We start from the raw sequence: 144,179 nt of genomic DNA on the forward strand, positions 1-144,179 counted from the left end.
GACAGAGCAAAACGTCCTGCGTGAGCTGGTCAGCCCACTGGTTGGCCCATGGACACTTCCGAAGAGGCTTACTTATAGGGTTTGATGAAGGTGCCGAGAATAGTTGGTCCCACTATTCCAATGGGTCGAAGTGCCTTCGCAGACCTTCTAGGACGATCAGAGGCAGAGGGATCTCGCAGAACGACAGCGGGCTCAGGGTGCCAAACCTTCCAGCAGGTCACCATCGGTTCATCAACTCGTCTTCTTGTTGCAGGATACTTGGCTCCTTATCCCTTGTTCGGTGTGAACTTAGGAGATCGACATGGTAGTGGTGTTTTCAGCCTCCTCTTATCCAAAGTTCCCTTTGTGCCAAAACTGAGAGGACCCAATGGGAGATCTATCTGCTCACAAACACTCATTCCATACGTGGATCAATCACGGACCACGGTGGTCCCAGGCATTCAATAAACTCCAGACTCTATGGCACTCAGGATGTGTATTGGGAACAGACATCCCAGCCCACATCCTGGAGGCACACACACAAGGCATGCAGAAGCCCGCAAAAGCTTTGGGTTTTGCGGGAAAGTGCATGACCAAATAAGGACTGACCCGGGTCTACTCGACCTGGGGAAGGTGAAGGGGCAAGATGGCCAAAGGACGGGACAAACAACCGCGTGGCATTGCCATTTTGGAGCCAGGCCACCTATTCGTGCCAAACGCGGTAAGCGAGGATAACATGGCAAAACAAGGGTTCAAAACATGAGATAAACGATAGCTGCTGCCAGTTCCGTCCGTGACACACCTGCATAGTTCATAATCAGTCCAGCGAGAGTTTCTAGTGCCTTTGGAATGACTAGAGACCCAAGAGTGCGGTAAAGTAAGTTACATTGCACTCTTGGTACATGTTGCACAAAAGGTGCAACATGTGGAAAGGACTAAGGGAAACAAAGTCTCCCAGTACTGACTGTCTTAAGTGCATGTCAGTTGCCCCATAAGAATTGAGTGAAAGCCCAGAGGAGTGCGGCGGAGGGCTGCACTTCTCTGGCAAAGTTTAGATCAGGGTGTAAAACAGCAGCAAAAAGTTTGGGGGTTGACAACTGGAGGGAAAATTACATTCAAATATGAAATCTTTCCTAACACTCGCCCTCCCCAGACTAAGGACAGGGGGAACTAATCCACCCCTGGATGAGTTTCTTGTTCAGGTCGGTTAAACATTCTGGACAACCCATCAGCGTTGCTATGTTGGACACCTGGCCTTTGCTCAATAGTGAAGTCAAAGCCTTGCAGACTTATGGACCACCTAAGCAACTTTGGATTCTCTCCCTTCATGTTCATTAGCAACTTTAAGGGCTTATGGTCAGTTTGCACAGTTAAGTGGGTCCCATAGAGGTAGGGCCTCAGCTTCCGTAGGGCCCACACAACAGAGAAACATTCTTTCTCTACCGTGGACCATCTGAGCTCTCTGTCCTTAAGCTGGCGACTAATGAAGCCAATAGGGTGTTCCTTACCCTTATCATCTACCTGTGATAGTACAGCTCCTATCCCAGTGTCAGAGGCATCTGTCTGCACAATAAAAGGTCTTTGGTAATCAGGGGCCCTGAGAACAGACAGGGGCTTGGCACAATGAGTCTTTTAAGCCATTGAAGGCCTTCTCACACTCTTCAGTCCAAGTTACCTTCTTGGATTTCTTTGGAGTGGTGAGAGCAGTCAGAGGGGCAGCTATGGTGCCATAGTCTGTCATGAAATTTCTGTAATATCCAGTGAGTCCTAAGAAGGCTTTCACTTGGGTCTGTATAGTGGGGGTAGGCCAGTCTTGTACTGCTTGTATTTTACTGGGTAGAGGCTGTATCCTCCCTCAACCTACTTCATGTCCAAGGTAAACCACTGAGCATTGTCCAATCTGGCATTTACTGGCCTTTATGGTCATGTGGGCCTTTTGAAGAGCCTGTAACACAATCCCAAGGTGTTTCACATGGTCTTCCCAGGTGGCACTGAAAACTGCTATATCATCCAGATATGCAAGACAGAATTCCTCCAACCCATTCAACACATGATTCACAAGCCTCTGGAAAGTGGCAGGTGCATTCTTCAACCCAAAAGGCATTACCCCGAACTGGTAAAGACCCTCTGGAGTTGAGAACGCTGTCTTCTCCTTGGCATGTTCTGCAAGGGCTATTTGTCAATAGCCTGCAGTGAGGTCAAACGTGCTGAGGTACTTGGAGGCACCCAAGGTATCCACCAGCTCATCTGTTTGAGGCAAGGGGTGTGCATCTGTCTTGTTGACAGCATTCAGAGCCCTGTAAGCCACACAGAACCTCAAGTCAGAAGTACCTGCTTTTGGAACCAAAACCACAGGGCTGGACCAAGGACTACTAGAGGGTTCAATCACTCCAAGATCCAACATTTTGTTGACCTCTGTCTTAATGTAAGACTGTACTTTGTCTGACAATCTGTATCCCCTACTCTTGGTAGGTACACTGTCTCCTGTGTCTATGTTATGTTTGCACAAAGGTATCAAACCAGGGGACTGTGAAAACAGGGGGGAAAATTGCCTAAGCAAACTTTTCACCTCAGTCCGCTGATCAGAAGTCAGGTGAGGGGCTACTCGGACACCCTCAAAGGAGCTATCTGAAGGACTGCTTTGAAAAAGGTCTGGGAGAGGTTCAGACTCCTCTTCCTCAACATCTGAAGCCAATAGCAGTGCTGCGATTTCAAATCTTGGGATGAAAGCCTTCAGCCTATTTACATGGAACACTTTTGGGGCCTGCCCAGGCCTTCCAAGGGCCACTAAATAGTTGACATCACCCAGGGGCTCCACCACTGTGTAAGGGCCTGACCACTTATCCTGTAAAGCTCTAGGCCGTATGGGATTCATGATCAGGACTTGCTGACCAGGTGTAAAGTTGATGAGGGAAGCTTTCTGGTATACCAATGTTTCACTAGAGTTTGTCCTGCCTTCAACTTGTCACTAGCCAGACCCATCAGGATTACCATCCTTTTTTCTGAGCCCTAACACATAGTCTACTACGTTGGTAGTAATAGGGGGAGTGGGCATCGCCCATCCCTCCTTGACTATGGCTAAGGGTCCACGCACAGGGTGACTAAACAGAAGTTCAAAGGGGCTGAAGCCAACACCCTCTTGTGGTACCTCTCTGTAGGCAAACAGTAAGCATGTAAAAGAAGATCCCATTTTCTTCTTTGAGGTTCTTCCAGAGCCCCAATCATACTTTTCAAGGTCCTGTTAAACCATTCCACCAGACCATTGGTCTGGGGGTGGTATGCGGAGGAAAACTTATAGGTGACCCCACATTCTTGCCATAAAGGCTGCATATACTTAGACATAAAGTTACTGCCTCTGTCAGACACAACTTCTTTAGGGAAGCCAACCCTAGTAAAGATGCCAAGTATAGCTTTTGCAACTGACTTGGCAGTCACAGTTTTCCATGGGATGGCCTCAGGGTACCTGGTGGCATGGTCGACCAGCACCAGGATAAACCTATTGCCTGAGGATGTTTGGAGGTCAAGGGGACCAACAATGTCTATCCTACAATCTCAAATGGTACTCCCACGACTGGGAGTGGTACCAATGGAGCTTGGATTGTTGAACCACTCTTACCAGATAACTGGCAGGAGGCACAACTCCTGCAGTGACTTTCTACTTGCACCCCCATCTTGGGCCAGTAGAAGTGCATGGATAACCTTTGCTTGGTCCTCTTAATACCAAGGTGACCAGCAAGGGGCACTTCATGCGCCAGCTGCAGGAGGAAGGGTCTTACAGCAAGGGGAACCACCAACCTCCTATGGTCTCCTTCTGTAGACTCTGTAGGCTCACTATACAGGAGCCCACCTTCCCAATAAATCTGATGCTTCCCAGGAGGTTCACCCTCAAGCTGGGAGCAGGCCTGTCTCCTTAGGCCTTCCAGAGATGGGCACTCACGTTGGCCTTTACTGAATTCTTCCCTGTCAGGACCACCTTCTACTAACAAATCGTTTAGTTCAGGATGGTCATTGGGGTCAAACACTTCAGGCATCACCACCTCCTCATCAGGTCCGGGTGATTGACCAACTACCTCCACCTCAGTGGTAGGCGAGTTAGGGGGAATATTTTCTTTCCCTCTTTTTGTTTTTTTGACTCTTTAGCCTTGGGTTTCCCCTTTGGCTGGGGCAGGGGATTGGTCTTGGCCATGTCTGCCCTCGTTTGAGACCTTGTGCAGGGTTTGTCAGCAGTATCTCCCACAAGCCCTAAAGCTCTGAGATCATTGCCCAACAAAACCTTTTCTGGGACACTCCTCTAAATGCTCACTGGAATCCTGACTGCTGTACCATTGGTAGTAAGATTTACAGGTATTACTGGGAACATGAAAGGTGGGCCGTCAGCTAACTTAGTGGGCATCAGAGTAGCTCTGGCAACTTCCTCTGGGTCTACCAAGGTAGAATCCACTACAGTTCGACTGCACCCATTATCCCTAAGAGCTGGAGTATCTACTCAATTGATCAGCACACTGTCCTTAAAGTAGTGCTTGGTGTTATCTGGAATCCTAGCATAAGCCTCTGAGACGTTAGGCTCCCAGGAACCCAGGGAAACTAAAACTACCTCAGCTTGTATCCCACTGGGAAAGGAGTTGGAGGAGAAGGATGCTCCGGTAATCTCTTCTTCCTCGTAGGAGCAGAAGGCCAGATTAGCACCTTACATCTGGGATCCCCCTTCACGTGGTCAGTTGCTCCGCAAGCAAAACAAGATCCATTGGTTCTGTTCACGTAGGGAGGCTTACTATAACCAGAGTTCTGTTTTGGAGGCTGACCTCCACTACCCTGTGAGTTCTCTTGTGTCTTACCCTTATTTTTCTTTTTGTGGCCCTTTTGGGAAGAAGATTTATCAGTTTCCCCACCCTCCTTATCTTTGGACTTTTTCCCTTCCTCCTGCTTACCAGGATGAGTCTTGTCCTTATGGCACACTCGATGGGACACCCATAAATCTGCTGCAATGGCAAGCTTCTTAGGATCTATCTCCTTTGAATCTGCCAAATGCTGCTTAAACTCAGGGGATGAAGATGCAAAAATATCTTCCAGCATGACAAGACTTATCATACCTTCAAAGGTAGCAACCTTATAACCTTCGAACCAGCCAGTCAAGTTTTTTAAGGATTCAGTTACATAAGATACCCAAGTACCACCTTCTTTTTTCTTGTACTCTCTGAATCTTTTTAAGTATTGGGCAGGAGTCTTTCCAAACTTTAAGATGAGAGTTTGCTTCAACATTGCAAAATCTGGTCTCTCAGCTTTCGACATTTCCATAATGGCACTGCAGCCAGAATGGGGCAGTCTGCTAAGTAACCAGGCAATTTTATCAGCATTGTCAACTTGTTGAACTTCACATGCATACTCAAATGTATTCAGCCAGTCCATATTGTCATTCTTTTCCTCATACACACTGAGCAGATCTTTCAGAAACCTTGGATGAGAGGAGGCCCCCGACCCATGTCCAAGACCCTTGGATCCATTGGCAACTTGAAGCTTGGCCAGTTCCAACTGGTGATCCCTGTCTTTCTGTTTTTCTGCCTGTTCGATTTTTAGTTTGGCCATATTGAACTCAAGTTCCTTCTGCCTAAACAGCAGTTCTTGCTTCTTGAATTCGAGTATGGCCTCCCCATCAGAACTGGCAGAGGAAACATTATACATCACATCCTCCATGTCTTCATGGTTACTGTGGACCAGTGCAGCGGCAGAACTATCAGTTCTACCAGTGAGAGCAGCCCCACCTCCTTCTGCACTGTCCTCTGAAGCTATAGCACTAAGCTGCACTTCTTGCCAGGTCATGATTCTTTGGAACATTTCCATTTTTGTGCCCTGAGAGTAGACACCTCTCTCAGCACACATCTCTTTCAATGTTTTGGATTTCGAAGCATTTAAAGTTAACAAGGTACTTGTTTCCATACTGTTAGATGGGACTATGGCCTCTAAAAAGTTATACTATGACGGTTCACTATGTGTCCTGTTAGAAATAACTCGAAATGCCTTCACTCGTCTGAAACACTGGATACCTTCAGTCCTATCCCACCGCTGCCACCAATTTGTTAAGATGGATTTCTGAACTCTGACCTGGAGGGGCAGAGGTTCAGAAGGCCAGCCTAGTTTCTTGGAACAGGGTAACCTCTGGACAAGCCAGACCAATCAGGGTAGCGATGGCGGCTGTCAAGACTAAGTCTCAAGAGGGGTGAGGGTGACTGAAAGACCTCAATGAGCACACAAACCAAGGACACTTACAAATAACTCCAACAGGTGCTATATTAAAAATATAGACACATTTATTACAAGGCCTTTGTAACATTGACTATAGCAAAGAATCACAAAAATACTAAAGTACACTAACACATCACAATCAATACAATATATATACAAGACCGCGGGGTCTAAGGAGTTAAGAGCACGAAATATGAAGACCACCTAAATGGGGAGGAAAACAGACAGTGCAAGTAAACGTTAGACCAAGTTCGACATCAGAAATACACCTATCTAGGAGGCAGTCCAAGTCCTACGAAGAAAGGAGACTTATGCTCAATAGTACATGCACGCGCTTGTGCCAATGGACAAAATAGGGTCTATTGAAGGGTCTCAGGCAGTTCCGGAAGGTGAATGAAGCGATGAAGAACAAGTCCCCACTACTCAAGCAAGGCCTCCACTTGTGGGCAGAGGCAGGGTAAGAGTGCGGGATAGAGTCGCTATTTCGCAACAGCAGTAGAAATGAAATGGGCTCCTGTGCGAGGGGCCACCGGTTGGGGTAAGGACTACTCACCGTTCCCTGACGCATGCAGACCCAGACTTCGACAGTTCAGTTCACGTTGCTGGCAGGTTTGGATGCGATAAACAGAACGTCTTGACACCGTGTAGATTCCGCAGTAGTAGGATGCAGGGTCGAGGGGGTCATAAATGCAGCGAACGTGCACAGGTCATTACCACAGCAGGGCAACATGACCACCACATTTATTCTGGTCCGGGCGCACCAGTCTCACTTCAGACCTGGGAATGCCAAGTGTACGTAATTTGGTGTGAGGGTGCCGTGGACACAGAGTTAGCAGTAGGCCAAGTTTCTAGGGCTTCCCCGAAATGGTGGCGGTGACAGAGCAAAACGTCCTGCGTGAGCTGGTCAGCCCACTGGTTGGCCCAGGGACACTTCCGAAGAGGCTTACTTGCAGGGTTTGATGAAGGTGCCGAGAATAGTTGGTCCCACTATTCCAATGGGTTGAAGTGCCTTTGCAGACCTTCTAGGACGATCAGAGGCAGAGGGATCTCGCAGAACGACAGCGGGCTCAGGGTGCCAAACCATCCAGCAGGTCACCAGCGGTTCATCGACTCGGCTTCTTGTTGCAGGATACTTGGCTCCGTATCCCTTGTTCGGTGTGAACTCTGGAGATCGACATGGTAGTGTTGTTTTCAGCCTCCTCTTATCCAAAGTTCCCTTTGTGCCAAAACGGAGAGGACCCAATGGGAGATCTGCTCACAAACACTCACTCCATACGTGGACCAATCACGGACCACGGTGGTCCCAGGCATTCAATAAACTCCAGACTCTCCGGCACTCAGGATGTGTATTGGGAACAGGCATCCCAGCCCACATCCTGGAGGCACACACACAAGGCATGCAGAAGCATGCAAAAGCTTTGAGTTTTGCGGGAAAGTGCATGACCAAATAAGGACTGACACGGGTCTACTCGACCTGGGGAAGGTGAAGGGGCAAGATGGCCAAAGGACAGGACAAAGAACCGCGTGGCATGGCCATTTTGGAGCCAGGCCACCTATTTGTGCCAAACGCGGTAAGCGCGGATAACATGGCAAAAAAAGGGTTCAAAACATGAGATAAACGATAGCTGCCTCCAGTCCCGTCCGTGACACACCTGCACAGTTCATAATCAGTCCAGCGAGAGTTTCTAGGGCCTTTGGAATGACTAGAGACCCACGAGCGCGGTAATGTAAGTTACGGTGCACTCTTGTTTCATGTTGCACAAAAGCTGCAACATGAGGAAAGGACTAAGGGAAACAAAGTCTCCCAGTACTGACTATCTTAAGGGCATGTCAGTTTCCCCATAAGAATTGAGAAAAAGCCCAGAGGAGTGCGGTGGAGGGCTGCGCTTCTCTGGCAAAGTTTAGATCAGGGTGTAAAACAGCAGCAAAAAGTTTGGGGGTTGACACATGGAGTGAAAATTATATTCAAATATGAAATATTTCCTAACATGCCCTCACTGCATTCCTCGCAGTCCTATACTCTGCCTAAAGAGGTGGTGTTTGAACATTTCTGCTTTGTTTTAGTTGCATTTTTCTGAGGTTTGGTGATGTTCTTTTGCCCATTTACTTATTACATTAATCGTGCTCTTCAGCCCTGTCCTATTGTACCGACGCTATTTTAGTCAGACTGTAAATAGGTCAGCTGTGCAATTCCTAATGTTGTGGAGAATCTATTTACAGCGTCTATTCAGTGCTTCATTTTGTCCTCATTTCACATTGAGGCCTACTTCCCTCCCTTTCACAGAATCTCTCCTCCTGTGCCTTGAGCAGATCACAGATCACCTTGATGTACACGTAGTCATCTTGCTAATTACAATGACATGATCACACTTAGAAACTGGATGAACGTGTTCCCGAGAAAGATATCACTGTGGAAACGTTCACTTCGAAACTAGACATAAGTACTACCTTTGCTGGTACCTGTGATGTTGTGTTATAGCGAAACCAAGAGTACCTTCAGACAGGGGAGTTGCTGGGGGGGGGCTTAGGGGGCTATAGCCCCTGATCTTTTGGTTGTAGCCCCGGATAGAATCTCAGGAGCTACAGCCAAAAGACTAGCTAGCCCCCAGTCCCAACAGTTCCGACATCAGTTTAGGCCCGGGTCTTTTCCAGACCTAGCAACTCCCCTGCCTTCAGATTTGAGACTTTTTGCCAAAACACGAAAGCCTTTTGCAATCCAGACCCAGAATTGTTATTCTGCGAACATCACTCCTCACCACACCCCCAGGGTTGACGAGATGGGCCCCTCCCCCTGGTTCTGAGGTGGGAGTCTGTTGTCCAGCGAGGCCGCAGCACAGTGCTGTATATCCCCTACACAGATAGCGGAATGAGGCCCTAACTTACTCGGTGCACAGAAAAATGTTATTGTCTGTAATTACTTATCTTTCTCTTTTCATGTTCTTGCTAGACTCAGTTGTCTGTCAACTCCCTCCCTCTTCCTTCCTTCCTTCCTTCCTTCCTTCCTTCCTTCCTTCCTTCCTTCCTTCCTTCCTTCCTTCCTTCCTTCCTTCCTTCCTTCCTTCCTTCCTTCCTTCCTTCCTTCCTTCCTTCCTTCCTTCCTTCCTTCCTTCCTTCCTTCCTTCCTTCCTTCCTTCCTTCCTTCCTTCCTTCCTTCCTTCCTTTTTCCCATTGTCTTTGTTAACTAGTTCTCTATGACTTGTGATTTCGCATCCTAATAGATGGCTGTAGCCCATTTAGTGAATAGCCATGCACTTGCAGGGATTAAAATTTGCTAACTGGCCTCCCTGTGTGAGTCTAGTTAATGGCTTAGTTAGTCAATGCGAATGGCTCAGTTAGTGGCTGTTGTGCCCAACCCCTCTGTATCTCCAGAGCTTCTGTTTGGGAAATAGTGAATTTGATTTGTTTTAGTTCCCTCCTGCAGTTTCTGTTTGGGAGCAAGCGGAAGGCAGCACCCAATTATATGGGATGGGACCAATGGGCAGGCCCTGTGACCCATAGCCAGTATATTTAGGCAGATTGCTGGCACCTGTGCTCACTCCCGCGAGAGACTGACCTAGGAGGGAAGATCCGGGAGGAGACCTTGACCTTGACCCGCAGCATGGAGCCATTGCAGATATGGCACCTTCTTCTGCTCCTCGTGGCTGCTTGCCCCTCAGGTAAAACTCATCACTTACCAGGGATCCCTCATGCATCTTGCTCCAGGTGCCCCACATAGGGGACCAGGAGGGGCACTCCCCATTCCCTCCAGCCCCTGCCTGACAGATCCTCTCCCCAGAGCCGGAACCTACGGCAGTTCTTTCCTGTTTGCGCTAGAACGCATCCTATCAATTGGGAAAGGGGGCACAGCTTCTGCCTTCCCATGCCCTTAGCAGGGGGCATAGCGATGTCAGGTGGCTAGATGCCAGGGCATGTGTGTGTGTTTCTGTCTGTGTGCGTGTTGGCTCTTTTCCTGTAGGCTGTCAGACTGTGACACTTTCTATGACATCTGCATTCTGGGTAGCTGCGGCTATGGGCCTGAGGGATGCGCCACTAACGCTGACTGCTGACAAGTGGAGGGAATCTCTGGAAGAATCTGGAGGTCGAATTGGATTGCCTTTGTTGTATTGTGTTCTCTGCTCTATTTCCGGTTGCACATAAAAGTGAGGAACGTGAGTTTAATACAGTTGGACTGTTAGCTACTGCAGCTGGCTCAGCACTCTGGGTGATGTGGGCCATATATATTATTTATAGGAGTGAGGACTGCTGGACATGCCATTTTTTATTTATTTTAGAATAGTCGTCATTTCCTTATGCATGCATCGCTGGCCAATATGGCGGCTCTTGACCGGATGCAGCACCAGATGTGTAGCCGGATATCGGGATCCGGCCAGAGTCAGCCCCAAACAACCCATGCCATGAGTGCTCTGTGCTGGATTGTTTACAAAAAACGCTTTCCCACTACCATATGGGGCAGGGGGCGGAGCAGCACATAGGCGCCATGAGCAGCACACAGCAGGACACCAGGCCAGAGCCCTAAGGATGGCTGGGACTGCGCTCAGTTCCAGCCAACGCCATTTTGAGTAGGCACCACCACCATCAACCTTGAAAAAATGTGAGCCTGCAAAAGGATCTTATCTGCCCCACTGTGCGAGAACACTGTACACAAAGAGTAATGTGTTCTGTGTACACAGTGCGCTCACACTGTGGGGCAGATTAGATCTCTGAGTCAGGGTCGGACTGGAACAAGAAATAGGTCCGGACACCCAAGAAAAAGTGTCCCACACCTTGCCCCCACCCCTCGCCTCAAAAAAAGTTGCCTACCCCTCGCCTCACGACCCTTGACCTCTGATGACATCACTGGAAGTGATGTCATTTGACCCCCCCCAACCGAAAGTGACATCCAGGGAAGCAATGAAACATGTCCTTTCAACCCTTGACAAAACAGGAAGTGGCATCAAAAAGCATTGTTCCTAAGTACACTCTGAAAAATATGGTTATGATTTCACGAATGTGATATACAATTCATACAAGAATGGATCACCATAAGTATCATTAATATCTGTGTGTATAGATCCATATTGTCAAATTACTGTGAATGCAAGCAGACGTCCAAGGCCAAATGATAATATGTTATTGTATAGCACTTACGCTGAAGCTCTTTTTTATAGAACAAATATGCACACAATATTACCCAACGGTATGCAGTAATAAAATCTCCGCAAAAATATCGCCTGTGCAAAAAATTGCTGCAAAAATGCTGTGGTTTGACCCGGTAAAGGTGTACCCCGTTATAACATTTAAGGGCAGCGGGGGTTCCGGGGTGTCCCTCGATCCCCTTAAATAGTATAATGGATCTGGGTGTTGTGGGGGTGTCCCCCGCAACCTTTGCATGGATTGAGGCGGCAAAACCACTGCCATTTTGCTGCAATTTTTTGTGTAAGTTGCAATTTCTGCTGCGATTTTAACACATGGAACCCACCCAACCTGCAGATAACACACACACATTGCAGCAGCGAGTACTCAACCCACTGAGCTATCACATCAGCTATAGTAAAAAGAGCAATTACTCTGTAGTGGATACTATTAAACTGGTAACTGAGATTTAACAGCAGACCAGTTAAGTTCATCTGCAGGTCTGGTGAAAAGTTGGCTGCATGCTGCAGCAGCATGTGAATGATGCATGCATCATAATTTATGATGCACACATCATGCATGCAAATCAATCATCAAAGCAAGGTAACATTTGTTACCTTGCTTTGATGAATTATGCCATTGCGGGTGCTTTTCATTTTTTTTTCTCCATTTTGTTTTTTTTTCAAACCGGCCGAGGCGTGGGCAGAAACTGGCCCCAGGGACTACACATGATTTCGGCCCTGTGCGAACACTGTGCACACAAAGCCGATTACTCTTTGTGCACAGTGCACTCGCACAGTGAGGCAGATTAGATCCTTTGCGGGCTTACACTTTTTAAAATTCCCTTTATAGACCACGTTTTGCAATGGAAGTGGAATTGATACAGAATGTGGAGTTTGGAAAAGAAGCAGCATGAAAGAAATTGTACCGTTTTAAAACTATTTTGACCATTTCCTTTGATTAGAGGTCAACTGCCAGCTCCGCCCCGTCTGACCCCCGCCTCCTTGGACTCAGCCCCGTCCTCCAAACGCTGCCCTGGCCTTTGTGGGACCCCCCTCCAATTTGTTTCCATTTCCACTACTTATGCATGTATCAAGTAGTGTTTTACCCCAGGGAGGATAGCTCATGGGGCTGGGAGGATAACTCAGAGGAAGCAGGATTGCTCAGGGGCAACGTGTTTGTCTTGGAAGCAAGACAGCACAGAGCAATACAGGATCAAATCCCAGTGTGCCGCTTAGAAACTGGTTTCTGGTATTACAGACATTATAAAAAAAAGATTAATGACCCCAAAAGGGAAATCTTGAAATCCTCTAACACTTTGCATTCGTTTCCTTTTACTCCTGTGATATCTTCCATCTATATTTTATTTAGAGTATCCACACTTGCCATGAAATTACACAACCCCCAATCTGTCAATTGTTTATCAAACAAGTCGATTTCATAATAAGTTTCACAGAGTAGGATGTTCCAGCATGCAAGTCTAGGGTCTTCAGAGGTATGGTCGGACAATTTCCTAGTAGATGGTACTGCTACCGTAGTGTTACGGACCGACAAAACGAAGGTCTTCGGATTCACGAAGCAGACAGTGGAAGTAAACCTTGCGGTAGAGGCGCATATTGGGCTGCGGATAACTCTGGACACAACTCACGACAAGAGTGACGGAGGGATAGCCCAAGGCAAATATGTAGAGACTTCTCTTACTAGGTATTACGGTGGCTGCCTGAAACAGTATCATGGTGGTAAAAGTCTACTTGAATTTAGGGAGGACCCTTTGTGTTTGTTAAGGTAGGGTAGGGAGCGGGAGTAGAGCAGAGTAAAAGCCAAACGAGAAGCATTGTGAGTCCAGTTGGGATAAAGTGCCTCAGACATTGAGCAAGCTTTGTGGGTCCGCATCTGTTGGAAGGTTCTACTGTCTAGTCAGTGCCCACTGGGAGTCTATTCCAGGAGTTAAATGTCTGATGCTACAACGTGTTCTCTTGTATCTTAAAGTAGTATTTCATTTATGATAATAAACCATTTTATCCTATATTTCTACGTTTTACTTTTAATAAAGCGTGTTTTTATTTCGAATCTGCCCCATTAAACATGTTTTTTTTCCTTAAAGTGTTAAAACTTCTAGCTCAGTCATGTAGTTTCTCACCCTTCTTTCACAGGTTTGTCAATATCCCTTTACATTGTAAAGAAGAAACCCAAATACACGTTTAAAGCTATGGCTTCACCACTATTGCTTCTATGGCAGTTGAATAATAAAACCAAAATTAACTTAACTTTTTTGCTATCCAGTCAATGTGGGGATTCACTTTGTTATCTTCGTTTACACCCCATTGTTCTCTGATTTGTGTAAACCCAGCTATGTGGAGCATATATACTTAGACCCTGTAGACCGCCAGAATGGGTCATTATCACAGGATCATTGCCCACGGCAAGTTATTGCCCGAAAACAAAATGGGCAATAATCCAGTGTGATAATGAGCCCTGCTAAGATTTATGAGGCTACTAGTACAGAATGTAGAAGCTTATAAACATGCACTACCTGCTAGCAGTGTACAGGGCATATCTAATGTTTACAAAGCAAATGAAGAGTAGGGTGAAGTAGGAAAGAAACTACTTTGAAAAGATCACTTGCATAATGTGGAAAATGTAAGGAGGGCCAGAGTGAGGAGGGAGGGAAATGATGAAAAGAAGGCAAGGAGGCAATGCAGAATGTGGGAGTGGGCTATTTTCTGGGCTAATGGGCCCCACAGTGTATAATGCTTCATTGGTGCATGACTTTAAATCTCCCTGATCTGAGATAGCGTTCATCCCAGATCATTACAAACACTACCGCACCATCTCAAACACCAGGTTCCTTGCCAAACTGAACCGCCTATTCCCAACTAAATGCCTTTGTCGAAGCCAACAATCTCCTAGACCCTGCACAATCAGGTTTCAGAGCCCGACACAGAACTGAAACCACCCTAACCGCAATCTGGGATGACCTTAAAATTACAGCAGACTCTGCGGGATGCGCCGCATTAATCCTTCTTGACCTATCCGCTACCTTCGACACAATCACTCAATCCTCCTTGAACGCCTCCACTCCCTAGGAATTCCGCTCTCAAATGGATAGCTTCGTTCCTCAAAGATAGGTACCAAATAACGCTACTCTCCACCTATTCCTCCCAAGCCCGACCAGTCGACACGGGAGTTCCACAAGGAGCATGCCTATCTGCCCTCCTGTTCAATCTCTACTTGATCACCCTCCCACCAATAATTAGTTCACACAACATCCTGTGTTACAACTACGCTGACGACACTCAACTAATCCTAAAAATCCTGAACTCAAAACCCAACTGCCAACCTGATCTCGCTTCCTGCCTCCTCGACATAGAGCTCTGGATGACCAGAAACCACCTCCTACTAAACCCCTCCAAAACCGAAATCATGGTATGTGGCAACTCTGAACTTCTTCCACACCCACTACCCTGGCCAAGTGCCATGGGCAACTCACCGACTCCGTCTAATTCAATAAAAAACCTTGGATGCACTCTTGACTCTGGCCTAACACTCTCGTGCCAAGTCAACAACTCCTCAAAGTCCTGCCACTCCCACCTTAAAACTCTTAAGCGCATCTTTCCATACCTCTCCTTTCCCAACAGACTCTCTGCCGTCCAATCAATTGTTATATCAAGACTGGACTACGCTAACCCCCTCTACTTCGGAGTCCACGCCTACCAACTAAATAAACTACAAAGAGCAAAAAACGCTGCCGCCAAACTGCTACTAGCGCTCGGCCTGTGAGACCACATCTCCCCAGCCCTTAAAACTCTGCACTGGCTTCCGGTGGCCCGAAGGGTGACCTTCAAAACCTTATGCATCTCTCACCGAGCACTGCATAAAACCGGACCTTAATTTCTTCAACACAAGCTAAAACCCTATCATCCTCCTCGTACTCTAAGATCAAGCTCAGCCGGCCTCCTAGTCATACCAAAAACAAACTCAGTCAGGTTAGGCGGATCATCATTCTCTGCCTTGGCCCCCACGCTGTGGAATGCACTCCCACCCCACATCCGCCTAACTGAAGACCTAATGTCTTTCCGCAAATTACTGAAAACTTGGCTCTTCCCCTAAACCAACCCCGTACTCAAACTAACTCAAACTGAATAACAGCATCTCAATGATACCAACTCAACAAACTACTAGATCTTGAATAACAATAAGACAAATAACAATAAAACATCAAGATCCAAGCGAGAAATCAACAACTAATAACTGCTAATGTAAACTAAAAGAACAAACAGAATAGAATACGTAAAATAGATCAAAACAGTGAAGTGGATAAAAAGAATAAATCGTACGAAAACAGTAACACGGTTTAAATTAACAAAATGGATGTAATGATTGCAATGGACAAAATGAACAAAATGGACGAAATGAATAAAGAGAAGAGGATGGAAAGATGAATACAGGTTACTGATGTGTACACAGACAGATGGCATGGAATGTATGAGTGCACGGCATAAATTGAAAGTACAGAATAGACGATTCAAGTACATGAGACGGGTGTAGTGCATGAAACAGATAGAGAGCATGGAACAGATCCAGTGCGCATGGCAAGTGACATGGCCTGAACCGATAATGCATGATGAATGAACGAAGTGAGTGGAGTGGATGAAATCGGTAGAATGGGTAAAGTGCGTGGAATGGATGAGTGTGCTGAGCAGATGAATGCGTTGAGCAGATGAGTGTGTAGTTTGGATGAGTGTGTGGAGCGGATGAGTGTGTAGAGCGGATGAGTGTATAGAGCGGATGAGTGTATAGAGCGGATGAGTTTATAGAGCGGATGAGTGCATAAGAGCGAAGGACTATGTAGAGCAGATGAGTGCATATAGCAGATGAGTGCGTGGAGCAGATGGGTGCGTGGAGCGGAAGAGTGTGCAGAGCGGAAGAGTGCACAGAGCGGAATAGTGTGCAGAACGGAAGAGCGTGCAGAGCAGAAGAGTGCGCAGAGCGGAAGAGTGCGCAGAGCGGAAGAGTGCGTAGAGCGGATGGGTGCATAGAGCGGATGGGTGCGTAGAGCAGATGGAACAGGTGACATATGTGAATGAGTGCATAAAACAACGTAGAATACACGAAACAGATCAGAGCACATGGAACAGATTAGAGTGCATGGAACAGATTAGAGTGCATGGAACGGATTTGAGTGCATGAAACTGATTAGAGTGCGTGAAACAGATTGGAGTGCGTGGAACGAATTGAAGTGCGTGGAACAGATTGGAGTGCGTGGAACGGATTGGAGAGCGTGGAACGGATTGGAGAGCATGGAACAGATTGGAGTGCATGGAACAGATTGGAATGCATAGAATTGCACGTCATACATGGGGCCTCATTACGACCCTGGCGGTAAGGGGTTAACGCCAGCGTTAGCTGCGCCGACCCCTTACCGCCAATTACGAGGTCCCCTAGCGCCATGGTGCTTTTAACACCTGCTTTTAGCAGGTGTTAAAATCCATGGCGCTAAGGGACCATGGAGTTAATTACGCCACCGTAATTTACGGTGGCGTAATTAACGCCTTCCCCACTCCCATTATGCCCTATGGGGCAAAAATGGGAATGGGGAAGGGTAAATGGGGATTGGGGACTTACCGCCCCGCCTAGGTCGGAATGGGGCGGTAAGTCCGCCAACCACCATGGCGTAAACGTAGTTTACGCCATGGTGGTAAAGTCACGGCCCAGGCGGTAACTTACCGCCTGGGTCGTAATGAGGCCCATGGAGTGGTTTGGAGTGCATGGAACGTTCGAAAAAGCATGTAAACCATCATATCACATCACCACACTTACTCTCTTCTTTACACCACCATTCGACTAGAACACAGAGATACTATGACACCATTCGGTATAGCTGTTCTCAAACAAACATCTGCCTCATACTACCCATCACTCTAATTAAACACTGCTGGTTACACACCCTCCAGCCAGGCGTTCTCCTCAGGCCTAACACAGCCAGAATCGGTCTGGATAAAACCTGCCAGAATGAACACATACTCCTGATCTCTCAACCACCACACCTACCGTTAAGAAGCAGATATTACACAAATGCCACACCAGCTGAACTCATATCCGGTACTCACACGCACCTTTGACCCTCTCTACTCTCTCTACTGACTTGAACTTCAGTTCCCGAGAGCCTTCAACCTACCAGCACCTTGAGACCATACCAATGGTACATAAGGCGCTATATAAATGCAAAGTAACATAACATAACATAACATTAGCATTGCCCGAGGCATCTGGCCTCAGCGCATCACTCTGTGTACCTTTCCAGCCTTCATGCACGGGCTTGTGTTCCTTGTGTCATTAGCACGTGTTACCATGAACCTAGACGCCCCGTCCTGCGTAGATCATTCATGGGTGTGGCACAGTAATGGGTCCCAGTACTGGTGCTTCACTTGTAAACATCTCCCAAGCTACACCTTCTCCTTTTCCAGGGTGGAAGAGGGGGGTCTGGCCCACACTGTATTGTCCCAGAGAGATGCATTGCCCTGTGGATGCGGACCTAGCTTCGAGAGGTATGCAAAAGTACAGATACATAACGGAGCGCTTTTACAGAGGTATGCAAAAGGACGGATACATAACGGAGCGCTTTTACAGAGGTATGCAAAAGTACAGATACATAACGGAGCGCTTTTACAGAGGTATGCAAAGGTACAGATACATAACGGAGCGCTTTTACAGAGGTATGCAAAAGGACGGATACATAACGGAGCGCTTTTCAGAGGTAACAACAGAATAGCAAGCGAAGGATACAGAGGGGCAGAGAGGCGGGATACAGCTGTACCAGTTGGCAGGAAGGAGAGCGGTGGGCAGCATCTAGTGAGTCAGGTGGCACGAGGGGCGATGCAATGGCATAGGTGTTGAGGAGGAGAGACTCCTTGAAGAGGTGGGGCTTGAGTTCTTTTCTGATTTGTAGGAGCATGGGGGTGAGAGTCTGATGCTGATGGGGAGGAGGTTCCATAGTCTTGGGGAGTTGCTCTTGATTATGGATCCAGGCCTTAACAACACATGTTTGCCTAAATTGGATTTCACTCGGTGAACGTGAAGAGATTGACTGCGAAGCCCCAAGGAAGCGCCCACACCCGTCTGGAAGCACACTGGGAGTGAGACCAAAACATCTATCACTGGGAGGCACAGGGAGTAGTTTCGGGTGCCTCGCAAAGCAGTCATTAGGGGGCGGAACTATGTTCCATGGTGCAAAGATCCCATGGGATATTTGGTGGTAGGTGGCACAGTGAGAGTCTGTTTAATATTAGCAGTTCAATGTAAGGGAATGAGGGAGCCTCGAACAAGAGAATGAAGGGAATGTGGTGTATGCGGCCAGGGCACTTGGAATGAAAGGGTCTTCTTCGAACTGAATACGGCAAGTGATTGGATAACGAGCCAATCCCCTTGACAATGAATAAGCCATTCTTTCACAACAGGCTCACTCGCATAGCAACAATTCAGAGCACAGCACGGGCATCAGTAACGCCAAGTGATGGCAGTCAAAGCATGGAAGGGGTGGCACCTGGTTTCAGGCAACCACATTTCCAACAGTTACACTTTGGCACTGATATGAACGATGCCAGGCTGCGAGTGGCTAAATGGGGAACTGTAGAAGAGTGCTTTCTGTTTTTCAATTCTTACTGACTCTTGGCCTCATTCTGAGTTTGGCTATAAATCGGCAGTAAATCCCCTAAATTACTGCCAAAATAAGTTACAGTTACCGCCACTCGATCCTGGGGATTTACCACAGGTTTCTGAGTGGTGGTGTGGCAGCATTAGTGCCCATTGGTGAATTTACTGCAAGTGGTAATGGCATCAAGTCCACTTCAAGGCCAATCTCATACGCGGTAGAAATTGTGGTAATTCTGCTACAGCCACGCAAAAAGTGATGTCAATGGAATTACCACCACTTTTTTTCCTGCATGGCCAACTGTGTAATGAGCCCAAGCTTTTTCTCACTGGTTGTAGTGGCGACTCTGCTCAGGGACTGTTTCTGCTATACTTATACAACACCCAAGAGGGCGACACAAAGACGGGGTATACCCTTTTCAAGTAGGTGGGCACCGTGGTGTATTTTCTAGTGAAAGTCTCGAAAGTTGGTGGCATTTCGTGTGCTGCCCTGAAAATAAGAACGCCGCCCGATGTCCTCCAGCAGGCTTGTGGATCTCAACCAGCTGTGCACGCCAAACACCACGAAGTCACACATTTACTGTCATATTTTTTCTCTATGGGTAAATCTGTCGGTGCTTTAATAATAACTATTGTACTCCATTTGATATTTTTGGTGTGCAGTGCTTGTTGCACACTGTGTGTGAGGCTGGAGATTGTTTTATTGCACCTAATTTAGTGAAGACTGCACCATTTCTGGGCCCACCGTGGGAAGAGGTATGTTGTGTGGGGCTTGGTCCTGCCAGCTGAGAATGAGGCTCAAAACACAAAGGTGTGACAGAAGATACTTACGTTCACCAAATGGAGGATCGCGTATATCCGCGAAATTTGAATATAACAGCAAGAAAAGAAATACCCACCATCCCCGTCTGTAAAACATGTTTCAGGTTCTAGAAGATAAGACGAAGGGGTAGTCTAACCACAAGGGACCAGCAATGGGTTTAAAGTGGGCATGCCCACCAGGGACTGGCTATGTGGAAAAGTTTTTCGAAATTGGCATAGGTTGGAATGGAGAAAAAAAATCTGCTCATGGGTACAGGTTGAAGTGCTGGATGGGATTGCAGCAAATATGCAAAGCATGGTTTTGCCAATATGTCCTGTGCTTTATTTTTTCAAAAGTGTGAAATGTAAGAACTCAATACAGTGATATATAACATTGGTGTCTGGGCAATGGGCCTGGCCGTCAGCAAGGAGAAATGTGTACTGTAATTTGCTTATTGGGGCATGAGGCATGGCGAAGTTGTACGTATGAATGGCAAAAAATATTCTGCTTGCGGTTACAGCCTGAAGTGGTGAACTAGATTACAACAAACCTGCGCGATGAGCATTAGCAAGGACCTGAAAGCATGTTTTGAGAAATATTTTTTGCGTTCATTTTTTGAAAGTATAAAAATGTAAGTAGAAAAATTAGCAATATAAATTTGGTGTCTGGGTAGTGGGCCTGGCCCTTGGCAAATGTGTACTCTGGCTTATTGGGGAATGCAGCATGGCTGAAACCTATGCCCCATGGATATGGAGAATGGCCATGGCTGCAAGCCATGAGCACCGGCCATTAGTTACATTATTAGGGTATAGTGGACACTGAGCTAGCATGCAGGGTAGGTGCAGTGAATAATAGGGGTGGTTTGGTTTGGCTGGGGTCATAGTGGAGCCCTATCGCATAGGATATCGAACAATGATTTCTATCCCCAGCATGCGCTGCTGATAACAACAGACAAAAATATGTGTTGCAAAAAATATGTTTCTTCAAGGTTTTGTCATGGTGCATGCCCCCAGACATCAGGAGCAGACCAGCCTACCCTAGTTGCTGGCACCCATGGGGATCTTTAAGGCCCCAAAAGGTTGCCTCAAAACTTCCTGGAGTCAGTCCTGGCGCCATTGGCGCCAGGCTCATATTATTCCATCATGTAAGACAGGTTGCAGGGGGAATGGAGACGCATTCCGTCCAGCCTGAAAGAACTGAGCCAGTCTAATTTCGGGCATGGCTGGAGGGACTACTTTACCTGGGACTACTTGTGCAGGCTGTGGCTGGAGAGACTACTTACCTCGTGACTACTTGTGTAAGGCTATATAAACCACAGCTTAAGGACAGAACACGCTTTGCGTTATTCTGCACTCCTGCAGCGTAACGCTCACCGTGTCTGCTAGCTCCAGTTTACCCGGTCTTCAGCCACGCCTGCTTTGGGAACAACAAACCTTCACCTGTGGAGAAAGAAAAGATAGAGAGAACGAGAACAAGAACAGCGGTTAAGTCCTTACCAGAAGTTCCATCTGAAAGGCTTCCTCTTCAGCCGCTCCGGAGTCACCGCACCTGCAGAACAGTAAAGAAACATCAGGTTAGTGGCACAGGGGAAAAGAACCATATTAAAGACATTTCAACACCGCGCTTTCGTGCTAATACTCACCCGCAGGCTGCACTCTTCTGCAATCCATTGAGGCATCTCCACGCGATCGCCATTCCGGAGTCACCGCCCCTGCAGAACAATAAAGAAACATCAGGTTAGTCGTGCAGGGGAAAAGAACGATATTAAAGACATTCAACATCGTGCTTTCGTGCTAATACTCACCTGCAGGAATTCTGCTCAGCATCGCGGAGGGGAGTCACTCATTCACCTGGCACACCGAAAACTGCATCTGCAAAGAAACACAGTAGTGAGAATTTTGGCAGCAAGAACTTTTAAGCAAAACTATACCAAGAATATATTGGCATAGAGACTTACCTACAGAGACACAGTTGTCCAGAACTCTTCTACAGCCCGTAGGATCAGTGACGCAACTAGATCCAATGGACAGGCTTATAAACAGCAACGGGCCCCTGCATTCAGTTGCAGGACGGAGAGTCCGCCATTAATAAACCTAAGGCAAACCCCCACTCGTGACGGAAGTAGTAAAAACAGAGAAGACACGTGCAGCCATTCACCACTCAGCTTCGTGCAACGCTTGTTCAGACATTCATCGCTCAGTTTCGTGCGGGGCCCCCGTGGAGACCAGGTGAGCGTAACAGGTTTATAGTTGATTGATTGATTTGTTTATTTATAGAGCGCTTTACACCAAGGCGCTGTATGTTCCTTCATACATATGAAAAGAGGAATTATTAATAACTTATATACAGTTGTAGAGGTGGAGCCAAGTGTCCCCACCCAAAGCTCCTCCCCCATGCTGCCTATATGTTGGGAGCCAGAGTGTGAGACATGTGCAGTACTTGTGAAAATACCTATACCAAAGAGAATCTTTGAAGTAAGGTTGCCATTGAGGAAGCCATACATGCATTCACGAAAATATGATGGCCATTTGAAAGAAATCCAAGAGGAACTGTGAAAACTGAGCAAAAGAGAAGATTGGTGATGTCATGAAAATGCAGAGCTGACGCACCCTGAAGAGACGTGAGAACGTAAATATTCTACAGGCTCTAAAGAGGAGGTTTTAAGGATAAGCTACATTTGGAGCTTGAGATGAAGATGTTCATGCTACAGAAATAATGAAGAAGATATGAAGTCATTTTACAATTGTACAGATGTAGTAACACAAGTAGACCAAGTATTCTTAAAGGCTGGCTATGTAGTGAATGGATTGCGATGATGTACCAACGTATATGCATAGGAAGTGTATGGACTATAAATGATTCCACAACGCACTTTAACAGAGCTGGATCCCGTAAGCAGGAAGGCTTTTTCAGTGTGGCGCAGTTAGAAATTGAAACCATGGAGGTGAGTCAAAGAAAGGCTTGGTTGGCCCAAGACCATGAGGTCAAGGCCACCGTGGGCCTGAATGTTCGAGCAGTGGTTACAGAATGTGTGAAAAGAACTAAACTCCTGTCTTAGGTGAGAAACGAGAACATCGAAGACATCAGGGGTTCATCATATAATAGTATTTTAAATACAGAAAGACTCTAAAACGTGGTCTGCAGTCACGTGGTCAGATGAAAATAGACATTGGGATGAGCTGTATCAAAACCGAGAAGACAGAGTATGCCTATACTCCTTCATATTCTCCAGCACAGAGAACATTTCCAAGGCCAAGTTCAAAGCCTTAATTGACTAGCAGGCTGCAAGAGTGATGATAGATGACAGGCTACTTGGTGGGAAGCTAAGGTTGTGACCAGCCCACCAGCACCTGCATGCCAGCCTGCGTGCTGCTTACGTAGGTGGAATATTACAGAGGGGTACGAGGGTGCCAACCAATTCTAGAGGGCCATGTAATAGAGAGCCCTATAGTTTGTATAACCAATGGGATGTCGTATATTTGATGACGTTCATAGAAACCTGCACTAGGGGAGGGCTTAGTTGCCCCACCTGATATTAGAAACCCAATCACCTTCCCTGACAAGTATGGAACGTATACCTAGATGTTCCCTGTAAGCCTATCACCTTCCGAAGTAGGTTTTTGTAGTTTGAAATGTAGGTTGACGTCAATGATGACAAGCTTTAACTATAAATGTTGGGTTTATATGAAATGCATTGAGTGTGAAGATCGAACAAGTTCGTTGATGTTCACTGTACTCCCTGTTTTTGATAATTGATATTAAAACAGATGCACTTTGCCAACTTTCTGAGTCAGTTTGATTATTGATGTTTGAGTATATTCTGCATCTCCATCCATCTCAAAGTATTGCTACCTCATTTTGAAGGCCGGGGTTGGACACCCCAGTTAACTTGGTAGCAGAGAGAAGATGGTTAAAAATCAATTGACCTAGTAAGCTTTGGAGTCCCGGAAATATCAGACCTCCTCCACCATTTAGCTGGAGGAGCGTGAAGCTCCATGTAGATAGCGGCTATTAGTTTAATAAAACTTGCAAGTACCGGTAGAACAGGTACCTCGTTTTCAAGCGGAATCCCCTCCTGACTTCTACAGGAAGCTGAGCGGACTGAAGGTTGAAGCGGCTGGTTGAGGAGGAGACGATCCCGAGGGTCGGAAGTCGAAAATGCGAATGGTGAGTAGGATGAGTGAGGTGGCAAATTGAATGAGTGGGGAAGAGTGATAACAGGGATAGAGTAACAGAGGGTTGGTTGGGGTATTTTATTTTTTGGTTCAAGACGAAGAGCATCATAGTTTAAGACGAAGAGCGTCTTAGTTTAAGGAGTACAGACGAGGAGCAATCTATGTAATAAGCCCGGAATCCTACATCAAGGACGTTTCGAAGGAGCTTGTCCTTAAATCCAAGTGGATGTATATAGGCTATGAACGATCAAGGATCGTTAAAGAGGACAGACGATCAAGGATCGTTAAAGAGGACAGTTCATACTCTGATCTGAGTCATTGTTAGGGGCAGGAATGGTCACAAGGAGTGTTGACAGAAACATATGTGGGCCGGCCAGTCTGACAGTCTGTCTGTTTGTCTGTTTATTATATATGGTGTATGTGGTGAAGAAATGAAATATTGAGAAACAAGGAAGAAATAGACTAAGGTGGAGAATGTTGAGAGTTGAAATGTAATTATTTATTTATCAGTTGATGAAAAATGTTCATTGAATAGGTAGATTGAAGTGAAACGTGACTTAGAGGCTTGGAGCTGCAACGATTGGTGCACGCTCATATTGCATTATTTTTCTGGAAAGCATTTCTTTGTGTGTAATAACGGTAAGTTGTGACAGTCGATTGTGACTAAGTCATGATGGAGGATATTACTCTGCTTATACACTTGTGCAGACAATTACCAAAAAACACACCCAAGCTCAAGCAGTACAGTGCAGAATGAGTTAAGTGTACGGCAGATAAAATGTTCATGCCATGGCCACAAGGTGGATCGCTGTTTAAAACAGTTTTGCAACACATGACGACATACTTGCCCGCAGCATACACAGGAAAAAATTAAGAAAAGAGGTTAGCCAGCTTAGAGCTTTGGAAGATGTATCAGGAGGAACTGGAATACCCACCTCCTGAAGATTGGATGCTTACCCAGTGTAAAGAGGGGGGTGAAGAGCCTTCTGCTAACTCGACCGCACCTGAAGTAAATGGCGATATTATGAAAGATGAAGGATTGAATCCTTTTAGAGAGCTTAAGGCAGCGACGGCATATAGCAACCCAAGGTATAAGTCGCCTGCATGTAGCAGCAACGAGAGTCCCGAAAAAACTCCAGAAAGAGATATGATTCATAAAGTCCCACAGGACAAGGAGAGAAGTGATCGACCAGGTATGTCTCTAGATAAAGAGAGAGAAATAAAAAGATGTAAAGGAGAGAAGGATAAAACTGACGAGTTAGCGCTCATACAGAACGAATGGATGGGCGGTCAGATATTGCTCAAACTTGATGGAAAGAGCATTGAGGAAGTAAGACAAAAGGAAGATCAGGACAAAAAGGATAAAAAAGATAAAGAAAGAGAGAAACGATTGAAAGAAGACCAGGCAAAAAGAAAGTGTAGACAGAGGCGAGATCAGCTGTATCAAGATGAACAGTTGAAAAAACAGGAAAGAGCAGAATAGCAAAGGAAGTACGATAACAGTCAATGGGCAATCGAAGAATGATATAGGCTAGAAAAGAAAAGAGAAGAAGAGGAAGAACAGAAGTTAAGAGATAAAAGGATACAAAGACACAGAAATGAAGAAGTGCATAGAGCAAATGAGAGAAGAGAGGTGAAAAGACAGGAAGAAGAAAGGGTAAGGGATGAAGGAAATAAACAAAGAGAGTTTGACAAGGAAATAGAACTCAAGAGAAGGCAAAGGGCACGCGACATTTATCGCATAGAGAAAGAGTTAATGGTACCTAATCCAGTAGTAGCCTGGGAGCACGTAGAATAATTCTTCTGGAAACATGAACCAATGCCAGGGCCGTCTAGAGCAGATCTAGAGCATCATTTTGATGTAAGAAGCATTGGAGAGAAAATCAATATGGTTTATCATGAGATGAGGACCAAAAGTGGATAAAAAAATAAGGGAAAAAGCAATCGATTTGAAGGTGCACAGTCGCAAGGCAAAGAGAAAGGTTTGTTCAGCCTCAAACATAGAGCCTTCTCTTTGGACAAGCTGACTCTGAATAGAGATGAGAAAGAGGGAAGCCACACTAGTTGGGGACAAGATATGTCAGATCAAGGGAGAGAAACCTTCCCAGGGGAGGATGGAGCTAATGCATGTGATTCTGAGGGGTGCTCTCAGACAGACAGGGAAGTGAGATGGTCAGATCTGGACCTACCGAAGTCGAAGATGCCAGAGCCCCTGGTGTGGCCAGATCGACCTAAAGGGCAATCCCATAGTGTGAGAGGGGACTTGCCAGCTTATGTGAGCAGACTAAGGTCATAACCGGGAAGAAGATGGTGCGGAACCATTGTCCCTGCTGTATACAGGCAGACGATGGGGGATGAATGCAATTTTGGGATCTCACAGTTCCAGTTGTTAGAAAAAGGAGGTGTCAGACCACAGTATATACCATGGCCCCAAATGGATAAGTATAATTTAAGGTGTAAACTCCTGAGTCTGATGTTGGGTGCTGGAAAATGGATTTATGAATTAGAGAAAAGAACAGGAGGAAACACACTAGCGATAGGGGACATTAAGGGTCTTCTAGCAGCTATACTTTGGGAGAGAGCCAATGACATTTGGTCAAGAGCAGGATACGCAGGTGTCACTGCTCAGAACACAGCTCATGATGGAGCACCATTTAATAATTGTAGTCTGGAAAGCGCTTCGAGTACAATATCCGGATACGTCGGATATGGGAGCTATAATAGAATGGAAGGGGAGGATCCGCTTATTTATATTCAGAATTTCCAAGAGCATTGAAGGTTGGAAACACGCGAGCCTCGGGGAAAATGTATACCTGTATTCTATCATATAGTCTGTCAAGGGCTGCCAGACAAAGTGCAGAGACAGCTCAAGGAGTTGGCGGGTATGGAGGCAAAACTATGGCCAGAAATACAGCTGACCATAGTGCATCATTGCTGATTGTTGCAAGAGAAAAATCAAAAGAAAGAAGACGGTAGGCAGCTTGAGGAGGCTAAGTTGGTACAGATAAAGCTATCAAGTTTGTTACAGAAGGGGCGTTGTTAACTAGTGGAGAAGAGTCAGGATCACAACAAGTAGCAGGTATGCCACAAGGTGAATAATCAACAGCAGTTCGATCAAGGAAGGAATGGATCTATACCAAGAGGTAGAGGAAACTTCTGTGGAAGAGGAGGCTTTCAGAATAATGAAGGGAATTTCCAGAGTAACCAAGGTGGGTTTCAGCCTATGCAGAACAATAATTAAGGCATGCAGGGAGGGCAAATTAGAAGGCTACCTCCTGTACGTTGGACATGCGGAATGACAGGGCACATAGCAAAAACATGTGGGAGCCAAGTGTATGTGCAGAATGGGCAGTTCTCAAGAGGGGGGACTGCTTATCCGCCTGCATATAGCTCACAAAATAGGGACAGGTTTGCCCAAGATCAAACAGTCTATCAAGCACAAGTGCCGAGAATGCAACAGGCTTTGCAACCACAGCAAGCACCATTGAATCCGCCACAAGGGCAGTCACAGCACGCGCCCATGCAGATACAGCAGAGTGCAAACACAGGACAGTTATTGACTCGTAGGATACGGGGTGTCACTGTTGAGGGTGGGAATCCTTTCACGGGCACAGGAATAAGCATGTATCCACAATAGGACAGCTCACTGGGTAACTTCAGTACTATCAGTAATGCCAAATCCTCAAGAGGAAACAAGGATTGATGTCACAATAGGAGGCAAATCATTTTCTTTTTTGGTAGACACGGGTGCAACTCGCTCATGTATAAGGGAGGGAAGAATTTTATTGTCGGGTAATGCCATGAATGCTCAAGGTTTCACAGGAGCTACAAGTAGAGTTCCTTTTAGTGAAGAATTGCCAGGCTCTATAGAAGAATTTGATATGTCTGTTCCATTGTTGAATTCAAATCAGACACCAGTTAATATACTGGGTCGAGATCTAATGATGAAATTGAATATGACAATTTCCTTTGCTGATGAAGGCATAATGTGTTCAATGCCAGGAATAGATTATTTAAATGTGACTGAATTCATCATGGCATTTACAGGACAAATAGCCATATGAGGGGTAACGTTGGAACCAGAAGTATCTCATTATGGGGTACACATTTTATTAACATGGCTGTCTGGTTTAGTGGGTATGACTATGAGAATACCTGATGAATTTCTCTTTAGGCCAGAAATTCCCATGGACGAAGAGGGGGGGGACAGATTTTTCCCTTAGAGTTACAAGCAGCTTTGGTGAGAGGGGTCTTGGCTATGCTTATAGGATTTGATGATAGAGGCAGATCATGGAGCCCAGTAATTGCTATTGGAGAGGTTTACAGATTAACTGAAGTCACTGATGAGGACATATTTAAAGATGACCCATTTGATGACGAAGTAGTGTTCGAAATGAGCATTACATATTGGGTTAGGGCAGAAAGACGCAAGGTTCCACATAGAGTGATGATAGTGACACTGCATCCTGCATTATTTGATGAAGACATGGCAAAAGTGCCTGTTTAATTATGGACAATGGGACCTTATGACGTAGGCCAATTAAAGGGAGTTGGAGAAGTTAAGATTAAACTCAAGCCAGGAGCAATTTTACCTCAAGCACGACAGTATCCCATGTCTCGAGAGGCAGACAAGGGTATTTTTAATACAATAGCCGCCATGATGGATCAAGGCATCTTAGTGATGTCAGAATCACCATGCAATACCGCAGTGTATCCTGTCAAAAATCAAAGGGGGGGTTGTGGCGTTTAATTGAGGACATGCACCCAATTAATCAGATTTTAGAAGCAGAGTTTCCTTTAGTTCCTAATCCAGCAACTATCTTATGTAGTATCCCGGTTGAGGCATGATATTTCACTGTGATTGACTTGAAAAATGCGTTTTCCTCAATCCCATTGCATAAAGATTCCCAAGATCTGACGTTGCTTACATTCAGACAGAGTAAGTTGAAAAGCACAAGATTACCCCAGGGGTTTTGTGAGTGTCCATCGATTTTCAATATAGTCTTGCAGATGGACTTAAGCAATATTGATTTGCCAAGTGTTGTGCTGCAATATGTAGATGATATTTTGGTCTGCAGCCTGTCAGAACAAGAGTGCAGATGTGACTCAGTTCAGCTAATGATTGTTTTAGCCGAGAAAAGATATAAGGTTGACAAAGAAAAATTACAGTATTGTCAAGAAGAGGTGTTATACATATGTCATTTAATTTTGCATGAAGCAAGAAAGTCACACCTGAAAGGGCTGAGGCAATTTCAGAAACATCGAAACCGCACACGACAAGGCATATGTATGCAATTATGTAAGAGCATGGTTATATGATCATAGTTCATACACAAGGCTATTGTTGCAGGCCCTAAAAACGCTAAAGCAAATCAGGAAAAGATTGTATGGACTGAGGAAATGGAGGAAGGGTTTGATGAGTTAAAAAGGCAATTTGTACAGCTCCAGTTTTAGGGATTCCTAATTATTCGGAGGAAATATTTTTATTCTCGCACACAAATGGAACAGTCATGACAGCAGTACTCACACAGAGAACTACGTTGGGGTACAAGCCCTCAGCATATTACAGTGGGATTTTAGACCCAGTAATGAGGGGTCACTATCCCGTGCGAGCAATCTTTGGCAGCCACCGCGTTCGCCATTGAGAAGTTTGCTAGTATAGTAATGGGATGTTCTATGACGTTGTTTGTTGAGCATGCATTATTTGCGGTTTTGGAAAAGCCCAAAGGTACACTAACATTTTAAAGTGCTTCTGCTTGTGAGGTGGTTATATCAAATCCAGCGATTAAAATAGTAAAATGTAAAACAGTCAATCCTGCCACGTTTGTAGCTGAACCACTGGCAGACGACGAGCATGTACATGATTGCTCAAATTATGAGGAATTCTATGATGAGATCCGAAGAGCGAAAGAAAATGCTTTTGCAGGTGGGGAGATTCTTTTTATTGATAGGTCTTCAAAAATCGATCAAACTGATGGGCAAAGATATTCAGGTACTGCTGTGATAAGGCTCACGGCTAAAGGGGAATTCAAAGTAATGACAAGTGCATGACTACTGCCTCACTTTTCAGCACAAGCTGCAGAGTTAGTGGTGCTGATTGTCGCACTTGAGAACAACGCAGATCAGGAAGTAACCATGTACAGTGACTTCACCTATGTTACATTGACAGTACACGCAGGGCTAGCACATTGAAAAAGGAGGGGTTACCTCAGAGCGGACGGCACTACAGTGCAAAACAACACCTTATTGGACATACTTATTAAAGTATTAAAGCACTACAACTCCCAATAGCCATCACAATCGTTAAATGCACAGCGCATACTAAGAGAGCAAACTTTATTTCACGCGGAAACCAAGCCGCAGACGAGGAAGCAAAAAGAGATACATATTCAATAGACATTATGAAGTTTGATATGCCTGATGTGAATGAAAGAATGGTGTCGACGATGATTATAAATGAAAGCTTTAATAACTTATCGAAGACACAATTGATGGAAGTTCAAGGTGGAGCCCCACAAGATGAGAAAGATCTGTGGACATGGAGGGGGTGTTCTTTATCCACTTGCGAGGCATTGTGGTGACAGGAAACCACTGGTAAATTGGTGATGCCTTGAGCCTTATTAAGGGTGGCGTTGGAACAGCTACACTACCCTGCGCATGTCACTAGATAAGTAATCATAAGCACTATGGGCAACATTGATAGCAACAACAATGTGGCAAACAACAAGAGAACACCACGACGTGCAAGGAGCTATTGTTGTATAAGATGGACTTACTGGTACATAATATATACATGCATCATGTTCATTGTCGTTCTTCTTTCTCTCACAGTACATACTGTCTATTATGTAGATCCAAACAAGGCAATAGTTCCTGTATATCTTCCTATGCAGCAGGAGGGTACTGATGCGGCAATTATAAGGCAGCCAAGGCATTATGTGATTGTCCCTACTCCAATGGTACATATGAAAGAGCCTAGTCCTGTGACAGATAGGTCTAGGCTTTCCTTTGGCAGGGGGTCGGCTTTGTACGTTTTTTTCTTGATTCTTGGATACCTTCATATTATGCCAATAGCAAGAGACCGTATGTGACTGTTTCTAAACCCGTCGCACATGTAAAGACACCAATTTCACTGACAAATGTCCCTATGATTCCCCCAGTGAGAAGGAATTATGATGATTTAATTTACTTCATGAGATGATTATAGAAGCTCTTGAGGCAAGAAGGAGACCTAAGAGAAGTTCAAGGGAGGATGATCATGAATTGAATGATTATCTAGATAGCACAGCATATTTGGGGAACAATATATGGTATCAGCACATGAAAGAGGTAGGCAAACAAACCTCAGAGGAGGAATGCTATGAATGTGCACTCCTGCCTTATAGTATGGGGAAGTCTAAGATATTCATAGCCATTGAAATAGATGTTCAGACAGCACATTGTCCATCTCACAATGCACTCTGCCGAGCAAGAGGTCAGTTCATGGGCAGAACAGCCTCTTTGGTATGGGCAACAGAATGGACAGATCTAGATGAAGATGATCATGTTCGAGACACAAAGACAAGAGCAAGAGCCCACACCAGAAATCATGTGATAAGATATGAACAGTCTGGAGTGAAAGGGGCAGGAATCAGATGGGAAGTGAACAGAAGACTTGAGAGTCCAGGAAAATCTGGAGAAGAAATTCAAAGATGGAAAAACAGAGGCCAAATGCAGATTTGGTGATCAGTACTTTCTCCAGATGGATGGGAAGAAGGAGTGGTTATCTGCAGAGCCTGGGTAGTAATTGGCCACTACAAACCAACCATTTACATTGTGAAAAAACTGATGCAAACCATTATGGCCTAGACTTGCTAAACTACTGCCATGGGTCAAAGACAAAGGAGGGCCCTTGCTGATAGTGCCTTTGGATAGTGCAAAGCTATGTTTCAGAAATAATGGCACAAGAAAACTAGGACAGAATCAGAATTGTGGTTGAATCTTCGATGTGCCAAGAATGGGCATTGGAACAGCAGTGATAATGGATCACTACTGGGCTTTTGGATCCAGAGTTTTTGTGAAGCTACCCAAGGATTGGAGAGGACTATGTTCTATAGTGAATGTCCATGTTCCAGCATTGGTAATTCCTAAAAGTGACCTGAACATTGGTGAGTTCCCGAAAGCAGATGCCCACTTGAGGAAGAAGAGATCTGCTGAACTCCTGAATCGGATGAAGAGAGAGAACTATTTCCCAGCTAAGTCAATAGAAGCCTTTGATTCTATCCCATATGAATACAGATTGTTTAGTAAGACTTCATCGATATTCACAAAGATGTTCATGCCCAGGATCCAGACAGATGCAAATACTAAGTGGTTACAGATAAACAGATTGGAGCTTTTGCAGACAATCAACACTTCCATAAAGGGATTCAATGCTATCAAAGAAGAGCTGAGAGCCATAAGACTGATGACTCTTCAGAATAGATATGTCCTGGACATGATCACGGCTGTGGATGGAGGTGTTTGTGGCGAAATTGGAGAATCATGTTGCACATGCATACCTTCTCATGATGACAAGAATGGCACCTTGACAGAGGCCATTTCGATGCTGATGAAGTTACACGTTCAGATGATAGACAAAGTGGAAGACATTGCTGATGACAGTTGGGTTGGATCAATATTCTCATCGGTTCCACAATGGACGGCAGATATGTTCAAGTTGAAGGAGATAGTGATGGTATTGCTTGGATTTTGTGTGATCAGGATGATAATCTCACAATGCAATGAGACTGCAAAGAAAGCTGTAGGAATGAAGATCATGATTGGTGTTGAATCAGGATGGAAAACTAAAGAGCTGACATATTAAGAAATCAGAGACTATGTGAGGGCCAGCATTTATGCACCTGAGGGAACAAAGTTCCTGTACCCAAAGAACCACAAGAAGCATGTGGGGAGGTGGATCTACTGCAGTCCAAATGGAGAATGCATGCTTATGTACTGGAGTACTGATGAGAATGTGAAATCAGCAGGATGCCTGAAGGGAGTCATAAAGATATGGGTCCCAAAGAAGCACTTCTTCAGACGAGGATGTCTAGATGTGAAGGTTGATGAGAGAGTGGTCGATGAATCACCCAGAGGGGGGAGTGTAGAGGTGGAGCCAAGTACCGCCACCCAAAGCTCCTCTCCCATGCTACCTATATGTTGGGAGCCAGAGTGTGAGACATGTGCAGTACCAGTGAAAATAACTATACCAAAGAGAATCTTGGAAGTAAGGTTCCCATTGAGGAAGCCATACATGCATTCACGACAATATGATGGCCATTTGAATAAAATCCTGGAGGAAGTGTGAAAAGTGAGCAAAAGAGAAGATTGGTGTTGTCATGAAAATACAGAGCTGACGCACCCAGACGAGATGTAGAGATGAGAGAACGTAAATATTCTATAGGCTCTAAAGACGAGGTGTTAAAGATGAGCTACATTTCAAGGACAAGATGAAGATGTTTATGCTACAGAAATAATGAAGAAGATATCAAGTCATTTTACAATTGTACAAATGCAGTAACACAAGTAGACAAAGTATTCTTAAAGGCTGGCTATGTAGTGAATAGATTGCGGCGATGAGCCAACGTATATGCATAGGACATGTATGGACTATGAATGATTCCACAGCATACTTTAGCAGAGCTGGATCCCGTAAGCAGGAAGGCTTTTTCAGTGTGTCACAGTTAGAAATTGAAAACTGAACCATGGAGATGAATCAAAGAAAGGCTGCCTATACTCCCTCTTATTCTCCAGCATAGAGAACATTTTCAAGACCAAGTTCAAAGCCTTAATTGACTAGCAGGCTGCAAGAGTGATGATAGATGACAAGCTAATTGGTGGGAAGCTTTGGTTATGGCCAGCCCACCAACACCTGGATTGCAGCCTGCGTGCTGCTTGCATAGGTGGAATATTACAGAGGGGTACGAGGGTGCCAACCAATCATAGAGGGCCACATAATAGAGAGCCATATAGTTTGTATAACCAATGGGACATTGTGTGTTTGATGACGTTCATAGAAACCTGCAGTAGGGAAGGGCCCAGTTCACAGTAACACCATGAAACATTTCCACTTATAAAAACCTATGAAATTCACAGAAAAAACTTTGTTGAAGGGATATTAGGGTTAAGATGCATCCCACCCTTGCGACTCCTCAGCTCCAGTAGTTAACAATGGCATCCCACCTTGGTATCCCTTGGCATTTCCCTCCTGGGTTCTCATGAGCACTTGCCCATACATACTGCCACTTCTATGTATGCACTTCTCCCACTGCACAATGCATATGTGCATTTATAGGTGCATTGTGTACAATTATTTCCTTCTTTTTTTCTTTTATTTGTACATGGTTTATAAAAGCCTTTACAAAACAATCAGAACAAAATAATGACAAACAACCATCCTAGAGAGGAGACACAAAAAAGAGGAGAAAAACAGAAGAAAGAATAGGGAGGAATTTACTTACAATCTTAAAAAGAAAAAGAAAAAGTAACTTGACTGGTTGATACAAGTTAAAACTATACTGTAAACCTAATGTTACATTTCCACACTTAATAATGTAAAACTAAGACTTTGGATTTACAGTCAACAGCAATGAACTAACAGTACTTCAAATGTTCAATTCATTAATTCACACAATAAAATACAACAGTATACAAAATTAGCATTGTTAACCATACTATCATATCTTTGTACTTAGGATTATTCTAAAAGGAGTCATTTTAGATTTAACGGCCTTCACAAATATTATTTAAACTGATAAAATATATATACTACTAGCTCTTCTTGCCCATTCTCATCACGTCAAATCACATATATTTTTCTAAAAAGCGATAAGTCCAATTTTTAGTGAGATTACATTCCCATCAAGCATCTGAGCCCATAGTGTTTCTCTATCTTAACTGTTTTCACAAAGTTTGCAAAACATAGAATTCTCTGTGGGGGAAGTGTAGGACAAACAAACAATACGTGTTGGAGGGTTTCAACCTCTCCCTCCACATTACAAAAACGGCACCATTTTCATTACCCCGATTCATATGTCTGATGCTTAATATCTCGTGAGTCTTCATGACGTTCATCCTGAAACACATTGTTTCATTTCTAATCATTCTACTTGGATACTTGTCTAGGTACCCTTCGATTCCAGGATAACATTTCCAAAAAGAGGCTACTTGAGAGTAGATTCTAGAAAGTTGGATAATGGTCTTATTCTCAGACCAATCGTTATTGCTCAATATTTTCTTCACCTTTTCTGGATTATCCAACAGGGTTGATATCAACACTCCAAGACTACTTAATATACCTTCTACATCTGTTTTAAGACCCGTCATAAAGACATCAGAGGTATCGGCGCCTATAATCACGTACATCTCTTCCTTTTTTGCAATTAAACACGTCCTCCAAAGTGAAACTCTTTTCCATTGTACACATGATTTCAGAGATTGAATTCCAAACTCGTATCTTATTAGTTCTATAGGTACACTTTTAGGTAAAAAGAATGAAACATATGTTTCAAGATCTTATTTGATAGGTTGTTAGGCCCTAAAGTCCTTGAGTTCTTGGACTTTTCAATTAACCTCGAGACATTGGGCCTCATTACGACCCAGGCGGTAAGGGGTTAACGGCGCCGTAAAAGGTGGCGGCGCGGTTAACCCTTTACCGCCTAATTACGAGGTCCCTCTGCGGGTCCCGACCTTAACGGCTGGTTTTTACCAGCCGTTAAGGATTGGACCCGCAAAGGGACCTTAGAGGTATTTACGGTACCGCAATTTGCGGTACTGTAACCACCGCCTTCCCCATTTCCATTGAACCCTATGGGGGCAAAAATGGGAATGGGGAAGGGCCAATGGTGAAGGGGGAATTACCACACAGCCAACCTTGGAATGGGGCAGTAATTCCGCCATGGCGCAATCAGTATAGTACCAGCGGCAACCATGGCGCTACGGTATCAGGTAATAATATCGCCACATATATGGTTGCCGTAAATAATATCGCTGGGAAAATGTCGTGGCGATATTATTTGGGTGACCATATTTATGGCGACAGGGGCAAAAAAAAAAAAAAAAATACCCCCAAAAAAATGTGGGGGTTGCGGGGGTGTCCCCCGCATGTTCCAATGTTCCATGCAATAATGTCGCCATGGCGATATTTTTGTGGCAACATTATTACATGGAACCGGCGCTACTATCCAAGGGGTTCCAATACACATTTATTATCATCAAATGAAGATTACCTCCAGTACCTTCTACACAGAAAGTTGCTATCAGCACTGAGTTTGATACTTGCCAATTGTCCATTTTCTTAGTCTGTAGTCCTTGACGATGACCCAAAAATAGTCTGCCCTTTGGATGGCCTCACTGTCTCCCAGTCGCTTGCACACAAATAACATTGTAACCATCCCACAATAGATTTCCTCTAGCCCAGGTCTCTTGTAGTAGAATAAAGTAAAATCGGGATAGTTCTTCTATTCATTTTTTGCTTTTTAATAATTGTGTGAAGCCACAGGAATTCCAGCAAAGTAGGCTCATTGTCTCTTTAGAGCTAAAGAGATTTGCCCAACGCTTTTAGTTCAGAAATTGAGTCTCGTAAGGACATGGACAACCAACGCCAGTCTTGCACGTCTGTGCCCTTAGATTCCTCACTAGTTGATTGCTCCTTTTTGTGGACTCAACTTGATCCACTCCTGTTCTGTAATTTTCTAGTCTCCTATCAACATGGCTAGTTGAGGGATTAAGTTCGTAATATTAAACCCTCTTTTCTGCAATGCTGCCACCTTTTAGCAGCAGAGACCTTACCAGATGGGAGGGTAAAACAAGTTGCACATAATCGTATCTCTGTTGGTGTATATAATCCACCATTAGAATGTCTGCTGATGAAATTAAGCTTAATTCAGGGATGTCGATAAATATGGACAGAATAAGTGATCTGTTCAGAGAATGCGGTCGTCCACCGTCCTCAAACAGATAACTCATTATGAAGCTTGGAGTCTCTGGGTATACAGGTTTTTCTAAGATTATCTCTACTTCCCATATTTCTGCTCTAATATTCCCCGAACCTTTCTCCTTCCTGACTTTTAATATCTTCGCTGTTCCCATTCCTCTGAGCTTGCGTATCTTCTTTAATAATGTTTTTCGTCCCAAGCAGTATTTCTATTATCCTTATTACAGCCTCTATTACTATCGGTATGTTCGTATTCATATTTTCATATCCTTTACCTTCATTACTGTGGTCTATATCAGCCATTGTATTTATGTCGCCGTTTAAAACGTTGCTTGTGCAGATATTTCGATCACTCACTTTGGCTTGGTGTCCCAAACCCGTATTTACTGACTGTAATATAATCCTTCTTTTAGGTTGTTCAAATCCCTCTATTGGCGTCTCTAACTGCTGACTGTTTGACCCAATACACTAGATTTAATTTCCCCGTATGAAATCAGGGGATAATTTCTTAGAAGCAGTTGGCAGTGGTGTGACTGTTCTAGAGGGCACAGCAGGATTCTTAAAGATCTCATAGATGTCATTTATACCATATACAATGGACTTCAATTGCATTTCTAGTCTTCCAGATTCCTTTTTATTTTTCATGACGTCTGAAAGGCTATGTTCTCCATCTTGATATTTGCTTTGTGTAGCCTGATCCGTCCTTGGTTTCTTCAACCTAGAACTGTCTGGCATCACCTCTTGGGCTACTATTCCCTTGACTACAGCCGCAGTAGGATATTTGAGCATCGCCTCCTGTCAGTCCTCCTCTATCCTATTGCGTAGTCCCTTATCCCTGAGGAACTTTCTTGAGGATTTATTCTGATTTATTTGTTCATGATTCTTTTTTTGTTTAATTTTTTTTCTTGTTTTTTTGATAGTTTTACTTTAAATTTTAAGTCATCCACTTGATCTGTCAGCGAAGAATCTGGGTCAATTATTTCAACACTGGCTTCATCGTCGATAGTTCCTCCTTTTCCTTGCCCATCCTTATCACTCTTTTTTGCCATGGGTGCCATTATTACCATAGCGTCTTCGCCCTGATCGGTTTCATCCATTGTCTACCCTTATGCCCCTCTAGTAAGTGAGGTTCTTCATGCTCTTGTTGGCCCCATGACGTTTTTAGCAATAGGGAGTGTAATAATTCACCTAATTTAGCAGGAAGCACACCAACTACATTAAGAACCTCATTCAAAACGGCAGTTTGTTTCCTTAGTTCTTGTATAATAACTCCATTATGTACCCCCAATGTTGTCATACACTCAGATAATGTTGAGTCCTTGTTTGGGTTATCTTCAAAGTCTTCATTGTGCGTAGATAACCCCAACAAAGTAATCTCAATCTCACCATTTTGAAAAATTTCGGGCGTATCGATAAAGGATCTATTAGAACTTTGTCCTATACGTGGGTTGTTCCCTGCTTCGGGAAATTTGCAGTAGGAATCCATTCCCCCACCCTCCCTTTCACCGATCCTCTGCAAATAAAGATTGCGAGGAATCCGTACTTCAAACAAATTCGGTTTTTTTTTTATTTTTGCCTTTGATCTCATTTGACCAATTCTGGGCACATTTAAGTAGCTCTTCCTCATTATATGAAGGCAGAGGTAACGGTATAGCAGCTGCGTTCACCACACTCATCCTCCGCGTGGCGATAGCAGCAAACATCTCAGGCACATCGTCCTTTTTATGCACCACCATTTTTTCCTAATTTTTCTTCTCATATGTCAAATGTGAACCTTTACAACTGACATTCAGTGCTAATCTTGATCCTATTAGCATGGGAGACCAGAATGGCAATGTATTGTAGTTTTCTACGGGATAGGTGTTATACGCAAATTGTGAAATTTTACCAGTTATTGGAGTTCCACAGCGAACATACACACACGTATCTTCAGGACTTAGGTTCTCTGCTGCACCAATAACAGCAGAAGGTGTAGCACTACAGCCTCTACAGACTTCTTGGCTTCCTCAGATTTGAACGGCCATACAAAACATACAAAACCGCTACCTCTGCGTTTTGCCAGCCCCTTCCCTCTTTGAGCTTCGAGTTGCTGCTCACTAACAGCCGCAGTATATGGGAAACAGAAGCCTATAAACACTTCTATGTCTTCTCACGTTTCCTTTACATAAGAGATATTCTGAGACCGTTCACTGTCAGCGATATTAGAGAACTCAACTCCTGCTCCCAGGTAACAGGCAACAGGCACTTCGGTGCACTTCTGCAGTGTACGTGCGCTAGTGCGCGCGCACTCCCAATATGTAGGAGATCATATAGGGAGGGGCCAGAGTCTAAATATAAAGGAAAATAGTCGTATATTAGAGCTTTAAACTGTTTTAGGTTACTCCTATAGACTAAATAAAGTTTCTAAACAGTCTCTGTATATATTCTAGTGGTATTCATTCCACAGGTAATGAGTCCAACGTGATGTTAAAGGATAATAGCAGTGTTCCAGGCGAACCAGGCAGCATGGACGGCAGGCAACAAGCACCTCGATGCACTTCCACAGTGCGCACGCGCTAGTGTGCGCACACACCTAATATGTAGGAGATCACATAGGGAGGGGACAGAGTCACAAGTAATGAGTCCAACGTGATGATTAAGGATGATAGCAGAGTTCCAGGTGAACCAGGCAGCATGGACGGCAGGCAACATGCACTTCAGTGCACTTCCACAGTGCACGCGTGCTAGTACGCGCGCATGCCAAATATTTAGGAGATCACGTAGGGAGGGGGCGGAGTCACAAGTAATGAGTCCAATGTGATGTTAAAGGATGATAGCAGCGTTCCAGGTGAACTAGGCAGCATGGACGGCAGGCAACAGGCACTTCAGTGCACTTCCGCAGTGCATGCGCGCTAGTGCGTGCGCACGCCCAATATGTAGGAGATTAAGTAAGGAGGGGGCAGAGTCACAAGTAATGAGTCCAATGTGATGTTAAAGGATGATAGCAGCGTTGCAGGCAAACTAGGCAACAGGGACTGCAGGCAACAGGCACTTTGGTACACTTCCGCAGTGCACCAAATTATTTTGTATAAGTAAGGGAAATGCAGATGCAAAAGATTTGTAGAATATTGTTAAGTGGCAGTTGGTGTGTGGAAGCTTAATATGGTCATAGGGTTATATGTAGAGTTTTTGGAAGTGATTGGTGAATGGATGTGTGACTGTTTGAAAGCAGGCATTGAGGGAGTGTTACAAATATGCAATTAAAAAGGGTAGATGGTGTGCATGTGCCATCTGGGTCTTTTAATGATACATGGCCATGGAAAGGGAACTGTGGAGACTGTGGATAGTTATAAAGGTCCATCGATTATGGTCCTTATTTTATGCCAGAGAAAAGTATTTTGAACAGAAAATACTTTCTGTCCTTTTATATTTTTCTCTAGTATACAATTGTCCATTAGCACACTGAGTGGGGGAGCCAGCCAATCTGGTGGATGGGAACGCGGGCTTCAACCATTGGTACAAGCCAGCGTTCCAAGCCGCCTAATGGCTGGCTTCCCCCCCCACTCTCTGTCCCATTTTCTTTATTTCTTTCTTCTTCACCCCCTTTACTTACCCTATTTTGGCAGCGGCAGCTCATTCTCTTTGCCTCCGGCAGGCCACCATTCAAAGGGAAGAGGGGATCCATACAGAGCACTGCCTCCCATTCCATGGTGGCCATCTTGGAAAAGGATTTTCCCATCTACAGTGTACACCGTGCAAGTCCCACTGTAGGAAGGAACATCTTTTTTTGTAGCACCCAGGGTTACTGTTCTGGCAAACCCTGGGTGCTAATGGCCTTCATCCCCCGTTACAGGAGATGGAACAGGTATAACGGGCCGCAGCTCTGTCATCTTTCATGTCCTGGGTGTTAGTCTTAGCAGTGCACAGTGGCGGCACGAGTTATGGTTGCTTAGCTTCCCATAATTTGCACATTTCTGAGATTTTTTGGTTTTACTTTTAACCATAACGTCCCTTTAACAAAGATTTTTCATTGAATTTCATAGGTTTTTATTAGTGCAACTTAACCATAACGTCCCTTTAACAATATTTTTCAGTGCTATATAATATATTTATACTTTAATTAAACAAATCAATTATACAATTATTAAAAACACTATAAAAACTCACTCCCGTAAAGGAAGATGGAAAATACAGAGCAAATATGTGCAGGTACTCTGCATACTTTACCAAGGAAGAAAAGGGAAACAATTGCAATAATGTCAGGATATGTTTTTTCAAGAAAAATTTGCATAAGCTCTTTAACCAGTCATTAGGGCCCCAAAATGGACCAATGGGACAGGGCTCCCTACAGTACCTGATTGCAGTTGTTAGGCGGTTCGAGGGGACTGAACTGTTGTTGTGAGTCGAACTATTTGGTCAGAATGCTGTGAGTACCACATGTTTGGGTCAATTAGTGATGATTCAGTGGTTTCAGTTGAGCTGCATTGCAAAGTCCTAGTGGTTTGATGATTGGTTTGATGCAGTGGTTCGGAGTCATCTGCACAATGCACTGGTTCTTGAGCCCAACATGTGCCAAGGCTCTGCTGGGGTGCCACAGCATCGAGTAGGAGCGGTTTGAAGTTCAAAAGTGAACGATAGTCCGCATTTTGAATGAAGTTTCAGAAGCAACGAGCACGGTTTGAATGTGGTTGAAATTGGTTTTAGCAATGAAAACAAGAGACCTAGCTGTTTGGCACTGAGGTTGCTGTTACTCCCACTGCAAGGTGTACTAGAGCAAGGTGAGCCCCTCCCAACCTAGAGAGGGGCCTTGGACCTCAGTAAAATTCACCCCAAAGTGCCCTGTAGATGTGCAGCGAGAAGTTCCTTCCTCTTGCTTGAACTCAATCTGTCTTCACTTTTGCAGCAGGCTTTGGAAAGGACTGTTCACCCAACAGGGTCCAAATGATATCTTTCTGATGTCCTTGAAGGTCCAAAGGTGAATCAAAGAAGAGGTGCAGACCCCTTATTTTATAGGTCAATGGCCACAAGGATTAGATAAAATCAAGCTTGCTTTAAGGAGTCCAATTCTGTCCCTGGAGTCAAATGTCTCTTGCCTTCTGATGTCATACCCATAGTGGCTTGTTCTGTAGGAAGTAAAGCGGACATTAAGGAGAGAAAAGACCACAGAACATCAAGATGGAGGAACCCTTTCTCCAGCTCACATGGGCTCTCTGACTGTCCTAATTCTGCCGCTTTCCCAGCCTGCAGCACGAAAAGCAATCTTTTTTGCAAACCCCTATTGTGACACAGGCCTTTGATATGGAATTGCCTCTTTGAAGATATGCTGCCATGAGGTCTCTTGTTGTGAGTTACTGGGCCTGGCAGGGTAGAATTAACCTCTGAGAGTGTCAACAAAGGCAGGCATCCTGCCTTTTGTACCATACGCTGGAATGCAGACAGTCAGGTGCCTGCAATCTATATCACCACTTGTAGCTGGTCTGAACTCACAGGATTGACAATGGTATGCTACGAATCAGATGTGGCTTCAATAATTATGTGAACTATCAGCCACCATACTAAACCCTAGGCATGGCTCATATTTTCAAATGATTCTGCCACCAGGTGATAGTTTGGCATAATCATTATGGGTTTGCAACAGAGTTGTATACTTAAGTCAGCCCCTGCACTGCAGTGACTCTGCGGTCAGAGAACCTGTCAAACAGGGCACCTGTGACTTCTGAACCTGCTCCCCGTCACTGGATAGCAGGAGTTACAGATCACTGTATGGATGCAGCAGGACAGAGGTGCACGCACACTATGCGTTAGGTATGGAGTTTAATAAATGGGGTCTGGCTAGGAGACCCCTCTTTTTGAGCTGGATTATCTGCATCAGTTCTCAGTTCAGCTAACCTTATTTCAGAAAATCATAAAACGTTCATAATAGTAATAAACATATATAAATTACATAGGAAACAATTACACTGAATAATTCAATAAACAATAAAACTGATTGGTCTGGCTGATTATCAATTTAAGGATCAAACAATTGGTGTTCTAATACACAATCATTAACAACCATTTGTAGCGTTTTTAATTTTTTTAATGATTTTAACAGCTTTCAACAAAACTGTCCAGAGCACAACACACTAGTGGATGAAAAAACTTCAGAGCAGGAGCACATTACCTAAAGCGCAGAAATACAGGTATATGTGCCCTAGTACATAGGGATTTGTAAATTGGGCTGAATAACATAAAATGCATCATGTCTTGAATAGTGCCTAACCTCCCTCCATATGCATTTGTCACCAGTCTTTACAGCCCCTTTCCATTTAGTTAAAAAAGCCTTAATGGAAGCCATTGGAACCTACATTTGGTGAGCGGGAGTACAGATTTTGTATCCTTACCAAATAGGAGTCTGCTCAATAGATAGTAATGCTCGGACCAGCGGTCTGCTCCAAGGGACCTTTGGTAATCAAAGTAACAATCCTTCGAGAGAGGCTTCTAATTTTTCCCTATTTGAGTAGGATCATTGAACCATGATTCCAGACCAATAAAGTTTAATTCAGTCTACACATACCTTAGCCACTCTAGTCTCAGTTCTATTGAACTTTTGAGAAGTCAGTAAGTAACCCACGGGTTAGTTCAGCTGAAAGATTTGTCCAAATAGAGCACCACAGAGTTAAAGAATTTCTTCTTATGTGATCAGCCAAATGGGAAATCCTGAGTTCAGCATGGATGGGAAAGATTGGGCACAATAGTCACCCTCAAGACCCTACACATAAATGTATTTTCTACACTACCAAATGACTAAATATAAGTGAATCCTCAAACACACTCCATAAGATAGCATGTCTACAGATTTTGCATTGGTTGGCAGACCTGAGACAATTGAAGAACGAAATACCCAAAGATTGGTAACTATTGACCCATTCAATTTTTTCCTTCTTATAAAATATGCTAGATTTTGGTGTCTTTCTGATCCCCGAAGCCATCACTCCAGATTTCAATCTATTTTTAAAATAATCTCGTGCCTCCATAAAAGAGGAATAGCAGTCAACCAATTTTTGTAGAGATTTCGAATTTGTGTAAGCAGATTGTATAGTGATGTCAAGAAAGGATACAAACATCTTGGACATGGCTAAGATCACCCTATAAGTCATTGTGTTGTAACATGATGAGCAGATGTGTCCTAGCACAGACCAGCTGCGAGCCACTAGTGGTATGATGAACCAGGTAAGCTTTATTTACATATATACAGTTCATGGGGATCCAATTACTTTTCAGTTATGTACAGACCACCCACCGGCCATCCTCTTGCACACAAGCTCAGGCCCCAACTGAAACTCACAGAACGCTCACCAGCAAACACTCATCAACATTCTCCTGCGCTGTCAATTATTCCAAGCACCAACATTTTGCATACATAGATGGCCAGCAGGACAGGACAACATTTAAACATAACAACATCCCCCTCTACAAACACACACACAACCATTTGGTCCAAACATACTACTTACTACTTTCCACCACCAACACACCAATGTTCAATACACCACACACCCAACAGGTGCTTGGATGGCACGGGTTGCGAACCACAGGTTGTCCATCATCCAGACTAGGATGCACCCTTTGTGGGTGTAGAGCCCGGGAGAATTACACAAGTCCACCCACATCAAACCAACACACATTCCAGCAGGCAGTGTTGCACAACCCCAGTGCAACAAACAAGTGTGGCATGTAACCTGTCACTCTCCACCATCTCTCAAGTAACTCGCACTAACAACCATCACACTCATCTACCATACAAAACATGTCCCATCCAGATGAAATCTCAAATCATTATGCAACCAACTTATACTACACTCACCCTCTCATGCCACAACACTCCTCTATCCACCATGCACAATACACAGAAGAAACACATTGGGGCTCATTACAAGTTTGGCAGTGTGGGAAAAAAAGTGGCAGTAATTTCGTTACTATCACTTTTCCTGTGCCGCCAAACTACAAGTTTGCTGGTGGGGTTGCCTGATTTACTGCAATTCAAGAGCTGGAGGTAAGTCAGGCAGCCCCTGTCAAAAAACAGCCAGTGTTACGGCACCGGTATTACCGGTGCCGGCAGTACCAGCAATCCAGCCATGGAGCCCTATGGACTCCATGGAATGGGGATTAACCTACCGTTGCTGGCACCTGTAATCTGCCGGTAATTCCGGCAGATCAGGCACTGGTAGAGGTATTACCGTTTGCCGGTATCCTAATACCACCAGGATACTGGTGTTCCCAAGGTGGGAACCCAGGCGTGCTAAAAAAAAAGGGTTTTTCTTCCTACAGCGGCACGCCTGTGGCGTCCCGCTTAAGGAAGGGAAATCCTTTTCCAAGAAGGCCACCATGGAAAGGGAAGGCAGGGCTCAGTACAGAGCCCCTCTTCCCTTCCCATGGCAGCCTGGAGAAGGCAAAGAGAGCACCCAATGACCATAGTACCACACGCACATTCTTTTTCCCTTTCAAACATATCCCATGTTCGAATAACTTTACCACATAGCCGGTCCCAGGTGGACATGGCCACTTTAACCCCATTTGTAGTCCCTCGTGGTCATGGCCAGTAGCCCCATTGTCTGGGTTATGACCTTATGCCATGACCTAGACAATCTGGCCACTGCCCATGACCACAGGCTATATCTCACTCACCAAACGTGTATCACTATTTTTTGTACCTACATTAAAACACTTGTCAAAAAATAAAACATGGGCACATTTGCAAAACCATGCTTTAAGGTCCTTGCCAATGCTCCTTACACGCGTTTGCTGGAAATCCACCCATGTTTTAATTTTTCAAAAGTGTCAAAATGTATGTACATAAAATAGTCATATAACTTAGCCCCCACTTGACTAAATCCATTCAGATTTTACACAAACATTCAAGGTTGGGTCTATAATCTTTCTGAAAACATGTGTCCACATTCCTCAAACGGCAACAAAGTTATAGGCCATCTGAAAATGTTGAGACCCCTCCTCAAATTTCGCCCCCTCTTGACAAAATCCCACCAAACTTTACAAAAACAGGTATATCTACATTAAAAATCGTTTTGCTAACTTTTTTGCAGATCCATCAAATGGCACCACATTTATAAGCCTTTACAATATTTTGGACCACCCATCTAATTTTGTTCCCTCTTGACAAAACAGCTCCACCCTTTCCAAAAGCATTCAGAATCAGATCTAGAATAATATTCCAGAATTTCATGCAGATTCATTGAGTGGTCACCAACCCAGCAATGCAGAAATACGCGTAGATGTCCCTGAACATTCGAAGTGTTTGCCAACATCACAGGACTGTACCCGAACATCCGGACTGTTTGCAGACTTTGGGGATGAAAAACACCAGTTTTTTGGCTTCTTGCAGCCATATCCCATCTCATCCTCATCACCCCCCACCTCCCCAGAGATTGTTTGAAGAGTTTGACAAGTGCAATGTTGTGTTTTTCAATAGGTTTTTATTGCGATGTTCGCGGACACAGGCAGATGTCCGCGAATCCAACATGGCAGGCATTTCCAAAAACCTGACACACTTCATGCTTTTCACCATCCAATCAGTGGGCATGTCCGATGTCCGCGGACATCCCATTGCCCTCTTGGCCAATCGGAACCCCGTCCGCAGACTGAAAAGGGAAGTGAGTCAGTGGACCGAACCCAGATATCGCTCATTTATTTTACCTACATTTTAAAAAACAACTACTGGACAGATTCACACCAAAGTTACAAAAGCACGCTTTCGGGACCAAGCTGCCTCTCCTGCCGCAACTTTTGTGAAAATCTGTCCAGTGGTTTGGGCTGTAGATGTGAGCAGATTTTTTTCCATTACGTCTATGGAAAAAACAGAAGTTTTGGGACCCCCCCCCCGACCGAAGGCCCTGTAATTTATACATACAGTCGGCTGCAGCTCACTGAACATGTTCATCATTAATCTTTACAGTGTTTCTTTTCCAATATTTATAGTCCGGACTGCTTTTAAAGTTCCTTGAAGCTTATTTTCCTTTCTTTTTATTTCTCCGGAGGCACATCCTGAGCTTTCCGCTTTAGGCTTAACTTGCTCTGTTCATTCCTACCTCATCCAGTCATCCAAATACCTTGTCGCACCCCCATCTTTTATTCAAAGGGGTAAGACAATTCTCCTGCAGGTCCATATCCCACAGACAGCTGTTGATTCAAATGCAATGCCTTTGGTATGCTTAAAATATTCTGGAGTAATCCTTTCTCTGCTACCTTTGCGCACATTAAGCCCCTAATAGAGCCATAAATGCCAGAAATATTGGCGCCTTGTAACCATTTGCTGGTTATCAGTAATAGATTTAGCCTGTTCTGTTGTTCCAGGACCTCCACAGAATCCAACTAGCATGAGCAAGATTGGGTAATGTACCTTTGACCACCATAAAACTATACAGTGCAAGAATTTCCCAAGGAATTTGGATGAAGTATCCACTAATAGGTTGATAGCCTTGGCCACCTTTGTTGAAAATTGGAACCAAGATTGAACATTTCCAACTAATAAGGATCTCCAATTTCCTGCTGATGGCGTTAAAAAAGGCCAAAAGAGCACAAGCCCAAAATGAAGGATCAAACGTGCACACAACCAGGGGGCAATGTTATGATTTGGTGCACTTTTCAAATCAGCAATCATTTTTATCAATAATAAAAATTAAAAAAGGTAGGGCTTTTACATGCTTGCCAGATGGCAAGCACATCATGAAAGCAAAACATGAACATCCAAGGCACTCTGTTCGATGGAGTCTGCCACAGCTGAGGGATCAACAGACAACTCAAAATCAAGGATGTTGAGGCTCAAGGGTTTTATTTGCTTTTATTATAAAACAAAAGTGCTAAGGAATTCAGTAGGACTGTTCAAAGCAGGACATAAACCCAAACATTAGCAGTAAGGCTTTTGGAGGGCTTTGTTTGCCAGTCCTTCCCTCTCTCACTTCAGCTCTACCCACTGGTGGTCAAAATAATCACTTGTATTCTTTTGTTTTTTAAGAGTCCCAACATTTCCTTTCTTGGCACTTGTAGCAGCCAATGGTTTTTCATTGCACTTGTTAGGGTGTAGTCTTCTTTGAGATGGGAGGTTGACGCCACAGTGTAGATAACCCACGCCATCAGTACTAAACCCTAAATCAGGTGTTGGTGAACATTGGTAAGGACCTCAAATCACAGCAAGCGTAGATGGGCATGTGCCAGTCTCAGGCTCTGCCTAAGATGGATCCAGCAGCAGAGTCTTAACTCTCTGTGCAATTATGTGGTCTTTAGCCACCAAGCCCCGGAGGGTTATGTAGCCATCAGGGGAGAGGCTGGCGTGGGCTGCCGTGCTGGGCTCTTGGGAACAAGGTGAGGGTAGGTGTTTCCCGTTGGGGTACTGTTTGCTCCTGCTTCCCATGTGGAAAGAGAATCAGTTTAAATCAGGCATACTCTTTTGGTGACTACCTGCTTCAGGGTCAGAGCTCGTAGACGCACAGAGCTTCACCACTCAGCCCAAGAGTATGGCTTACTGCACCAGGGAAGGTGGGAGCACGTTGGGATGCCACTCAGTGGATCCGGGGTGCTAGGCGTTGAAAAATCGAGGGTGCTGGGATCTTGGGTTGCTATTCGTGCCCCAGGTGCCACTGTCAATTGGAAATTGAAAGCAGAAGAGGGGGATCTGTGCAAATGTTGCTTTTAAGTTTTGTCTACAGGTTTTCAAAACTCTCTGAAACTTCACGTATGTAACTTGCCAAATAGCTGTCAACTCGCCACTTCCGTTCCGAAGGTGTTACACTCCTTGGACTAAATTCATCCTTTCAACAAGCTCATTATTTTTCATAAACTCTAGTGGGCACTGTAAAGACTGGAGGGGGTGTCTGTACTCCTGCTCTCTATATTGCAGAGGAGAGGCACAGAGGACCCCAGACAGAATTCTCTATAGGGTAGCGCAGGTCGAGCAATGAAGGCCTAGCATCTCAGGAGGTGATGCGGGCTGGTTCTTAAGTACAGTGTAGTCCCCAAGCACCCAAAAAGGAATGCCCACACACTGTATTAGTGAAAACACAGTCTTTATATAATTAGGTTCAAGGTTATATACACAATCACAATAACTCACTTTGTGCTCAGTTAATCTACAATGGCAAATATATACAGTTCTAAGTAGCACCACAATTATTATCAGATTTCATCAAAGTGCATCAACTGTACTCTGGTCAAATGTCACACCAATCAATTAATAAAGGTAACCAACAATAGACATAGGAGGAAAGCAGTTGGTTAGAACAATTGGCAGAATACTGGCCCCTACCACCAGACACAGTTCTGTGTGGAGATCTCCCCCACCAGGGCAACCTGTAAAATAAAGCTATACTATAAGCCCAGTCCATATATTGTTCAATTAGTCTTATTCTCTTCTAAAATGTTTCTACCACCCCAATGTACCTGGAATAGCAGAGTTTCTCGAGGAGGCGTCGAGGGATCCTTCTTGAGTGACTCCCTTTAAAGCAGGAGCCACGGATTGTTGGTGGGCCTCAAAGAAAGTGAACCCGGCGTCGAGAATCCTTGATGGAAGTTCAGTGGTGTCGATGCAGCAGCTTCGGTCCTGGGGGTGCTCGTCGACGACGAGTCGAAGATGTCGTGCAACGAAGAGGCATGTCGATAGTTCAGGACCGCAAAGAGTTTGTGAAGAACTTTGGCCCAGCAAGGTTGTCGAGTCGTACAGTGTCTCTACGGTCTTTGGGTGGCAGGAAACCCACGGACGGATGATCCTCAGCGTGTCGACAGCCTGGCCTTCTCCGGTGGGATAAGGAGGTTGGAGGGGCGGACGAGCGCATCCGGGAATCAAAATGTCTTAATCAATGGAGCATTGCGGCTCTGGCCGTCAATGGCACGGTGTCAATCGGTCCCCGCTTCTGAGCAACACGACTTCGACGGGCCTTGAGTGGTTATAGCAAACCTGCGAACCCTTATCGACGGCGGTGGATGGAATGTCCGGTGCTTCTCTTCGTTCTCCTCAGTGGTCCCCGTCTCCGGTCGGCAGCCTGTCGAGGGTCTGACTTCCAGGGAGCTTCGGCAAAGGTTAGCGGTGCTCAATGGTCCCTCAGAGCTCAGGAAGAGGGCACCTAACCAGGTCCTCACTTGGATCAGTCTCAATGCCACGGCGGCTTTCCGATTGTGGTGAAGGTAACAGCAGCAACCTTCTTCTTCGGGCTCGGCTTCGAGATCAAGCATCAGTTTCGACTTCAGCTTCTGAACAAATTCTAGCAGTGAGAGGCCCCTAGTTATACTGTTAATCTCCCATTCATGGGTCACACTCAGGCAACCAATCACTCAGAAGGGCATTCAGCAGTCAGTCAGCCAATCAGACATACCGTGCATTCAGGCCATTCTCCTCCCTCTCAGACACTCACAATAGGGAATGTGTATTGGGACAAGTACCCAGCCATTCAACACTACACTCTGCATTCATACACGTTTCGGGCAGGGCTGTCTCAGTCATTGTGTTTCATACTAGAAACCAGAAATCCACAACAAGAAGTGCATATTGGTCACACACTCCATTCGCCCAGGGCACACCCACAGGGTGTACCCACAACATACAGTCACTGGGAAGGCTCCAGCCAGTCTGGCCTGGACTTCTCTACAATACCATATATGGAACTTCCACCCAATAGCCAGACAGTGAGAAGGGACAGAGTCAGGGCTTCCCAGGCCTTTGGGAAAACAAGGTAACAGGCAATAGAAAGCAAGAGGCCACAGGGGCCATCTTGTTTCCTATGAGGAATCAACTGATTCCAATGGCAGGGCCTGGGTATCCCAAAACGGAGGATACTGAGAGCACCTGTCAAATTCAGCATTGAGCTGCCACCAACCCATACCCCGCTTTGTGGGCCACACACAGGTGCCCAAAAACATACACTAGGGAACAGGGTTGTACCCCCACCGATGGGTGACATAAATGTATCCCATGGGTGTGTACACCAAACCAAAAATAGGAAGAGCTGCACTGCCAGGAGTCCCACATGGACTCCTGGGCAGAGAACAATACAGAACACTAATAAAAAAGGACTACACGACAAGGATAGGGAGGCACTGTCCCTCCAATGCATTTCCAGCATCACAGGCGCACCCTCCAAACAAAAATTTATCATGAACTCCATCTATGGGAGCACTCTCCCAACCATTTGAAGTTTCCTTATTTATTTATTTATTTATTCACTTATAGCAGCGCGCAAAGCCCATGGGCATCTAGGCGCTAGTTACATACAGAAAAAAGATAGTGGTGGACAGTAGGTGAATGGTTAATGGAAAAGGTGAGTTTTTAACTTCTTTCTGAATGATGGGCAAGAGGGCTCTACCCTTAGCATGGGAGGGGGCGTGTTCCAAAGGCGGGGGCGCGCACTGGGAAGATGGATTCTCCTGCTCTTTTGAGATTGTATCTCGGTGTGGATATGCAGTGTTTGTAGACTATGCGCTGTGGCCTTGTAGACACCAGGTCCATAGCCACCCAAAGGGCGTTCTTCTGTGTGACTAGTAATTTGTTCAGGTTTTTTCAGATGTACCACAAAGCAGAGCATTACAATAATCCAATTTGGACCCAACAAGTGCCCTGCCGAGCGTGATGTGATTTTCTGTGGATAGGTATGGTTTACAAGCTTAAATAAGATCTGTTGTGTCATGTTGAGGCTCTGGTCGAGGTACACCCCCAAGGTTTTTACTGCGGGAGCCACATGGAAGTTGTGACGATCGATGGTGAAAGATTTGAAAGAGCTGTCTAATTTGGCTAGGCAGGCTAGTTAGCCAATGATTGGGAGCTCTGTTTTTTCGTCTTTTAAACAGAGGCTATGCTCCGCCATCCAGGTTTGGATATTCCCGTAGATGGAATTTACTGTGATCCTGTCTTGGGTATAGTCACCTGATAGTGGGGTGACAATTTGTGTGTTGTCGACATAGTTTGTATATGATGAACCAAGAGAGTCCAAGGGGTCGAACAGCAGCTTTGTATACATGTATACCAAGTGGGTGAGACACAGGAGCCTTGGGGGACACCACAATAGATAGGTGCAGGTTCAGCCATTGCGCTGCCAGCAAAGACCCTATATGTTGTGTGGGATAGAAAGGAGGCTATCCATTTAGCTGCGTAAGGTGACAAATGTGCAGCAGTCGTGAGGTGATGGCATACTGTCTGATGGTCAACCAGATCGAAGGCCGCCGAGAGGTCAAGGAGGAGAAGGAGGCTGAGTTTTCCAGTGACTATAGCATCATCCAGTTGGTTCTTGAGGTCTAATAGGACTGTCTCTGTTCTATGTCTAGGGCGGAAACCTGATTACCTGGTGCCTAGAATGTGGTAGCATTCGAGGAAGTGTCGGATTTGGAGGTATGCCACTCTGTCGATAACTTTCAGGTGGAACGGGACTATGGTTATAGGGCAATAGTTGGTAGGGGTCAAAGGGTCAAGGGAAGGTTTCTTTAGCAGGTGTATGATCCATCATTCCTTTAGGGGAGTAGGAAGTACTTCCTTGGAGACACAATGGGTTGAAAGGTATATTGCTATCACGGGTAAAACCTCAGTTTAATCACTCTGAGTGGTCGTGACAGTTAACATTCCCTCTTACATGTCTGTCACAGGGTCAGCCACACTTGTTGACACTGCTTCACTGGTACATTTTGTTAAAGTGTGTGAGGCATAGTGAGTGTGGGAAGTCCCCACTTTCTTCCCACGTGTTCTTTTTGTTATTGCTTTCAACGAGCCTCAACCTGCTTCTCGCTGCAGGAACACCTTAGCAATCATGGTAAGCGGTATTGAAAGATGACTATTTTCCAGCCTTTAAAAACAATTTGTTGGTCACCATTTCATGCACAGGACCGTTGTATAGTCTGCGAGTTCAGTAGCTCTGGCTTGCTTTTTTAAAAGAACACCTACACGCTGGTATATTTACGTCACTATGGAGCTCATGCTGTTCCTTTTCACAACTCGACAGCGGGGACCTTGTAGGTTTACACTCAGGCATAGCCAGGTCCCAGTCGCCAGAATGCCACCATTTGCATGGCGGAGTGCAAAAGTGCAAAGTAAAGTGATAAGTGTTCACAATTACAACTAAACCCTACACAACATGCAGACATGTCAGGCAGGGTTTCATTGTACACGCTCCCTGCCATGCACGGATGGCAAGGAGCGTGTACAATATATCCGTTTGAGATCTGCCTGCTTTTTAATACCATAGATCAGTCTCTAAGCGCAGGACTGGGATTTGAACCTGTGTTACTCTGAAGTGTCTTGCTTCCTAGACAAATGCATCACCCCTGAGCTATCCTCCTGACCCTTTATCTTGGTGCATAAAGCAGGTGGACCCCATAGAGAGTTCCAGTATTTGCGCCGGCATGAGAATCCATGCCAGCGCAATGCTGGACCATGTGTTTGGCGTAGAGGAAGGAAGTTGGCAGAAATCCAAGTTGCATTCGACCCCTCCTCTCCACCATACAAATATTTGAATGTGTGGAATGGGTTCTATGTTCATTCATAGACAGTGTTTTTGTTAGATGGGTGTTTTGCTGAAATAATTCTTTTAAAAAACCTTATTGAATAACAACTTTTTGGGGGGTCCTCCCCAGCCCCCTGCTCCCCTATTCATTTTAAAATATTCCCTACACACCACCCCTGACATACCCTTACCCACAACCCCTTATAATTTTCAATGAGTTTTTTTGAAAAATAAATTTCGGTTAACAAACCCATCGAAAAAACACGGTCAATATCATGGCGTGGTGTGAATTAAAGGCGTTAAAGCCTTACTCAAGGTTTTTACACATTTCATTCAAGTTACGCCACATACCAACATGAGATCCTGTTTATAGACTTAATGTGCGTCTGGGAATCGGATTTGTTTCCTGAACCTGTTCCAATGACTGGAAGGCGCTCTCCTTCAGTACTTCTAATCTAATATCTCAAATAGCCTTTCCAGATGTGGAGAGCTCACAATGCTAGAAATCATCCAAGTGACAAGAACGTTTACTTGAATACCCCTAGCAAAGATGTAACCTGAAAATGCACGCCTAAAAGCAGTTGCATTTATTTTGAAGGGAATGGTGACACCTTGTGGCCAATTAAAGTAAAAGAGTTCACATAAATAGAGGCATCGATTTTCTTCAGATATGCCAGGGTTGGTTGCAGTAAGGGCAATTTGTGTTTTGCTAGATGCTGGCTACTCTATATTTGCACTTTTAAACACTAAACCTCGTTGTAGTGCTCTGCTAAGCTATACCACTCCAGGCTCACTACTCATTCTGGATTTAGAGAGATTTAAATAGATACCCTTTGAAAGTTGCTCCTGTAAGCATTCATTCTCTACTGAGCTTTACCATGCTGCCAAGGCTTTTAAGTACAGAAAGTGCAATTTAGCTAGTTTCCTTGGCATAATGCCATGTTTGTTCTATAGTCCTTTTTAGGTCAGCCTAAAGCGAGGTATGATCATTGTCAGAGCTCATGAACATCCATATTAGAGAGAGGCCTGCGGTGCCAGTCAGCTAGCTCCATCATGCATGCCAAAAGCACCCCGGAGAAAGCTCTGTTTCAGCAGCTGCCATTTTGCATTAATAAGCAGAGCTGTTTAAGTTGGTGAGAGATTTGCTGAATTTAATAGCATGTTTTGTTTTTTTCTGCTCGGTACATTAGTGTGTTTTCCACGATTGTGCTGCAGTAAATTGTGGTTGTTTTTATCACAATACTAATGCCTCTGTCTGCCTCTGTTAATTTGGGTAAATAATTCAGCTATGATGATCTCAGAGCTTTGGATATATAAACCTTCATGTTGCTATTGAAACCCCTACCCCTCCTACTAAATACATGTCAAGGAAGAAGCCCAGAAAACACCATTATCACCCATTCTATTTTGGACGACTTCCCAGTGGACCCATGATTGGCAAGTATGTCAAGAGGTATCCCCTCAGTCAGCCATACTGATCAAAGGACATACAGATCTTTCCATGCATGGATGAAGAGCCACAGGCTATGAATAAAGACACCTGTATAGACAGCTTGGATTAAGACACCAAGAAGCCATGTTGCTGATTTTGTAGAGACACCACGTCATAGCAGCATTAGACATGAAGCACACATGCCTTCCGCACTTCGGGACATAAACATGCACTTGAATACACAAAGAACACGAGCATACCGTTCTATAGTTAGAGGACAGATACATATACATACTGTCATTGCTTTTATTATTTTGCCTTTAGCCAAACGCAGCAACGCAGAAACCGCAAGAGATAAGAAATCCTGAGCAAGGCTTGCAGATGCTCACACACGAATAACCCTATGGAACTGCAGGTGCACCTATGGCACCCGACAGATCCAAGTGTGACTAACATATGGAAATGTAGTATTATATGGACACTATAGCAAACACATTATAAGGTTTAGGAAAATTAGAGCAGGACTCAGGCCTCTGAGCAAGAGACGAACTGAGCTGATTCAGGCTGGACAGAGAGCAAAACGTGTGGGACAGGACTCACAGCCAAGACCAAGAGATACAGATGACATTCCAATCCCTAGATGACAAAGGGACCAGCTGCAGAAAATATTAACAAATCCTCATAATTCAGAGCTGCACAGCTGAAATTCGTGGTCTCTGAACACTTGACGTGGCCGAAGTAGACAATGGACAGGATCAGCGGTGGGAAAGGAGAGCTGAGGAGCCGCCAGAGACAGACTGTGACAAGTATGCAATAGTATGCAACAAGTGTTGCGCCGGTCAGGACACCACTCTTATAAGCTAATGTGGTACACAAAAGTTACAATGCAGCCACATAATCATTCTCATTACCTTGAGGAGGTACACAGTGAGCTGAGATCCTTTGCAGATCCCAGGCCTGGAAATGTGCGAGGTATTCGACAATCCACAGTGGAAGAGTGCACTCGCCACAGCTATTTGATTTTTTGTTTATTTAAAAGAATGAATGATGGGAGATCAACCTCTGGAAAATATGTGGGGCCATTCCCGCACATATTTTCCACTTTCACCGCACAGCAGAAAAATAGTCATGTGCTCTGGAGGACACAGTTTAGCAGCACCGCCCTCCCCTGTCATGTGTAGCTGACACCTGACAGCTGTGGCTACATCAAAAGGGGCATTACAAGCCCCCATGGATTTGCATCTCTATTGTGACACCTTGCTGGTGGTGGAAAATAATGAAGAATGTTAATTAGCAGGCCTCAGGGAAGGCCTGGGTGCAGGGAGTGACAATGGAGACCAAATGCCAGACACCTCTTTGTAATGTAATGTGTGAACTTGGTACTAAAACCCCTCCTTGGTATGAAAGGGCAGTGAATGTCCTGTATGGAATCACTCCTTTCGGATCAGGGAAGCATGTGAATTGTAGGAGACGAAGGTCTACGTGCAACCCTCTACTTCAAAGGAGGCACATGTTGTGATCAAGTGCCACATAGAGCTCATTTAATTAGGGAGACACTGATGTACAACAGACAGGAAGATGGGTTGGACTTAGAAGTATATGTTGTCATCCTTCCCCTGTCTGTGGCCAAGCACCCTGGTACTGACCTAAGGTGTCACTGGAGATTGTTGGTGGAGACCCAGGAAAAGGCTCACTTAAATTAGGCTTTGCCTACACCAATCCCTGGGCCATGTTTGGCTTTAAAAGAGGCCTGTACCCCTCACTGATCAGTTCATCTGAAGATTTAGAAAAGAGTAAGAAGAGGGACTCATTTGGACCCAAGCTGAAGGTACAGGCTACCTTACATCTTCCGCCAGTGAAGGAAGGTCAGGAGTTCCAAGAGAGAAGCAAAATCCCTCCCCTAAACATCTCCCAGGGTACAGAGGGAGGTATTAGTCTCAGAGGACCCATACAGCAGCTGCAGAACTGGTACCCAGCCAGCACACAGCATGCCCTGCTAGGTTCTGACAGCAAGCTTCCTAGGTGGGAAGTGCCAGAGAGTCTCTGGACAAAGGACAAGGCTGTTGCATGCTAACACCATCCTGAGCTTTGAGCTGTCCGTCTTGAAAGGACACAAGCCCTGCGAGGAAGCTAAGAAGAGTGCCACACAAGCATCATCCAGCGTCCATCTTTTTAAGGACAATTTTGAGACAGTCGAGTCCTCAAACCGCATCCAGCTGCACCACTGACTGCTGTCACGGTGCAGTCGCCAGAGCCATCTGAGATGCCTCAATCACCATTATAGATCCGCCAGCCAGCACAGAGACAATGATTCTCGGCCCTGAGCCACCACGCTGGACAGCCTGCAGATGTCCGTCCACCCTCGCTTGCCGAACTGCCTGCCGCCTGGTACCTGCAGATGTCGCCCGCCACTAACTCTGTCTCACGGGCTGCAAAGCGCCCTGTAACTGCCTCAACGCTGTCGAGCACCAAGAACTTCTTCAGCACCAGGTACATTGTGGTTCTGCCCCCCTGGTCCTTCTCTGAAGGCTCCTAGAGACAGTTACGTCCCTTTGCCCCTTTGGTGTTGAAACCAAATAACCTTGAACTGTAAGACTGATTACTTTACCAACTACCCTTCTGTCAGTATCCAGAGTGCATTCCTTTCCTTCTTGAAACTGTCTGTCCTCTGTGGTCGTTTATGTTTATGTGTTTATGTTTATTATTTGATAATGTGCCCAAAACCCAGGGGTAGCCGGGCGCAGCAGGTACAAGGATACTTAAGCTTAGGTTGCACACAGAGGATAAGAAACATGTAAGTACAGTGCACACATGTCAATACAAGCAATTGAAATGAGAGCTGACATGTTACAGTATTGCAAAGTATATACAAAAAGGTAAAAAGGGTAAAAGCAGAATAGTCTTAGACTAGGTTTCCGGAGTATCACGGCCGTTAGGTACCATGAAAATTAGTTGTCGTTGGACCAAAGACAGTTTTTTTACCTTACATCTAAAGCTGGAGTAGGGTAGGTTAGCTCTCAATGCAGTAAGCAATGCGTTCCAAGCCTGGGCAGCTCTGACAGGGAAGCTTGCTCCACCCGCTTTGGATCGTCTAAATCTAGGGGTTTCTAGCAGGAAGTGGTTAGTAGCCTAGTGTGGTGGCTGGACGATTTTCTGGTCAGTCTGGCCGAGATGTAGGGGGGTGCTGTGTTGTTGAGCCCTTTGTGGGTGAGAGATAGTGTTTTGAGTAGGAGTAAGACTCTGTCGATGATTTTTAGCCAGTGGTGGTCTTTTCTAATGTTGGAAATATGTGCTCTACGGGGTATGTCAAGGGCTGCTCTAAGAGCGTTATTTTGAAGGATTTGCATTTTATTTATGATAGTTTTATTGGCTCCCCCATAGAGGGCATTACAATAGTCCAGCTTTGACATTACTAATGCGTTAGCTAGCGTGATGCAGTTAGTTTTGGAGAGGTAAGGTCTACAGGTCCTGATTAATTTACAGGTGTACGCTGTGGAGGATGCCAAGGTATTAACTTGTCTTTTGAGAGATAGAGTGGAATCAAAGTAAAAGCCTAGAGTTTTACCTCGGTTGCCACCTTGATTGTGTTACCATCTATGTTGAAATCGCGACAGTTGGGACTCAGTTTTTTTAGGTTGGAGTCGGAGCCCAAGATCAGTATCTCTGTTTTGTTATCATTTAGGTAGAGGCCGTGGGAGGCCATCCATGCCTGAATGAGGAGGTACATTTTGTTTACTAAAGCTGCGTCTTCGACAAAGTTGTCTGATAGTGGTATGAGAATCTGCGTATCGTCCGCATAATTAGTATAGGTTACCCCTAATCTGTCAAGTTTGTCGAAGAGTGGCTTAGTAAAGATATTATACATTGTCAGGGAGACACATGAGCCTTGTGGGACACCACAAGTGATATGGATTGGGTCTGCTGCAGCTACAGGGGAGAATACTCTCATCGTATGGTTAGCTAGGAAGGATTGTACCCATGCTATAGCTTCACTTGAGAAATGGGCGGCAGACGCTAAGTGGTTGCATAATACTGCATGATCCACCAGGTCAAAGGCCGCTGATAGGTCAAGGAGGAGGAGCATAGCTTACTACCTTTATCCTTCAACTCGTCGATTTGTGTCTTGAGATTGATTAGGGCCGTTTCAGTACCGTGAAGTGGTCTGAAGCCAGATTGCTGTGAACCTAACAGTTGGTGTGTCTCCAGATAGTTTTGGATCTGGAGGTAGGCTACTCTAGCAATGATTTTAAGGAGAAATGGGACCGTAGTAATGGGCCTATAGTTAGTGGGGATTGCTGGGTCAAGTGTCTGTTTTTTGAGTGGGGGCAGTACCCACGATTCTTTGAGGTTTGTGGGTACAATACTCGTTTTGAAAGAGGCGTTGATTAGTTTCGAGATGAAGGGTGCTAAATCTCTGGCTGCATCCTTGATGATTTGCGCAGGGCAGCTGTCGCCTTGGCAGTTCGATGGTTTAAGGGATAGAAGGACCTTTTCAGTTTCCAGTATTGAGATGTTGGTAAACCTAAAGGGTTTACAGTTGCTTTGGGTGGATGTGCTGGGTATCTCTTTCAGTGAGGTGGTGTGAGTTCCACTAGGGCTCAAGGAGGCTTTTTTCTTAGCAATTTTAGATTGAAGGGTTGTGATTTTATTTGCTAGGGCATTTTGGATGCTGGTTCACCAGGATTTGTCCTTGGGGACATTGTCTGTAGGGGCAATGTGTTTTTCCAATTCTCAGTGAATAGTGAAGAGTTCTTTGGAGTTTGAGTTGGCTTTACTGATTCTTTCGTTGAATTAATCTTTTTTAGTTTGATTTATTTCCTTCTTGTATCTTTTGGCAAAGTTGGCAAGTGTGGTTTTATTGTCAGCAGAAGGAGTGTGCCTCCAGATAGCTTGGAGTTTGTGTTTTTGGATGCGCATTTCTTGGAGTTGGGGAGTGAACCAAGAATTAAGGTGAGCTTCACGTTTACTTTTATGGAATTTGTTTGGGGCAATCAAGTCTAGAGCTTTGGCCATGGAGTTGTTGAATTACTCAACTAACTTGCTAGGGTTAGACTCACTGCAGCTGGCAGTGAGAGCTGGTAGGAGTAGTGGGAGTAGTTTTTCAGCCGTGATTTCTTTTTTGCTTCTCGTTGGCATGGGGGGTGCTGTTTTATTTTTGTTAGGTTTGGGAGGCTCTATGCTGGCTGTAAAGCATATAAGATAGTGGTCCGTCCGTATTTGAGGTAGAATACTAGAGATGGTGATGTCACAGTTATGGTTAGCTATCCAGTCTAGTGTGTGTCCTGTTTATGTGTGTAGGAGCTAGGACTTTTTGAGTAATGTCATGATTGACTAAAATGGATTGTATAGATTGGGCTTGTTTGTCCTCAGCATCATTGAAGCCCAGGTTAAAGTCTCCCAGTAAAAGGAGCTGGGTGGAGTCTTTAATGCTATTAGTGAGGAGACTGGATAGGTCTTCCTCAAAGTTGCCTAGTGGGCCTGGTGGTCTGTACACTACAAGTATCTTTAGTGTGCTATTGTTTGAGATCGGTATTTTAGCTGAGAGAAGTTCGCACGATGTGATTGCTGGGTGTGGGGTAAGTCTAGCAGCTAGCTGCCTTTTGGTTATGATGGCCAGGCCGCCTCCTCTAGTGTTGTGCCGGTCGACACTTAGGATATTGTAATTGTCCAGTATGGCAGTCATGAGGGCAGGGCCAGCTGCATCATGGAGCCAGGTTTCAGAAACAGCAAGGATATCTAAGTTATCCATAGCCAGTATATCAGCTATTTCAGTATTGTGTGCTATAAGGGACCTAGCATTAATAAGGGCTCCTGATAATGTAGGAGTTGTAGTGGTATCTTTGGCAAATCTGGGAGGGACTAGGGTGGTTGGGTCTCCTCTGTTTGTGATATGGGTCACCTTGTGGTTCGGGACGATTTACCGTCGCTGAGGCTAGGGAGTTAGGATTAATGGCAGTAGAGGTACGTGTGGGTACTGGTGGACTGGTTCTTTTATTTTTGATGTCATAAAGTCGTGGCAACCTAGCTCTAAGTCGCAAGTTTCTCTCTTGCAGATTGCAGGGGGTGAGGTTGGTGAGGGCCATTATTGTGGTGATGGTTAGAATGGTCCAGGCTAAGGACCAGGATGTATATAGAAGGCAGGTCTGGAGGGTGCGCATGTTGGGCGAAAAGGACACAGTGGCAGATATATTAGGCTGACCCAGTAGGGCCTGAGATACAATTATGCTGATGCTTTAGCACCAAAGTTTGGCAGTCTTAGTCAGGGCTAGCGTGCCTATATACTTCAGTGGGGCATCACAAGGCAACACAGTTAAGCTAAAATGCACAGAGCAGCATCTAGATTTGGGCATCCGAGGTAGGCTACAATACACATGGCAGCACCTAGATTAGAGGCATCACAGGGCATCACAAGGCATCACAGTTAAGCTAAAATGCACAGGGCAGCATCTGATTTGGGCATCAGAGGTAGGCTACAATACACATGGCAGCACCTAGATTAGAGGCAACACAGGGCATCACAGTTAAGCTAAAATGCACAGGGCAACAGAGGTATGTCCTAAGCATAGACTTTATCTATCTGTAGGCATATCTAGATTCGGATTACAGTATATAGGCATAAATACAATAGCATCTAAGTTTGAATTTCAATATACCGGCATGAAAGTGTTACGAGCATGCAATAAAGTAAGGTACAGAACGTTTGTCAGGGCTGCATAATGTAAAGGCAGGGAATAAGTATGGTGGCTCAGACGCAAAGCTTGCCGTCAAAAGGGACACAGGTCAGATTTGACAGGCTTACACAGGCACATAAGGCAGGCAGTGAATAAGGTGCACAAAAACAACTCTTGCAGGCATAGAGGGCCACGCATTGGCGTTGCTAAGAGTGAGATGACATGAGTTGAATCGGGCTAATGGTATGTTAGTCCAGCCACAGGGTGGTAGACAGCAGTGCGTGCGTGCGTGCACTAGAGCAGGTGTAGCCGGGAAGTACTTGGTTACACTGCAATTGGACGCTACAAAAGGATAATGTTAGTAGATCAAGCAGCCAAATAGTGCTGCGTTCGGGTAGAGAAATACTCTACTTTGGGGTAGCACTTAAGATAGTGCAGTGTCTAAAGCATCTTGCTCTGAGACCAACTGCTTTGGTTAGTTCAGGTGAGGGTCCTGTAACAGTTAATGCGGTGAATGTCTAGTTAAGCACACTTAATTGCATAGCTTGCGTGCCGGGATGAGAGAACTACAGTTAAATACAATAGTATGGTGATAGCAGTTTGATTAGGATCGGGCAGATGGAGCTTGCAGTGGGAGTCTACAGAAAGGCGTCGGCTCGAAATGTAGGGCTTGTTTGGGTTACACAGAACAGCAGAGACTCCGTGAATGGGTGGGGAGTCAAGCACATGGAGGGTCTCACCGTAGAAGAAGTCGTGGAGACACTTGGACGTTCGCTAGGCATGGGTGCATGAAGGTTTTTCTGGGTGATGAAGAAAAAACAAAATCAAGGGGCCTATAGCAGACCGCAGCCCGGCACGCACGGTCAGTTCAGTCAGGTGCCTTAGTTCAGTGCCTTGCTTCGGAGCTGGCGTTGGCCAGCCGGCGACGGGTGATTGGCTAAAGTCGAATTTAGCAGCCAATTGTAGAATAGCACCAGAGGAGAGGTGTGCTAGCGTCGGACCTCAGAAAGTGGCGGCCATCTTAGAGCGATGCGGGCCACGTTGCCTGTAATGGCGGATTTGCGGGATGGATGTCGCAAAAAAGGCTTTAAGCATTTTGCTGGGTGTTGCAAGCAGTGATAATGCTAGCCATCAAATAAAGGGAAGGATGCAGCAATTTAGGGGCATCAGGCGTCACAGTGTGGGTTGTAATTGTAGTGTGCTAGAACTGTTTGTTGTAGTAATAATAAAGTAAATATTTGTATACAACCTTGATGCGACAGTACCTTTTATCATTGGGTAATAATTGTATTTTCGTTGTGTTGCAACTAACCAGCGTTCCACAGCCATGCCGAGATAAGCCTGCCATTCCGTCCACGTTACCAAAATTGGACAAGGAGGTCTTATAATTTACTTGTATTCCAATATGATCGGATCACGTCCTGTGTACTAGAGGTGTGGGGTTGATTGATGGTTTAGAAACCGATATTCATCCCTGGGCCACTGGTGCCCCGGAGGTTGATTTGTCACAGGATGTCAGCTCTAGCCAATCACAGTTTAGTACCCTAGGGGTGGATAGCAACAGGCAAGAACGAATGGTAAGTCCACAACACTGCAACAATGTTATAGTTAGTGACTTGGGGATGGAACATGCCAGCCATCTGACATGCGAGGGCCAGTGCAATAACATCTACAATGTCCACTATAGGTGGTAGAATACTCAATACCCAATTCCTTAGCCCAATGGTTTTTCTGGAGAAGGGCCCAATTTGTGACATCGTGCTGACACCATTTGGCAGTTTAACCAGCCTTCGAGCTGAGGAAAAGCGAGATGTGCATGGATTTTTTCTGTTTCTGTACTGATCCCTGTTGGTTTTGTCTGTAATAAATCACAGTTTGAACTTGCCGTTGACTGAGTCCTCTGTGTATCCTGGGGAAGGGTGTTAGGCCCCCAGAATGTGCAGACTTTCAGTGTCCCTCTGCCATATCTGGGGGTCTGTCCCCAACAAGTCGGTAGCCGAGGTGATGGTTGGCTGCGCCAGCCCGGCACCAGGTCGTCTCCTTCGCCGCTGAACCTGAGAGGCTGCAGGACACTCGCATATTGCGAGAAGACGGTAAAATCCATGCCCATGTAAAGGCCGTCAGGAGCCCCTTGGAAATCATCCTGCTCGAAGTCAGCGAGTAGTCTAGGACAGGGAGGTGAGCACCTTTAGGAGGACTCGGCAGCCGAGCAGCGCCAGCAGACCATGGAGTGTAAGTATTGAACTAGTCTTACGGCAACTGTGGGTGTGAGGAAGGGTGTTGAGTATTGGAAAGTATTGTTGAGTATTGTCAATGTATTGTCTAGTATTGTCAAAGTTAGTAGGGACAGGAGAGGAGGTAGAAGTCCTTCTTCTATGTTTAGCGAACATTGGGTTTTAGAGGTAAACGGTTCTTGTGAATAACTTAGACTATTGACTCGAGCGCACGTATGATAGGAGATATGTAAATAGTGGTATTCCTGTGGGTTGCGAATTTTAGCTAGGGTTATAGATGACGGTATCCCCATAAGGGTTAGCAAGGGAGCTGGCGTAGATTGCGGAAGGTGAGTTGACTGTTTAAGTCTCCTGGAGTGAGACGTTTCACACGCTAGGCGATGCAGTGGGTGCAGTTCGATCATAAGAGAATATTGGTATACTCTGCCTGGTGTCGGGAAGACAGCTGTGCTTTTTTTGTGTGGGTTGGGAGTAACAGGCTATTACAGTGTGCACGCAGTATTTGATTTTTTTTGCAGTACCTAGGTCAATAGATCAGTGACGTCACCCATAGGCTTGCACATAAGACACAGAGAGCTTGAGACGGTGAGGAGCCAGTATCGGAAACTTGGGATTGGCATACAAGGTGAACAAGTGGCGGTGCGCAGAAGGCAGCAGTGATTGTGAAGGAGGGGCGGTGCACGGAGCATGCCTGATAAGTTGTGGAGCAAGAGAGACTCAGAGAAACTGAAAAGCACGGCCATTATACTATACCGCTTTCCCTAAACAGCTGACTGTATGAACCCTCGACTTGAGGTCAGGTAAAGGTACTGAACATGTTTCAGGGGAAAGGCGGGGGGATGCGCCCCTTCAGCACTTGTGTAAGACACTCCCTCCTTACAGGGAGAAGATTTCAAGTATAGAATAGAATGTTTCAAAGGTACCGGGGGAAAGTTAACTAAACCATGGCCACCTTGTGGAAGATGTGCAGCAATCACTACTGACACACATACATACGGGGTACCTATAAGGGGAAGAAGCTCACAAAGCACATGGCCATATTCGAATTGTGGCACATGTTTCAGGAGGGCGAGGGGGATACTGCGAGGAATCAGTGGATGCTGGGCCAGCAGGAGGTGAAGGAGCCTGGGGCTCATCCCTCCGCACCTTCCCATGTTCCTCCGAGGGAACATGGGGAGGTGCACGTGGGAGGAGCAGGGGGGGCACAAGGGAGGAGCTCGGGAGCATACCCACAAACAAATGGATAGGAGGACAGATACTCCTGAAACTGCAAGGTAAAACAGATGGAGAGGCAGAAGGGGCGACTGAGGCAATGGAGGTACTGAAGAGAAGCAGCAAACCATCCGAGTGGGCAGAGATAATGGATGAGGAGGACAAGAGAGAGAGAAGGAACGAGAGGAGAAACTCTCCACTTAATCCACTCTGGCTGCACATATACCGAGTGCACCCAAACACTATTTACTACACTACTCTCTCCACTGATCTGGACTACGGTCCTTGAGGGTGTTCAAAGCATAGCACTTTGATATCATACTAAGTAACATAATGTATTAGTGATCTGATTGTGCAATTACTCAAAAAGTCGATGTGCACATTTTGGCACTTAACCACGCTCTATAGAATTAATTTGATGATATAGGAATTATTTATGCTGCAGAGGTATCTTTTGCTTTCTTCTTTGAGTTGGTTTTGGATGTGGCAAGACATGCCCCCAACCCTTCTGATTCCTTAGTCTATTTGATATTAGTTAACCACTATTATTGAAAATTAGTATTAAGAACATGAGGAAAGCCTACTAAATTGCTTGTGTGACAAAACGTGCACCTTGATCTTTTAAAGATCCTTATTATCATCACTATCCCAAGCTATCTCCATGGGGACTGAAGTATTCTTATTAATATAAACTCTCTCTCACTTTAACATCAACATTATCAAACTTCATCTCTAAGTATTTTGACATTATTAATCTCATGCCATATTTGAAGCACCTTAACTATCTTTACTATCACACACAATCTATGCGGGGACTTTGAGATCATTTTACAATTTCTTTCATCCTTAAAATGAAGCATTAAAGCAAAGTCATTTCTCTCTATGATTCACTTTAATGATCCATAGGATTTGTAATCAATTTGGATGCAGACATGGGGAATGGGACAGGATATATGTTCATGAGCTGCTCTTTCGCTCGGCCTTCGAATTGTCCTACAAGCCTGCATGTGGACATCCTATCAAATCCGCACGACTTTTGCACCTGCTTAAAGCAGAAAGATTCCATAGGAATGCATTGAAAATGTTGCTTGCAAAGAGTTATTTGATGACAGCTTATTTTCTATAGGAATAGGACAAAATGAAGATTAAAGGCTTTTTTGTAATTCACATTTCCATTCTGCTTTGGAAAAAAAAGAGGACCTTTTGCACGATAGTGCAGTGCAAACAGACATGGGGCCTCATTACAAGTTTGGCAGTAATCCTGCCGGTGCTGTTGGCGGGTTGCCGCCAGACTTGCAATATTTACCGGCGTCTGGCTTGCTGGAATCTCTAGGGGATTACGACTGCTGCATTCCGGGAAGTCAGGCGCTGGTAAATGTTAATCGCCATTCCCATTCGAGTCCAATAGGACTCAATGGGAAAGCGGATTACGGAAGCACCAGCACCATAAATAACAGTGCTTCCATGAAAGGCTGCGGGCGGGTGCAGTTCCGCCAGCCACGTCTGATCCTGGCGGGCTGGATGGCACCCGCCCGCAGACTTTTAGTGTGTCTTTCGGGTAACAACGGTGGGTTTAGGTCTGTACAATTACCCTTTGAACTCTTTCATTAATATACATTATACCTACTGGGAAATTAACGTAACTTTCATCCCACCCGCGACAGACAATCCCCCCAATACCAAAGCAGAGATGTTGTTCGGTGGGAAGAGGGACCCTGTGTAACAATAAAACCCAAACTCAAATCCCTTCTTGCCCCTTGACCTGGGTGTGTGATCCTGTATTATTGTCTCCATCTCCCTGTGTCGCCCCGAGTCTCTTTTCTGGCACCTTCTGGAAAGTGTATACGAAGGGTCAATGATGTCAGAATGAATGTGTTTTAAGTGAACAGGATAATGAAACATCTTAATGTGTGTCTGTTGTGTATCTCTAGGATGCACATATATGCACAGTTAAGAGTTGTAAAATGTACAAAGAGCACTGTTAAACAACTATGTGTCCATTTGCATATGAGCACATTCCATTCTAAATTAGAATAATAAACTCAGTCCCCATCCGGATGGCAACACATACTCAAGCCCACACAATGATGGTACCATGCACATAATAACACAGATGCACGTTTTCACATTGGATGCTGGGTCCTGTATTTACATTTTTCTCATCTTATTTCTGCTATTTTTCAAACATTGGGAAAGGTTAGTCTCCACAAGGCTTGTCCACCCAATTTCCAAAAAGATAGACACAACATATATGTGTGTGTGTGTGTACGTCTCTAACTTTTCCCTTTACTAATAGCAGCAGGAGTTGTCATTGTCTCAGGGATGGAGGTAGACGCCTACAGCTTGTATTCTCTTCATTGTAACATTACCTGCCCAATCACTGCAGTCGTTTCCCCTTATTTTTTTCACAGCCGTTTTGCAGCATTTATGAGGGCTACGGAATAAGGGAATATTTATTTTTCAATATTTAATGGTAGGGGAAAGGGGAAAGGGAATATAAGGTGTGTGTGGGGCTTGCCCCCATAAACATGCCTTAAGGCATGCAGGGAATCGATGAGCTGTACCAGATCGACTGTAACATCCACCAAGAGAATGTGGCATGAACGCTACTTGACAGCGGTACTTTCACATCATGCGTTAGTGGCTGTGGAAAACCCAGCTCATTTCTTTGACATACTTGTGTTGCTGCAATATTCAAACTGCGCACTTTTAAAAGAAATAAAGAAATGACTGATTACGTGGAACATGCATTCTCAATATAATATTGGCAACATGATATTAAACAATATAAACTCTATATCCTGCGAGGGAACCCTGTGAACCTGCTAATTAAACAGTGTACAGGGGTCAAGGTACTATCAGAACACTCCAGTGCCTCCTGTGCCACCGGAGAAGGGCATGAGGGTGTGCAACATGTCTCCTTGCCTTTATGTTTGGATGCTTCAGTGTTTAGTAATGCGGAGCCTTGAAGTGCATGGCAATGGGAAGTGGCGAATTCTCCGGCAGTTTTCCGACAGTGGATCCCTGGTGCAAAGCCAAGGCAGTGCAATCTTTCCACCAGTCTTATTCACCGCTGGAAAATCAGAAGAAAGCCAGCAGATTTTCAATTCTCCATGCTCTGAATTAGACCCTTGGTATTTTATATAACTATTTTAAATGAGTGCCTGTTTATGATTTCGGATCACATGGGATCTTTACATCAAGGGGTGCACACACAGTATTGTAGATTAAAGTACGTGTTTAATAGCCAGTGCAATAGATAGCCAATGATAGCCAAACTCATAATTTGTGGCAGTTTAAAAATTGGAGGTATTGCAAATCCTGCATATTTTTACTTGTGCTGCTATTCTCATAATGACGCCTTTTCCGTTGGTATTAAACTGTCTCTAGGAAGCGCACTTGCAAGAAATGTATGTTTTTTTGAAACTTAAAACATTGAGGAGTAGAAATTAAAAATGTCTACGTAAAGCAAATTGTTGGATTTGAGTGCATTACATCATGTTACATGTTTGTTTAGAAGGTTTCTGGGGGGGTGGGATGTCACTGAACACAGCACCCAATCACAAAGCAGTTGTAAACAACAGGTGGTGCACTTCTGCTCCTCCTCCCATCAAGGAAGATCAGGAGGACAACCCCCTTCTGTATTTCAACATCTATAAAAGTCATGTCCTGTGGAGAAGCTGTACAGAGGATAAGAGAAGCTGCACACTTTAGGTTCCTCTGCATCACCCAGCTCCATCCACTAACCAGAACCATGGGGGTGTTACTCACAGCCGCGGCCGTCCTGTTTGCTGTCATCACTGGAGGGGACACGTAATTGCACTCTCTTCAATACTTTCTTAAATCCACATATTTGAAATTGCATAATTCGAAACTCACACAAATACAGAGGAGCTCGAGATTCACTTATAAAAGAACAATGTTGTAGAAGGCCCTCACCATTAGTGGTGAAAAAGGATTGGCCCTCAATACAGCGCTGGCAGGTGGTGTAATGCGCTGTGAACCCGCCATCCGCTACTGCAGTACAGAATTCTCAGTGGACCTGCACCAATGTCTCTGAGTAGGTCGAATCTACCCTATCAGAGAAATGAAGAGAAGGCAGGGCACAGGAAGACTTTGGCCAATCATGATATACAAATATTCTGCACATGCTGATTTGACAGAATGTTTTTTATTGCAGCCATTGAGATGGCAAAACCATTTGCCTCTTGAATGTCTAGAATGCCAGTCATTACAATTAATCAAGGTTCATCCTGGATAACCCTAAAAGAGGAGAAAGGGAGAATAATTTCTCCTCACAAAGGTTGAAAATGCAGTCTTCATTTCAATTCTTCAAGTAACTCCTTACAATTCATACACGATGCAATTTCTAGTTAAAAGTCATTTATCATGAAAGTAAAAACGTGCAGTTTTCATTTCCAGTTTTTCCAGTAGCTCTTAAAAGTGCATCTTGGATGATGTAGGATTTGTATGCATCGCATTCAACATCACAGTGTCAGGGAAGTTGAAATGTGCATTTTCCTGTTTCAGGTATTTAAGCAGGTCAATAAAGATCACCTTAGGTAATGGAGTTTCGTGTTGCACTGCACCCCACTGCACTGCACCCGGAAGGTTGGAAAATGCAGATTTTGGTCGCAGGCCTTGCAGTCGCTCAGCACAGTGTAGAATCTTGCTCATGGTATCCAGCTCCGAGCATCAGGGTGGTTGAAAACTGTACATTCTGTTTCCAGGTCTTGTAGAAGGTCAAGAAAGCACATCTTGTGGAAAAATGTTATGGTACCCAGCAGCACTGCATCGGAAAGTCCGAATACTGTGGATTATCTTGCCAGGTGCTGCTAGCTATTTCTTTAGTGGACAGCAGTGGAAACACAGGAATCATCTCTCTGAATGTTTCTTAGCACCCTTAACTCATGAAGAACCTTGCTTGCTTTCTGCAATCACAAGTCTTCCCTTGTGGAAGGAGGCAAGTTGAAGCACCAAAGAAAAAGGTGCATGAATAGAAACTGTGATGATCATTAGTCTCTGGCATTATATCACTCACGCTCCAGACCCCCTATCTGGTCTTCCATCTCTGCATTAGATCTGGATGAGATCTAAATCTCTATCACAACAGATCAGAAGTATGTGCCCGCTCCAAACCAAAGCCTGGCATTTGGACTAATGTGCCCTTCAAGGTGCCAACCATTATTAAAACGTTCTCGTCAGTCCAATGATAGCCATCACAACCAAACATAAAAGCTGAAAGTCAAAGGAATGATGAGACCGGAAACAGTAAAGGTAGGTTGACAGACAAATATCAGCTGTCAGCAGAACATTTCCCAGCTTGGAGACACTATCCCAGTGAGAGGACATCTTGTGATCATACAATGTCAAGAACTCCTGTGACTGGTCCCAGGCTCTGAGGGCTCTGTATTCTGCCACCATGTAGAGTGTGCACCTCATGAGTTGGAACCGTAGAGGAGGTAGAGCAAGGCCCCGGCTATTGAGGACTGTGAGACATTCTCTGAGGTTCTTCCTCAGCCCTGCTCTCCTTTAGTACAAACAAAACAAAGCAGCGCTCTCCCACTTTGAGATGGGGTGTATCACTTTTTAAAATAATATGCCCATGACAATCTGCAGAAGTTAGAAGATGATGCTTTTGGAGATAAAGCAGTTTGCAAAATATTGTGTGGTTTATGTCCTTTCGTTGTTCTGTCGCCTTGATTCTCTGTTCTTTTTCCCAATTCATATATATATATATATATATATATATATATATATATATATATATATATATATATATATATATATATATATATATATATATATATATATATATATTTTACACATGATTTGTTGGCGTAACAAGAATGTAATTTCTTATGCTACCATGATAGTATAAACAAGTGTGGGGACGTATTGTGTCACACACGATCATTTCACAATGTAACCTCCCACAGAGACTTCACTCTGAAATAGAATCTGCAGAGGGAGAATAAATGTCTCGCCCCCTCTGAAATAATCTCTCCCCCTCCCCAGGTTCTGCCTGTGAGACGCAGATAAGGGGCAAGGTTTTGATCTGCATTACGCTGTTTGCGAAATATATGCAACCCTGCACACACTCTCAACCATGAGATTTCATTTCTGAATGAGACTTATTATTTTGCCTCTGTGCTTCTCTGTGGCCCCTCTCCTGAGTATATATGGTTTACATACACCTTGTTACTGTAACACGAGTGTACGTTCTTATGCTGTCATGGATCCAGTTCAAAACCCTCTTCATTATCCACAAGGCTTTCTGGGGTCTGGGACCCCACTACATCCAACTCTCTCTCACTAAATCCCTCCCTGCTGAAGCCCTTCGGTCTTCTAGCTCCAACTCGTGCAGATCAGATGCTTCTCCAAGCAGAGAGTGGGGGTAGACCTCTCTCCTCTGCAGGTGCCTCCCTCTGGAATTGCCTCTCTGCCCCTCTCAGACTTGAGCTGGGCCTCCTTAAGTTCTGGAATCTTCTCAATAGCCTCTTTTTCTCTTCCTTCTTCCTTCACTGTCTCCCCTGCTCTTTTTCCCTCTCTTCCTCTTGACTGGCTGCCTGATTCCTTCAGATCCTTACAGGGCACCAGGCCCTCCCCTGCCAGTCTATCCCTGCACTTGGTCTCCTGCGCCCACCCCCCCTACCTGAACTTGCCCTCTTGGGCTCCCCCTGCACTAGCCTGGTTGGACCTGCGCCCTGTGAGCCCTTCCTGCCCCGTTCCTCAGCACATGGACTTTTCTGCTCTGCACTCTCTTCCCCCTGGGCTCTGTCCACCTGGGCAACTCTGGCACTCGCGTAACCCTCCACCACTCCCCCCCTTCCCCTCCCCCCAGCACTTCTATTACTGCACTCGCACGATCCGAATGTCACAAGGCCTAGTAGGACTGTTTTTTCTGTTTTGTCATCCCTGTTCCCCTCCATTGGCTTGTTGCGCCTTGAACCACACTGTGTATGGGCGCATTATAAAAACCCAAAAAATCCATACAAATAAATAAAATCAATTGACCCCATTATATGTGTGTTTCATTGCGTGAGAAATTGCAAAAGCTAGTTCTTCGGGAATAATGTTTTTTTATTTCTTTTGAATGTGATTAAATGTCTTCATAAGGGAAAACCTGAAGGAACATAACACATTAGAAATATCTTTTTTTCCTAGGAAATGGCCTCATTTGTGAACAGTGCTCCAAAATGAACTCTGAGAGCTGCTCTGGCACTTTTGCGCCTTGCCCTTATGAAGCCACGCATTGTGTCAAAGGTCTGGAGAACAGCACAGTTGGTGAGTGTAATACAAACTGTGGCTCTGCTGCCGCCCAAATGTAATTCATAACAATGGCGCAATTTCTTTTTCATTTTTCAACATGCCCATCCCTCGCAGTGGCGGCTGGTGTCTTTAAAAGCTGGAGGGGTGGACATTTTTCAGGGTGAATTTGTAAGCGAGCTCGACCCATATTAAGGCACGTGCGTTTCTTTCCCCCCCACAAATATTTTGGAAACATGGTTTCCAAAATGTGTGATTTACTGCCCAAGCCCACACAAACATTACCTAAAAAGCATTAGGTTTTAGGTATTAATGATGATACTTTATTCTTATGTGTGCAAGTGTGATTGTGTATTTTACAGCAGCTTGTATTGAGAATAGCTGCTACTATGTTGTAGGAATAAAAAAAAATCATTATATAGATGTACAGTAATGCTGGAAAAATAATCATTTTCTCATGCTGTTACTGGCATTCATATGTGTTCATCCTCTTTCTAAGGTGGGCTTTGAGGCATTATCTTAAATGGGAGAAACTGAGCTAACATATAGTTGTTTGCCACTTAATGAATGCAACATTTCTCCTACCTCTAATGCTAGTCTGTGTCACCATTGCTTCGGTTGCTCAAAGTTGAAACACGTGGGATGAACAGGTCACAGAAATAGCACATACATATTGCATGGAGAAAAATGCAGCACAAATAGTTTATTAAGTTTAATATTTCAGGTGTGGTATTATCAGAACCATAACATCATACTCTGATAAGAATTCTGTTCAATTGAACATAACCTTCACACATTTCTGACCAATCATGAGCATTCATATGCTGGTACTGACATAATGAACGTGCCTTTCTTAACCATATATTCATTTAGTAATATTCTGAAATGTTCTGGAGGGCAGTTACAGTATTGGTCAGCACTTAACTGTCAGCCCCAACCCACGTAAGGAGGCTGATGGGCTATATATCTACTGTAACAGCCCTCTTGTATATTCTGCAATTCTATGGGCAAAAGAAAGTGCTATGGCAAGTCAAACTGTTCTGTCAAACGGATCACTGCAACCTCACACACATTCCTAACATGTAAAGAGATTGAAACAATTAAATAATTCAATGATGGTATAATCCATAAAGTAACTGCAAATAGCTTGTAACAGAAGAACATACAACTGTCAATCATTTTGAGAGTTTGTTTACGAATTGTGCACACTAATTTGTAAATAGTCTGCACATTGAAGTCTGGGATCTCTTGAATGAGCTGTTTTAACATGGACATCATAGCCAAAGCATTTTGACGATCCCGAGTCATTGTGTTTCTCAGGAATGTTTTGATTCTCTTTAGGTTTCAGAAACAGCGTTTAGACTCAGCTGTTGCTATGGGTGTAGTGATCAGTATTTTCAATGAATGTATTGTCTCACAAAAAAGCTACTTCAAAATTGTTTTCGATGAACAATTTTAATAAAGCAATTTCAACACTTGTACTACAGAAATATGGCCACTCATTTAAAATTGAAAGCTCAGTGCACAGTCTATCCTTGTTTGACATGGGGTACGCTTGGACTGTTGCAGTCAGTGCATCAAAAACTGCCTATGTGTTACAAATAATTCACTCTGCAACAATTTGCCACCCTCCAAGTGTTTAGTAAATGCAAAGCGCTCTCGGGCATGTGTAAATATGACGACACATACTTCTTTTGCCACATGACTTATGGTGGTCATTTTTGTGTTGACTGTGTGGAAAATGTAGCTTCCAAATTCTTAGTGCTTTCTTATACCCTGCTAAAGCAGTTCATAAAAAGTTGCAGTTGCTTTCTGTACATACACAGAATCAACATCTCGCTTCTGAAGCTATGTCAATGTGGGGCATTATGTCACTGGACAAATAAAGGAAGAAAAGGAAATCCCTATCTTTTAGAGTTCTAATGAATCCCCAGGCCTCTTTCACAGCAGCTCCCTCAAAATGAAACCAGCTTTGAATGATTTCAAAGCATCTAAGGAGTGCGTCCCTATACTGATAGATGGAATCTACTACCCAAATATGGTAGCTCCAGTGAAAGCGCGATGGTCTTGGAAGTCTTATATCCGATACCTCCTCTAGAACTCCAGTTCTTTTTTAGGGAACATGAATAAAATGCACAGAAGGCAGACACATCACTGAAGAAAATTCTCCCTTGTGATATTTTGAAAACAGCCTGTTCCATGATGAGGTTAAGCTGGTGCATAGAAATGTGCATAATGGGCATTTAAATACATTTCAGGGATGTTCTTCTGGACCCCACCAGACACCCCAATCATCACACTAGCACCATCAGAGGTTTGAGAAATGACTTTCTTTTTTTGGCAATCTTCAGAGAAAACTGTGTTACATTTTTCTATTAGGGTAGTAGCAATGGGTTGCGCACAAGAGTCTTTCAGATTGACTAAATCCATGAAACCTTTAAACAATTTTGAATCGTTTATCAATGTAGTGATAGACTAGCAGAGACTGAGTCTTAGTGGAAACAAAATCTACCAGGCCTCTAAATACACCAGGATTAAAAGAATCTTCAGTCTCATCATGGCCACGTAAAGCTGATTTAAATGCCCTGTAAAAGCACACACAGTCAATTCCTTTTGACAAGATGTATTGGTTTTTGTCCACATCCTCATTATGCTTCATCACTCTCTGACGATAGGCATCGTCCAATTGTGTTGCAATGTCAAAACTTCCCAACATGGCCAGCTTTAATACATTCTTGATATAAGATTTGCATGATTCATGTCTTTTACTTTTTTCAGACAAATGCTTTAAATCAGTGACTCCTCTTGCTGTGCAGGCCATTGTACCTCCAAACAGCAGGCTGGGGAAGCAGAACAAAGACTGCTTAGCAGTGCTACCAGTGAGCCATGTCTTCTTTTCATACCAAAATATGGAAAATGTGCGTTTGAAGTTCTTACCCCTATCTTTAGAGGACTGTGCAATTTTGAAATGTGGCTGATTGGGCGCTAATCATTTCACATCCAGTTTTTCATTGTATGAAAGCCCAGAAATGGTTTTGAGAGCAATTGGTCCACTGAATTCCTGTTCAGCAAGACTGACTCCTGTTAGTAAGCATAAGCAAAATATGGGGAAAATCTTCATAATGGATCATGTAGTAATTGTTCAAATAAGGTATACTCTTTCATAACACAGAAGCATGACCTGTTGGTAGGACCAGATAACATCTGCAACTATACCTATTGGAGCTGTACTTGTCATGAGGTACACATACATGCCCATTAACCCCTAAGGGTCTGACAACAGGGTCAAAGATGAGAACTCCAATGCCCATCCCTACCACAACTGATACCACAGACAGTGCTATTAGCTTTCTTTTACTTGACTACAATATAGAATGTAGTGCTGCTTATGCTAGAACATACCTTTAATGTCATTTAAATAATAGTTCATGTATGGTCCTGGTTGTTTGTGGTGTACTTTTATTTAGCCTACAATGAAGGAAATGACACCAGAAGCACGATACAACAAAGAAAATATGGAACAAATGAGGAGTTCATTTGAAATGTTATAAAACACATTAGTACGAACTAGCTTTCCAAGATACATGTGAAAAGATTTTGACATATACTTTGTGGGCGATTGATGGTATATGTGTGTGCGCACTCACGTGGGTGTGCAAGCAACATTTCTAGAAAAAAGGAAACATCACTGCTCAGAAAATCATTCCACTGTTTGTCTTATTCCTCCCAATCAATCTGTACGTTTTAAGGTCCAACGCTACACAGAGGAAATCTGTAACAAAAATGTTTCTGAAAAGTAATATCCGTCCCTCACGCCAAATCGCCTCACGTGCCAGCCAGAGCAAGGCCCAGCTGGGCCCCTCATTCAAGTCCTGTCCTGCTGTCTGTGACTGTCTCATTCGAGCAGTCCAGTCATCCTGGCTGACTGGATTGGACAGACACTGTCAGTCACACAGAGCAGAGTTGGATGAGGGCTTGGCCGGGGCACAAGACTTGAGTTAAATTTGCCGCTCTCCATCAGGAGAGAGACGGAGAGCAATGAAATGAGTACAATGACTGGGATGGTCCAGCAGTGAGCCCAGCTGTGGTAGGAGCTCTGTGGCAGGGGGGCACATTGGTGTATAGCACCCATGGGTCCATTTGTTACACAAAGAGATGAGCGGGCCTGAACACCTTGGGGTCTCTCTCTGCCCACACTGTTGTCTGTCGGTGATTCAGGGATTGGGAGCCTGAAAGGAGAGGTCAGAGGCTAACTATACAGACTGATACCACCTGGGGGTTATCTGCATTCTGTGGAGGGGTGGAAGAAAGGCAATGTGAATATATACGACTATAAATACAATTGTCGAAGAGCTGGACATTCATTACACACTGTTTTCCCAATCTATCTAGTAGACTTTCCCAAACAGGGAACCGACAAACAAGGGGCAATGTTCCTTGGTAAGCTTACATATGTGCAAAAAGGAAAGGAAATGAATGCAGCATAAAGCACTTCCTTGCTACCTTAACTCTGCACAGTAGCAGTGTTATTTTGTGTCACAGGCCGACTCCATTTTAAGACACTGTTTTTAATTAATGGAGGAAAAACTAAAAATGAATAACCAACTCAGGCAGATTGCAGATGCCACAAAATCCTGCACTTATATCACATCAGCAGCACTCACTGTGCAAACACTCCTTCAAATCCCTTGACCTCAAAAAAACAAACACACACACGTTTTACAACAGCGGCGAACCACAGGCAGGTGGAGAATGAGCATACCAGACCCTCATGTCAACGATGCACTACTTACTAAGTGACTTACTACAGCAGCTTTTCTGTTGTGGCCTGGCCAACAAGGCAAGGCCGCAGCCGCTGCATGCACAGGTGGTCTCTCGGCTTCACTCAGCTTGGTTGATGAGAACACGCCGTGTCTCTCAGCACAAGCCTCGGCTGGCTCCGGGAATCCGATGACACCACTCTGGCTCTCGTGCGCTCACCTGAAAGTTACTATGCGGAATCAGATTCTATGGCAAGACATGAGGCTCCTATTATGCATAACAATCTTTACTCTAACATAACAGCAGCAAAGAATAAAAACTTTTGTATAAAACCTTTGGAGAAAAATGTTTTTTTCACAATTTCAACAAACAAAATATATAAGTATCCCAATCCAAAATGGAGGACAGGTCATGCCCTCAGGGTAACCAATGGGCATACAGCCAATTCCATAAATGTCCCTTTCTCTAACTCCAACTCCTCTTTCTTTGCTGCTGACTAACACAGCTAAGACACTCCTCCTAGTTCTTGCCTTGCTGTGCATTATATGGAGTTTAGAGTGTTACTTTTGAGTGTTACTTTGTCATATTGTTAAGATTGGGTGATTTAAAGCATTGTAGAGATTGTCATTTCTTTATGCTGCATTAGCAAACTGGAAGCCGCGTTCGCGCTCGAACACTGACCTCAGGTCAAATTGATACATTGTGGCGGCGCTCCGTGTGGAGCGATTGCTTGTTGATTGTTTTTCTGTCAAGGGCGTTTGTGCCGAGTGCATTTAATTTAATTTGTTTGCGTCGCCGACCTTTTCAACCCAGGCGCCGACGAGTGGAATGCTTTCTCCCTCATGAGAGGGTTTATTTACAGTTGCTGGTCTTCCCAGAGCTTTCGCGCTCGTTTCTGAAGCCGGGCTCGTGACGCGTGCGGTCTGTTTAAAGAAGCTTAGCATTCCCATTTATGTAACACCTAACGGAGTGGTTTATTTTAGTGCTCTCTTTGATCAGCCTGCTCGGCTGTCTCCACTTCTGTCACCCTGCTAGGGTGTATTTGAATAATAGCCTGCTCGCCTGTCACCAGTTTCTCACACCCAGATAGGGTGTATGCAGTTATTATTTACCCTGCTCGGCTAATTTGGTGCAATTGCACGCAGCCTGCTCTGCTTTGGTGATTGGGAGTTTTCACACTTCTGTGGTGACAAAATCTGGATAAGACTGTCATGGGAAAGAATATGGTCCCAGCTTCAGCGGATGCCAGTACGCAGGTGCGGCCTTCAAAGAAAACAGATAATGGGGTAGACCAGTCGAGTCAACAACCATCTGTGGCACAGGCTATCCAGTCCTCCCTGGATTCAGCCTTGTCTGGTCTTAATAATACGCTAGCTTCAGCATTTGACAGACTGATTAACCGCATCGCTGATTTTCATCCCCCTCAGAGTGCTGGATCCTCTGTCGAGCCCCAGGCCCCAAAAAAAATGTACAATGAAAACAAAACACATTTCAGGACAACTCAGTCCTTGCCCTGTCACGTCCCCTGAGTCTTCCCCTAGTAGAGCGCAGAAGCGCAGGCGAGATGAGTCCCAGCAACCCCTTTCCTCCACCCCTTGGCCATCATACGCACAGCTCCCTGCAACAGTATCCCCTATACCTATTTCTACCTCAGATTCTTCTGAGGATTCAGATTCGCCCCCTAAGAGGCGTAAGAAGAAGGTGGCTCCGGTCCCCGCACAGAATGTTCTTGTGTTAGATGTTAATGGGGTCCCATTTTTTGATCCAGCCCTCATATTGCACCCTAGATCGGCAGAGTGGCAAATCAAGAGATTTCCTCTTTCCTTGAATATTGGATCAGACGTCCGCTGTCTAAAGGGGACAGGAGCAAGTTAAGATCCGAATGCCCTAGGCCAGTCCTGCAGGACAAGGTGGCTTGTACTCCCGAAATAGATCATCCTATGGTGGTTTTTCTGACTCAGAAGGGTAAAGACCCCAGAAAAGGGGTTGACAAGGCCTGGCGCAGCTGTCAGGACAAGCTGTTAGATGTTTTGGGTCCTGTGACGCAGATATTTGAGATGGCTGAGGAGGCTGCGGCCTCCAATTCCCCTGTGGATGTAAATGTTTTAAGGGGTTGGATACAGAGAACTGTCTGCCTGCTCGGCAATGGCAATGCCTCAATATCCAAAGAGAGGCGCAAGTCTCTGCTGATGAGACTAGACTCAAAATTAGCTGATATGTCTGAAAGGAAAGCTGGGCCTTCCGCTCAAGGAAATTTGTTTGGAGATAGTTTTCTCAAAGACCTTTCAGCGTATGTGCATAAGTTTACGGCTTTAGATAATGCTCAGGCCAACATAAAAAAGGTTTTTACGCAAAAGGTTTTCCCCAGGGCCGGAAGAGGTAGAGCCCGCTCTTCCGGCCGGTTCTCCCCTGTCAGTTTGCCTCACGAGGCACACAGAATTCCTCCTCTGCTCGAGGAGCACACAACCAATTTTTCCCTCAGCAAAATGCGGGTTGGAGAGGACGTGGAGGAAGAGGTACCAGGAGGTCCAGAGGAGCATCAGGTATTTTCTCGAGTGTTAAAAGTTTTTTCCCACAAAGGTCTAGGGGGCAGACTGGCCAGGTTTCTCCCACAGTGGGAAATCCCTCACATCAGACCCCTGGGTGTTACAGACAGTCCAAGGTTATTGCATAGAGTTTTATTCCCCTCCTTGCCAGTTATCAGTTCCCCATCCGTTGGTTCTGGACAAGGTGAAACAGTCTCTAATAGATGTAGAGGTCAAAGACCTCATCTCCAAGGGAGCGGTAGTCCCGGCCTCTTACAGGTCATCTCAGTTTCTAAGTACCATTTTTCTAGTTCCGAAACCGGATCAGGGGTTTCGCCCAGTGATAAACTTAAAAGCCCTCAATTCCTTTGTAGTATACCACCACTTCAAGTTGGAAGGAATTCACCTTCTCAGGGACACCCTCCTTCCAGCAGACCGGATGATCAAGCTGGACCACAAGGATGCTTACCTAGTGGTTCCTGTGTTCCCTCCGCACCAAGAGTTTCTCCAGTTTCAGTGGGGGGGTTGGGTTTGGCAATTTGCCTCCCTCCCGTTCGGCCTGTCTTCAGCCCCATGGTGCTTCACCAAGTTGATGAGGCCTGTGATAGCTCTTCTCAGGTCCAAGGGGATCCGAATCATTATATATCTCAACGACATGCTCCTGTTAGCCCAGAGCTCTCAGAATCTGCTCTCTCATCTGGAGTTTACGGTAACTCTTCTTCAGAGCCTGGGGTTTGTGTTAAATGCCAAAAAGTCCATATTGAAGCCTACGCAATGTATCCAGTTTCTAGGCTTCGATATAGATTCAAAAGATTGCATCCTTCTCCTCCCAGACAGCAGGCTAGCCAAGATAAGGAAAGAGATCCGAGTTATCCTCAAGAAGGACAAAATTTCCCTCAGATTGTTAGCCAGAATAGTGGGGATGTTGTCAGCATCCATCCAAGCTATTTCCCCGGCGCCTCTTCACTACAGAGCGTTGCAACATCTGAAAGCTCGACATCTTCGCAGATGTCTTTCTTACTCTCAGATGGTGGTGCTGTCCCCGGAGGCAAGGTTGGAACTCCTTTGGTGGCTCAAACACATGGAGGTCTGGAATGGCAAAGCAATTTTTGGTCCCTCCCCAGATGTAGTTCTGGAGTCTGATGCCAGAAGAGCAGGTTGGGGAGCCAGGCTGGGTCAGGTCTCCACGGGAGGAAAGTGGTCCGAGGGGGAGAAGGAGCTCCATATCAATTGTCTGGAATTGTTAGCAAGGTCTTTTGCAGTCCGAAGTTTCCTCAAGGATCAGGGGAATTGGTGTGCATTCCTCTGCATGGACAATGTCTCAGCAGTGAGATATGTCAATCATTTGGGAGAGACCAGGTCCAAGGTCCTAGCGGATCTGGCAAAGGAATTTTGGCATTTTTGTCTGGACCGCAATATTGTATTAAGGGCAGAATACCTTCCGGGGATCAGCAACGAGGTGGCGGATTTGAATTCCAGGCACCTTCAGGACAAAAGCGACTGGATGTTGGACAGGGGCCTCTTTGCCAGGATAGGATCCCTTTGGGGTCTGTTTACAGTAGATCTGTTTGCCTCGAGGCTAAACTGTCAGGTCCCCAGGTTCTTCAGTTGGAGACCAGATCCTTGCGCTCTAGCTACCGATGAGTTTCTACAGGATTGGTCAGGTCAGAGGCCGTACGCCTTCCCTCCCTTTGCAATGATAGCCAGAGTATTAGTTCAGGTTCGCAGACAAGAGGTCATGCTAGTGATACTAACCCCCTTTTGCCCTTCCCAAATTTGGTTTCCGGCTCTCCTGGAGCTCTCAGTAAACATTCCTCGTCTTCTTCCCTTTCATCCACAGTTGCTAACGAACCCGGGAGGTTTTCCTCACGAGTTGGTCCTTCAGGGGCACCTCTCCCTTATGGCATGGAAGATTTCAGCGCTTCCTGGTGCTTCCGAGGACTTTCGCAGGACTCTATGTCAGTCCTCAGAGACTCTTGGGCCCACTCTACCAAGTTGGGATACTCTTCAGCTTGGAACCGCTGGGTTAGCTGGTGTGTGGTTAGGCACCTCGATCCCATTTCTGCCCCTCCTGTAGAGGTGGTTAATTTTGTAGTAGATTTATTTAAAGAGGGCAAAGCTTATAGAACCATTAATGGCTTCAGGTCTGTTATCTCAGCAGGTCACCTTTTGGTAAAAGGGGAACCGGTAGGTAGACATTTTTTAGTGCAAAGAGCCCTCAAGTCTATTCGTATCAGGATCCCTCCAAAGCCTAGGTATTCAGTTCTTTGGGATGTTAATTTGGTTTTAGATCTCTTTCGAGTCTGGCCCGCCAATGAGGATCTGTCTTTGCAACAGCTATTCTCCAAGTTAGCAATGTTGTTTTGCGTGGTGTCTATTAAAAGAGTGTCGGATATCAGAGCTTTAGATGTGGACAGTAAAATGTTTACCCCTCAAGGGGTTACCTTTTTTGTTTCACAGAGAACTAAGTGTATGACTTCATCGATATCCTACCCAGCCTTCCCAGAAAACAATAAATTGTGTGTTATCGCATGTTTGAAATGTTTTGAGTTAAAAACAGAGTCTCTACGGCCTCCTAATACCTCTCAGCTGCTGATTTCCTATAGAAAGCCCCATAAGCCAGTATCCCCTTCCACATTGGCCAGGTAGATTAGATGGGTCATGCGGGAGGCGGGCGTTGACACTTCCTCTTTTGGTCCCCATTCAGTTAAGGGTGCTATGGCCTCTAAAGCCACCTTTTTGGGTGGCAGCCTAGAACAAATCCTTAAAGCAGCTGATTGGTCAAGAGAGTCACCTTTCGAGACATTTTATCATAAACGCATTGCTCACAGCTATTAATGTTCTGCAAGGGCTTTGAACTTGCATAATAGGAGCCTCTTGTCTTGCCATAGAATACCTAATCACTAGCATGAGATGGGGGTTTAGATTCTATTAAAGACAAGGAGGTGAATATTATAGCACCCACCCACCCTTACTGGTTGTTTTGGCTATTTCAGATTTTGGGTGAGAGGTCCTGGTTAAAGGAGATCGTTCAAGTTCAGTTGCGAGAGTTCAAGTTCGCCTTGTTACATGGAATCATCTCTTCTGGTGCTACGCGGTGGATTGCTGCAGTGAATATCCAAGGAAGGACAGCATCAGAAAGAGGAGTTGGAATTAGAGAAAGGGAAATTTATGGAATTGGCTGTATGCTCATTGGTTACCCTGAGGGCATGACCTGTCCTCCATTTTGGATTGGGATACTTATATATTTTGTTTGTTGAAATTGTGGAAAAAAAATTCTCCAAAAGTTTTATACAAAAGTTTTTATTCTTTGCTGCTGTGATGTCAGAGTAAAGTTTGTTATGCATAATATTCACCTCTGTGTCTTTGATAGAATCTAAACCCCCATCTCACGCTAGTGTGGGGGATTAGGTATTCTCCTGTCCTGTCCTGTCTGTGGTTGACACACTTGACACTGCGGATTGCGCATAAATTAATACTAGCGGGGACACAGCGCTAGTGCCTGGCCAGCCTTCTAATATAATGGATTATGCTAACTGCATGGAACTCTATGAGCTCTGTGCAGTATATACAAAGCAAAAACTCCATAAAATATGAAACGCCCTGGCTCTCTGCCTGTGTGGCAATCCCATCAGGTTTAGCAGGGCTATAAATATTTATTTATTTAAATATAAACATTGCAGCAGCAACGCCACATGTAAACATTGCAGCAGCAACGCCACACATACTGCAGTCAGGAAATACAGCACATCGTTTTTTCTGCACTCTGAAGGGGTCCTGGGGGTGTGCCCGCCACCCTAAATAAGTGGCCGCCACTAGAACTTTCAGATTTTTTGAAAGGTTGCATGCAATGTTCTGCTTCCACTGTGAATGGAATGTGTCAAAACCTCAGAATAAATAGAGCCTAAGTCCAGTTCCAGCCGGTTTACAAGAATGTGGCAATTATAGAAGCAGAAAAGTGAGAAAATGTATACGTGTCACAACGGGGCGCTGTTAGTAACATAAAACCTAATCATTCACCTACTCTATCTTTTTGAAAAGATTACAGGGGTGATCAATTATTTAGAACATTAGTTTCAATAAAGGCCCATTAAAAATGCAGATGTTAGCCACGCCAGCAGCCTCATCGAGGAGAGAGCAGGAGCCCTTCCTCACCTACGACATCTCTATTCCTGCCGTGACGAATGCCATCCACGCGGCCCAGCTGCCCCTTGTGCCGTGTCGAACGCCATCCACGAGCCCAGCTGATTTCTACAGAGCCTTCCACTGGGTAAGGCTCCACCACCCTTTGCCTGCTTCAGAAATTGCATCTTCTTTGCCGGAACCAAGCACACATATCACTGCCTGATCCTCGCTGCCTAATTTCATGATGCTGGGCGCAGCGCAGCACCAAAGCAAGGCTGTTGCCTCGTTGCTAGGTAACTAGCCCGAACCTCTTCAGGCCACATCCGCCAGCAGGCGGAAACGCCGGCGCCCACACTAAGGCGCATACAAAGGCCCCTGTTTGCCCCCTGAGCCTCAGTCAACCATGCCAGCAGCCTCATCGAGGAGAGGGCAGGAGCCCCTCCTCACCTACGACATCTTTATTCCTGCCGTGATGAACGCCATCCACATGGCCCAGCTGCCCCTCATGCCGTGTCGAATGCCATCCACGAGGCCCAGCTGATTTCTACAGATCCTTCCACTGGGTAAGGCTCCACCACCCTTTGCCCGCTTCAGAAATTGCATCTTCTTTGCCGGAATCAAGCACACATATCACTGCCTGACCTTCGCTGCCTGATTTCATGATGCCGGGAGCAGCGCAGCACCAAAGCGAGGCTGTTGCCTCGTTGTTAGGTAACTAGCCCGATCGTCTTCAGGCCACAACCGCCGGCTGGCGGAAACGCTGGCGGCCACACTAAGGCCCATACAAAGGCCCCTGTTTGTCCCTGAGCCTCAGTCAGCCACGCCAGCAGCCTCATCGAGGAGAGGGCAGGAGCCCCTCCTCACCTACGACATCTCTATTCCTACTGTGACGAATGCCATCCACGTGGCCCAGCTGCCCCTCGTGCCGTGTCGAGCGCCATCCACAAGGCCCAGCTGATTTCTACAGAGCCTTCCACTGGGTAAGGCTCCACCACCCTTTGCCCGCCTCAGAAATTGCATCTTCTTTGCCGGAATCAAACATACATATCACTGCCTGACCCTCGCTGCCTGATTTCATGATGCTGGGCGCAGCGCGGCACCAAAGCGAGGATGTTGCCTCGTTGCTCGGTAACTAGCCCGATCCTCTTCAAGCCACATCTGCCAGCAGGCAGAAAGGCCGGAGGCCACACTAAGGCCCATACAAAGGCCCGTGTTTGGCCCCTGAGCCTCAGTCAGTCACGCCAGCAGCCTCATCGAGGCAAGGGCAGGAGCCCCTCCTCACCTACGACATCTCTATTCCTGCCGTGACGAACACCATCCACGCAGCCCAGCTGCGCCTCGTGCCGTGTCAAATGCCATCCACGAGGCCCAGCTGATTTCTACAGAGCATTCCACTGTGTAAGGCTCCACCAACCTTTGCCCGCCTCATAAATTGCATCTTCTTTGCCGGAATCAAGCACGCATATCACTGCCTGACCCTCGCTGCCCGATGTCATGATGACGGACGCAGCGAGGCTGTTGTCTCGTTGTTAGGTAACTAGCCCGATCGTCTTCAGGCCACAACCGCCGGCAGGCGGAAACGCCGGCGGCCACACTAAGGCCCATACAAAGGCCCCTGTTTGCCCCCTGAGCCTCAGTCAGCCACGCCAGCAGCCTCATTGAGGAGAGGGCAGGAGCCCCTCCTCACCTACGACATCTCTATTCCTACTGTGACGAACGCCATCCACGTGGCCCAGCTGCCCCTCGTGCCGTGTCGAACACCATCCACGAGGCCCAGCTGATTTCTACAGAGCCTTCCACTGGGTAAGGCTCCACCACTCTTTGCCCGCCTCAGAAATTGCAACTTCTTTGCCGGAATCAAGCATACATATCACTGCCTGACCCTCGCTGCCCGATTTCATGATGCTGGGCGTAGCGCGGCACCAAAGCGAGGATGTTGCCTCGTTGCTAGGTAACTAGCCCGATCCTCTTCAGGCCACATCTGCCGGCAGGCAGAAAGGCCGGTGGCCACACTAAGGCGCATACAAAGGCCCCTGTTTGCCCCCTGAGCCTCAGTCAACCACGCCAGCAGCCTCATCGAGGAGAGGGCAGGAGCCCCTCCTCACCTACGACATCTCTATTCCTGCCGTGACGAACACCATTAACGCGGCCCAGCTGCTCCTAGTGTCGTGTCAAACGCCATCCACGAGGCCCAGCTGATTTCTACAGAGCATTCCACTGGGTAAGGCTCCACCACCTTTTGCCCGCCTCATAAATTGCATCTTCTTTGCCGGAATCAAGCACACATATCACTGCCTGACCCTCGCTGCCTGATTTCATGATGCCGGGCGCAGCGAGGCTGTTGCCTCAGTGCTAGGTAACTAGCCCGATCGATTTCAGGCCACAACCGCCGGCAGGCGGAAACGCCGGCGGCCAGACTAAGGCCCATACAAAGGCCCCTGTTTGCCCCCTGAGCCTCAGTCAGCCATGCCAGCAGCCTCATCGAGGAGAGAGCAGGAGCCCCTCCTCACCTAAGACATCTTTATTCCTGCCGTGATGAATGCCATCACGGCCCAGCTGCCCCTCATGCCGTGTCGAATGCCATCCACAATACCCAGCTGATTTCTACAGGTCCTTCCACTGGGTAAGGCTCCACCACCCTTTGCCCGCTTCAGAAATTGCATCTTCTTTGCCGGAATCAAGCACACATATCACTGCCTGACCCTCGCTGCCTGATTTCATGATGCCGGGCGCAGCGCGGCACCAAAGCGAGGCTGTTGCCTCGTTGTTAGGTAACTAGCCCGATCGTCTTCAGGCCACAACCGCCGGCAGGCGGAAACGCCGGCGGTCACACTAAGGCCCATACAAAGGCCCCTGTTGCCCCCTGAGCCTCAGTCAGCAATGCCAGCAGCCTCATTGAGGAGAGGACAGGAGCCCCTCCTCACCTACGACATCTCTATTCCTACTGTGACGAATGCCATCCACGTGGCCCAGCTGCCCCTTGTGCCGTGTTGAACGCCATCCACGAGGCCCAGCTGATTTCTACAGAGCCTTCCACTGGGTAAGGCTCCACCACCCTTTGCCCGCCTCAGAAATTGCATCTTCTTTGCCGGAATCAAGCACACATATCACTGCCTGACCCTCGCTGCCTGATTTCATGATGCTGGGCGCAGCGCGGCACCAAAGCGAGGATGTTGCCTCGTTGCTATGTAACTAGCCCCATCCTCTTCAGGCCACATCTGCCGGCAGGCAGAAAGGCAGGTGGCCACACTAAGGCCCATACAAAGGCCCCTGTTTGGCCCCTGAGCCTCAGTCAGTCACACCAGCAGCCTCATCGAGGAGAGGGCAGGAGCCCCTCCTCACATACGACATCTCTATTCCTGCCTTGACGAACACCATCCACGCGGCCCAGCTGCGCCTCGTGCCGTGTCAAACGCCATCCACGAGGCCCAGCTGATTTCTACAGAGCCTTCCACTGGGTAAGGCTCCACCACCCTTTGCCCGCCTCAGAAATTGCATCTTCTTTGCCGGAATCAAGCACACATATCACTGCCTGACCCTTGCTGCCTGATTTCATGATGCCGGGTGCAGCGAGGCTGTTGCCTCGTTGTTAGGTAACTAGCCCGATCCTCTTCAGGCTACAACCGCCGGCAGGCGGAAACGCTGGCGGCCACACTAAGGCCCATACAAAGGCCCCTGTTTGCCCCCTGAGCCTCAGTCAGCCACGCCAGAAGCCTCATCGAGGAGAGGGCAGGAGCCCCTCCTCACCTACGACATCTCTATTCCTACCGGGACGAACGCCATCCACGTGGCCCAGCTGCCCCTCGTGCCGTGTCGAGCGCCATCCACGAGGCCCAGCTGATTTCTACAGAGCCTTCCACTGGGTAAGGCTCCACCACCCTTTGCCCGCCTCAGAAATTGCATCTTCTTTGCCGGAATCAAGCATACATATCACTGTCTGACCCTCGCTGCCTGATTTCATGATGCTGGGTGCAGCACGGTACCAAAGCGAGGATGTTGCCTTGTTGCTAGGTAACTAGCCCGATCTTCCTCAGGCCACATCTGCCGGCAGGCAGAAAAGCTGGTGGCCACACTAAGGCCCATACAAAGGCCCCTGTTTGGCCCCTGATCCTCAGTCAGTCACACAAGCAGCCTCATCGAGGCGAGGGCAGGAGCCCCTCCTCACCTACGACATCTCTATTCCTGCCGTGACAAACACCATCCACACGGCCCAGCTGCGCCTCATGCCGTGTCAAACGCCATCCACGAGGCCCAGCTGATTTCTACAGAGCCTTCCACTGGGTAAGGCTCCACCACCCTTTGCCCGCCTCAGAAATTGCATCTTCTTTGCCGGAATCAAGCACACATATCACTGCCTGACCCTCGCTGCCTGATTTCATGATGCCAGGTGCAGCGAGGCTGTTGCCTCGTTGTTAGGTAACTAGCCCGATCCTCTTCAGGCTACAACCGCCGGCAGGCAGAAACGCCGGCGGCCACACTAAGGCCCATACAAAGGCCCCTGTTTGCCCCCTGAGCCTCAGTCAGCCACGCCAGAAGCCTCATCGAGGAGAGGGCAGGAGCCCCTCCTCACCTACGACATCTCTATTCCTACCGGGACGAACGCCATCCACGTGGCCCAGCTGCCCCTCGTGCCGTGTCGAGCACCATACACGAGGCCCAGCTGATTTCTACAGAGCCTTCCACTGGGTAAGGCTCCACCACCCTTTGCCCGCCTCAGAAATTGCATCTTCTTTGCCGGAATCAAGCATACATATCACTGCCTGACCCTCGCTGCCTGATTTCATGATGCTGGGTGCAGCGCGGTACCAAAGCGAGGATGTTGCCTTGTTGCTAGGTAACTAGCCCGATCTTCCTCAGGCCACATCTGCCGGCAGGCAGAAAAGCTGGTGGCCACACTAAGGCCCATACAAAGGCCCCTGTTTGGCCCCTGAGCCTCAGTCAGTCACGCAAGCAGCCTCATCGAGGCGAGGGCAGGAGCCCCTCCTCACCTACGACATCTCTATTCCTGCCGTGACAAACACCATCCACGCAGCCCAGCTGCGCCTCATGCCGTGTCAAACGCCATCCACGAGGCCCAGCTGATTTCTACAGAGCCTTCCACTGGGTAAGACTCCACCACCCTTTGCCCGCCTCAGAAATTGCATCTTCTTTGCCGGAATCAAGCACACATATCACTGCCTGACCCTTTCTGCCTGATTTCATGATGCCGGGCGCAGCAAGGCTGCTGCCTCGTTGTTAGGTAACTAGCCCGATCGTCTTCAGGCCACAACCGCCGGCAGGCGGAAACGCCGGCAGCCACACTAAGGCCCAAGGCCCTTACAAAGGCCCCTGTTTGCCCCCTGAGCCTCAGACAGCCATGCCAGCAGCCTCATCGAGGAGAGGGCAGGAGCCCCTCCTCACCTACGACATCTCTATTCCTGCCATGACGTACACCATCCACGCGGCCCAGCTGCACCTCGTGCCGTGTCAAACGCCATCCAAGAGGCCCAGCTGATTTCTACAGAGCCTTCCACTGGGTAAGGCTCCACCACCCTTTGCCCGCCTCAGAAATTGCATCTTCTTTGCCGGAATCAAGCACACATATCACTGCCTGACCCTCGCTGCCTGATTTCATGATGCAGGGTGCAGCGAGGTTGTTGCCTCGTTGTTAGGTAACTAGCCCAATCGTCTTCAGGCCACAACCACCGGCAGGCGGAAACGCCGGCGGCCACACTAAGGCCCATACAAAGGCCCCTGTTTGCCCCCTGAGCCTCAGTCAGCCACGCCAGCAGCCTCATCGAGGAGAGGGCAAGAGCCCCTCCTCACCTACGACATCTCTATTCCTACCGTGACGAATGCCATCCACGCGGCCCAACTGCCCCTCATGCCGTGTCGAATGCCATCCACGAGGCCCAGCTGATTTCTACAGAGCCTTCCACTGGGTAAGGCTCCACCACCCTTTGCCCGCCTCAGAAATTGCATCTTCTTTGCCGGAATCAAGCATACATATCACTGCCTGACCCTCGCTGCCCGATTTCATGATGCTGGGCGCAGCGCGGCACCAAAGCGAGGATGTTGCCTTGTTGCTAGGGAACTAGCCCGATCCTCTTCAGGCCACATCTGCCGGCAGGCAGAAAGGCCGGTGGCCACACTAAGGCCCATACAAAGGCCCCTGTTTGGCCCCTGAGCCTCAGTCCATCACGCCAGCAGCCTCATCGAGGCAAGGGCAGGAGCCCCTCCTCACCTACGACATCTCTATTCCTGCCGTGACGAACACCATCCACGCGGCCCAGCTGCGCCTCGTGCCATGTCAAATGCCATCCACGAGGCCCAGCTGATTTCTACAGAGCCTTCCACTGGGTAAGGCTCCACCACCCTTTGCCCGCCTCAGAAATTGCATCTTCTTTGCCGGAATCAAGCACACATATCACTGCCTGACCCTCGCTGCCTGATTTCATGATGCCGGGCGCAGCGAGGTTGTTGCCTCGTTGTTAGGTAACTAGCCCGATCGTCTTCAGGCCACAACCGCCGGCAGGCGGAAACGCCGGCGGCCACACTAAGGCCCATACAAAGGCCCCTGTTTGCCCCCTGGGCCTCAGACAGCCATGCCAGCAGCCTCATCGAGGAGAGGGCAGGAGCCCCTCCTCACCTACGACATCTCTATTCCTACTGTAATGAACGCCATCCACGTGGCCCAGCTGCCCCTCGTGCCGTGTCGAACGCCATCCACGAGGCCCAGCTGATTTCTACAGAGCCTTCCACTGGGTAAGGCTCCACCACCCTTTGCCTGCCTCAGAAATTGCGTCTTCTTTGCCGGAATCGAGCATACATATCACTGCCTGACCCTCGCTGCCTGATTTCATGATGCTGGGCGCAGCGCAGCACCAATGCGAGGATGTTGCCTCGTTGCTAGGTCCCTAGCCCGATCCTCTTCAGGCCACATCTGCCGGCAGGCGGAAACGCCGGCGACCACACTAAGGCCCATACAAAGGCCCCTGTTTGCCCCCTGAGCCTCAGTCAGCCACGCCAACAGCCTCATCGAGGAGAGGGCAGGAGCCCCTCCTCACCTACAACATCTCTATTCCTACCGTGACAAACGCCATCCACGTGGCCCAACTTCCCCCCGTGCCGTGTCGAACGCCATCCACGAGGCCCAGCTGATTTCTACAGAGCCTTCCACTGGGTAAGGCTCCACCACCCTTTGCCCGCCTCAGAAATTGCAACTTCTTTGCCGGAATCAAGCATACATATCACTGCCTGACCCTTGTTGCCCGATTTCATGATGCTGGGTGCAGCGCGGCACCAAAGCGAGGATGTTGCCTCGTTGCTAGGTAACTAGCCCGATCCTCTTCAGGCCACATCTGCCGGCAGGCAGAAAGGCCGGTGGCCACACTAAGGCGCATACAAAGGCCCCTGTTTGCCCCCTGAGCCTCAGTCAACCACGCCAGCATCCTCATCGAGGAGAGGGCAGGAGCCCCTCCTCACCTACGACATCTTTATTCCTGCCATGATGAACGCCATCCACGCGGCCCAGCTGCCCCTCATGCCGTGTCGAATGTCATCCACGAGGCCCAGCTGATTTCTACAGATCCTTCCACTGGGTAAGGCTCCACCACCCTTTGCCCGCTTCAGAAATTGCATCTTCTTTGCTGGAATCAAGCACACATATCACTGCCTGACCCTCGCTGCCTGATTTCATGATGCCGGGCGCAGCGCAGCATCAAAGCGAGGCTGTTGCTTCGTTGTTAGCTAACTAGCCCGATCGTCTTCAGTCAACAACCGCCGGCAGGCGGAAACGCCGGCGGCCACACTAAGGCCCATACAAAGGCCCCTGTTTGCCCCCTGAGCCTCAGACAGCCATGCCAGCAGCCTCATCGAGGAGAGGGCAGGAGCCCTCCTCACCTAGGACATCTCTATTCCTACTGTGATGAACGCCATCCACGTGGCCCAGCTGCCCCTTGTGCCGTGTCGAACGCCATCCACGAGGCCCAGTTGATTTCTACAGAGCCTTCCACTGGGTAAGGCTCCACCACCCTTTGCCCGCCTCAGAAATTGCGTCTTCTTTGCCGGAATCGAGCATACATATCACTGCCTGGCCCTCGCTGCCTGATTTCATGATGCTGGGCGCAGCGCAGCACCAAAGCAAGGATGTTGCCTCGTTGCTAGGTAACTAGCCCGATCCTCTTCAGGCCACATATGCCGGCAGGCAGAAAGGCTGGTGGCCACACTAAGGCCAATACAACGGCTCCTGCTTGGCCCCTGAGCCTCAGTCAGTGATGCCAGCAGCCTCATCGAGGCGAGGGCAGGAGCCCCCCCTCACCTAAGACATCTCTATTCCTGCCGTGACGAACACCATCCACGCAGCCCAGCTGCACCTCGTGCAGTGTCAAACGCCATCCACGAGGCCCAGCTGATTTCTACAGAGCCTTCTACTGGGTAAGGCTCCACCACCCTTTGCCCGCCTCAGAAATTGCATCTTCTTTGCCGGAATCAAGCACACATATCACTGCCTGACCCTCGCGGCCTGATTTCATGATGCTGGGCGCAGCGCGGCACCAAAGCGAGGCTGTTACCTCGTTGCTGGATAACTAGCCCGATCCACTTCAGGCCACATCGGCCGGCAGGCGGAAACTCCGGCGGCCACACTGAGGCCCATACAAAGGCCCGTTTGCCCCCTGTTCGCCAACGGACGCCGCCACCCCATGATCATACTCTGCAAGGTACTCTTTGCGCATCCCATGATTTCATCCCACTGCAGAGACCTGCATCTCCATTGCTAGCCTTGCCTAGTTAACTCCACACACTCTCTTAAACTCTTCATCAAATTACCCACATTGTGCCTATATTATACTGACCCTCGCTGCCTGACTCCGGAGTTAATGGTCTTCATGCTGTTAGGCTAGCCCTGGGCTGAATTCCCCAGCTGAGTACTCTTCTTATCGGCAAGCTGTGTGCTGATTTAGCCATGCCTACTACCAAAACAAATTGTATTGCCCACTGCCAATTGCTTCTGAAATAGCCTGTTCCCCTTTTTGTTTGAGGCTATGCACTGCATATTGCTTCTGAAATAGCCTGTTCCCCTTTTTGTTTGAACCTATTGTATTGCCCACTACATAGTGCTTCTGAAATAGCCTGTTCCCCTTTTAGTTTGAACCTATTGTATTGCCCACTGCATATTGCTTCTGAAATAGCCTGTTCCCCTTTTTGTTTGAACCTATTGTATTGCCCACCACCAATTGCTACTGACCCAACAAGACTGTTCCCCTTTAGTGTAACATATCTTGAGTTAGCCTTTTGCCCACAGTGTGCTTGAACTATACTTCTGCCACGACCAGGTCACTCTGACCCAGCCGTCCCTGTGCTTACACATTACTGCCCACCTGTCCCTGTCCCTCGGTATCCATACTAGCCTATCTGGGACCTCTTCTCCACCCTGCCATTCAATAGGTGCACCACGCTCCTACACTGTAGCACGATAGGCGCAGCTCTCCTCTTGAACTCCATACTTCTCTATACCAGATTGCATTCCCACAACTGTACTGACTCCACCAATCGATCCTATCTCACCATGACTCATGCCCGAACACCCAACTCACGTGTTCACCCACCTACCACGCCAGACTCAACAGACTCAGAACACGCACATTACCCATGCTCATATCCTCCCTTCCCATGCAAGTATCACACAGGAACCTCAGACTAATAACTCGCACATCTGCCAAATGTCACTTTCCCAACAAGGGACTGCACACCCTCAACTCTAGCACCACACTGCCATCCAAAACTAAGCCCACTATCAACCCCACCAAGTTACCAGATTTCACACCCAAAGCAGGTAAACAGGCACAACCTAACAAGACTAACCAGGCACCGCACCTCAAATGAGCCCTGCTCAATGTTTGCTCTCTTAACACCCATGCTCTTGAAATCAACAACCTCATCTCCGGCCAGAACGTAGATATATTAGCCATTACTGAAACATGGCTCCACGAAGCATCTGGTCCGACCATAACCTTAGCCCTACCCGCAGATGATTCTATCCTCAGACAGGTTAGACCCGACATAATTGGAGGTGGGGTAGCTATAATCTTCAAAAATTCCCTACATGTTAGGCCTATAACTCACCACTGGGAAGGCAACGCAGACATCCTGTCAGCCAAACTGACACTCTCTCCTAAAAGCACCATTAATATTCACCTCATCTATCGGCCCCTGGGACTCCCAGCAGACTTCCAAGGACACATCACCAACCTACTAAGCAAAAATATTTTAAAAAACTACCAAAACCCTACTCCTTGGCAACTTCAACCTTGGTTTCAAAGACCCTAATGATAAAACCACCATATATTTTAGCAAGGACCTCTCAGACTTTGGTTTCTCCCAAAATATTATTACTCCTACCCATTCCAAAGGTTTTACATTAGACTGGCTAGTCGACCACAATTGCCAGGCTACCATCACATCCAACACGATCTACCCATGGACAGAGCATAGCTGCATACAATTCTCCATCCCTACTGCCCTTATCACTAAAAAGAATACTCGTGCTCCAGCTACCCAAGCTAGAAGCTCAAAAAAGTTAACTACTGATAACCTCCCACCATATCTTGACCCACCGTGTCTAGCACCTCCATTTCCGAAAGATCCCAACATCTTAGCGGATATATTTAAGGACACCCTCACACACACAATCAATACAATTTCCCCTCTCGAAACCAAGAAAGAAAAGAAGTCTTTCCACTCCAATGCATGGTTCACAGAGGACCTGCAAACCTTACTCAACGACAAAAGCACAGCGCTCAAAAACTGGCAGGCAAACCCTAGCGACACCACTAAAGATAACTTTAAAGTCACGGCCAAAAAATACAAAGACGCCATATTCAATGCCAAATCTAAGGCTTACGATATCCACAACTTTCAATCCAAAGGGCTCTTCTCCATCTTCAATGAATTTACAGACCCTCCCATCTCCACAGATGAGATTGTGAAAGATGAAGCCTGGTGCAACAGCATACAAGCTGCCATGCTCAAAAAAATAGAACTCCTACAACACAATATTCGAGACCATTACAACAAGTTGTGTGCTGATATAGCCATGCCTACTACCAAAACATATTGTATTGCCCACTGACAATTGCTTCTGAAATAGCATGTTCCCCTTTTTGTGTGAACCTATGGTATTGCCCACTGCATATTGCTTCTGAAATAGCCTGTCCCCCTTTTTGTTTGAGCCTATTGTATTGCCCACAGCATATAGCTTCTGAAATAGCCTGTTCCCCTTTTTGTTTGAACCTATTGTATTGCCTACTACCAATTGCTACTGAGCCAACAAGCCTATTCCCCTTCAGCGTAACATATTTTGATTTAGCCTTTTGCCCACAGTGTGCTTGAACTATACTTCTGCCACGACCCAGGTCACTCTGACCCAGCCGTCCCTGTGCTTACACATTACTGCCCACCTGTCCCTGTCCCTCGGTATCCATACTAGCCTATCTGGGACCTCTTCTCCACCCCGCCATTCAAAATGTGCACCACGCTCCTACACTGTAGCACAATAGGCGCAGCTCTCCTCTTGAACTCCATACTTCTCTATACCAGATTGCATTCCCACAGCTGCACTGACTCCACCAATCGATCCTATCTCACCATGACTCATGCGCACATGCCCAAACTCCCAACTCACGTGTTCACCCAACTACCACGCCAGACTCAACAGACTCAGAACACGCACATTACCCATGCTCATAACCTCCCTACCCATGCAAGTATCACACAGGAACCGCAGACTAATAACTTGCACATCTGCCAAATGTCACTTTCCCAACAAGGGACTGCACACCCTCAACTCTAGCACCACACTGCCATCCAAAACTAAGCCCACTATCAACCCCACCAAGTTACCTGATTTCACACCCAAAGCAGGTAAACAGGCACAACCTAATAAGACTAACCAGGCCCCGCACCTCAAATAAGCCCTGCTCAATGTTCGCTCTCTTAACGCCCATGCTCTTGAAATCAACGACCTCATCTCCATCTTCAATGAACTTACAGACCCTCCCATCTCCACAGATGAGATTGTGAAAGATGAAGCCTGGTGCAACAGCATACAAGCTGCCATGCTCAAAAAGATAGAACTCCTACAACACAAAATTTGAGACCATTACAACACTCTAATGAACCAAAACCAGACTGTACAGACCTCATATATCCACAAAAACATCAACAGCCTCAAACTCACCTTTAAAGACATCTCTGAATCAGAAGTCAGCCTTGCAAGGGTGACATTTGCCCCCCTAAAATCATCAAAGAATGTGCCGAGCCACTAGCTCCACTACTGACCGCCTTCATGAACTCCTCCTTTAAAACAGGCATTGTCCCAGACAGCCTTAAAGAGGCCTGGGTGCGTCCCCTCCTAAAAAAGCCTACATTAGACCCTGCCCAGCCAAACAACTACCGTCCCATAACAACCGTCCCATTTCTTCTCAAACTACTGGACAAGGCTGCTCATGCCTGATCCAGCAATTCTTAGAAACCAACTCCATCCTAGGTAAAAGACAGTCTGGATTCCGCAAAGGGCATGGAACCGAAACCGCCCTGCTTGATCTAAAGAATCAAATCACCAAAATCCTTGACAACGGCAAACCTGCACTCCTTCTCCTTCTAGACCTCTCAGCGGCATTCGATCTTGTTGATCACAAAACTCTCACCTCACACATGTAGCACACTTCTCCGATCAAGCAGCCTCCTGGATAAGTTCCTTTCTTGAAGGAAGTGCTATGAAAGTCTTCTCTAACTCTGACAAAGCAGCTCCCTTCATCATCCACTGTGGCGTCCCACAGGGATCCTGCACTGCTCCCACGCTACACAATCTCTTTACTAAGCCTCTTTTTGATAGACTGGATGCACTTGGGATCGCATACACTAACTACGCTGATGATACCCAAGTGCTCCTTCCCTTAACCGGTGTATATAACCAATACCCTTCAGCATTAAGAATAATCTACTCCACTATCCAAGCATGGATGGCCACAAATGGCCTTTGCTTTAATGGGGACAAGACAGAGATCCTCATTCTTGGTCAAAAGGCTACTCTCGCAAAACTAGACTGTCTTTACGCCAACTTCACCATAGACAACTGCATCATCCCAGTCTTATCCTCAGTTAAAACCCTAGGGGTCCACATTGACGCTACCCTCTCTATGAACAAACAAGTTAGCGCCATTGTCTCTGCATCCGCACTTAGCACAAAACTCATCAACGCCATTAAACCCTTCCTAAGCAAGGAAAATTGTCTCTCCATAGCTAGAGCCACCATAGGAGCTAAGCTCGACTATTGTAACACACTCCTAGCCGGCATCTATATGAATAACCTGCATAGACTCCAAATAACCCAAAATAACTCACTAAGAGCTGCATTAAGTATCCCCAGGAGAGACCACATCTCACAAGCTAGAAGGTCGGCTCACTGGCTCCCAGTCAAAGACCGCATCACATTCAAAATCCTCACGACCACTCATAAATGCATGAACTACACAGCACCACCCTATCTATCAGAAACGCTATCCAGATCCACCTCTAACAGGCCCACAAGATCCAAATACACTAACTTACTCACTGTACCGCGCATCAACAGGGCCAAAGCAGGAGGGATGGCCTTCCCATACATAGCCCCTAAGCTGTGGAACTCACTCCCCACTGCCCTCAGAGCTGAAACGTCTCTCCCTGCCTTTAGAATAAGCTTCAAAACTGTACTCTTCAACTAACCTGTCATCTCTCACAGGCACACCCCCTAACCCCCTCCCTACCTGTTCCCTCAAATTGTTCCTGTTCCCCTAAACTGTGCCATGCACTTTTCTCAGCAACTATGCCTGTTTGTTTTCCTGATATGTATCTAAGTATGCTCATTCTCTGTAACAAGCGCCACAATGCCTCTGGGCTGATGTGCGCTATACAAATATGAATAAATAAAATAAATAAATGTTTCTTTGGCAATGGTTTGAGTATAAATTGGAACCTAACATTTGCTGCAGCGTTTTAGTGGGTTATCACGGGACAGAAAGAAGTGTGTCACAAGGTCTAAAGGCATTATGATTCCATATGAAATAATTACCTTTAAAATTCTCATTCACAACCTAACTCATTATTATAGTGATAGACACTGTTTTGTGAGCTGGACAGTGCTGCTAATAGACCACCAGCCAAGGTCTAATTCCAATAGACGCACATACCGACGCGCAGACCTCACAGTACTGTGCTACTGTTAAAAGATGCCAGCTCAAATGCTGGTTACCCACTGCTCTCGAGATAGATCCGCGCTTTAAACAATAAAATGTAAATTATTTTTAGAAAGGTAGCATGGCTACACCACAAATCAGTATTATTATAAAAGCATCCTTGGCTTTTGTCCAGGGTGCTAGTAGGATTTGTTTTAAGTGAATTAGCGTCTGCAGATTAGGCGTTTGCCCCATTTCCCTTTTAAAACAATTCAAAATAAGATGGTCATTGCCGAAAATAGTAAAGGATGTAAGCCCCTTTACTCTTTCCATGATGGCTATCTTGGGAGAAGAAGATGTGGCCAGCGATAGAGAGTGGGATAGGTAAATGGGGCTGAGGCTGCCAAGGTAAATGGAATGTGGATCAGGAAGTGGGAAGCCTAGAGGGGATACAGTGAATTAATCTGGGGACAGTGAGCAGGGGGCAAAGTGCCAGCAGATAATTGTTGATGTGCTGGAGACGTACAGGAGTCTGATAGAAAAACATGGGCACTTACTGTCAGACTCCACCCATGCTCTTAACCTCCTGATTGGCCAGCGGCTCTTCCCTGAGTGACAATATCACAAGAAGTACCTTTTTTTTTTATATACAGCTCTCTAGCAATTATTATTACCTAACACAATGTCACACATTTTATCGACTTGAAAATGATGGGAAACAGAGATGATGCTGTCCAGATCTGAACCTGTAACTTGCAGGATAACCAGAGATCTCTGCACCTGCTCCAGGCCTGCCTTCAGTTTTCAACTTGCCCATGTGCCTCCTCCTACTTTCCGCGTATCCATCTGTCCTTCAGGGCACTCAGTCCAGTCCATAGACTGAATCCACCATCACTGTATTTCCGCATGCCTGTCGTTCTTGCGTTAGTCCGCTCTGGAGTCAGGGGGCCACTGTTAAAATCTGACGGCCTTGAACATGTTGTGTAGCCCTAGAATTCCTCAAGGTAATATCATTCTTGGGTGAGGAGAAAACCAATAACACCAAGAAGGATGTTAACCAGAAGAAGGAGATAAGTTGACGTCCTGGGCCTTGCACCGGAATGGTTCCAAATATACTCTGATGTTGTTCGGCACCTGTAAAATGAAGTTTACAGATATCACCAAACAGTCATCAAGTAGTATTCTCAACAATGGATCTACAGTAAAGAAGACACTAACCTGTACCAAATAGATGTAGCGAAGATCAGAGAAAATACCCTTAGAACTTCCCCTGCAATGACAACAATAGACGTAAAGAAGCTGTAAGGGCAAAGGTTAATGAGAACACACCGCAAACCAGTAAGTTAACAAATGGGCTTAGCACTGTGCATGATGAAAGGAGCTTCTCTGGTCCAAGAATTTGCTGGGGCTGAACCCGACGGCACGAATACGCCTAAAACCCTGGGATGGCAAGTCTCTAGTCCACAGGAGCCACCAGATCCGACGGCACGAGCACGCCTGGCACTAGGGTGGCAAGTCTCGAGTCCACAAGAGCCACCAGATCCGACGGCACGAGAAAGCCTAATGGGTATTACAATTCCCAGACCAGAGGGTGGAGTAGAGGATGTCCTGTATTCTTTGTTGCTGATGTAGATATTCTGCATAGGTTAAGCAGGCACACATTAATAATCCAGCAGGAAATGATTGAAAGGAGAGAAACTGGTCTCCCGGTAAGCGTGGAAAAAGTTTTGCAGGTAAGATAACAAAGAAATGTTTCTGAACTCCTTATTGACAAAAAAGGTTCAGACGCTGTCTTGGGAAAACGAGGGTGATGTGAGAGATTCTCCCAAAGGCGTCCGATGCCTAACAAGAATGTAGCTCCTCTTGTTAACGTTACAGGTAGCAGAGAGGGCGAGACGAAAATCAGTCTGTAGGAAGGCTAGGGTTTCGGCAATGAGCGGGCAATTCCAAAAAGACAAAAAGGAGAAATCAGAACAGTCCGTGAAACATAGCTAGGAGTCGGGAACCTTGCGGGCAACTAACAAGCAGACAAGGAGTAGACAAGAGCAGTCCGTGAAACGAAGCGTAGTTCCAAATACCAGATAGTCGAAGCAAGAATCTGAGACAGAACAAACTTCACACCTCAATTAGAAGCGCTGTACTTCTTTACGCAATGGCTTATGAGCCTGTAATCACGTGACAACCTGTCACGCTGTACATGACCAGCATGGAAGGAACACCGGCCCAGTTTCCAGGGCAACCGAAAACGCTCAGCTAAACGGGTCCGTGCTGTGAGAAACACACTAGCCAAAGGCACAGCGCGGCTTTGGGGAAGGACCCTGTGAATAGTTTTGGCACGTAATCTCCTAGAGCCTTTGTAAGGTAGGGAATGGGAACATGGAGTCTGACTTATGTCACTGCACTGTTTCCTGACAGCCACAGCATCTCGCCTGCACATTCTCAAAGCCCACCCCGGACCCTGCTGCATGCACCAATGTGCTGCCCTTTTATGGAGGAGCAAAAATAACAAATGGCAACATGTAGCTGCTTTAACCTAACTGCCTAGGAAGCAAATCCTCAATTGCATGGCCTCCCTGAGTTTCCTAGAATCTTCCAGCTCACGCCTCCATGAAATACCCTCTGCCAACACGAGTCAATTGCAGCTCACCCTCACTTTAATCTAGAGAGCTGGATTTCATGAATCGGTCACACCATAATATAAGTGACAAAGTATGTGATCACTATTAGGAAGCGTAAGGATAAGCCGCCCTGTCATCCTCTCATGCAATGCATATGTGTGCAGTGGTGAAACAAATGAATGATTTAACTATATTCACATTTACCAAAAGTACAGACAGCCAAACAGTATGCCTCCCTATGATGAGAACCTCCCTCTCTGAAAGGTTGACACACAAGGCCTTATTCCTACAGAAAGTTGTACAGGTGCAGTAACCCTTTCAGCTATGCTACTGGAAGGGGAATCTGTGACCTGCAAGTTACACTCATACCTTTACAACAGGCGCATTCATTCTTTGAGCTATTTTATTGGGAATCAAGTTTGTACTCTGAAAATTACACTAAGCTTTATACAGTAGATACATTGATACACTGAGATATCTCTCCAACAAAAAAGGGCAACGAGTGCACCCAGAAGGAGGACCAGTTTGCTCCCCTGCTGCATCAAACACCCTCTTTCTGGTTCATTTGAAGCAATGTTAATCTGTTCTGAAAACCTTGAATTTGCAGACATGATTATGGAAGAACGCTAATTGGTGAATAGATATTTTTCAGATATTTTCCCAAACTCCAATTACAGTATTTCAGATCTCATAGATTTGCTCACCAAGAAATTCATCATGATCTGCCTTTGAGGTTTAGCCATTCGATCAGCACCCCTTATTAATAGTTGTCTTCACTGGCCCAATAATTCGAGATTACATTTTGGGGCCATCTGCAGGCTCAACTGATGAGGATCAGAGCGCAATTTAAAACTCAAGATAAGGAGTGTTAGGGAGAGGGTGTGACAGTCTGCAAGTACAGTTCCTCACCTACATGTATACACAGTCCTATATGCATGTTGTTGCAGCACACTGTGTGGCTGGCTGGTCTTTCATCAGACCCTAAGAGCAAGGGCTTCAATCCATTGAGTGCAATCCAATCTCTCTGAACAAATGTACCAGGAGGCTCACTAGAATTGGCACAGCTGCAGGTTAGCATGAATATAGGTCCCTTTCTTGAACACACACGTTATTACCTAGAACCTTTCAATTTCATGACATCTGCAAGGAAAGATTTTCCGTTTTGCAACTTTCCTTCCTTGGACATCAATGGAACCCACCGCTAATTGCTACAGTGTGGACCCTGTACTGAATTTTGGAGGCAAGCGAAGTCTTTTTGCTTGGCTTCACTTACTTGACTGACCTATGTTTGGGGCACTAGTGATTTGGGACTGTATTGTTTTACTGGAGCACACACTACCTTCCAGTGCAGTCCTGAAGGGGTACTATGTATACCTTCTTCTTTATCTCTATTAAGATTTTTGATTACCTTTTTGAAGTGCCTAGGGTGGACTTATGGCAGTGGGCTAAGATTTTTCATTCCTTTCATGGTATTCACACACACGCTTAATTTCTTACAGCCAATTGCCATTTTAAGTACCATGATACTCAAATAGCCTGTGGCACATGGTTTATTGCCTTGTCCTCTGCCCATCTTGTTCTTTATCCTTCATCCTACCACACCAGATCAGGATGTGCCATATAAGGCATGCACTTTGGTGCAATCCAGCTTGCTTTCCTGGGCAACAGGAAAGTATGTATAAACTGGCAGCTATCGGCAATGAGGCTGTCTTGTCTGAATCCACATTCCAGCCATTGCATGTCTGTTGCTTGCCAGATGTGAGGTCAAATGACTGGACAGGCCTGGTCAGTTTGAATAGTGCACATCCTTGCCACCGGTGGGCTTGGGCATCCCCACGCTGGATTTGGGATATGTGAGGGGGTCCTGAAGCCATTCATCAGATTGTCAACCCACCCTGAAGAAGAGAAGCGCAGCGATGAAGACCCAGGATATTTCAGCTAAGGATGAACAGCATTGCCAATGGCTAAGCCCTGCATCTCTTGCAACAATCCAAGAAGACCCTTGTCGGCTCATGGGACCAACCTGGTTGAACCTGTGCATGAGATGCCTGATACCATAAGCCGTCAGAAGTGTCCTTGGACTATCCTGCGGGTTGTCCAGCTTTGCACAAGGCCTATGCAGGCCATTGGTCACTGTCCTGATTTGGAGCTTGGAACTCTGCAGAATGTCAGCTTTTGACTGACCTTCCCTACTGCTGTGGCTGCTCTCCTGCATGAAGCAGGCTGTTTCCCCGTGACCGCGGTAAACATCACTTCCACCAATGTCTGCCATGTCTAGAGGGTATTCTCTCAACGTGTGAACTGTTCTTGCTTCGGTCCTCTAGTGCCTGGGCTGTCCTGCTGCAACTGCATGATGTAGATTTAAACCTCTGAACCTGCGGATCCTGCACCCCCTGCAACTGTACCAATGGCAAAAGTAAGTGGACCCTCAATTATAAGTATCTAGGGGCAGTCAATCAGATATTTGGAGTTCTGGACGTGAACTTGTATACCTGTTTAATCACATACTCCAATTATAGGGATTATATGGGCCTAAATTCCATCCCAATCTCTCCCTTGCCTGTTCGTGATTGGTGGAGTTATGTACCGGATCCTGCCAGGCTAACCCAAAGTGTGATTGGTTTGGGAGAGCACCCCTAAACACTTACTTTTCTTTTTTTTAACAACTTTATTTAAATCTGGATACAGCAGGTTACATTTTCCGAATTATGCAGTGACATTGTTATTGCTTTCAGCCCCATATATTCCCCTCCTCCCCTCACCCTTCGCTCTGACAACTTGATCCTTTTCCCCCTTTGGGGTCTTTCCTTCTTACTGCTCCTCCCCTTGCTCCTCGAGCCGTAGGGCGAGTCTCGCTTGACGTGGTTGGAAGGTTAGGTATGGGAAGGCTCTGTCATATTCCAGGACTGGGTCCCAACAATCCGTGAAGCAAGGTAGCGCCCCCTCTTTGGCCACTGTAACCTTTTCTGCCACCAGAATGTCCCAGACCTTGGTCCACCACAGGGGAAGTAGGGGGCCTTCCTTGGATTTCCATCTGCGGGCGAGTGAGATCTTGGCCGCTAGTAACAGCAGAGTTATCAATTTTGCAGTGGATCCCGATCTTGGATAGCAGTCCAGTACTGGGATGCGCAGAAGGACCACCTCTGGTGTCAGCGGCAGTTTGCGGTGAGTGTTGGGCTTCTATTGTCTGTAGTACCTATTTCCAAAACGATGGAGCATGAGGGCATTCCCACCACATATGGAAGTATGTTCCCCGAGTACCACAAAGTCTCCAGCAATTCGGATTCAACAAGTTTTTGAAGTGGTGGTGACGTTCCAGTGGGTAGTACCAGCGATAGAGCAGTTTGAGCACCCCTTTTTTGTTGGTGATGCATCTGGATGCAGAGTTGTTTCTGGACCAGATGTCGACCCATGTCTGGTCCTCAATGCTATGCCCTAGGTCTGTTTCCCATTTGGCCATGTATGCCGGTCTCAGAACTAGCATGTTTAAGTGCTTTATTCAGGAACTGTATTCAATGTGTTGCCTTTGCCAATGCTTGTTCTTAGCAGTCTTTTAAGACGTCTTGCTCCCTAAACAGGTACTTATCTGAAACTTTGGTTCTGATTAGGCACAAGACCCACCTATTTGATGGAGGTGGACTGTTTAAAATATAGGGGTCTTTTTCTTATAAGAAAGGTATATTGCTACTGTTTTATTGCACTGTTTTCTTACTTTACTGCTTACCGTTTTTCCTGCTTCATTGTTTTGAACTCTTTTTGCTGTGTTTCAATGTAAATGTGGACAGCCTCACAATGAGATCACCAATTGCATACTCATATGTGTAGATAGGATATTTAAGTGCTCTTACTTGACTTTTACTTTCCCTGCTTACAGTGAAGGCCGAATAAATGAGTATATTTGGGTAATTCTGTGTTGGAGTTTGCCTAAACCTAATTGTCAATTACCCTGTGCATCATCTAGGATGGGCTATCAGAACTCTGCCTCAGGGCTGCTTCTGAAAACCCAACTTAGCAACATCAAACAGGTGGGATATATCTAAACTATGAGGGAGCAATACTTCTAAACATATTTGTGTATTTTAACATGTCCATGGACACATGATAGAGAGAATCATCTTGCCGTAGTGTTGCTTAAATCTTCCCTTCATCTCTTTAGCTAAATCCTCGTTGAGGCAGTGCCCGATTGAGCCGTACTTGGTAAAATGGGGGCTTCTAAACATGTTGTACCTAAGTGCAAGAGCGTCTAAAAGCAGGTTAAAACTCTGTGATGTCATTCTCAGTAAAATTCCGTCTGTTTCTGTTTGCTGTGATTTATTTGGAAGAATCTGTGTTTTCCAACAGGTTCCAATATCCGTCTTTTTGCCTACAAGGGCTGTGTGGATCGTGCCAGACAGGCAACCTGCGATACAGAAGTAATCTTCAGGAGCTCACGGATGGCCTTGTACATTACTAGAGAGTGCTGTGACTCCGACTCATGCAACACAGGGGATACCAAGCAAGCTGGTATGTAATATCGACGTGCTATGTTTGTGTGGCAAAGTGACTACATTTCTCCTGACCACTAACTTTTTGATTTTAATACATTTTAATATATGCAGATACTCTGAATCGTCTAAATACACCCAATACCTCAATATGTTTTATTTCTTGCTGCGATGTGGCCAAAATAATGTTGTTAAGTGAGGTTTGTGCATCAGAGAAAGGATGCATCATGTTGTCATGCTGTTTCCTGCACTGCTGTTATCCAGTCAGCATTGGATTCTGCTTAGTGGGCCCAACCTATTCTCAGGCGAAGGTTGCAAATTTCTTTTCTAATTGTCTAGCTCAGCTTAGAGTTGATAGAAATTAGATGTGTACTGTGAACTTCCCATTCCCAGCGTGCTCTTATGTTCTTAACGAAAATAAAGGAGCAATGGGCCTATAACTAGAAAGGCATTGTCGCGGGCCCATCTTGAAAACTGGAATAATTATCGAAACCCTCCACAACTTATTAATTACTTTAGTATTTTTGATTTTATTGAACAAAACAAACAGAATTTTGGCACATATATTCGGGTCAAGCTTAAGAATTTAGTTTGATAACCTATTAGGGCCAGGTGCCCCTGAGTTTTTCGATTTAATAATCAGGTCAGCAATGTCCCTCTTTGTATATTCCATAAGCCATAGGTGTTAACTGTTTGAATTTACAGAGACATTAATTCCTTTAGTATCATACAGTTTGGAAAAGTGCCCCAACCAGGTGTTTTCATTAATAGGGTTAAAGAGTACCTCTGTCTGTGGATTGTCAAGTTCATTAATTAGGTTCCAGAAGTTGACGGAGTTAGGTCCTCGTAAGGATCTTAATATAGCTTTGTTTTCTCGCTGAAATCTAATACTTCTGTGATGGATAGACCAGTTTTTATAGCTTTGTTCAATTTTCTTTTTCATGCAGGCCATACAAACTGAGGAATAACCTGATTTGTTAATGCTTCTAATCTCTTTCCTTAGCAGGGGTTTATGATCCCAAACATCCCTGTCGAAGATATGGGTAATAGTGCTCCTAAAAGTATTCTTATGACTAAATGACTTCTCCATTTTAATAAGGGACAACCCTATATAGTCTTTAAACTTTAAGGCGGAATATTGGTCTGCCCGCTGGTAATACTAGAAGCTCTCAAGATCTTTTACCATAGTAGCAATGAAGTTAGTATTTTTTTCCCAGTCCATTTTATTCTGTTACCTACACAGTTCGTTACCAAACCGTGTTTATAACTTGTTTTTACAGGTTGTGTGTCAAATTATAAAATTCAGTTGTGAGCATACAGTGGTCACTAAAGTTGTTTTGAATGATTTCAACCTTCCCCATACAGTTGAACAAACCCACAGAACAGAAGATGTAATCTATAATAGATTGTTTATAAATAATTCCAAACCCCAAATCTCGGCAAAGTGTAACCAAATTCTGCCGCGAAGCTTGGAGTTTCCCCCTGTTTTGATTGAAGGGTCTACATTGGAAATGTGTAGGTCACCCACTAATGGATCTTCAATACAGTCAGCATTCAAATCCCCCGCAATTACGAGGTAGCCCCCTTTGTTTGCTACTGACCAAGTTTCGATTAGAAAGCCTAAGTTACACAGTTCCTTCCAAAGTTGATGGTCCGGTAATTCCGAAGGATTCCAATAAATATTAACTAAAAAAAAAGCAGTGTCAACTGCGTTAAACTTCACTAAATACCCAACCACTAAAAAGTGATGGGCAAAATACCATTCTCCTTTAATTCGCGGGTTTGTTTCATTCTTGAACGCAATGATATATTAATCCCAATACAAACAAAAATGGATCTACAAAAGCTTCAACCTCATCGGGATGTTTGTCAGCCAGGATTATTCCTTTTGTGTTACAGTGTTATACAGTTTGAGGCCTCAAGCAAACTTCTGTTTATAACACATGTATTAAACACAACTTCTTATCCACTGGGTAGTGCTTCTAAAAGGTTGACAAATTATGTGTCATACTCAAAGGCCTTCTTTAGGGGCAAAGAGTAATTACCTGATGATATGTTGATCAAGAATGTGTTTTTTCTATTCAGTGTTATCTTTAAAAAAAGAAAATGACCCATAAAGTATGTATGTAAAATCTGTTTTTAGTTGGCCTCCATTAATTTCAAGTGAGGCTGCATCCCAATGTGATGTTGCATTATGAAGTAGTTGACAACTCTTGCTAGGAAGGTATGACAGATACTTTATTAGTACCAGAGTTACAGGGCTGCAGCCTCCCTTCACCTTGAGCAGCTTCTAACTGAATCCATTTCAAACATAACATTCTTTAAGCTGCTGAACCATTCTGGGGCTCTCTATTACATCAAAAGCTAATGAAGAGTTCTATACATGAAACAAGCAACTATGTGCATTGTTAACCCTTTTACTATGTACACTAAATAACATACTTCCTTCTCTTCCAATGAACTGAGAGAAGGTAGATATAAGCCATGCACATGAACAGAGTGGTTTGATGAAGGTCTGTGCATTTGGACAAACAAATTACTGAGAAAAATTTAGCAATTACTGCTTTGTCTGTAAAGCAAAGCAGGTTGACAAACATCGTCAGGAGAACACTAACAATGGGGCGAGAATCAGGACACCTGTTCGGCTGTGCGGCAGCTATGATCTTTTCGCAATGCTTTTCTTGTTCCACACCTCGCCATCTTCCAACTGTACTGCATTGCCACACTCCTTCCACACAGTCCTTACCCCCGAAAACTTTGAGTCAACCTTCTTACTACATCTTGGAAGTCTAAACCTTACCGCATCACCTCTTTTCAACCTCCTTACCCCACTTCCATACTTCAAATCAAACCTTCTCTTAGATTTCTCTCCACGCAATCTCATTCACTCATGAATTAAACCCACATCGACTCCCACCAACTTGGAGTGACCGATCCATCCTGGTACCAGCAAAGTGTTGGCCTTGTGCCCCCTCATTACTTCAAAAGGAGACACACCATCACTGGATGTGGTGTGCACCTATACTCGAACACCCTCCAAAGCAACTCCTTCTGCCAATCACCACCAGATTACACCGACAAGCGGATACCATCCATCACAGTTCTGTTAAAGCGTTCCACACATCCATTGCTCTGTGGGTGATACAAAGATGTCTGCTTATGCTTAATGCCACTCTCATCAAGCCACTTCTGAAACTTCTTTGCAACAAATTGTGGTCCATTGTCACTGACCAAATGAGTTGGCCAACCCTCTCCAAAATAAACCCTCTAAAAATTGTATAACATTCCTATAGGTGATATCCCTGATCACCCTTACTTCCGGCCACTTACTGAGAAAATCTGTTACCACTTTGATATAAGAGTCTCTACTCCGAGGAAAGTTTAACAAATCAATGGCAATGGTGTCCCATGGGATATTTGGTGCCCTGGTAACATCATCGGTGGGGTCTTTGTCCCCAAAACCTTGTCACTGTTACAACACTCATCACACTCTTTGATCCTTGTCTTAACAAACCTATCCATGCCAAGCCACCAAAAATTCATCCTTATGAGAGCTTTTGTTCTACACACTCACATATGTGCATTCTGAACAATGTCCACCACCTTTTCTTGCATCCCCACTGGAACCAACATTCTCTGAACTCTACACATCAAGCCACCCGAGTCGCTTAGGTCTTCCTTCACCTTCCTGAATTCTTTGAGTTGACCACTCAAACTTTGATCATTGCTCTGCCTCCATCTGGTTGCTATCAACCCCTTAACTTCGCGATATAGCTCATCATCATCATACACTTCATGCCAGCTTCTCTCACTCAATGACTCCTCCGCCACAAAGATGTCCTTATACCTTCATCCGAATTAAAATAAAGTTCATCATCCTCAACAATGGGATTCGGGGACAACCTATCAGCCCCCACATTATCCTTCATTGACATGCTCAACCACAAATTCTAGACCTTGTAACCTTGTTATCCATTTGGAAATTCTCCTTGAGACCCCATCAAGTCCCTTCCTGTTAAAAATTACAACTACAGGTTTGTGATCTGTTCTCACTGTGAACCCTCTTCCATACAAGAACACCCTAAATTTGGTTATTGCCAACAAAAAAGCCAGTGCTTCCTTTTCTATTACATAATATTGCATTTTGGTCTCCTTAAGTGCCCTATAGGCATACACTATGGTATGCAAGCCATGTTCATCTTTTTGCATAAGTACACTCCCTAAATCTAGTTCAGAGGCATCAGTAAATACAATCGTGCGTGCATTATCCCTGAAAAACTGCAAGATGAGGGCCTTTGTAACATCTTCCTTGAGCCTCTCAACCTCCTCTCTCATCTCCATCTCATATTGTGAAACCTAGGCCTTTCTCCCACTATACAGGACTCTTAAATCTAGGTATAGCCTCCATCATTGTCTACTGTAGGGTGAAACATAATGTATTGTGACACATGGGCCTCTCTGCCACTTTGCAGGACACTCAATCCTAGGTGTGAACTACATCTTTGTCTATTGTATGGTGAAACGTAGTGTATTGTGAGACCTGACCCTCTCCCCACCATATAGGATTCGCAAATCTAGGCATTTAGCCAAACTGCAAAGGTGAGCTGCGAGACATATAACCCACTAACCAAAAAGCTCAACATTTCTGCATATTTAACTCATACAACCACCTCTCGCACAGGGAGATAGCCACACGCACTTGACCACACCGCAACAACAAACAAACAATTAAGCCATACCAACAGCACACAAGGACTTACATCGATCCAATACTCGCACCAAAGCTCAGCGCACGGTGTAAACCGAACTGTAGCTGCCAACAAGACACCACTTCTCTGACTATCCTACTCCCTCTTCACCTTACTAACCTTCCCTGCCTTCTCGTTTACAGATCTGCCTGAGCGCCTGGGGACCAATTCCATCAGTGATGGTGCATGGTACAAATACCTTTAATGTTTAACATTTAATATTTAACATTAACGTTCAACCAATACCTGGCACTTCTTGCCCACTGCATTGCCGCGCTCTGCCCGAACTTCCAGTGCTATGCGGATGTCACTCAGCTAATTTTCAGGCTACCCTCAGCCACCTCTTCTCCCTCTCTCATCTCTGACTGTCTGTCCGCCATCCAGGAGTGGTGTGCCGCCAATGATCTCTGCCTTAATGCCGGTAAGACCGAGATTCTCCTCATCGGCACACCCACACCCTCCATTCCTGTCACTCTCTGGCCGGCCTCTCTTGGCCCTCTTCCCCCTCTTCCTCCTCCCACCTGTGAGGCTAAAAACCTCAGGGTTTTCGACTCCACACTCTCCTTCTCTCCTTGCATCTCAGACGTCTCTAAGAAATTACACTACCAGCTGCACCTCCTCAGAGGTATTCCTCCTTTCCTCTCTTTCCCCCAGAAGCTCACTGTCTCCAGAGCTCTGGTTCTCTCTAGGCTGGACTCTTGCAACAGCCTTTTTCTAAATCTGCCTGCTTCTACTCTCCCCCCTCTGCAGCTCATCCAGAACAGGACTATGAGACTTGTCCTTGGAATCAAGCCCTGGGATCGTATCTCTCCAGGACTGGAATCTCTGCACTGGCTCCCAGTGGCTGCGAGGATTAAGTTCAAAACCCTCTGCATTGTCCACAAGGCCTTCTGGGGCCCAGGGCCTCAATACCACCAACTCTCTCTTCCTAAATATATTCCTTCTCGAGCTCTTCACCCTTCCGCCTTCAACTCCCTATGAGTCAGTCGCTTCTCCAAGCAACGAGTTGGTGGTAAATCTCGTTCTTCGGCTGGGGCCTCCCTCTGGAAGAGCCTACCTGCCCCCCCTGAAACTTGAGGAGAATCATCTCCGGTTCCGGAAGCACCTCAAAACCTTTCTCTTTGCTTCTGCTTTTTCTCCACCTCTCCCTGCTGATTTCCTTGCTGAAACTGAAACTGCACTGGTTACCTGGCCACCCTCTGATCTCGGGCCCAGGTCCCCTCCCCCGCCAGTCGCAAACCCGCACTGCCTTCCTGGCAACCCCAGCACTTGGGGACTGTTTTCTGTATCACTACAGTCCCATTACCAGCGCTTGACACCTAATGTCTCCGCTGACCCTTTACCCTTGCCACCTGCTGGCCGCGCTTTACTTATTGTTATTTATTCTACTATCCCATGTACTGCACTGTCCCCTCACCCTTCCCCTGAACTTCCCCTCTTCCCCTTTCCCATGCACTTGCGCGATCTGAATGATACCTGGCCTAGTAGGATCGTTGTCTGTCTTCCCTCTGTTCCCTCTCCCTTTCCTCATCACGCCTTGAAACACTTGTGTATTGGCACGTTAGAAATGCCTTATCATATCATATCATATCATTTAGCATCTTACATCCCATTCAAATGGTACACCTTTTCTTGTCAACCTCTGCATATTTACTGTCTTGCTGGCAAGAGTTTTGAAAACATTTTTATAAAATTCAATCATCCCCAAAAAAGATGATACTTCTGCCTTGTTTCCTGGAGATTGTATTTCCAATATGGCTCTCACTATGCTCAATTTGGGACGAACACCATCCCTAACAAACTCTATCCCAATTAGTCCACTGCGGTACCCCAAATTTACAATTTTCAAGGGTTAAGATCTTTCCAGCCACTTCCAATCCCTTGAGCGCTCGTTTATAACCTGATGCCATGCTCACTCCTGTCCTTCCCCCAGACCTACATTCCATCTTGGTGGAATGTTACACCATCTAACCCTCCTAAAATATTGTGAATCACTTGCTGAAAAATGCTAGCTGTGGCAATCAAGCCAAACGGCATTGCCATACATTTCAGTAGATCAACCTGTGTAATGAATGTAAGGACATCATGAGAGGCAGGATGCATCCTAATCTGATGATATGAAGATTTGAGATTCAATACGGAGAAAACCTTGGCCCCACTCAAATCAGCGATCATCTCGTCAATCTTTGGCATGGGGAATCTCTTGGTCACCATGCTCAAATTGACTTGTCTGAGATCAATACATTATGTTATGCAGCCATTGGGCTTTTTTTACAACCACTATAGCACTAACCCACTCCGATGCCTATGCCCTCTCAACGACTCCTTCCTTCAGCATTCTGTCAATCTCCAACTCTACTTCCCTCTTACATGCTATGGCAACCAGCCTAAGCTTAGCAGCAAATGGAACAGCATTCTTTTTTAGCCTAATCTTGTGGATAAACCCCTTCAGACACCCAACATCAGATGTGAAAACATTTGGAGACCATTTAGCCATCTCATTCTCCCTTACATTCTTGCACTCTTTCTCATTACATTCCAATGAGATCGCGTTACATCCATTATGAATATGTTCCTTTCCATTGGGATCTAGTTTCACTTTGAGTGCAGCCTGGCAGCTCCATGACAACAGGTTTCCTCCAACACTGGTTACATATACCTTTCTGGTGGTGGTCTCATCCTTAAATGATAAAGTGGTATCTAACTATCCAATTATTATAATTAGAGTTTCCCCATATGCATTGGCCTTCACCCTGGTCTCCTTCAACATGCGCTTAGATAGTCTTTCTTCCCAAGATTCCCTGCTAATCAAAGTGTAGTCAGGACCACTGTCAACTAGCATCTCGATGGGTGAGCCATTGACTCCAATTAATGTTTTGGGTTTTTTAATCTTAACCTCACACACAGCATTCACTACTTGTATGGCATTCAACCCTTCATACACATCTTTATAATCATCACCATCATCTTCAATTGCTCCTACATTCCCACTCCAAAAACGACAGCATTTGGATGAATGAACCCCTACACTCAAGATGCAGCGCCGTGCATTCTCTGTCTCTCACTAAGCGATCAGGATTCCCAGATCCATAACAGCCCTAAAAGATCTTGGTCCTCCATGACCACCAAATGCTTCCCTTCTGTTTCTTGGGGAACCTCTTCCTCTTCCTCTGTTCTTGTATCTACCTCTGTGTCCCCAATCATTGGGTTTATGGTATGCCGTCCCCCCTCACTGGAGTTCTTGCACCCGGGATCTCTTTTTTAACTATACTGAATTTAGACTGCTCAAGGGGTTTCTTGGGGTTATCAAATCCCCTCTTGTTTTCCTTGACTAGTTCCTTGATGTACAATGCCAGATGTTCCACATTTTTGGCTATTTCTATGGCTCTGTCCAGAGTAGGATCCTTCTCCCTCCGGAGTTCTTCTCTCACTTTGTCATCAGAGCACTTGATCATTAATTGATCCCTAAGTTGTTCCTCCTGACAACACGGTTTAAATTGACACTTTATAGCTAATCCCCTTAGGATTCTGAGGAATTCCTCAATGCTTTCTCCTTTGCTCTGATCTCTGGTGGCAAACCTATATCTCACAAGAATTATGTTTTATTTTAATTCATAGTATTTATCTAGCTTCAAAACACTTTTATCAAATGAGCTTAGATTCAATTCTCCCTCCGTTGTTGGTTCAGGCAGTCTTTTTAGCACCTCCTGAACACCATGTCCCAAACAGTGATAGAGTAGAGCATCTTTTCTTTCTAAATAGTAATTGGGACTATATACCACAAGAATACATTTTTTGGAAGTCCTCCTTCCAATCCTTCCATCTGACAATGGGCTCACCACATGCTTGATGGAGAAAAAATGCTAGGCCAGGAATATTTGCCATTTTCACATAAACCAGTATGCTAATGTGAATGTTGTTGGTTTTTTCAGTGGGGATTTCAGGTGCAGTGTTCCTTATGTCCACTACCAAGTGCTATTTGTTCCCCCTTTTCTTTTCTTTTTCAATTTTTTAAGTCACAAACTTATGGGCCAATAATTCTTTCAGTTCCTTGGATATCCTACCACAGCGTGGGAAAAGGAAATAAAACAAAATGTTTCTTTTTTTTTTAAACCACTTTGTGGAAGTGTAGGTGCTAATTCTGGCTGGCTCCTTTTCCCTGGATCAGGAGGCCACAGCGCATCTATTTTATCGAGTTTCCTGTTCCACGGGTGAAGCGAGTTGCCTTGGCAGCGTCAGAAGTCATCCACGCACCTCAGGCGCTTGGGTCCTTTCCTCTCAATCCCCACGCACACTGCTGGGCGATTGCGCTGGCCTCGTCCTTCACGCGCTCGGGTCCTCTCTCCTTGACCCTTTCACACACTTCCAGCAGCTCGCGCTCACCTTACCTCATCCTCTACCCTCTTGCACGAGGGCCGGGCCAGACATGAGGTTGAATTTACCGCCTGGGGTGCCGGGTCAATATACACCTCCACACTTTTTCGGTTGTGCAGAAGCTGCTCATCAGTTGCAGAGCAGCTCTCGTAGACAATCACTGAGCATTTTCCGGCACTGCTTACGGTTTGTTTGGGTATTCCAAGCAACCAGGATGTGCCCTGGAATTACGCTGTCAGGGTCTCCCTGCATCCAGCTGCCCCTGCGATCCTTTACATCACAGGTTCACCGCTGTCTTTTCCTACTGCAGCCCTCAGACAGCTCTTGGTATGCAGGTAAGAAAGAGTTTTTATTAGTACCAGAGTTACAGGGCTGCAGCCTCCCTTCACCTTGAGCAGCTTCTAAAGGAACTCATTTCATACATTACATTCTTTAAGCTCCTCAACCATTCAGGGGCTCTCTATGACACCAGCAGCTAATGCAGAGTGCATATAAAACAAGCATTTATGTACATTGTTAACCCTTTTACTATGTAAACTATATAACACATTGCATACCTGGTAGCCATCAAGTTTGACTGCACAACACAATGCATCAAAACAGTGAGCATTAAGTGTCTCTTATTGTGGAATACCTATATTTATTATAAGGTGGAACTAGCCGCCCTATTGTTAAGGTGAAACCTATAATCTGTAGTAAATGCACAAATTCTATGGCTAATAACTATGAGCTGTAGGACGGATCACCACAAAATCTTACAGAGAGATTGGCCCAGGCCCCCAAGACCTCGAAAATATAATGCAAATCTGTGTTATCGTCCAAAAGATATAAAATGTCCAAAAAGTATGTGTTTTTCACTTTTACATTCATTTTCCCTTGGGTAAATGTCCTATTTTTGCTTTTGGCCACACCCAAAACTGCTGGATTGATTGGCGCCAAATAAGAAACAAGTGGAGCATAAATGCGCAAATGATCTCCTTTGTTGATTTGGGATAAACCCTACTACTCTCTCTTCCTCGTCACCGTCCCTAACTAACACCACCTCGCTCTTCTTCATCACAGTATGTTATGTTATTTGTTATGTTATTTTGCATTTATATAGCACCTTATATACCATTGGTATGGTCTGAAGGCGCTGGTAGGTTGAACGCCCTTGGGAACCGAAGTTCAGGTCAGTAGAGAGAGTAGAGAGAGTCAAGGTGCATGTGAGCACCGGGTATGTGTGCAGCTGGTGCGGTATTCATGTAATAGCTGCTTTTTAGCGGTAGGTGTGGTGGTTGAGAGATCAGTAGTATGTGATCGTTCTGGCAGGGTTTATCCAGACCGAATGTGGCTGCGTTAGGCCTGAGGAGAACGCCTGGCTGGGGGTGTGTAACCAGCAGTGTTTACTTAGAATGATGTGGAGTGAGCGGCGGATGTTGGTATGAGAACAGTTATACCGAAAGGTGTCATAGTATCTCTGTGTTCTAGTTGAGTGGTGGTGTAAAGAAGAGAGTAAGCGTGGTGGTGAGATATATGGTATTGAGATTCCCATTTATGGCTGCCAAATTTTGGAACAACCTCCCAGGGAATCTTAGAGTAGAAGGAAATTACGGCAATTTCAGGAAACTTCTAAAAACATACCTCTTCCAATAACCCCCAGTGATTTCAGAACCTCTCACTGGTATCTTGACCCTTCCGGCGTTCGACAAGACTCCTTTCTCAGATGTTCTCCGCGCCCTGATGCCTGCGGGCTGTCGGCGCGTTATAAACACATAGACATAGACATAGACATAGACATGGGTTATATGCTCTTTCAAAAGTTCCCTGCATTCCAAACCATACTATGTACGTCACACACCATGCATTCATCTGTTTTCCTCACTCACCCGCTCTACGCACTCGTCCGTTTTATGTCCTCACACGCACTATGCATTCACCCCCTCTACGCACTCATCCCTTCCACGCACTCATCCCCTCCACACCAAGAGGCTATTGGGCATACTTCTAAATGCACTTTTCACAGAGATGATATTGGGTACACTTCTAAATGCCCTTTTCACAGAGAGGCTATTGGGCACACTTCTTACTGCACTTTCCACAGAGAGGCACACTTTTAAATTCAACTTCTAAATGCACTTCTAAATTCAACTTTCACAGAGATGCTATTGGCACACTTCTAAATGCACTTTCCACAGAGAGGCTATTGAGCACACTTCTAAATTCAACTTCTAAATGCACTTCTAAAATCAACTTTCACAGAGAGATTATTGGGTACACTTCTAAATTTAACTTTTCACAGAGAGGCTATTGGGCACACTTTTAAATTCAGCTTCTAAATGCACTTCAAATTTAACTTTCACAGAGAGGCAATGGGCACACGTCTGAATGCATTTTTCACAGAGGGGCTATTGGGCACAGTTCTAAATGCACTTTCACAGAGAGGCTATTGGGCACAGTTCTAAATGCACTTTCCACAGAGAGGCTATTGGGCACACTTCTAAATTCAACTTCTAAATTCAACTTTCAAAGAGAGGCAATTGGGCATACTTCTAAATTCGACTTCTAAATGCACTTCAAAATTCAGCTTCCACCTAGAAGCTATTTTGTATAACAGTACACCATTATTAATCCCTTATTATCTAGTGGACACAAAAAATATGAAATACTTGATAAACCCGATATTGATTAGCTCAAGAACAGATATTGATAACAAATGATATGACATTAGTTATGCTATCAGAAAAACAGACAGCATTTGTTGTGAGGTTTAGCATAACAAAACCTTTGAAGTTCAGAAAATAACTTTAGTTAAGGGACAGTTAAAATCAATAAAATCAGTGCAACAAAACCCTTGAAATTCAGCAAGAAAACGTTAGTTGACACACCGTTAAGGTGAAAGAATCTTGTGCAATGCAACCCTAGATATTCAGTGAAGAAACTTTAATTGAAGATGTTAATTTAATGCAACAAAACCCCTGAAATTTGGCAGGTGCTGTAAGCTATGCCACATTAACTACGAGCCCTGCATTGCACAGTCCGCAAGCACCCTGATCATATCGCAAATGACATCACTGATGATATCACAGATGGCATCACTTATGGCATCATGAGTGACATCCCTGATACAGCAGATCACGCATGCAAGAAAGAGAGATGCAACATTTAAAAACCGTGTTTCTGCATATAAGGATGGATTCGGGTGCAAAGCTTGGTTGGAGTTTGCATTTAAAAATACTGTCCATTTACAACCATGTTCTTCCACATCAGAGTTACTCTGTATTGACAGACAATTCACCATGATGAGCTACTCTAATACGCCTTACCTTTAGAATCTGGGGCTAAAGAGAATGAGCCTCACTATTCTTTTACAGAATTTAAAATGTCCATTATGCAGCACTCTGCATAATATCAATACAAGAAACTAACATAACATAATAATCGTATCAAAATGTTTTGAATGAAAGGTCACCCTCCAATGTGTGTTTTTTGCATTTTTTCAGATATAATGTCAAATTGCTCTGTTGTACAATTTGTTTTCCTCGATGTCCTTTAGCTCTTCATATTCGTCATACCCCTAATGGATTCAAGTGTTCAGACTGTGGCACTGACCGGTCCGCCAATGGCTGCGCATCTGTCAGAGAGCTTCAATGCCAAGGACATGAGAACCGATGTGCCACCTTCATGGGAACAGCATCAAGACCAGGTGAACCCTTGTGGGGATTTTGTTTGAATGAGTGATGGAGGGCTCAACTGTGACATATGTGTCAATTTTATGTCCGCATTCAGGTGGACTAAGACTTTTATGTATGACATTGAACACATTATTTTTCAACTTTATGTCAGCCTAAATCTCAAAGTCTATTGTTTAGTATCCAGAGAGACCACTTGAAAGCACGTAGAGTACAATAATGTACAACTTGTTGTGTACACCCTTGGACTTCACCTGTTTCGTATTGAAAAGTGGTGAATCTCTAACAGAGGTTGTTCCACCGGCATGTGGAAGTGTCATGCTTTTTGCTACTACTATGTCTAGTATGACTCATAGGAGCCAGCATGAGATGATCTATCGTCCACTAAACCATAGTCCACAGTGCTGGGATGTGTCTCCATGTTTTATCCTTGCTGGTATGTGCACTTGTAGAATTTCAATGCACCCAATGGAAGTTTGCATAGGAAAGATGATAGTTCTCCTTGTGTGGCCTACAATGCTACCATTTCTCAGTGAAAAAGCTGCAATATTGTGAATTAATATAGCCTTGTAGACCAAGGGAGGGCTCGTTATCACGGGATAATGACACGCCATACATCGGGGAAGGGTCATTATCCTAGGGTGCATGAGATCCGCTTAAAATCCTGTTGCTCCTGGAGAACAGAGAACCTCCTACATGAGTTAAAAGATCAAATGTCATCCCCAGGCTTCTGCCCACATGAGACAATACTGTGCATCAATGGTCAGGCTTACTCTTTCAGGGTGTGGGTGAGGGGCAGGGATAATTCAACTCCACCCTCAAGAGGTAAATCATGAGTTTCACAGTGTTTTGGAGTCTAGCTCTTATCTATATAACTTATGCATATACCCTGTCTGCATCTAGTTCAATGTGTAAACTGTGTGATATTGAAATCATTTTACTGGTTAACTTACTAATTATCTCACTCACGATGCACTGTTCTTATATTATAGGTGATGCTATCAGAAGATACACCATACTCGCATGTGCTACAAGAGATGCCTGTGAGGTTGGAATTAGCAGCATGGAAGGGACTCACGTTTACAATTTCTTTTTAGGGTGTTCCGATCCCATTATAGTTTAAAGCCATTACTGCCACCCACTATAATCTAATTCCCCAGCCTTTGCATAGTAATTAGCAATTGTCCTATTGTTAGCATATATGAATCTTGCGGGACCTGAATCATTAATGTAGAGAATCTGCTTTCATGACGAGGACCATTGCAGATTTGACCCTCTCTGACCTCCTTTCTACATCTATGGGGCACACTGTAGAAGTATGTGATAGAGACAATCATGTTATTTTTGGGACACTGACGTCACAAGTAGCTTCTTAGTTCCTAGGTCAAATGAGTCATTCTCCTCCACTTGGAGCATCCGATTATCAGCTGGAGGCCTAAATGTCCATTGTTACTGGATTGTATGATGAAAGTTAAACATGCCCATTGACCCCTTCTTAAGAGATTTGATTGTTGTATCCTCAGATAAGGAGACCATATTTGTGAACAAAGCGTTTCTAGTCCACACATTTTGAACATTCCATCAGGTAACGATTCTTTCATCCCAGGGCTTTGTCTAATTAGAATTTCTGAAATCAGTCAGATTTGGAATGGCAAAGGGACATTTGAAAAATGGATTATAATCTGAGTACAGCCAACCATGCCTTATATATAGAAGTGCATATCAAGTTGGTGTATGGTTTTAGGATATACATAGCTACTGAAACACACTGCTCAATGTGAAATCTATATCTGACTTCGCTTTGCCAACCACAACTTCATCGCTGCGCTTGAATCCATGACAACCTTTCATTCCTGTCTCCATCTTGAAATTCTCTTTTGCTGGCTGACCTACAACTAATCCTTTGCAACTTCTGAGATATGACTTTGGGTAGAATGCATACATGAACAAACTTTGGGGTTGCCATTCACTTCTTCTCTGGCCAAACTTAAGTCTTATTCAAACCACTGCCAAGATTTAGCAGATTGTTGATGATTTGCTCAGACTTCTCCCGCATTGAAGAAGCACCCCTCTAACATTTCTGACTTCCTTACACTTCACATGCAAATCTCTCCACAGATGGCCAGCACAGGCATAGCCACGACATGACTAAGCTCTACCCCTTAGTCCCATTACACTACTCCACATCAGTAAGTATGATATGATATGGCATTTATGATGCACCTATACACAAGTGTTTCAAGGCGTGACGAGGCAAGGGAAGGGGAACAGAGGGAGGACAGAGACAGCAATCTTACTAGGCCAAGTGACATTGTGACCGTGCAAGTGCAGGGGGGAGGGGAGGGGAAAAGTGTCAGGGGAGGGGGAGGGGAGCGTTGCTGTACATGGGATGAACAATAACAAGACGTTGGCCAGCAGGTGGCAGGTGCAAGGGTAAGTGCAGACAGTGGGTGTCCAATAAGTGCAGGTAGGGGGACTGTGGGGTTACATATACAGACCCAAGTGCAAGGGTTGTCAGGAGGCAGTGTGGGTGTGCAACTGGGCAGGCAGGGACCTGGGCCCGAAATCAGAGGGTAGCCAGGTGACCAGTGCAGCATCAGACAGGAGATCAGCAGGGGTGAGGAAGAGACAAGGCAGAAGCAAAGGGGCCGGTCTTGAGGTGCTTCTGGAACCGGAGATGATTCTCCTCAAACTTCAGAGAGGCAGGGAGGCTGTTCCAGTGGGAGGCCCCAGCCGAAGAAAGAGATCTACCCTCAACTCGTTGCTTGGAGAAGCGTCTAACCCTGAGGGAGTTGGAGAAGGAGGAGCGAAGAGCTCGAGAAGGAAGATATTTATGAAGAGAGGGTTGGAGGTATTGAGCACCCAGGCACCAGAAGGTATTGTGGTGAATGCAGAGGGTCTTGAACTTAATCCTTGACCAATGAAGAGATTTCAGTGCTGGAGAGACACAATCCCTGGGCTTGAGGCCAAGGACAAGTCTTGCAGTTCTGTAATCACACTCAAACCACTTCAACCTGCCTACTCTTGGGTTCTTCCTTTTGGATAACATAATCCTCTGGTGCCTCTGCCAAACCAATAGAAACAGATCGACACAGAGCACCCAGGATCTTCTGACCTGTACCCATCAATACCACAGGTTTGGCATCTGCCTCTCCCACAATCCCACTAACAGACACACCATTTTCCCAATGAGCAATGCACAGCAAGGCAGAGACAAATGGTAGATAGGAACTATATAACACGATTTTACATCACATTAAATTAAAAGAAAGCAATATATGATCTCAACTTTCTTCTGCTTCAGGGTCAAAACCTCTGCTATGAAACTCTGTGGGCTTTCTGCCACAATTGTGTTGACAAAGATGAAATGTGAGAACATAATGCTTCCTTCCCATGAACTGAGAATTGTGCGGAGCTTGTGTATTCTTCAAAAGATGTGCCACAATCTATAGGAAATCCCATAATCAAAACAGCAAGTGGCATATTATGTTGAACAAATAAATATGTTTTGATTTCAGTTACTGCAAATATGAGTATGTGTCATTCTTACAGAAATAAAGAATGTGTTTTAAGAAGAGAATAAAACAAACAAATGAAGGTAACATGCCCATGCTGATTGTGAATTTAGCAATAATAGCCGATCCGGTGGGCTGGATCGGGTGTCAACGGCCTGAGTTCAGCAAGGGCCTTAACGTTGGGTCCTGGTGCTGTTACCAGTCGATCCGTCCTGCTGGATCGAGTATTAATAATATTTGCACCCCAGGTTTGCAATCCAGAAATCCAGGGTGCTAAAGGAAACGTATTTTGTTTCAATGAACGGGACACCTTCTGGTGCCCCGTCTTCCATTTCCATGGCGGCAAGCAGGGACACGGAGCAGCAGCAGCGGCGTGCACCGTGCCCGCTGAGGTAACCAGGTAAGTGGCACTCGGGGTGGGAGGGATGAACATTTGAAGAGAAGTGAGGGTGAGGGGAAGGTGACGGGGTGGAGACGCAGCCATCAGGTTGCTTGGAACATTGTCTTCGATTGCCAGATTCCAAGCAACCTGATTGGTTGCGTCCCTCACCCCGGTGCTGATAGACATTAAGGTCTAAAAATAAAAGTTCAAGAGAACATTGGTGCAGTGCAAGAAGCATAACCATGAGGACTATTATATTGATGTCTATGTGGATTTTGAATATGACAATTTGAGAGATCAATACATAGGTTTGAGTGTTCAGAAAGGTTTACAGTATGTGCGTGAGGTGTAGTAGCTGTGCACTCAGAAGGCATTGATGTAAGCCACAAGTACTTTGAATGGAAAGGGAAAATGCATAACACTTTAAGTCAGAATTAAATACGAGGAAAGTAATCTTTCTGTCTTTCAAGTGAATGTGATGATTTTTTCTGACTTCATTGAAGTCTAAGGAATCACTATGATTTGCCACAAAATAGATTCTCTTTAGAAACATTTTTCCAGCTTCTAGGCTTTAGGCCATACATTGAGACCAATATAACTGTGTAGTGCAGAAAGAGAAGGCAATACCATGTGAACTCAAACAATGGGAATTCCAAACAGCTAGGATTGTACCCCATCTCCTGAAATGACCAATCATAGGCCGGGATTGGAGATGAAAATACAAACACCCAATGGTCAGCCAAGGGCTTGCTGCACACGTGTACGTTTAAGACAAAGGAAAATGCTTGACGTGTAGCCAACATAGAATGTATATGGAAAGCAAATGTAGGTAGAAATCTGCCCACAACCCCTCCTCTGTGCACTGAAGCCCTGAAACTCTCCCCGTGCTCACTTACGAACAATGACAATCCAAGCCTCGTGGTCATCTTTATGATGAGCAAACCAGAGCCGCAAACTGATCACACAGGTGGACACTGTGCAGACAACAGCGCCATGCATCTGCATCTCCCCATGGCAGCCTCACAGGGTATGCAACCCGGGAAACATAAAATCTCTGCCAGATCTCTCACGCCTCCCTGGATCCTGGAGGCACAAAACCAATGCCAGACCACATACTGACTGTGCCATTCTCCCCAACTCACCACTGAAACCTTGCATTACTTTTGCCCAGCAACTGAAGCAAAGTTCCAGCACCTGCAAATCAGCAATACAGTCTGCACTGGAGAAAGCACCAGCGTGCATGCTCACACATAACCACTGCTAGGGTTCACCTGCAACCACTGCATGCACGGAAATGGCCACCCATTTACACCAGAACTACCCACATCTTTTTGCACTGTGGACAGCAAGGTAACACCAACTATGCAGCGCAATTCCCATAATGAAAAACACATCCCACAAAACATACAAAATGTGACCAGCTGGAGCTGCATTAGTTTATCCAAGGCAGCAGTATACGCAGGAATGGAGAGCCACTGAGAAGCAATGCATACACTGCTCTAGGCCACTAGAAGTGCCAAAGAAGCCCAGCAAGGGAGGGCAGGAGTTGTAACAAAATCAATAGGACACTCCTTCATACCTCAACAGGCCCAGAGACCTAGAACATGGAGCTGTCAGTCATTCAAAGACACACCAATGTCAGTGCAGAATTCACCACCTCTGTGACTGACACAGATGACATCCCAATTACAGAGCATCACAATCATTTATGGAGATGTGACAACAAGGGCGGCTAGCCAAAGAGGGGCAGAAAATGCCTGAATTCACTGAAGGCGAAAAGCTCATACTGACTAAATAAGTACAGCCAGTGTGGGACACCTGCAGCCCCACCTCAAAGTGAATCATAATCATGACATTTCATGCATTCTTTTTTTTTTAAATTATATGTATTGTGCTTATGGTACAAATTATAACTTACACAAAAATGTACAAAGAAACGAAAAAGAAAACACATAAATCTTAATAAAACCATAATTAAAAACAACCACACCATTAACTCAACAAAAGAACATCTAAAATAATTATACTTCCTTGATAGGACCAACTACAATCAAGCCTTTAAAAAGAAGAGGAAGGAAACTCATTGAGCATTGCCACATATTTGTTGTAACATTTCCTTTCTTTCATTCTCAAATAATTTCAACTTTGTAAAAATATCTATTACAAATCTCACTAGCGCAAGTACTAAACTCTATTGCAATCCATTCATAAACCTATTCCACGGGTCAGGTGTAATTTCTCTGGAGGTAAAATGTATGAAGGGACTCAAGTGCTTTATTCTTGCAGCTACAGTTGCCTCACATTCCAAAGCAACATGAAAGAGGGATTCTGTGCAGCCCACAGTGCAAAGTCTACAGGCTCTTAATTCTCGAGGGATATTGCATCGTGGGCTCATGACCTCTAGTGTAGGGACGCAGTTTAACCCGAAACTTCATGAACTAAGCTCTATATGCCTGCGATGGACATTTCATTTGATATCATTTTGTATTAGGTGTGGTAATGTTCCGATGGGATCTATTACTATACAGTTTCGGTCTTAGTAGATCTTCACTGTCCACAATTTGTCCCACCTTCCGATCTTTTTTTTCACTACTCAGAGTGAATTCTCTTCGTTTACATGAGCTGTTTCCAGGAACCGTTTACAAGGTTTTATAAAGCTCTGCAGATATGAATTAGCACACTTCCTCAGCATTTCGCACATGATAGAACACAGACCAGAGCTTTCCATACACAAAACCTTCCTTTATAGGGTGATACATTTTTTCACATGTCGTGACAACCACAATTACAAGTTCCAATTTTATGGCACTAATTCATATAGATTTTGGTAAACCGAGAACATGTCGCCATGTGAGGCCTTCAATTATTTCAAAGTGTGTCCTTCTATTGAATGGAATCAACTCAGTCCCACACAATACCATCATTGACATTTTCCTTGATAAAATTCAACTAAAGGAAGGAGAGAAATGGCGCACAACCTATCCTTAATTGATCTCCTCAGAGAGATGCACGCCCTTGCCTTATCCATCATTCTATTCTTTTGTTTTATCAGGGCATTTGTCACTGAGAAAGTCAGTCCTAAATAGCACAGGGAGTCAACCTCGTTCATTTGTTAATTGTCTAGAAATAGTGTTTCTTACACCTTGTACTAGATATAACCATTGTTAAAGATTTTGAAGGGTTAATAACCAAACTAATCCTGCTCAAATAAGAGGCTTTCCCTTGAGGGAGTGCTGTAGTCCTGACGGTGTGAAATAGAGCAAAAAGAGGTTGTCCGCTGTTAGGGGAGATTTCCTAAAGTCCACTTAAGATAAGACTTCATAAAACTATCCCAATGGTATACAGGTCCCCAACTCTTAATTAGTAAAGCAGATCAAAGAAAGACTTACACCAATACATTCATATGTATTATATTTACACAAAAGGTGTTTTAAAATACTTAGATTAACAAACTGCGAGGAAAGCATGGTATCAACAGCAGACAGAGACACAATAAATGCAAGTTTCAAAACCTTTATTTTGTATTTTAATAAGGTTGGGATAATTCCTAACGGGCCAATCTCTAGAATCGGAGTAGTCTCGACCATTATACCAATAACAAACAAGTCCAAGACAGTCTAGTCAAAATAAAAACGGCCTATACTAAATGTAACTAACCTTGCCCTCCTTCTCAAATGAAAAATATGTAAAGGGAATGTATAAATGAAAAAATTGTCTCAAAAGAAATGTCGGAATGGCTTAGGTAACAACTCCCTTCCCCACATTCAAAAGCACAGGGTCTCAAGAGTTTCTTAAAAGGATAGGTGGTTCTATAAATCTGGCACACCTTGGTTTACTGGTACAATTCAACAAGTCATGCTTGGGCTTCAAGCTTTTGACAGTTCAACAAATTCTTTAGGCTTCGTCCGCCTTGCCTCAAATGTACAGCTGAACTCTTAACTTGTACTTTACCACAGCTTAACACAGGCTTCCCACCGCCAGGCTCGAGCCTGTCTTTCTTTTCACACTTGACTTTTACTTCTCACATTGGTCTCCCTCTGCTGGGCTCAAACCCTCTTTTCTCTTTGTGTGGGGGTTTTCAACACAGCTTCCCTCCCCCGGGCTCAAGCCTGTCTTTCTTTCACACTTGACTGTTACTTCTCACATGGGTCTCCCTCCGCCAGGCTCAAACCCCCTTTTCTCTTTGCAGTGGTTCCCTTTCCCTAAAAGACAGTTACACACAACCAGTTCAACACAGGCTTCCCTCTGCCAGGCTAGCGCCTGTCTTTTCTGTGTGGGGGGGGGCCTTTCCCAAGAAAGCACTGTACAACTGTTACCTTACTTTACATTCACTATCGAAGCTCTTTGAAACTGCAAGGATTTTACATAGACCTCTGCTTGACCTCTCTTTAACCAGTTCAACAATCTTCATCAACTTTCAGCACCAATGCTTCTTGGTACTTGTATTTCCTTGGTATTATTCGGTCTTTCCTTTGTCCTCTTGGCATACCAATTAAAAGTTCAAACTTTGCCATCTTGGCGTCCTAAAGTTCATATACTTCTTTTTCCTTTCAATCAACTTTCATTCAGGATCATTTTTACTTTCTTGCCTTCACTTCTCGCTTTATCACAACCTTAAACACTTCACAGAGACTTTTGAATTTGCGATTTCACCTGGCAGGACCACTGTCTTACTTTGTATATTCTCATCACAGTTCAGCAATTGTCTTTCCCATTTTGCGTTTATCAGCACGTATGCAGCCTTCAACTGTAGCTACAGTTTAACAAAACCGGGTCTTTGTTGCCTTCGATAACTCACCGGTCATGTTCATTGGGTTTCTTTCTTCAACGCCTTTCATGTACCTGTCAAGGCTGTTATCAATGCTTCCTCTGCTTCTCCCGAGTTCGCCGTTCACCAGGGAGGGGAGCGGACCACCTTGAAGCACTTTGAAGGTATAGCCTTCCGACTCATTCATTTACAGTCTTGGAAGTATTACGGCTTCCCGAAAGTATGGAATCCTCTCCTGGCTTTCTCTCGTTCTCCTCAAATGCTGACCAGTCCCTTAGACTCCCAACTTCGATAGCTTGGTTTGCATCAGCCCTGGAAGAGCTGCTCCTTCTCGTACCCAGCTTCGTTCAGAGTGTGCCTGTGCATGCCACCTTTAATCCTGACAGGGAGTGCTAACACGTGGCAGGTGTATGTAGTTAGGTTTACATGCCTTACTCTGCCTGATCTCATTAAAGGGACAGACCCATTGCAAGTCATGAAAGGTAATCTTCCTCATCCCTCATCTTCCTTGGCTCTGTAGTGCTGTCAAAGTGAAGTAGGGAGGAATTATGGGAGCTGTTGTTTCCCATAAAACAGGTAGGGATAGGGGTTAGATGGGTGGTGGGAATAAGGGATACCATGTTTCACCATCAGGTGTTTTGTGCACACTCCCTGAGGACCCCCTACCCAGGTGATATCCCTTGCTTGTCCACCCCCAGGTTCTGGATCCAACAGCGATGGCCATCCATTGGCCATCTGAACAGAGGATCCCCAGAGAGTAGGAAGGCAAAAACCCTCAGGGTTTTCACAAAAAACCAATACACATAGAATTACTTATATACACTTTTCAGAGGCCACTGTTTAGTTTGTAGTTACTTGTGGTTACAAATGTTACAGCATGTGACACTAATGACAATTCTACCGTATTATCGGTACTACCGCGCACTTGTGTAAGAGAGAAGAAATACAGTAACTGTATTTAGTTAGCAAAACCACATAAGATGATGTCTTGTGGGAAGGAAACAGTTAGTTAGTCAAACAGTAGCAGAGCTTAAGGTTTTACAGATGGTTTTGGAGCAAACAAACACTTTTAAAGTTCAATTCCTAACCAGCTGCAAAGTCAGTTCGGAGAGGGCTTAAAGTCTTAGGAAGCAGGGAAACAGCAAAGGTCCCTGAGGATACTACTAGTCTATACAAAAAGATAGTTGAAGACTTACCACAACAGTGGAGATCCTGTTAAAGGACTTGTAAAAGGGACACAAGCTGGTACCTTGGGTCAGAGGCAAGAGTGGACACCCTGGACACCTCTTTGTGCACTCAAATGCTCTGGAGTGACTTCTCAGTTTAATGTAAGCAAAACCTTTTCACCCAACAATACCTTTGGTTTGAAGAAATGTTTGCTGCTTGATTCTCCGCTAAGCAACAATATATCTCCTTGATACAGAGTGTGGGCACTTGGAAGGCAGGTAAGCCTACTAGACTACCACTGAAAAAATCCATATTATGAGAACATCTGAAAAATATAAATGTTATTGGTACGTCATACTAAAACCTGTATATTCGATAAAAAGTGTACATGTAAATATGGTTACACTGGTAATCATTAATCCAGGTTAAAGTAAGTATAAACCAGCTGAATACCCAACACCACACCAAGTGACATAAATACAATACCAAATGCTAGTAAGAGGAATATAAATAGACATACAAAAAGTATATATATATATATATATATATATATATATATATATATATATATATATATATATATATATATATATATATATATACATAGATTGCATGGGGCGGTGTATCCACCATCAAATATAACTCTGCTCCTGAGACCAAAAAGAGCAGTTGATCCGATGACTGGTGTTGAACTGCACTATATTTAACCAACATGTTTCTCTTCCTATAGTTGAGAACATTCTTCAGTGGTATAAACATTAATACCATCTATTTGGAAAGTCAATATTAGAGAGGTGGGGAGTCTGTGATGTATAGTCTGTGACATATTCAGCAGCGGTTGTCTGATTTATATTCCAAGCTCACTGCAATACGTGGCTAGGAACCAACAGTAATCCACCTCACAGCTTTATCTGAAACTTCCTGTCAATAATTACAGATGGACACAGGGCGCGGCTTCTTGAATGAAAAAACAGATGTTTTCTTGATGATTGGAAGTCATCAGGAGAGAACAGCCTCACTAGAGACACAGGTTTATATACATTTTTCATCATATATACTGGTTTTAGTATGAAGTACCAATACAATTTATATTTTTCAGATGTTCTGATAATATGGATTTTTTTCAGTAGTAGTCTAGTAGGTTTACCTGCCTTCCAAGCACCCACAATCTGTAGCGAGGGGATATTTTGTTGCTTAGATTGTGTACTACCCGGAAATATCCTCCACCGACTGGATCCCACCCTTGCGTTTCTACATGATTCTCCTCTATGCAGCAGTGATCGACCCGGTTTCTGGATTCCTTGGTCTGGCGACGAAACTCAGGACAATGAATGGGATGTCTCAGCAGCAATCTCGAGAGAGGACCTCTGGTACGGATTTCATCAACTTCTCTGATCAGTCTGCGATTTTGGTGCCTTTTCTGCAGCATCAACAAAGGACACAATTCACCCGGTCAGTCTTCCATAGTTCTTGGAGTCCAGCACTATGGTGAGGGGACCAGGGTGAGTCTGATTGTGTCTCTGGAGGTTCACCTGGAGCTCAGAAAAGACTTGGATGGGTTTGGCCTTGGCAAGACGTTGTACTACGATTGGATCATAGGTCTCCTGGTATTCAGGGTCTGCAGCTCTGGAAAGGCACAGCACCTCAGGGGGTGGCTCAAATTATAGTTCGTCTCAGAGCTGGTTGGTCCCACCAGCCAAAGGGAAGGAGTCATCCTCTTTGTATCTCCTCTATTGCATAGAAAACAGTGTCAGGTCAGCCATAGTCGCTTCACAGTGTTGCAAAGGGTCTGCAGGTGATCTCTGTTGATCTTCTTCTTTAGTTACCTCAGTTTCATGTGGCTGACTTGCCTTTCACCTCAAGAACATCACCTTTTATTCAGTTTCAGAACACACACTCTGCAATCACTCTCAGCAGTTTACAGAAAGGGGCGGGTGGCTCTCCAATTTGGACAGCCAGAAACCTAGTGAGGGCTGGTTCCATTCAGACACTCAGGCAGACAAACAGCAGGGAAGTGAAAAATTCCTCCCCTAATTCCTGCCTGCCCAGACACACTAGAGCCTAGGCAGGGACACCCAAGGGTTCCCGCCGAAGGCAAAACACACACACACACACACACACACACACACAGACACACACACACCCCCCTTCCCTCCCAGAATGGCAGAAGGGCTAACAAAGGACAACCGTGCCAGAAATGGTGAAAAAATAAAGGAGCCACCAAGTCAGCGCACAACCAGGACTGTGAATACAGTCTGCAGTAAAAAATAGCACAATTGTCGGTAGAACACGTCCACTGCCACCAGCCATAACTAGAAGATTGTCTATCTGACTAAAAAGCCACAGAAGCAGAGAGAAGGGGATACTAGGTATCCTCTTAGCACTACACAGAAGGTGTTGTGCGCTAATTTGTCACAGTATAAAGTTTTACGAGGGATACAAAGTATCCCTCTATCCTCAAGAACGTTAGTCACTCGACAATAAAGAAAGAATCTCAATGGAGAACCCGAAGGGTTCCCAGCAACACTGCACATAGGGTGCTGTGGCTGCAAATGTAAAATACAGATGCCTTAAAGAGATATGGAGGAAAGTAGAGTCCTTAGTAAAGGTAAAACACAGAGAACAGAGTTCCAAAAGACAGAGCAAATAGGAATGAAGGAGTGGGCAAAGGCTCCACTCATTCAGGTATAAAGATAAAGGTCCAGAAGTCTAGCAACAAGTGCTAGGGGTCTCACTAGGAGAGGGGATGAAGCATAACAATGATAAATCTCCCTAACATCCGCTTAAGCTGTACAATTTACTTTTGCTCTGTCGAGTCTGGGAGGATAGGAAACCCACCCAAGACAATCCTCTCAGAGATCAGCAATATACAGGTTAAACAGTGTCAGGGCGATGACACAGACCTGACAGACCTCCCCATTTACCTTAAGACTATCAGAGAGATCTCCACCTGTGTTTATTCTCACTCTGACCTCGTTATCTGTGTATAGAACTGTAGCATATGCAGCAAGCCTGGACCAATCAGCCACATAAGAAACTTTCCTCAAAGTCTCAACCTATCCACTGAATTAAAAGCAGAGTATAGGTCCAGGCTTGCTACAAACAATGTCATACCAGTGGCTCCACCCACCTGAACTAGGCACGAGGAGAGTGCTAACCCACTAATAACGGATCCCCTCCCCTTTCTGTAGGGGCTGAGTCTTTGTGTAGTGTCTACTCATTTCATGATATCTTTCAACACTCAGTTTGCTAAAATCGTTGAAGAGGTATTGATGAGTGTGATTGGCCAATAACTTGTAGCCAACTCCCTTCCCCCTTTTTATAGCTAGGGACAACAATTGCCAATTTCCATGTTGCTGGAATGGTAACACAAGCAATAATTTGTGTAAACAGATGAAACAGTATGTCCGCCCATGTGTTTGTATTATCTTTATACAGGCAAATAGAGATACCCTTGAGGCCACACAAGCAAGTCCTTTTAAATTTATCAATGATCATCTTGAAATCCTCTTTATCGAACCTAAAGTTCCAACGTTCAATGAACCTATGCTGTAAATCATCAGATTCAGGGTTGGCTGTACTGGTATCAGGGTCCTTTGAGAGATGTTCCACCCAATCTCTTTTTGAGATGCAGGAAAACTGCAATTTACACTGTATATGGTCCTTTCTATTTAATTTCCACCAGATACTTCTAGTGTCTTTGTTTATTATATCTATCAGAAAGTCCTGGTTCCGTTTGATATATACCTGAACTCTGTGGTTCTTTAACCAACTTTTATGATTACGCCTCAAAAAACGTATTCTTCCCTTCTTTACATCAGGCTTAATAGTGATATCCTTTTTAACATTCCTAATATCCCTTATCTGTTTCCTTAAATTTATTATTGTATCAAAGGGTTTCCCTTTACTCTCTGTGAACATTTATTGATTCCATTTGGGTACAATTTTTACTCTTTGTCTGAACAAATTCAGAGTTTTTCAAAAACTCTGTGAGTGAACAATGAAAGTTCCTTTCCTCCTTCGTTAAGTTATGCTACCAATTAACCAGTTCACTTTACTGCAGTTTTTAACAAACTGAACTAATCTATTACCTACTCATCAATGAGGCAACATTTTAGACCTTATTTTTGCCCCACTGTCCTCTGCTGTCATTGCTGCTTCTATCCCTGTAATGTGGTCAGACCACTTTATTGTGCATTTTTTCCATCCTTCTCAAAGTTTCTCCCCCCACTGTGACGAAGGGTGTGATACGTAAGCGCAGTTGGTTTGGGGTGTCCAATCTTGAGTTGACTACCTCTCTGCAAGCACACAGTGGTCATGCGGCAAGTTGCCTCCTGGCCACTTTGGAAGCCTCTTTCACACGCACTGATCCCCTATAAAATATGCAAGCAGAGAAGCACCACCCCTGAACGGTGGTTCTCCAGGAACTTAGAGAAAGTAAACTGCGTTGTAGGCAGGCTGAAAGAAAGTGGTGTCTTAGCTACTCCTGTGACTCTAAAAGTATCTTCCGCAGTACTCTCACCACCTACCATAAAGCAGTGGTGAGTGCTAAGAAAGTATATTTGAGTCATATGGTAGAGAGGATGATTAACAAGCCGAACAGCCTATTTGATCTGGTTCAGTCACTCTCTACGCCACAGAAAGGATGGGCTGTGGTGCCACCCTGTCAGGAGTTGTGTGATTACCTCTCAACCTTCTTTGTGAATAAAATTGCCACCATTCCGGATACCATAAAAGACGAGGCACCGGCGTCTATAGCTGACACAGCCTTTGTGGAACCACCCCGGTCAAGGGATCATGGTTCACGTTTCCCCTTTTTTCAAACTGTGATGTTCTGTCAGCTATCCAGCGACTGAAATCTGCCTCTCCTGAGGATGGCATACCTTTGGCTCTTTTACAGGATGTGTCTGGTGATTTAATTACTCACATTACCTCGGCAGTTACCGCCTCTTTTTCTCCTGGAGTTATCCTCCGTTCACTTAAGCACGCCCTGGTTATTCCTCTGCTTAAAAACCCTGATTTATTTACTTTATTTATTTATTTATTTATTACATTTGTTATATGCTTAGACCCTGAGGTATCAGAAAAGGTCAATGGGCTGTGTTCGTCCTGTAGAGAGACTCCCAGAACCCCCTTTTTTTGCACATTAACTTTGGGTCTCACCCTAAGTTACCAGGGGAATCCAGACGTGGACCCCTTGCTCACTGTTCTTAGAGAGGCACAGCTCCACCTCACTGATGATGCCCAACAAGGCTGAAACACATGTATGGGGTTGCTGTTGGTACTCTTGTTCAGAGAAGAATTGCCTAGCATTTCGGTGCTGGACTGCCCCTGGGCAGGACAAAGACTGATATGCAGGGATATTTCTCCTCTGTGAAAGGGACAGTGAGCTAAATACTTGGTTGAGACTCTCCCAGGGGCCATCCACCCAAGAACAGGTCAATGGGATGTGTTTGTGCTGGTAGAGAGACTCCCAGACCCCCCTTTGTTTTTCAATAGATACTTGGGTGTTCAAGGTGAGGATCCAATCAAGTATTCTAGCTTTATTATGGGTAGGGGCATTGACTAGCTGAATCTAGCAGGGCTGAATGAAATGCTGTTGCTTTCTGATCCAGGGGGTCCTTGTAACCTAGGTTTAGGTTGCCGAGAATGACACATTTAGTGTTAGGTTTGATGATGGCAGTCTGTGGAAGGGGGATATCTACCTCTGGGTGAGTGTTTTTATTGGGTGATCTGTATACGATCAGGAAGTTAGTGGTAGTCTTGGGGTTGGAGTTAAGTTTAGCTAGTAGGAGTTCGTACCCTGTGTTTCCTCAAATGGGCAAGCCTTGATTTTAGGATAGATTTTGCAATAATAGCAACTCCGCCTCCTTGGGTACTGGTTCTGTCTGTTCTGAAGATGTTAAATCATGATGCGATGGCAATGGCTACAAGCAGGCCTGACGCTGGGTGTAAGCAGGTTTCTTTTACCACCAGTAGATCTAGTTGTTGGTCAATGATGAAGTCATGTATTTCTATTGCATGCGCTCCGAGTGAACGTGCATTGATAAGTGCACCTTTCATACTAAGTATGTGATTAGCGTGAGCCGAGTCATCCAGATTAGAGGATGTCTTAATGTCTTTGTGCATTTTGGTAGGAGATGTGGGAGTTGAGTTAGCATGGTGGATTCTAGGGCTTGCAACTTTATTAGTGGTTGTAGTGATATTGGGTAACGGGTTGGGAGTCAGGTGGATGAGTTTGGTTCTTGTCCTAAGTCAATTATTTCTGGCAGAGCACAGGATGGGGTTTTTGTTGTTGGTAATTACTTCTCTGCTGGTTTGCTTGATGGTTAGTTGGAGAGTGGTGAAGGCCAGTTGTAGACTAGGGGTGACTAAAGAATTATTGCTGCTCTCTTTTGCAAGTACGGGTGAAAATCGCAATGTGGTGGGAAGGAATGGAGTAGGGCATGGGATGGGGTGGTGACGTGGGCAGCCAAGTCTGGAAAGGCCATTTCTGTAAGTGATGTAGGTGCCTCTTGAGCAAGGAATGTCACTGTGTATCACACAGAATGTGAACATGATAACTAAGAGGAGGCCTAGCATAGTGTGCTGTGTTAATGTACAAGGGAGGGCTCGATAGAGTTGAGCAGCGCAAGATAACATTGGCAGAATTAATGCTTGGGAGTCATGGTTCGGTTTGGCTTGCTAAGGAAGGCTAACAACAACATATTGGACAATATAATGGTAAGTGGCTGATGAAAGTGGTTAGAATATACATTTATCAACATTGAATATGCAAGTGAAACAAATAGTACGATGCAACAATGTCAGCGCCGATTTTGGTCAAGCTTATAGTAGCCACAGGGAAGAGTGTCCTCCCATCAAATTAGGTCATGCATGGTAGGTCCGGCAAGGTGAGAAATGTAATCTGGGTAGAGTACTATTGATTAGGCATAAGCAGATCTAGCACTACTTAGCTACTTGTTGGTCTGTAAGATATACCAATATTAAATCAGCTACGCATGCAATATATAAATGCTGTCACGTCGCTGATGACGCAATGATAATTGACCGATAATCAATGAATCATAGGGATTGAGCACAAAAACAAGTCGAGTCAATCAAAACATTCGACAATAATTGGTAGCTATAGGTGTAACGGGAGGCAGTAGCTACTGGTGAGAGTATAGAGTGGAGGTTATCTTCCGGCGGGTTTTGTGGGCTGATTACTTGGATAGGGATGAGCTACTTACAGTCAGTCTGCAATGGCAGTGGTTGGTTGCTGCTCTCAGCGACCTGCCTCGGACAGCCGCAGACAGGCCCTTAATAGCACAGCCCTTGAGATGCAGCGGCCAGCTTCCGCCTCCGGTCGGGGGTTCGCACAGAAGTAAGGTGGCTGGACCAATCAGCTGGTCGTTGCGTCACATGCTCTGGCCTTCGGTTGCTTCAGGCATTTTGGGCGGTCATTTTTCAATGGTCGTGGAGGCTTTGCGTGAACGAGAAGAAAAAAACCTTCCAAGCCTGTGAATTCATCCGGAATGCAGTAAGTCGTCGCAAATGGTGCTGAGCTCACTTGCAGATCAATGGCACTTAGCAGATAGCAGGATGGCAATTCGTATAGCGCAGGTGGTGGAGGCAGCTCCAATTTGGATCATACAATCTGCCGTTCGGGGGGCTCCAGATCTTCCCAGATGGGTACTGTGGTGGAATGGATGTGTTTGCCACAGACAGGCCCATAGCTCTCAACTCACACGCTTTTGGCGGGTGTCACCCGCCTTGTTAACAGCTGACTCAGCCGCCAAGCCTCCTGCACGCTCATTCGTTTCAATGGGCCTCTCACCCGCCAAAAATAAAATCGGGTGTTTTCACCCGCCTTTGCGACGTAAATGGTTGAGAGCTATGCAGGCCCTTAATAGTGCAGCCCTTGAGATGCAGTGGCCGGCTTCCGCCTCCTGTCGGGGGCTCGCACAGAGGTAAGGCGGCTGGACCAATCAGCTGGTCGCCGCGTCACACGCTCTGGCTTTCGGTTGCTTCAGGCATTTTGGGCGGCCATTTCTGCAATGGTCGTGGAGGTTACTAGCCTGAAGTGCTGGCCAATTATCCCCCTATTGCACTCCTGCTGTTCATGATTAAAGTTCTGGAGGCACTGGTATCCCCTCTATTGTCTCCTTTTTTTGAGTCCTCCTAGTATTTCGACCTGTTTCAATCTGGTTTCCGGACTGGTAGAGGTACCGAATCTGTCTTAAACTCAGTACTGGATGACTTGGTGTGCCTGGTAGATCAGGATGGTGTCGGAGCACTCCTGCTATTAGACCTCTCGGCTGCTTTCGACGCGGTTGACCATCTTATCCTGATTTCCCGTCTCCCCGAGGCCGGCCTGTCTGGCCAAGTCCTGAACTGGTTTATGGCTTTTCTGGCAGAACGTTCCCAATCGGTGTCTCTTCCACTCTGCTCCGGCCTCACTTTTCTGTGGGGTTCCCCAGGGATCAGCACTGTCCCCTATTTTATTTAATATTTATATCAGATATCTTCTGCTCCTCATTCAGTAGCATAGGCTTCGTTATTACTCTTATGCGGACGATACCCAGATTTTGGTCCATCTGGACCTCACCCAATCTGAGACAGCTATCCGGCTGAGAAAGTGTCTTGAGGAGCTGGGGGCATGGATGACATCGAATTGGCTAAAGCTAAACGGCAGAAAAAACGAGGTCCTGGTTGTGGGTACTACAACTCTTCAGCTGTTTTGGACGGCCGATTTCTGGCCCACATCCCTGGGTCCTCTCCCCATGCCTGTCCTGTCGGTCAGGAATTTGGGGGTAAAGATCTCTGCCACTCTGGCCATGGATGAGCAAATTGCTGCGGTTTGCAAATCTGGCCACTTTAAGCTTTGTGTCCTCTGGAAGGTCCTCCTTTTCATTCCTACAGCATGTCAGGTCCTGGTGGTTGCAGCTCTGGTTCTAAGCGTACTGGATCAATGTAACTCACTTTATTTGGCGCAACCCAGCAATCTGATCAGGTGCTTACAGTTATCCCAGAATGCCGCGGCCAGTTCTATTCTGCACCCCCCTTTCGGAGCCCATATGACCCCCCTGCTGTGGCACTTGCATTGGCTCCCTGTCACCGACCGGATCATGTTTAAGTCCATGTGCATGGTACATCGGGCCTTCTACGTTATGGGAGCATAATATCTGCAAGCCAAATTTGTCCGCTATGCCTACTCATTGGCCCTCGTTACAAGTCAGGCGTTAAGGGTTTAACAGCGCCGTTGGCGCAGTTAACCCTTAACGCCTGAAAGGCCAAGGCGCTAAGCGACCTTGGTGCTAATTACGGCACCGTAATTTACGGTGCCGTAATTAGCGCCTTCCCCATCCTCATTATGCCCTATGGGGCAAAAATGGGAATGGGGAAGGGCAAATGGTGAATGGGGAATTACCGCCCCACTCACCTTGGAATGGGGCGGTAATTCCGCCATCCACCATGGCGGAATCCGGCATGGACCATGGTGCTAATAGCACCATGGTCCAGCGCCTGGGTTGTAATGAGGCCCATTCTCTCTGATCTTAGAAACAGCGATATCACAAAAATTCCTCATCACTCCAGCGCCATGGTGCCTCCGGGCGTACGTACGCTTAAATAAATTTAGTTAACATAACATAACATTACCGGCAACGGTAGTAACGTGATTAGTACATTCATATTTTACAATAGAAGGTTTGGTACAGAATCGAGAGTATTTAGTTATTTACATTACACGATCACTGAGTTTAGTGTGTTTAATCTGGAAGTTACATATGTCGATTTTGTCCACTTTTGCTAAGAAAATGTAATCATTTGTGGAGGACACAGACATATCAAACCATGATGTTTGAGGACTCAAATGAGTTTTAAAGTGTGTGTTAAGCTGTGTAAACTCCCATTGAGCAAAACACATTGCCCAAATCCATCCATCTTTCATTTCTTTACACTGCATTCTTATTTATAGTTTCACACCCTCCATTCCTCGCATCGTCTAACTCTTCAAATTATAGTTCCAAGCTTAGACCTGTGCAATTAAAATCTCCTGCTGACCCCCTCCTCGCACAATTGTCTTAATATAATTCTGATGTGTGCCCTCCCCACATCATGCCTGACTTCAGTGAAGAAGTCATAGGTTTACTTAACAGTCTAATTAGTCCAAACTCTGCAACTTTATTTTTGGAGGATCTTAACCGTTGGAGAGGCGATCAATGCGATAGGGAGGCCATTATCTTAGAAGCAGCTCTAAGGGATAGTGATCATGAAGTAATAAACACAGACCCTAATATGGATAACCAACACACATTGGACTGGATCATAACTAGAAAACTTAGATCCAACAATGTTGTACCACTCCTTGCATTTGGTCAGATCATTCCATCATCAGTTTCACCTTATATCTCCTGACCCCGCTGACAAAACCTACCAACAATTTGAAATCTGTCACTGGGCACAACTTTAAAAAGGTGAGCCCTTTAGATCTTCAGCTCTGTTTAGAATCCATTATGTCCAAACAGTCACCGGCCGACCATGTAGATCGCTTAGTGATTGAGTTTAGCAATGCAGTCACCAAAATGCTTCTAAACTGGAGGGTAAATCCCTACTCTGTCTGGGACTGGGATTGTAAACGGATAAAACATAAAAGAATGTCACGACAAGAAAAAATCTTTTTTACAAGCTCTAACAGTGAAATAAGTCACCGTGTACTGTCTCAATATGTACTAGTGGGAGACCAAATCACTCCTAACTGTATGCATCTACTTGTTACCTAGTACGTTGACCTAATGGTGGCTCTCTACCCAATGGGGGGGCCATGATTATATGTTTATTAAGTAACATATATTTTTGTGCCCTCAAAGAAGCTCTCAAATATGTAGGAGCCAAGACACGCTATGTAAAATATTCAACCTAAACATAAGGAAAAATATAACATATTTTATTTCTTTATTTAACACAACTAAACTAATACTCAAAGACAATTCCTAAGTGCAAACAATTATTAGATAAACAAGATAGTAGTTCAAAAAGCCTAAAGACAGAATCAATAGTAGAGAGAAACGAAAGTAAAAGAAATGGGAAAAGTTCTAGTAGAATTGCAATTAATATGAAGAATACAACATCATTTAGAATCCATCAAAAATTAATTATAAAACAAAAACAAATTAATTGTACAACACAGATTAACAAAAATAAATAAATAATCAAGCAATATATTCTGACCATAGACAAATCACTGGTTGGTCAATTTGTCGTACCATGTAATGTAATTACATCAAAGGATTTCAAAAGTGTTCTTAATTTATATGTCACACTACTGTTAAGTAGGGCACAATATCTTATTTAATAATTCTATTCGGGGTCTACGTATGGCGTCTGCATAGTTCTTAAGTGGCGCACCACTGTCACGTGTTGGTATAATTACGCAAGAGTGAACTACGTTTCGGCGGGCTGGTGCAGTGTTCGTCTTCCTCAGGACACAAGCTGGAAGTAGAGTTGGGGGGATCCCTGAGGAGAAAAGTAAAGGAAGTGAAAAAAAAGGGTGAAAAGGTTGGGGGAGGCTACTGGCTGGTCATCAATGTATGTTAACTATCAATTTAGAATGTGCCCTAATGGCCCACACGGTTAGACTCAAAGAGAATCCCCTCCTAAAAGAGTGATAGGTTGCAGGACCTAAACAGACCGTGGGCTACCAAAGAAAAACATGCATTGAAATTAAAAACAAAAAGAACACAAGTTAAAAACACTGGTGGTGGCAGAGAGTGTGTTGAACAAAACCAAAGGGTGCACCGTTTATATAAAGCAGAGCATTAATTAACAGAGATCCTGAGCAGAAAACCATGTCAGAAAAGAAAGCTGCCTGCTGACCATTTCGTGAGGGTGCACAAGACATGCACTTTAACAAGAAATTCCAACTACTTTTAAACTCACAAATTCGGAGTGAGGGAGGGCTCACGTAATTAGGAAAGATGCTGGTCCCCAGATATCAGCTGGACCCACATGAGCCTTGACATGATATTGTTGGTACTGTAACATCACGACTGTTGAGGAAAGAGGGGGACACTCTAAGAAGCGTGCTCATGTCTCACCAAAATGCTTGACAATATTGGCCTTGTTAAAACAAAATCGGTCAGAGATAATCACAGGCACCAGAGATGGTTAACACCAGAAATGGAGGCCCTGAAAAAGAAGAAAAGGGCTTTGGAACTACTATGGCTAAAACATCCCTCTGGCACCACCCGGCTTGAGTGGATACAATGGGACAAATCATATAAATCCCTAATTTGGGATATGAAGAAAAATGTCTTAAATTCCCAGATTCAACAATCTTCAAGCTCAACCGGAAAACTATTTGACATACTGAAATCTCTGGAAAAGCCAAAAGTCTCTGAGACTCCTGTTACAGTTACCGAGATTGCTCCCGAATAGCATCAGCCTTTAAGGAGAAAATCTCTGCTGCCAGGGACAGATTTATTATATCCCAGGGCTTGGCCACCACTACAGGAGCATCTGCTATTATGGCAGAGGAAGGGGTGTCTCGTTCTGGTTTCTCATTCTTCCCAAATTCTCTTGCAGACATGACCACCATTGATATTTATATTGATATAGAAATTGATGTTTTATTTGTATCGCGCTCGTACACAAGTGTTTCAGAGCGTGACGAGGCAAGAGAGGGGAACAAGGGAGAACAAAACCAACGATCTTACTAGGCCCAGTGAAATTGAGAACACGCAAGTGCATGGGAGGGGGGAAGAGGTGGAAAGTGCTGAGCAAAAATAAAAATAAGTAAATAAAACATGAATAAATAAATAAATAACAAAAAGCAACAAACAGTGGTAGTGCAGCCAGCAAGTGGCAAGTGCTAGGAATAAGGCAACAGACCGGGTGTGTCTCAATAAGTGCAGAAAATGAAAGGAGGGTCTGTAGGTTTATAGATACAGGCCCCAGTGCAAGGGACATTGCCTGGAGGCAGTGCTGGTGGGTGGCAGGGTGAGCAGGTACCTGGGCACTAAAGACAGAGTGAGACCATGTGCACGATGCCAAGACAGAACGGATCAACAGGGGAGAGGAGGAGAGAAGGCAGAAGCAAAGAGGAAAGTCTTGAGGCGCTTCCAGAACTGGAGATGGTTCTCCTCAAGTGTCAGAGTGGCAGGGAGGCTGTTCCAGAGGGAGGCCCCAGTCGAAGACAGAGATCTAACCCCAGCTCATTTCTTAGAAAAACGACTGACCCTGAGGGAGTTAGAGGTGGAGGAGCGAAGAGCTCAGGAGGGAAGGTATTTACAGAGTGACAGTTGAAGGCATTTTGGACCAAGGCCCCAAAAAGCCTTGTGGACAATGCAAAGGGTCTTCAATTTAATCCTTGTATCCATTTGGAGCCAGTGAAGAGATTTCAGGGCTGGAGAGATACAATCCCAGGTCTTAAGTCCAAGGACACGTCTCGCAGTCCTGTTCTGGATAAGTTGCAAAGGGCTGAGAGTAGAAGCAGATAGGTTTAGAAAGAGGCTGTTGCAATAGTCCAACCTTGAGAGAACCAGGCCTCGAGAGAAAGTGAGTTTCTGGGGGAAGGAGAGGAAAGGCAGAATACCTCTGAGGAGGTGCAGTAGGAAGTTTGACTTTTTTGAGACATCAGAGATGTGGGCAGAGAAGGAAAGCGTGGAGTCAAAGATTACCCCGAGGTTCTTGGCCTCGCAGGTGGGGGTAGGAGGAGGGCCAAGGGAGCCCGGCCAGAGAGTGACAGGAAAGGAGTGTGAAGGTGTGCCGATGAGGAGGATCTCAGTCGTGCTGGAATTCAGGCAGAGATCGTTGGTGGCACACTAATCCTAAATGGCAGATAGGCAGTCGGAGATGAGAGAAGGAGAAGAGGAGGCCGAGGGAAGTCTGAAAATGAGTTGAGCGTCGTCAGCATAGCACTGGAAATTTGAGTACAAAATGGCAATGCGGTGGGCGACAGTTGCCAGGTATTGGTTAAAGAGCAGGATGAGAGGTAGAACCCATGGGGAACATTGTAGGTAGAGTGGGAGATAGAGGAAAGCAAGGACCCATGTTGGACCTGCCAAGATCAATCAAAGAGGAAAGAGGTCAGCCAGGCCAGAGCCTGATCGGTGATGCCCAGGTTGTCACAGAAGCGGTTGAGCAGGATGGTATGGTTGACCGTGTCAAAGGCAGAAGAGAAATCGAGAAGGATGAGGACAGAGGGAATGTTAGAGTCAAGGTTGGAGAGAAAATCTTCATGGATGTTCAGGAGAGCAGGAGAGCACCATGCTCTCCTCCATGCACCCGACCCCCTGCCCTTTCAATCTTCTGCCCTCTAAATTCATTGTGGAACATAAAGATCTGTTCGCACGTTTTCTTACACAGTTTGTTAGTGCTTCCTTTAGAGATGGGCAAGTTCCCTCAGAACCTAAGAATGTCACCATCACTCATCCCCGAGAAACAGAATCTGGATCATACTGATCCCAATAGCCTTGGATTAATTACCAACTGCCAGTTTCTATTGAAAATCTTGGATAAAGCGGCCACAGTCCAGTTACAAGCCGTCATGGAACTAATAAATAACCTTCACAGCAGACAATCAAGGTTTCCTCCCTCTTACATCACAGAAACCGCCCTCTTAGATCTCCAATCCCATCTTCTGGAAATTATGGAGAAAGGGAAGGCCAGGATGTTGATCCTGTTGGGTATGTCTGCAGCCTTCGACCTTGTGGACCCCAAACGCTTGCTCCTGTGCTTACGGCAGCAAGGGGCGTACTCCTCTGATGCAGTGAACTGGGTTAAGTCCTTCCTGTCCAATTGCATGGCCAATATTCAATGAGGCTCAGCCTCCTCCACTGCCTCTGCCATCAAGTATGGGGTTCCTCAGGGAGCATTTTTGTTGCAACTTCTTTTCAATCTCTACGTGCAATCCTTCTGCTCACTATTGGAAGACATGGGAGTATTTTTTACCAACTACGCCGATGACACAGCATTGGTCATCGAGCTGTGTGGGGACTACTCCCAGGACTCATTGCCATTAAATGACATCTACAACTCCATTGATGGCCACCAATTGGTTATATCTTAATGGTAATAAGACCGAGCTGCTTGTTTTTTGATTTCCCCAGGCTCGCCTGAAATTGGACTCTTCTTATGAAAACTTTATGATGCAAGGTAATAGGATTAGGACTCAAACGAAAGTTAAGACTCTGGGTGTCTATCTGGAGGCCTCTCTGAATTCGGATGTCCAAGTGCAAGACCTTTGCAAGACCTGTAATTATCCCCTTAGACTCCTCCCATTGCACGAGCCACGATTTTGTCAAGGCTTGATTATTGAATATCCCGCTATGTGGAGCTACGAAATCTAACCTTCAGGTTTGCCAAGTCCTCCAGAACGACGCAGTCCACACGGACCTGGACATTCCTAGAAGGTCACACACATCCAATTTTAGGAAAGAGCTTCACTGGCTTCCGGTGCAGAAACATATCCAGTTAAAAATGGACTTGTTGGTACATCATTCCCCCTATGGCAAGGCCCCGGAATACCTTAAAGCCCTGGTCACATCCCACAAACCAACCAGAAACCTGCGATCCTCTTCTCTCGCTCAGTTGCAGGGAATAAGGGTCACAAGATCTAGGGGTTTAGGCAGGTCTTTCCAGGCAATTGCGCCCTCTTTTTGGAACACACTACCTATAGCCATAAGAGCTTCGACCAGTTTAAGGCTTTTTTAGAAAACTCCTGAAAGCACCTCTCTTCAGGTAAATTCTTAGGACTCTCTCCCTTACTGATCCCTGCTAACTGATAACTGCTAGGGAGAACTTTATGTTGTCCACTGTTCCATGCATTGGTTGTCCTCTTATGTTGATATTGTGCACTTATGCTGGGGGCTTTCGGCGCATTACAAATAATTACAAAATAAATAAATAATAATTATTGTACTAGTGCCTCGATTGGACCTTTTAATCAAGATGGACTCCAACTCATTAATCACATCGATCTGCTCTCTAATAGGCTTGTAATAAACATTTATAACTAGCGTTTTAAGCACTATATTCAACAACCCCAGTTACCAGCAATGCCTCAGAGACAGCACTGATCTTTAAGCAAGATCTCCCTTGCAATTCTTTCCTGCTTATACGGGTTTTCCCTTCCTACCTCCTTTTGCATTTTTTACCGGTAGTGTGAATCCATCCTGGACTGGCACCACCCCTAATCACGTTTCCTGAATCAGAACTGTGTTGTGGCAGATCAACGTATTTCTGTATTTCTAACTTCACTTTTGAAGAAGCTGTTGTGCCCCCGTGAGTTCAAACGTACCTGCCTGCGACCATCATTTTCAATTCTGCATTTTATAGTATCTTTCTTTTTAGACGCAAAGCTCTATGCTTCATGATGATCATTATTGTCAACATAAAGTCGCCTAGGAGCATATATTTCAAAAACTCTCATCAAGAAGTCCTCCAGACTAGCCAGCACTAAACTCTTAATAAGAAGTGAATGAAAATGAGCAAACGCATTTCCACAGCCATGTCTTGTCAAGCAAATGCACAAACTGTATGTCCGAGCTTGAGATAGCACAGAGTTTTGCTACACCGAATAGCAATTTCAAGATCCTAGAATGATTAGGAGGAACCTTGCGGTCTTCCTCAAACATAGATTTGAACACCCATGTACATGAGTCAACATTTGAAACCATACTTCT

General features: G+C 45.3%; 1 protein-coding gene across 1 annotated transcript; it reads left to right on the top strand.

Moving 5' to 3' along the window:
* The first annotated feature begins 68,591 nt into the window (after positions 1–68,591).
* On the top strand, positions 68,592–119,003 carry LOC138521541 (ly6/PLAUR domain-containing protein 8-like). The gene is made up of 6 exons (XM_069634463.1): positions 68,592–68,706; positions 69,466–69,475; positions 72,081–72,200; positions 104,745–104,906; positions 117,545–117,694; positions 118,673–119,003. Exons 1-6 carry the CDS (start codon positions 68,668–68,670, stop codon positions 118,801–118,803), a joined length of 612 nt encoding a protein of 203 aa, XP_069490564.1. The 5' UTR covers positions 68,592–68,667; the 3' UTR covers positions 118,804–119,003.
* The last annotated feature ends 25,176 nt before the right edge of the window (positions 119,004–144,179 follow it).

The sequence above is a fragment of the Ambystoma mexicanum genome, chromosome 1q, assembly GCF_040938575.1.
Source record: "Ambystoma mexicanum isolate Mex_15411 chromosome 1q, UKY_AmexF1_1, whole genome shotgun sequence".
Classification (NCBI taxonomy): domain Eukaryota; kingdom Metazoa; phylum Chordata; class Amphibia; order Caudata; family Ambystomatidae; genus Ambystoma; species Ambystoma mexicanum.

Excerpts from the sequence above, each read along its gene's own strand:
- LOC138521541 (XM_069634463.1), top strand. The coding sequence starts at position 68,668 with ATGGGGGTGTTACTCACAGCCGCGGCCGTCCTGTTTGCT. Across the intron at positions 104,907-117,544 it reads AGGGGATACCAAGCAAGCTG|CTCTTCATATTCGTCATACC; the intron begins GTATGTAATATC and ends GATGTCCTTTAG. Across the intron at positions 117,695-118,672 it reads GGGAACAGCATCAAGACCAG|GTGATGCTATCAGAAGATAC; the intron begins GTGAACCCTTGT and ends CTTATATTATAG.